This window comes from Phocoena phocoena, chromosome 16, assembly GCF_963924675.1.
Source record: "Phocoena phocoena chromosome 16, mPhoPho1.1, whole genome shotgun sequence".
Lineage (NCBI taxonomy): Eukaryota > Metazoa > Chordata > Mammalia > Artiodactyla > Phocoenidae > Phocoena > Phocoena phocoena.
Window position 1 is genome coordinate 31,645,933 of NC_089234.1, and position 116,943 is coordinate 31,762,875.

At 41.6% G+C, this 116,943-nt stretch overlaps 1 protein-coding gene and 2 pseudogenes across 4 annotated transcripts; all 3 read right to left on the minus strand.

Moving 5' to 3' along the window:
- Positions 1 to 12,099: 12,099 nt before the first annotated feature.
- LOC136136577 (52 kDa repressor of the inhibitor of the protein kinase-like) lies at positions 12,100 to 13,885 on the minus strand (annotated as a pseudogene).
- An 11,221-nt stretch (positions 13,886 to 25,106) lies between these two features.
- On the minus strand, positions 25,107 to 109,574 carry ENTPD1 (ectonucleoside triphosphate diphosphohydrolase 1). 4 transcript variants are annotated; one of them, XM_065893818.1, is made up of 11 exons: positions 63,105 to 63,297; positions 58,263 to 58,265; positions 55,481 to 55,606; positions 37,598 to 37,715; positions 34,811 to 34,961; positions 32,679 to 32,838; positions 31,760 to 31,999; positions 30,263 to 30,529; positions 29,725 to 29,841; positions 27,775 to 27,912; positions 25,107 to 25,619 (listed from the first exon to the last, which is right to left on the minus strand). In XM_065893818.1, the coding sequence occupies exons 1-11, from the start codon at positions 63,156 to 63,158 to the stop codon at positions 25,413 to 25,415; spliced, it is 1,581 nt and encodes a 526-aa protein (XP_065749890.1). In that variant the 5' UTR covers positions 63,159 to 63,297; the 3' UTR covers positions 25,107 to 25,412. The 4 variants fall into 4 exon arrangements, with proteins under 4 accessions (XP_065749890.1, XP_065749892.1, XP_065749891.1 ...); XM_065893820.1 differs by lacking the exons at positions 58,263 to 58,265; positions 63,105 to 63,297 and adding an exon at positions 109,432 to 109,574 and having other exon boundaries at positions 55,481 to 55,608; XM_065893819.1 differs by lacking the exons at positions 58,263 to 58,265; positions 63,105 to 63,297 and adding an exon at positions 107,794 to 107,878 and having other exon boundaries at positions 55,481 to 55,608.
- On the minus strand, positions 46,295 to 48,611 carry LOC136136437 (ral guanine nucleotide dissociation stimulator-like 2; annotated as a pseudogene).
- Positions 109,575 to 116,943: the final 7,369 nt, after the last annotated feature.

Sequence of the window (116,943 nt, forward strand, 5' to 3'; positions counted from 1 at the left end):
TATTGAACAATGTATTCACCGTTTTGTTCCACTACCTTCTGCCATTTTTCAGGCAACTTTATAATTCCGTCTTCCCAAAACTTTTTATCTTTGTGAGCGAAGCACTGTTCCAGGTGCCTTTTACAGTCTTCCAGGGATTTGAAATTTTTACCATTAAGAGAATTTTGTAAAGACCTAAATAAATGGAAATCCGAAGGTGCATACGGCGGATGAATCAGAACTTCCCAGCCAAGCTGTAACAGTTTTTGCCTGGTCATCAAAGACACATGCGGTCTTGCGTTATCCTAATGGAAGATTATGCGTTTTCTGTTGACTAATTCCAGACGCTTTTCGTCGAGTGCTGCTTTCAGTTGGCCTAATTGGGAGCAGTACTTGCTGGAATTAATCGTTTGTTTTTCCAGAAGGAGCTCATAATAGAGGACTCCCTTCCAGTCCCACCACATACGCAACATCACCTTCTTTGGATGAAGACAGGCCTTTGGTATGGTTGGTGGTGATTCATTTTGCTTGCCTACGATCTCTTCCATTCCGCATTATTATACACTATCCACTTTTCATTGCCCATCACAATTTGTTTTAAAAACGGAATGTTTTCGTTATGTTTAAGTAGAGAATCGCATGTGGAAATATGGTCAGGAAGGTTTTTTTGGCTTAACTCACGTGGAACCCAAACATCAAAGCAATTAACATAACCAAGCTGGTGCAAATGATTTTCAGTGCTTGATTTGGATATTTTGGGTATGTCGGCTATCTCCCACGTGGTATAATGTTGATTGTTCTCAATGTCTCGATTTGATCGCTACCATCTTCAACTAGTCTACCCAACCATGGAGCATCGTCCAGCGAGAAATCTCCCGCACGAAACTTCGCAAACCACTTTTGACATGTTTCATCAGTCACAGCACCTTCTCCATACACTGCACAAATCTTTTTTTGCATTTCAGTTGCGTTTTTACCTTTCTTGAAATAATAAAGCATAATATGCCAGAAATGTTGCTTTTCGGCAACATTTTGCATTTCGGCAAAATGGCTACACAAAAATTCACCAATTTTGATGAGTTTTTTTGTTTGTTTGTTTTGTTTTGTTTTGCGGTACGCAGGCCTCTCACTGTTGTGGCCTCTCCCGTTGCGGGGCACAGGCTGCGGACGCGCAGGCTCAGCAGCCATGGCTCACGGGCCCAGCCACTCCGCGGCATGTGGGATCTTCCCGGACCGGGGCACGAACCCGTGTCCCCTGCATCGGCTGGCGGACTCTCAACCACTGCGCCTCCAGGGAAGCCCGATGAGTTTTTTTTAAATGCACAGTGATATGACTGTTGTCACAATACAATCTAACAAAATGGTTTCAAATGAAGTTAAAAACAACTAAGTGCTACCAGAGCCATCTTATGGAAAAAACCAAATGAACCTTTCGGCCAACCCAATATATCTCTTAAATAGCAACATTATACAGTATGTGTGCATATGCAAGTGATATGTACTCTGTGGTGTTCCTTAAGTACACCTAACTCCTGGAATTATTATTATACAGTGGTACATGTTTTTAAAAATACATATAGCATGTATTCACTGAGATGTATTATTATTTTTTTCTTTCTGGATGAACTTTTTTTTTAACATCTCTATTGGAGTATAATTGCTTTACAATGGTATGTTAGTTTCTGCTTTATAACAAAGTGAATCAGTTATACATATAAATATGTTCCCATATCTCTTCCCTTTTGCGTCTCCCTCCCTCCCACCCTCCCTATCCCACCCCTCTAGGTGATCACAAAGCACCGAGCTGATCTCCCTGTGTTATGCGGCTGCTTCCCACTAGCTATCTATTTTACGTTTGGTAGTGTATATATGTCCATGCCACTCTCTCACTTTGTCACAGCTTACCCTTCCCCCTCCCCATATCCTCAAGTCCATTCTCTAGTAGGTCTGTGTCTTTATTCCCATCTTACCCCTAGGTTCTTCATGACATTTTTTTTTCTTAGATTCCATATATATGTGTTAGCATACGGTATTTGTCTTTCTCTTTCTGACTTACTTCACTCTGTATGACAGACTCTAGGTCCATCCACGTCACTACAAATAACTCAATTTCGTTTCTTTTTATGGCTGAGTAATATATTCCATTGTATATATGTGCCATATCTTCTTTATCCATTCATCCGATGATGGACACTTAGGTTGCTTCCATCTCCTGGCTATTGTAAATAGAGCTGCAATGAACATTTTGTTACATGACTTTTTTTGAATTATGGTTTTCTCAGGGTATATGCCCAGTAGTGGGATTGGTGGGTCGTATGGTAGTTCTATTTGTAGTTTTTTAAGGAACCTCCGTACTGTTCTCCATAGTGGCTGTACCAGTTCACATTCCCAGCAGCAGTGCAAGAGTGTTCCCTTTTCTCCACACCCTCTCCAGCATTTATTGTTTCTAGATTTTTTGATGAAAGCCATTCTGACCAGTGTGAGATGATATGATATCTCATTGTAGTTTTGATTTGCATTTCGCTAATGATTAGTGATGTTGAGCATTCTTTCATGTGTTTGTTGGCAATCTGTATATCTTCTTTGGAGAAATGTCTATTTAGGTCTTCTGCCCATTTTTGGATTGGGTTGTTTGTTCTTTTGATACTGAGCTGCATGAGCTGCTTGTAAGTTTTAAAGATTAATCCTTTGTCAGTTGCTTCATTTGCAAATATTTTCTCCCATTCTGAGTGTTGTCTTTTTGTCTTGTTTATGGTTTCTTTTGCTGTGCAAAAGCTTTGAAGTTTCATTAGGTCCCATTTGTTTATTTTTGTTTTTATTTCCATTTCTCTAGGAGGTCGGTCAAAAAGGACCTTGCTGTTATTTATGTCATAGACTCTTCTGCCTATGTTTTCTTCTAAGAGTTTTATAGTGTCTGGCCTTATATTTAGGTCTTTAATCCATTTTGAGCTTATTTTTGTATATGGTGTTAGGGAGTGTTCTAATCTCATACTTTTACATGTACCTGTCCAGTTTTCCCAGCACCACTTATTGAAGAGGCTGTCCTTTCTCCACTGTACATTCCTGCCTCCTTTATCAAAGATAAGGTGACCATACGTGTGTGGGTTTATCTCTGGGCTTTCTATCCTGTTCCATTGATCTATATTTCTGTTTTTGTGCCAGTACCATACTGTCTTGATTACTGTAGGTTTGTAGTATAGTATGAAGTCAGGAAGCCTGATTCCTCCAGCTCCATTTTTCTTTCTCAAAATTGCTTTGGCTATTTGGGGTCTTTTGTGTTTCCATACAAATTGTGAAATTTTTTGTTCTAGTTCTGTGAAAAATGGAATTGGTAGTTTGATAGGGATTGCACTGAATCTGTAGATTGCTTTGGGTAGTATAGTCATTTTCACAGTGTTGATTCTTCCAATCCAAGAACATGGTTTATCTCTCCATCTATTTGTCTCTTCTTTAATTTCTTTCATCAGTGTCTTATAATTTTCTGCATACAGGTCTTTTGTATCCTTAGGGAGGTTTATTCCTGGATATTTTATTCTTTTTGTTGCAATGGTAAATGGGAGTGTTTTCTTAATTTCACTTTCAGATTTTTCATCATCAGTGTATAACAATGCCAGAGATTTCTGTGCATCAATTGTGTATCCTGCTACTTTACCAAATTCATTGATTAGCTCTAGTAGTTTTCAGGTAGCATCTTTAGGATTCTCTATGTATAGTGTCATGTCATCTGCAAACAGTGACAGCTTTACTTCTTTTTTTCCGATTTGGATTTCTTTTATTTCCTTTTCTTCTCTGATTCCTGTGGCTAAAACTTCCAAAATTATGTTGAATAAGAGTGGTGAGAGTGGGCCACCTTGTCTTGTTCCTGATCTTAGTGGAAATGCTTTCAGTTTTTCACCATTGAGGACGATGTTGGCTGTGGGTGTGTCATATATGGCCTTTATTATGTTGAGGAAAGTTCCCTCTATGCCTACTTTCTGCAGGGTTTTTATCACAAATGGGTGTTGAATTTTGTCGAAAGCTTTCTCTGCATCTATTGAGATGATATGGTTTTTCTCCTTCAATTTGTTAATATGGTGTACCACATTGATTGATTTGCGTATATTGAAGAATCCTTGCATTCCTGGAATAAACCCCACTTGATCATGGTCTATGATCCTTTTAATGTGCTGTTGGATTCTGTCTGCTAGTATTTTGTTGAAGATTTTTGCATCTATGTTCATCAGTGATATTGGCCTGTAGTTTTCTTTCTTTGCGACATCTTTGTTTGGTTTTGGTATCAGGGTGATGGTGGCCTCGTATAATGAGTTTGGGAGTGTTCCTCCCTCTGCTATATTTTGGAAGAGTTTGAGAAGGATAGGTGTTAGCTCTTTTCTAAATGTTTGATAGAATTCGCCTGTGAATCCATCTGGTCCTGGGCTTTTGTTTGCTGGATATTTTTTTTTTTTTGGTGCTGTACGCGGGCCTCTCACTGCCATGGCCTTTTCCGCTGTGGAGCACAGGCTCTGGATGCACAGGCTCAGTGGCCATGGCTCACGGGCCCAGCCACTTCACGGCATGCAAGATTCTCTTGGACCGGGGCACAAACCCGCATTCCCTTCATCGGCAGGCAGACTACCAACCACTGCGCCACCAGGAAAGCTCTGTTGGAAGATTTTTAATCACAGTTTCAATTTCAGTGCTTGTGATTGATCTGTTCATATTTTCTGTTTCTTCCTTATTCAATCTTGGCAGGTTGTGCATTTCTAAGAATTTGTCCATTTCTTCCAGGTTGTCCATTTTATTGGCATAGAGTTGCTTGTAGTAAGCTCTCATGATCTTTTGTATTTCTGCAGTGTCAGTTGTTACTTCTCCTTTTTCATTTCTAATTCTATTGATTTGAGTCTTCTCCCTTTTTTTCTTGATGAGTCTGGCTAATGGTTCATCAATTTTGTTTATCTTCTCAAAGAACCAGCTTTTAGTTTTATTGATCTTTGCTATTGTTTCCTTCACTTCTTTTTTATTTATTTCTGTTCTGATCTTTATGATTTCTTTCTTTCTGCTAACTTTGGGGTTTTTTTGTTCTTCTTTCTCTAATTGCTTTAGGTTCAAGGTTAGGTTGTTTATTCTTGTTTCTTAAGGTAGGATTGTATTGCTATAAACTCCCCTCTTAGAATTGCGTTTGCTGCATCCCATAGGTTTTGGGTCATCGTGTTTTCATTGTCATTTGTTTCTAGGTATTTTTTGATTTCTTTTTTTTTTTTTTTTTTTGATTTTTTTTTGATTTCCTCTTTGACTTCTTCAGTGATCACTTCGTTATTAAGTAGTGTATTGTTTAGCCTCCATGTGTTTGTATTTTTTACAGATCTTTTCCTGTAATTGATATGTAGTCTCATAGCGTTGTGGTCAGAAAAGATACTTGATACAATTTCAATTTTCTTAAATTTACCAAGGCTTGATTTGTGACCCAAGATATGATCTATCCTGGAGAATGTTCCATGAGCACTTGAGAAAAATGTGTAGTCTGTTGTTTTTGGAGGGAATGTTCTATAAATATCAATTAAGTCCATCTTGTTTAATGTATCATTTAAAGCTTGTGTTTCCTTATTTATTTTCATTTTGGATGATCTGTCCATTGGTGAAAGTGGGGTGTTAAAGTCCCCTACTATGATTGTGTTACTGTCAATTTCCCCTTTTATGGCTGTTAGTATTTGCCTTATGTATTGAGGTGCTCCTATGTTGGGTGCATAAATATTTACAATTGTTATATCTTCTTCTTGGATCGATCCCTTGATCATTATGTAGTGTCCTTCTTTGTCTCTTGTAATAGTCTTTATTTTAAAGTCTATTTTGTCTGATATGAGAATTGCTACCCCAGCTTTCTTTTGACTTCCATTTGCATGGAATATCTTTTTCCATCCCCTCACTTTCAGTCTGTATGTGTCCCTAGGTCTGAAGTGGGTCTCTTGTAGACAGCATATATATGGGTCTTGTTTTTGTATCCATTCAGCCAGTCTGTATCTTTTTTTTTTTTGCAGTACGTGGGCCTACCACCAATGCGGCCTCTCCCGTTGCGGAGCACAGGCTCCGGACGCGCAGGCCCAGCGGCCATGGCTCATGGGCCTATCCGCTCCACGGCATGTGGGATCCTCCCGGACCAGGACACGAACCCACGTCCCCTGTACCAGCAGGCGGACCCCTAACCACTGCGCCACCAGGGAAGCCCCAGTCTGTGTCTTTTGGTGGGAGCATTTAATCCATTTACATTTAAGGTAATTACTGATATGTATGTTCCTATTCCCATTTTCTTAATTGTTTTGGGTTTGTTATTGTAGGTCTTTTCCTTCTCTTGTGTTTCTTGCCTAGAGAAGTTTCTTTAGCATTTGTTGTAAAGCTGGTTTGGTGGTGCTGAATTTTGTTACCTTTTCCTTGTCTGTAAAGGTTTTAATTTCTCCATCAAATCTGAATGAGATCCTTGCTGGGTAGTGTATTCTTGGTTGTAGGTTTTTCTCCTTCATCACTTTAAATATGTCCTGCCACTCCCTTCTGGCTTGCGGAGTTTCTGCTGAAAGATCAGCTGTTAACCTTATGGGGATTCCCTTGTCCGTTATTTGTTGTTTTTCCCTTGCTGCTTTTAATTCTTTTTCTTTGTATTTAATTTTTGATAGTTTGATTAATATGTGTCTTGGCATGTTTCTCCTTGGATTCATCCTGTATGGGACTCTCTGGGCTTCCTGGACTTGATTAACTATTTCTTTTCCCATATTAGGGAAGTTTTCAACTATAATCTCTTCAAATATTTTCTCAGTCCCTTTCTTTTTCTCTTCTTCTTCTGGGACCCCTATAATTCGAATGTTGGTGCGTTTAATGTTGCCCCAGAAGTGTCTGAGACTGTCCTCAGTTCTTTTCATTCTTTTTTCTTTATTCTGCTTTGTGGTAGTTATTTCCACTATTTTATCTTCCAGGTCACTTATCCGTTCTTCTGCCTCAGTTATTCTGCTATTGATCCCTTCTAGAGTATTTTTAATTTCATTTATTATGTTGTTCATCATTGCTTGTTTCCTCTTTAGTTCTTCTAGGTCCCTGTTAAATGTTTCTTGCATTTTCTCTATTCTATTTCCAAGATTTTGGATCATCTTTACTATCATTATTCTGAATTCTTTTTCAGGTAGACTGCCTATTTCCTCTTCATTTGTTAGGTCTGGTGGGTTTTTATCTTGCTCCTTCATCTGCTGTGTGTTTTTCTGTCTTTTCATTTTGCTTATCTTACTGTGTTTGGGGTCTCCTTTTTGCAGGCTGCAGGTTCATAGTTCCCGTTGTTTTTGGTGTCTGCCCCCAGTGGCTAAGGTTGGTTCAGTGGGTTGTGTAGGCTTCCTGGTGGAGGGGACTAGTGCCTGTGTTCTGGTGGATGAGGCTGGATCTTGTCTTTCTGGTGGGCAGGTCCTCGTCTGGTGGTGTGTTTTGGTGTGTCTATGAACTTAATATGATTTTAGGCAGCCTCTCTGCTAATGGGTGGGGTTGTGTTCCTGTCTTGCTAGGGGTTTAGCGTAGGGTGTCCAGCACTGTAGCTTGCTGGTCGTTGAGTGAAGCTGGGTCTTGGTATTGAGATGGAGATCTCTGGGAGATTTTTGCCATTTGATATTACGTGGAGCTGGAAGATCTCTTGTGGACCAGTGTCCTGAAGTTGGCTCTCCCACCTCAGAGGCACAGCACTCACTCCTGGCTGCAGCACCAAGAGCCTTTCATCCACACGGCTTAAAAATCACAACTTGCTGAAGAAGGCCATCAGAAAAGCAGGGTAGCGTTGTCAATAATCTTCATTGTCTTCACTCAATAAGTATTTTATGGATGCACCAAGGAAATGGAGTCATACTGCAATCCCTCAAAGACTGCTAGTGTTGGAGGGTCTCCTGCAGAGGCTGAGGGTGGCTGTGGCTCAACGTGAAGACAAGAACACTCTGAGATGTATCATTATAACTACACCTAATTGTTATGAACTATATAGGCCCAAATAATGAACAGGCTAAATAGAGGTAGGATTTGAGCTCTAATCGTAGACATAGTTCAGAGGGGGAAAAAAATCAACCCTAAATATATTCAAGTGTTCAAGCATTCATAATGCTTAAAGAGCATTATGTGTTTGGGGGGAAGAGGAGGGAAGCAGTATCAGTCCAGCGGATATCTCGAACTAGTGGGCCAAATCTCACTTGCCAAAGTGTTTTGATTTAGTTTTTGTTTTTTTTTTTTAAGTTTCTGTCATTTAAAGGTCAGGAGACTTAACATAAAAGTCTATATTTCTTGAAAAATCAGACTTAGAAAAACTAGATCTGTACATGGCAGTCATCCAAGGCAATAGTCAGTTGTAAGTGATTTGCAGCTCTCTTTGCTATGAACAGAAAGCCTCTCCAGTTGCCCAGTCCTCCAATTTACCATCACCCCCCTCTGGCCTCTTCAGCACTGAGGCTTAGTGTAAGTTACCTTTTCATTTTATCGTTTCTTTATTTGGGGCATGTTTTACTTAGGTGTGTCATCCTGCCTGGCGTCTGAATTTGCAACTCCAGCTATATAGGGTAAGAGGGAAGAAGGACCTTAATTTATATTACTGTTTCCAGACAGTGCTGTGAAGGACTGTTTTGTCAAGAGGTGCAGTTACCTTCCGTGATGTCAGCCTCAGAAGATGAATCTGCCTCAGATATCCCTAGAGTCCTTTCACTCAGTAAGCTGCAGTTTTGTCATCTGAACCACCTGGATGATCATAATATTCCCTCTCCTGCCTGCCACCTGGGATTACGGTGAAATGTGACCGTGAAATATGAAAGTGCTTTGTTAAATGTAAAACCATTAAACAAATTAGTTGCAATAACTCTAAAGCAGCAATTTTCTTATCTGGAGGTACAGATTTACTTTTACCTCCCAGTGACCTCTCTTCCCAAAGTGGGGGAGGGGGAGGGGAAATATATGGCCACAGACAAGAGATACTGTGATTGGGGTTGATTTAGAAAAGAACAAAAAAACGTACAATTGCCTTTTAAATTATAGAATATTTTGACACGAGGGGTTTTTTGGGGGGAGGGGGAGAGGGATAGGGATGCTGGTAGTAAAAGAGAGAAGATGGAGAGAGGTGAGAAATGACCTTTGCTAAACCCTGCTGCTTAACATACTTTGATCGCATCAGATGTGAAGTATTATAGTCATCTAAATTTGGAGACAGATGGTCTGCTTTTGTTTTTTGAAATAAAAATTCATTTTCCCATGGATTTCTAAAGTTTTTAGAAATGTATTTCAGAGATGTTCTCTGTTTATTTGATCCAAATGGAAAACTCTTTTATTAAGCTCTCTGCCTTATTTCTTTTTTTTTTTTTTTTTTTTTGCTGTACGCGGGCCTCTCACTGTTGTGGCCTCTCCCGTTGCGGAGCACAGCCTCCGGATGTGCAGGCTCAGCAGCCATGGCTCACCGGCCCAGCCACTCAGCAGCATGTGGGATCTTCCCGGACCGGGGCATGAACCCGTGTCCCCTGCATTGGCAGGCGGACTCTCAACCACTGCGCCAGCAGGGAAGCCCTGCCTTATTTCTTTACTTTGAGACACTTTCCTCATATAAGAGCAATTCCTGGTAGTTACACTTTGGACCCACTCTCTTTCCAAGTAAAGTTCTGTTCTTTGCTATATTTGTGTCCTAGTGAGATTATATATGTTGTGATAGAATAACCACACACTGAGTTCCATACTCATATCCAAAACAGCTGGGATCTTCAATTCCATACAGTTGTGTCTCCCTCTTACTCTACTTATTTGCCCATTTTTCAGAGCTTTTCTGTCACAAAACCAGAGGGTCTGCCATGAGAAGGGCAATTGTAGCCCTGTATGGGGATGAGGGGGATGAAGTCCCTGAATCCTGAAAATTGGGAACAGAGTGCTGTCATACATGATTCTTGCCAAACACTGGGTGAGTTTAAGCTGGGACCTCACTCTCTAATGTAAATATTCAAAATTGATTTATATTTTTAAGCAGTGTTCTATAAACGTACATTCTAGAGTTTAAAATACTGTTTTATGTTCCGAACTATACTCACGCTTCAAGGGGTAACCTTTAGTTCACCTTTGAAATTTACACTTATCTTGTGTGAGTCTCTGATGAGTTTTTAAGCTTTGATTTTATTTTCTAAATGTATATATTAATGACAGAAGAGTATAAACATTATTAATCTCTTTATTTTCAGATTCATTAATTACCTGAGTTTCTTAGAGTTTTTATCTTTAAATAGTATAGTCACCAAAACTAATACTGATGTTAACCTTAATAACCAAATAAAGTCCCAATGTCTTTGGCAGCTCGGCACCGAAACAGTATTATGAAAGTTTCATTTAAGATCCAGAGATCGGTAAATCGTACACTGCCTCTAGGTTCTGTCATACTTGGTAAACACCCAGAAAACTTCACGTGTATCACAGGTTCAGCACCCCAAATTCCCTTAACTGACTGTCTGCAGGACCATAACATCTAAGACTGTTCAATATTAAAAATCCTAAAGTCTAACCTTCTCCTCTCCTTCTTCTTCTCTTCTCCTTCTTCATCTCTCTCTCTCCCTTATTTTTCTATATTTAATCCCTCACCTCATGAAGACCCTGTCTCTTGACTACCATTTTATCATCGGTAGTCTCTGTCAATAGATTAACTTTCTTCCTTGTCTAGCTACATTACTTGGTTTATTATTTATTCACACCAGTATCTAAACTTTCCTTGCCTTTTGTCTTGCTTCCACTTTTTCCCAGCATACTCTCCACCCTAGTTCAGTTTAGCCATTTGCTTTTTCAACTGATATATATATAAATGTAACTAAATTCTAGTAGTGAAAATCACATAGCCAGATTACTGTGGTGATGATTTGTCATGGTCTATAATGTAGCTAGCCATTCTTTCCTTTTCCTACTCACAGCTACTGTTCTTTTATCGTTCCTTAAACTTTCTACCCCACAATTTTTTTTTTTTTACGCGGCCCTGTCACTGTTGTGGCCTCTCCCGTTGCGGAGCACAGGCTCCTGACGCACAGCTCAGTGGCCATGACACACGGGCCCAGCTGCTCCGCAGCATGTGGGATCTTCCCGGACCGGGGCACGAACCCGTGTCCCCTGCATCGGCAGGCGGACTCTCAACCACTGCGCCACCAGGGAAGCCCTACCCCACTTTTTTTTAAAAACAAAATTCACACTTTGTTTAGGTTGATAAAAGCTATACAAAATTGATTTTCTTCACCAAAAATTACAGCAATATTTTCTGTATTATTCCTAGATAAACCACAAAACACTTATTTTTGTAGGTTTTCTAGGTTTTGCTTATAAATCAAGATGAGGCAGTAGATCATGGAAAAAGACAGAAAAAAACAGACAAATCAGTTGTCAGTATCCATGGCCTCTGATCCTGCTTTGACCATGAAACAGAAGTGTTCAACATATACCTGCCAAAAAGCTTATGAAGATGTAGGCTCAATAAAGGAATATAAACAACCACCAGATGTGGAACGACAATGGCAGGCTCTTCCATTCAAACTTTAACTATAACTTGTTACTTTAACTTCATTTGATAAAGACAGAATCTACACTGAAATCCTTGTTTGGCAAGCTCACATGTTTCTCTTACAGTCTGATAATTTTCTTAAGAGTCCCTTACAGATTTTTAACAGCATACTTAAAACTCCTATTATTCAAAGGTCAGTCATGAGCTTCACTGTAATGTTTATAAAATGTATTCCTTCCACCCATACCGCCTCAAAAGTTATTTCTTCAAAGAACTGATAACTCAATACCTGACAATTGGATCCACAGTGATAAATGTTAATGTCTAAAATGACTTAACTAATACAATTCCAAAGTGCCATTAGCAGAGATCACACAGAGTGTAACATGGTACTTTCAATGCTATCTTCTGGAAGAACAGTTAGGTCTCCAAAGCATGGAACTTCAAACAGGCCATTTAAACAGGCAGATTATCAATGACTAATGTACTCAATGGGAGGCCTACAGGTCAAGATATTCAGTGATTAAGTGGCCTACATACACCTTACAACTTTGCTGTAAGGTATTTTTAGATTTCTTACAGATTTTTTCAAATATCAAATATAAGAGAGAGGCTATTTTAAAAGTCTCTTAGGTATTTTCAATGGTTTCTGAATTATGTATAGGAAGCTCTGACTTACTTGTATAGAGTTTGATATATGTATCCACCATTAAATCCAAATCGTGTTTTATATCCAAATTTATGTTTAGCAAAGCCAAGTTACTTTACCTTTGGTCTGTCAAAGTGTTCCTCAGGTATGCTTTGAGATGCTTTTGCCCATTTTCATAGCGTTCATTCTCAACCTTCATCACAGAAAGAATACGTAGGACCTTGAGCAATGCATAAACATTAGGAAAATCTTGATGTCTGCCAGATGAAGAGCTTCATAAACAGTGGATGGAAGTGCTCTATTTTTCCGTGTTTCCACCTGATTCTCCAACACTGCAGCTCAGCAGAGAGTGTGTCAGGATTAGGTAAATCACTTCCGTACATGTCAGCGTGATGCTCCTCTGATGTATTGAATCTGAGCTGTCCCATGACTGAGGGTACCAGAGGTAAGCATGTAAGAGCTTTGAGGTGCTGTTCTGAGAAGATATCTTTCAGTTCCTGAATAATGTGTTCCACTGTTGGAACACTTAAGAGTTTCTTTATAGTAAGTCTCAGAGGTTAGCTGAGATTCCAGGTTATTGTGCTGAGCTCTGTGAAATTTCCCTGGGAGTTTCATCTGAATATCAAGTTTGGTTGCCAAATTTGTGGCTTCCTCAAACCAAAATTCATGATAAACTTCGATATTTTCCATCACTTCATTTAGTGAATGCAGCACTGCAGTCAAACTACTGGCTGCAAAGAAGACATCAGAAGTTTACCCCTGAAGATTTTTCCCAAAGGCTGTTGTAAAAGATAGAACATTTTTAAGAACAACAATGGTAACGATGAAATCAAAATCTGTTACCGCACTACAGAGTACAAATGCTCGGCCAGCTATACAGTTATTCCATCTAACATTTGTGACACTATTTATACCATCTAAACATACAACAAGTGCTTGTAGGAGGTCCACTAAGATTTCAAAAGCATCATGCCTGCCTGTCCACTGGAGAATGGCAAATTTCCTTCAGTTCTTTGCCCCTTGCTTCATTGTTCTGAAAAAGGACAGAAATTACATTGTCAAGCTCTAAAAGCAGTTGTGGTGATGGATGGAAAAAAGAACAAACTTCCTCAATTGTTCCTAATGTGACAGATACTCCCATAACAGGCAGTGATTTTGCCAACCACATATTTAAGGCACAGGAAGAGCAGAGTGTGTAGATACCTTGGGGATATTTCTCTAAAAGTCTAGAAGCAACAACTTGCATTTTGGAAGAAAATCCACTGGACACAATGTAAGCCTGGCCACGACAGTATTCTATGTTGAATCCCCACTTCTCAGTTATCATAGTGTGAAATTTCACAGCCAAAATTTCTGCATCAGTTTCATAAGGCAGGAAGCCCACAGATTCCTCTCTCAGGTTGTGAGCTTCATCAACAAACCTCACCAACACAGGCAGGTACTCTTTCCCTGCTATGTCCACCACATCGTCAGTGATGATGGAAAAGAAGTGAGAGTCTCCCACTTCTCTGAGGGTTTCTTCCCAAATGCAGCTCTCACAGATCTCTAGCATCTGTTTCTGCTATGTTTTCGAACAATGTGTTAACTGCTGTTGTCTCAAAGCACTTTCTCAGAACCTCTTCGCCAGAATTGATCCGGTACTCAGGCAGTGTTTGAAAGTTATCAGGAGTAAAGAGACCTTCTGGGATTTCATCAGCTTCATGTCCATCCAGAGGTATATTCCGTTTTCCCATAAGAATCAAAATTTCAAATAAAGATTTTAAGTATTGTTTTCCTTCTCTTAAGGGTTAAAACTTGGCACTTAAACTCGGCACTTTCACTTCCGTGGCCGGGGTTCAATCTCTGGTTGGGGAATTAAGATCCCATGAGCCGCAGCCCAGCCAAAAATAAAAAATTTTTTAATTTTTAAATAAAAAATAGGGCTTCCCTGGTGGCGCAGTTGTTGAGAGTCCACCTGCCGATGCAAGGGACACGGGTTCGTGCCCTGGTCCAGGAAGATCCCACATGCCGCGGAGCGGCTGGGCCCGTGAGCCATGGCCGCTGAGCCTGCGCGTCCGGAGCCTGTGCTCCGCAATGGGAGAGGCCACAACAGTGAGAGGCCCGCCTACCGCAAAAAAAAAAAAAAAAATAATAATAATAATAAAAATAAATAAAAATGGGATCTCAAACAGTACATATTACCCTTCAATGAATACTGTTCCTTAATAGTATATTATAGACATTCCATCAGGTCAATAGATAAAAGACTGAACTCATTCCTGATAAAAGTTATATAATGGTCCAAAACTATACATAAGTTTATTCTACCATCCTTCTATTGATAATCAAATCTTCTCTAAAAACTTTTGTCACCACAAATATGGGGTGCATATATCTTTTGAAATTTAGTGTTTTTGTTTTCTTTGGATATATACTCTGGAATGGAATTGCTGGATCATATGGTAGTTCTATTTTTAGTTTTCTGAGGAACCTCTATACTGTTTTCCATAGTGGCTGTACCAATTTACATTCCAAGCAATGTACTAGGGTTCCCTTTTCTTCACATTCTCACCAACACTTGTTATCTGTGGTCTTTTTGATGATGACCATCTGACAGGTGTGAGGTGATATCTCATTGTGGTTTTGATTTGCATTTCTCTGTTGATTACCGATGTTGAGCATCTTTTCATGTGCCTGCTGGCCACCTGTATATCTATCTTCTTTGGAAAAATTCCTATTCAGGTGTTCTGCCCATTTTTAAAATCAGGTTGTTTGTTTTTTTGATACTGAGTTGTATGAGCTGTTTATATATTTTGGATATTAACCCTTTATCAGTCATATCATTTGCAAATATTTTCTCCCATTCATTTGGTTGTTTTTGTTTTTTTTTTTTAGACAATATTATGTTTTTTTGTTGTTTAGTTTGGGGGTTTTTTGTTGTTTTTTAATTAAACTTTCCTTTTTGTTCTTGTTGCTGGAAAGCAAAGCTCTGACTTTGTGGTCAATTATAATATCTCATCCTGTGTTTTTAATAGTTATCTTTTTGTCATCCCAAATGCTATCTATTCCTCTTTTAAACTCTGTATCAAGTTGGTGTATTTTTATGTTTATGTAGTTCCCTATATGTAGTTCTGTAGTTCCCTATGCAATTATGCAGTTCCCTATAAAACTAAAAATGGATTTAACATCTGACCCAGCAGTTGCAGTCTTGAGCATTTATCCTAGAAATATGAAAACTTGTGTTTACATAAAAAACTGATATGAATGCTCATAGTGACTTTATTTATAATAGTCAAAAATTGGAAACAGCCCAAGTGTATTGATATTAAATATTTTCTATTATAATCTATTAATAGATCTTAGGAATAATTATATAAAAATCAATATATGTTTTTATTATATTTTGTGACATGAAGTCAGTTCAGTAATCCAGCCATATTTTTAAGATTATTTCCTTAACCCATATCATATAAATTGTGGTAAAAGTGATCTGGTGATGAAATAGTCCTTTAAATGAAAAGATGTTGTGAAATGTGTTGTTCACCAACTTTCAGAAAAAAAACTATTCTGTTTAATACCAACACACTTTTGTTTGGAAATTTACAAGTTGATAGCTGCGAGAGAGAATTTTGTGCTCATTAGCAGATACAAAGAAGTAAAGTTAAAATGTGGCACATCCCTCCCAATTTAGGGGACATCACAACAAAATTGTGTTCTGCTGACTTGAATAATGGGAGACTTTGCTGGTAACTTAGCATTTATCCTTCACTTACTGTTAGAATACTAAGGACTTATAGCATATTTTCCCCCACAGACCTGGGAAAAAGTCAAGACTTCTTAATGATCAGCACCCTCAAGTGATGTATAATCGTTCTCAATGGTGAAAAACTGAAAACATTTCCACTAAGATCAGGAATAAGACAAGGTTGCCCACTCTCACCACTATTATTCAACATAGTTTTGGAAGTTTTAGCTGCAGCAATCAGAGAAGAAAAAGATATAAAGGGAATCCAAATTGGAAAAGAAGAAGTAAAACTGTCACTGTTTGCAGATGACATGATACTATACATAAAGAATCCTAAAGATTCTACCAGAAAAGTACTAGAGCTAATCAATGAATTTGGTAAAGTAGCAGGATACAAAATTAATGCACAGAAATCTCTTGCATTCCTATACACTAATGATGAAAAATCTGAAAGAGAAATAAAGGAAACACTCCCATTTACCACTGCAACAAAAAGAATAAAATACCTAGGAATAAACCTACCTAAGGAGACAAAAGACCTGTATGCAGAAAACCAGAATACACTGATGAAAGAAATTAAAGATGATACAAACAGATGGAGAGATATACCATGTTCTTGGATTGGAAGAATCAATATATTGAAAATGACTATACTACCCAAAGCAATCTACAGATTCAATGCAATCCCTATCAAACTACCAATTCCATTTTTCACAGAACTAGAACAAAAAATTTCACAATTTGTATGGAAACACAAAAGACCCCAAATAGCCAAAGCAATTTTGAGAAAGAAAAATGGAGCTGGAGGAATCAGGCTTCCTGACTTCATACTATACTACAAACCTACAGTAATCAAGACAGTATGGTACTGGCACAAAAACAGAAATATAGATCAATGGAACAGGATAGAAAGCCCAGAGATAAACCCACACACGTATGGTCACCTTATCTTTGATAAAGGAGGCAGGAATGTACAGTGGAGAAAGAACAGCCTCTTCAATAAGTGGTGCTGGGAAAACTGGACAGGTACATGTAAAAGTATGAGATTAGAACACTCCCTAACACCATATACAAAAATAAGCTCAAAATGGATTAAAGACCTAAATATAAGGCCAGACACTATAAAACTCTTAGAAGAAAACATAGGCAGAAGAGTCTATGACATAAATAACAGCAAGGTCCTTTTTGACCGACCTCCTAGAGAAATGGAAATAAAAACAAAAATAAACAAATGGGACCTAATGAAACTTCAAAGCTTTTGCACAGCAAAGGAAACCATAAACAAGACAAAAATACAACACTCAGAATGGGAGAAAATATTTGCAAATGAAGCAACTGACAAAGGATTAATCTTTAAAACTTACAAGCAGCTCATGCAGCTCAGTATCAAAAGAACAAACAACCCAATCCAAAAATGGGCAGAAGACCTAAATAGACATTTCTCCAAAGAAGATATACAGATTGCCAACAAACACATGAAAGAATGCTCAACATCACTAATCATTAGAGAAATGCAAATCAAAACTACAATGAGGTATCACCTCACACCAGTCAGAATGGCCATCATCAAAAAATCTACAAACAATAAATGCTGGAGAGGGTGTGGAGAAAAGGGAACGCTCTTGCACTGTTGGTGGGAATGTAAATTGCTACAGCCACTATGGAAAACAGTATGGAGGTTCCTTAAAAAACTAAAAATAGAACTACCATATGACCCAGCAATCCCACTATTGGGCATATACCCTGAGAAAACCATAATTCAAAAAGAGTCATGTACCATAATGTTCATTGCAGCACTGTTTACAGTAGCCAGGACATGGAAGCAACCTAATGTCCATTGATAGATGAATGGATAATGAAGATGTGGCACATATATTCAATGGAATATTAGCCATAAAAAGAAACAAAATTATTTGTAGTGAGGTGGATGGACCTATAGTCTGCCAAACAGAGTGAAGTAAGTCACAAAGAGAAAAACTAATACTGTATGCTAACACATATATATGGAATCTAAAAAAAAAAAAAAAAAAAAGGTTCTAATAAACCTAGGGGCAGGACAGGAATAAAGACACAGATGTAGAGAATGGACTTGAGGACACGTGGAGGGGAAAGGGTAAGCTGGGACGAAGTGAGAGAGTGGCATTGACATATATACACTACCAAATGTAAAAAGATAGCTAGTGGGAAGCAGCTGCATAGCACAGGGAGAACAGCTCGGTGCTTTGTGGCCAATTAGAGGGGTGGGATAGGGAGGGTGGGAGGGAGACACAAGAGCAAGGGGATATGGGGATATATGTATACATATAGCTGATTCACTTTGTTATACAGCAGAAACTAACACAGCATTGTAAAGCAATGATACTCCAATAAAGTTGTTTTAAAAAAAAATGGCTCAAAGATATTCTGCTTAGGTGGAAAAAACCTAAAGGAAAATTTTAGATAGATTAAAAGAGACCTTGTTTTGAAGGGGGAGAAAAGCCAGATGACAGCAAAGACAGAATTCTTCCTGCCCTCTTCCTTTTAGCTTACCCAGCACTGACAGGCCTAAGTAACACAGCATATTAGCAATTTGGATAAGAAGGGACTGTAGCAGGGAGAAAAACAGGGATCTTTTTAGAAACTATTGAATATTTACATTAAAAACGTGCTAGACTTATCCCACAAAGGTATATTTCAGTCGTACTAAAAGAGAGGTTTTAGGTTTAAACATACATGAAAAGCAAAAATTACAATTTAAAATAGGTGATTCATTAGCCTTCTTCAGCTTCTCAGTGTCAAAGGAATATTTTAGAAGAGACTGTCTATAAGTAACGTAATCCATTGATTTACTGCTATACCAGAATGATTCTGCTATTCTCTTTAACTTCATAATCTAAAAAATAAATAGGCAAGTGTAGCTGTGGTCCTGATTCTTCCTGCAGCCTGAAGAGGTGCCTAAAAATATGTCCCACCTCCTTTCATGCAAGATGCATCCTTCTATTAAGGACCTTAACCCTCTATGTACTTTAGCATGTTGCACCATGCAATGATTCTGCCCACCTTCACCATTTGACTGTTGGTAAAAAAGTATACTTTACTCTTTTCCACGAAGTTTGAATCCTGTTTTATCTCTGATTATAATTAACACTTGTTCCTGCAAGATTAGCAAAATGATGACGATGAATTCTGTAATGGGCACATGGATGTGTATTGCATTTTTCTACTTTGTGTTTGAAAATTCTCATAATAAAAAGTTAAAAATAACTTGTTTCTATTTAGACCTCTCTGTCCAGATGATAATCGAAGAATATATCCTTCAAATGGATTTAACTGCAGGAGACAGAGGAGATTCACACCATATTCTTCACAGGGACTTCCATCTTCATGCGTATTCCTAAAAGGTGGTTCGGTTGACTAATGTAGAGGTAAAAATCCAAGAGGTACGGAATAGCGCAAAAAGTCATATTTTTAAGCTACTGATTATAAATATGTATGCCTGTATATTGATGAGCTTTAGAGAGAGCATTATGATTTACCATCAGAAAAAAGTTCAATTGGTATTGAGTAGTTCACTTTACCAACAGCCCACCATTTACCTATCTTTGCCCCTTTTTCATTGTTACTTGTCCAAAAATCATTTCATAATAGAAAATTTAAGTTGTATGTCAAAAGGCAACTTGTGTTATTACAAAATGAGCCATCTACATTTTTTGAAATATTTAAGAGTATTTATAAATATAAGGAAACTAACAGTGTGGAACATATATAATTGTTGCTTTTTCAAACTCAGAAATCTAATTTATTGAGGTTGTACTTTTAGTTACATATGCTAATGAATTGCATTTCTGGTTGTAAACTTCGTAAAAATAATTTCCTTATGATTCATTTTTTTTCATTTTACAAATAATTCTTGTGTGCATATGGCAAGAGATTGTAGCTTCTACCCAGCTGGCTAGACTACAAAATCACAGTATTTAAAACCCATCAGAACTCTTTCATCCTTGGTAGAGTGACAGCAAAGGAAAAAGCTATCAGAAACAAAAATAATAAGAAACCAGCAGAAATTTTAAAGAATCTTCAAAGGTTGCATGTAGGCGTGCATTATGGATCACCTTCCAGCTCTTTCCCACAGGGTTCTACCAAGAGCACAGAGGCAGTAACTGAAGGCTAGGGGCAGGGTGAAGAGCTGGGAGAAATCCCTCTGAGGCACACCAGTTCTTCACTTGAGTGCCAGGCAGTGGCTCCCCAAAGGCAGAGGGCAGCACAAACAGAAAACTCCTGAGGCACAGAAAACTGACAAAGGAAGAAACACTTGGGGGTTGTTGTGTAGCAGAGGGAGTAAGCTTTGTAAGTGGCAGTCGAGCTGGCCCACTGTGGAACAGGCTGCCAAATGAAGTATGGCAGTCAGGCAGTAGATGGCCACTTATCTGAGAGCCATTAGAAGGAACCCCATGGAATGGGAAAGTAATCTAGATCTTTGATACCCAAAGTTTGGTCCCCATACAGTTGTAGTGGCATTACCTGGCAGCTTGTTAGAAATGTAGAACACCTCAGCCTCACCCCAGACCTACTGAATCATTTTTTATTAATTAAAATTAAGTAATTTTTACTTCAACAAGACTCTTGGGTAAGTCATATACACATTAAATTTTGATAAACATTACCTTTTAAGGTCCATTCTAATTCTTAAAATTCTACTTTAATAATATGTACAATCGATTCCCACGTAGTGAGCTCTATTGAAACTAAATGCATGGTCCAGAAGGGAAAGTTCAATGTGGGTAAAATCAAAGAGGGCTTCACTGGGGAGTCAGGAGTTGAGCTGGTCCTTACAAGCTGGAGGAAGAGGATGGTCATGTCAAGAGATAACATAAATAAGGATACTGATGCAGAAACAGTGGTATGGACCAGCCCATCTGGCAATGGACAGAGCGATTAACTAGGACTGTTACCTTAGTTCCTGCTAAAATACCCCTGAGCCCAACTTTTCAAAAAGGGATAGGTCACGTATCTTGTCCCCAAGAAGCTTAACCCAAATACTGAATAGAATGGTCTGAATGCTCTAATGGAGGCCCAGGTAAAGGGCTGTGATAGCACAGGGAAGAAGCAGTTTATTCTGACTTAGAGATTTGGAGAAGACTTCACTGAAGAAGGGTCATTTGAGCTGAGCCTTAAACGCAGAGTGGGGCAAAGGTGCTCCAAGTTGAGCAAATAACCTGAACAGCTCTGGGTAAAGAATCAGTCTACCTTGGCTAGAGTGTAAGGAACATCAGAGGGTAAAGTGGGATGTAAGCCTGGGAGAGCTTATAGGCATGGATCAAAGGGCCTGAATGTCTGTTGGAGAGTATGACCTTATTTCATAGGCAATAGAAAGTCACCAACAGTTTTAGTTGAGGAGCAATGTGATTAAGCCCACTTTTTATAAAGATTAATCTGGAAGTAATAGTTTGGAGACAAGATTACTGTTCCTGATATCAGGTCTCTACTGGGGTGATAACAACAAGATTGTAAAGGGGAATCAAAATGAAAAATGCTGCAAAGGCAGAATGGGCAGGTCTTGGCCAGGACAGGCCCCTGTCACTTCAACATTGATAAAGTTGATTCTGATCTTGGTTACTAGAGGCAGTGGTGGCATTAATCATGATAAAATGCAGGAGGAGGAGCAGGTTTAGGAGGAAGGGTAGAGTTCAGTTTAAGTCATCCTAAATACATACTGTTCCCTGTCTGGCTCACATGACTTTCCTCCCCTCTCTTCTTAGAACTTCATTATAAGAAATGATGTTGTTTCTTAGGTGACTGTATCTCACTTCTCATTGACTAATCCATGTTTCTGCTATTCATCATGCAAAAGGGATATAAAAATAAAAAGTCAACTCAGATGCTGATGACAGTGGTGCCATCATTATATCATCAATTTAAATTTAGAAATTAAATTACTTAAAATAGAGAAATGCAAAAAGTACAACAATGCTTTTACCACATGCACAGTCCTTAAATGCCACTTTTGAAAGAGAAGGCTTTTGGAGACATTCCTTTCCCTTTTATTAAAAAATCCATTATACCTGTGATAAAACCAATTATGTTCAGTTGTATTAGGTTCTTGTGCAAATAAAAACTTGGGTAGTTAACTATATACACTGTCCTAAACATATAAAGAAAATAAATAGATGGTCTCTTAGGAAATCTATCATTTTAGAATATGAGACTAATTTAGGAGCTGCCAGAGCACCTTGATTAAGGCCGTGAAAAAAAGTTGTAATTGATGATGTCACAGAAGAAATGACATTTTTTAAGAAGAATATTCTTTGGCAAGATAAGTAGATTTTAATTTGAAGAAAACGTACTTTATGTTTCAGTTAATGAGACTCTGTGGTAGATTGAATCGTTGTGCCCAATGTTTCACGAATTTTCTGTGTTAGAATTAGTTATTCATGTCCTTTGCCACTTGACTCTGCCATTCCTCCCAGTATTTCTCCAGCTCCCTAATGTTGGGCTTAGTCATGTGACTTATTTTGGTCAGTAGAATGTGGATGGAAGTGACAGGGTCCTGTCCTGGCCAAGGCCTGAAGAGGCATCCTGTATTTTCTCTCCCTTTCTTGTGCCCCTACCACTCATCATGGGAACATGGCTCAGGAAGCCACCAGACAAGGAGAGTGGGAGATATATGGAGCAGGCCTGAACCAGACCTACGACCGCAAGTAGATATACTAGCTGACTTGCAGACCCATGAACATGAAAAATCAATGTTTATTGTGGTAAGCCACTGAAATTTTGAGGTTGTTATAAGAAATTTAAAAAAATTATAAAACTAGCACAAACTGAAAGAAATACCTGGCTAGCATAGGCTAACTATGAGCAACTCATGTTCTAACCAGATAGCAACTATTAGACTCTGAATCAGAGAGGAATGAGACCAATTTCAGTGAAATTCAGCTCATCTTTCAAACTGACAATAAATGAGAATATATTTTAATAGTAACGTTACTATTATATGGTAAACTTTGCTCTGTGAGCTATTAAGAGACTAATCTTTATTTTAATATTCAAGTTTACATTTTGACCATAGAATATAAGCATCCAATTATCTTGTATTATCTTTGAATCCAGATTAAATTTCCCAAAGGTCTTTCATCAGGCATCTTGGCCTGAATAATAGGCATCTGTGTCTTCACAAAAAAGGCAACAAAACCTGAGGAGTAATGTGAAATTCTGAGCTGGGATGTTAAAAGCTTGTTAAGAATAATGTTAAACTTCATATATAATAAATAATAGCAAGAATGTTATAGCATCTATAGCTGTTTAAAGAAAATTCCCCCCCTCAAGAGAAAGACAAAGTGTTATTGCCTGTGTCTTTTTAGCTGTGAATGTACTTTTAGACGTGTGCTATTCAATATGGTAGCCACTAGCCACACGTGGCTATTGAGCACTTGAAATGGAGTCCTGGTTAGGATGTGCTGTAAGTGTAATATACACAACAGATTTCAAAAAATATTAAAATATATATATCATTAGTAACATATATTAATTACATCTTGAAATGGGTTCTAGGTACCTTCACCATAAGCATCTTTGCCATTGACATCTCTGCCACAAGCACTTCTGCAACAAACATTTTCGTCGAATAACTAATTGGCTGTAAGGCAAATTCCCTGTGAAAGATAAAATAACTGGTTGACAGTTTTTGGTTTGACAGTTTGGTTTCAACTGGTTGAAATATGTTAGCATTTCTTCCAGTTGGCGACATTATTGATGGCTTTATCGAGCTGGCATATGACAGTGATTTGCCCCAAAAGTTGGCTCCTTATTTTGAAACACACTACAGTGGAGGAGAAAGAGACCAAGGCCCTGGAAGGTGCAGAGGTGAACCCACATTTCCCACACAACTTTGGAACATCTATCAATGGACACGTGACAATATGCCAAGAACAAACGACAACCGTGTAGAAGCTTTCAAAACACAACACAAAGCTCAGTTACAAAGATGCCTCTAAGTATTTGGAAACTTACATCGCTCTTTACGAAGGAAAAAATTTTAGCAAAAAAGAAAAAGTACGATGCGGAACGAGGAGACAAATCAATGAGCAAAAAAAAAAAAGTATAAAATGCTATGAATGAAAGACTTGGAAGACAAGTGCTTAGATACAACCCACAAAATAAATCAGTTATGTGCACAGTATTGCCATGAATCAACACACACTTTAAATGTACTCAAATATTTTATATTTCACAATAAGTCTTGAATTTTGTTATTCGTTTCATTATGTCCTTTTAATTATCCCTCTTTGATTTTCCATTATTTTATCTTTTATGGCAAAATTGCTTTCGAGCCAATTATTTGCAGTGAAATGTTTGTGGCAAAAATGTCTATGGCAAAGATGCTTAAAGCAAAAGTACCTAGAACCGGCAGCAAAACTTGCAGATGTGGTTCCTTGCACATTTTGTTGTGTAAATACCATGACAACAAAAAAGGCATGCCACTCTTCACTGATGCAATTCTTGCACTAAATTAAACCCTGGGACAGTAAGATATGGCATGGCTTTAAAACTCAGTGAGCATCTTTGTGGTGCAACTGGTTAGCAATGCTTGGCTAAATGGAAAGGTTGATGATTCAAGCCTACCACAGGATGGTCTTATCCCCAGCCAATAATTTCTTAGTGATGAAAATATTCTGGAATTAGATATTGGTGACAGTGGCACAACATTGTGAATGTACTAAATGCCACTAAATTGTATATGTCATAATGGTGAATTTTAGGTTATATGCGTTTTACTGCAATAAAAACAAAACCCCAATAGATGTGTTGGAGGATGCACTTTCCTGACCTTGTGTTGTAACTGTATTTTTCTTCCTGACATGTGTACACCTACCAGATAATACGCCCTGATATTTGAATGCCTATGTATATGTACAGCAGCTTTTTAAATAATCTCTGGTCTGGGTGTCCCACTCTAGCATTTTGGCATCACCCAGGAATATGTGACTTACCCACATCCCTCTTTTGTCTTGGATTAACTATTGGATTAACTGCACATCCCATAAATTCCTTTGTAGGACTCTTTCGCCCTAGCACGTACTTGCCTAGACTAGAAAATTCTCCCATGCAAAGGGCAGGCTGGGCATGGGATATATGTCTGTCTTCTCCAAAGGCATTGGATGGCTTTCTTAATAAACGGGAAACAGGAGAGAGAAAGGGTCTGTAAGACCACAACTGAATCAGTTCCCAAGATTCTTCTTTTAGCCAGGGCAATTTCCCAGCACAGGACTCAGGACTCTCAGTTCTTCTGGATAAAGTCAATATTGTTCTTTTATAAAGCAACTATCATGAAAGGAGGCAGGTCTTCAAGAGCTACACAAGCAGAGTACAAAAGAGAAAGGGGGGGGGGGAGTTTGGAGAGGCTCACAAAAGAGACAATGTCTGCCAGGAAGTTCTTGAGGCAGTGGGTGGTAAATACCTCCCATGGAAAGGCTTCAGCAAAAGCCAAGGAAGCTTCATGCTGGTCAAGACTGGCCTTGAACACCACTGTGGAGGAAAGTGCTCCCTGGGCAAGTTTTCTTCTCACTCCAGCCAGCAGATTTCAGCTGTTCCTGCTATACCATGTCTTTCCAGAAATACGAAGGCTTGTGAAAGATAAATATGCCTATTACGACCACTATGACCAGGATCAGGGAGAAGAGGACCATGAGGAAGACATATGTGGAGTGGGAGAGAGGTGTGGACAATGGCTCTTCAGATGGGATCATGTTGGTCAGGTTCAGCATGTAGCCCAAAGTCCACCCGACGCTGGTGCTCCGGACCTGCGAACAGTGGGGAAAGTCTGTTGTTTCTGGTCCGAGGATTAAATGAGCTTTCATGCAACCCTATCCATAACACTGAGCACCCAGGAAGTGAGAGCACCATGTTCAGTTCTCTAAATGGATTACTTTTATATTCTGAATTGGGAAGATGGCTGTGGGGAAAATGGAGCAGGAGCAAGTGATTAAGAAGAGGAGTGTGGGGCCTCACTACTAAATTCCCCCAATTCAGAGAGGAATTTGGGGAATGACGGCTCAGTTCTCCTGCCTAGAAGAACTTAATTTAAATTAGGCCTTTGGAAATTTGCATTCTTCTTTTGCTGTTTGTGTGAATGTGGGTGGCTGGGGTAGGGAAGGGGGTGTGGATGACAGGAAGCGGGTAAAGGGTGAGAGAATAATGACCGTCCCTGGCCTTGTGTATCAATGTCAGGCCCAGGAATCTCATCCATATGAAACCAGGACTTCTTTTATGATTCAACTAGGGAAAAATTGGGGAATAATCCCAGCAAGTCAGTCTTACTTGACAAGATGAAAGACTGCATATGCATGAGAAAGGATTATTCTTAAATAAAAAAACATTCTCCAACCCTGCCATCTTCCTAGGAATATTTTCAAGTCACCTCAAAATGTATTGAAATACAGGTAGTCTATGAATAACAAAGAATTGTGGAAATGTTTCTATTACATGAGTTGTATGTGGTCATGGTAGGAAAATCATGAAGTACAGATAATACTAAAAAAGAAAATAAAAACCACCTCTACTTCATCATTCAGAAGTCGCTGCTATTATCATTTTGTGACATATCCTACCAGTCCTCTCTGTGCATGTTTTTCACATAAAAAATGGAATTAAATTGTATGTAGAATTATTCACTTAACAATTCCTTGTAAACATCATCCCATGTCTCTTAAGGGATTTCTGCAACATCATCACTGACATGAACTGCCTTGTATGTTCATTTTTACTCACTTTATTCAATTATTTATCAAGCCTAGAAATGGAGCAACTGGACAAAATGATGTACATGTTTTAAGGCTCCTAGCTCATGTTGCCAAAACAGTCTTCCCAAAGGTTATGCCAGTTTACATTCCAACCAATACCATGTGGAATGCTCCTCTCCCCTAAACCTTTACCAGTACTGGGAATTAATAATTTGTAAAAAGGCCCATGTCCCTTTATGGGGAATGGAACCATATCTGACTGCCTGTGTCAAGGAAGCCTCCAGAGTTAGAGGAGTTATCACTTAAGGTTTAGAAATAACGGATCATAGATTGGAGTTCAAAGAATATAAATCACTAGGTAAATTTGACATAGACATATCTCTCTAACAGACAAACTGTGATGGAACGGAAGGAAGACTGGGATGTTAAAACAAGGAAAAGATTTTAATTAGCAAAGTCAATATTGATAAGAGTGTGATGAAACTAGTATCTTTAAGGCTACTACAGCCCTCTGCTGCCTCAATGCTTTGTTTTGCTTGAAGTCACCATATTTAATAAAGGGATAAATTGTTATTGCCATTAGTGGATATGGGTTTAAAAGGTAGAGAAACACTGCTCTTGATATTTTTCATCAAGCGTGAGTGTGCCCATGAGTCTTGCTGCCGATGTAAATGTTGCTCTATGCCTGGAGGTAATGCTATTGTAATGCAAAGCTATGGGCTTGCTTCTTTAAGGCTCATGCTAAGCCTGGCTTCTAAGCAAAGGGCCCCATTCACAGCCACTCATCTCATTCTTCACAGCGAGCTTTCAGATTGGTGAGTCTTGAAGCTACAATCAACAAGGCCTTAACCCCTTGTGACAAACCATGATCATCCCTTCTGGATTCACGAAGGGGCCTCTGAGATGGATGTTGAAGTCAGCACACAGAATCACTGGCTGTTGAAATACTGTTACATTACTTTACTATCTCATTTTTTGTTTTATAAGGGGTTAGTCACTGTTCTATGAGCAGAAAGGCGAGGCTGAGAATGCAAGTAGCCCTCCTTAGGATATCCACAACTGGCTGGTCAACATTATCAGGAGATGCCATCTTGGGTTAGAGGTGAAGTGGTAGGACAGGACATCAGGCCAAAATTAAATCAGGTTGACTCCTACCTCTTTTAAGCCCAAAGCTGCTTCAGTCACTACCACCCAACCTCCCCACAGCCTAACAAACCTTGCCCATGAAGTGAATATCCTTCCAGGACTCAGCTGTAAAATGATAGCCATTCAGAAGAAGAGCGAGGATGTAGGTGCCAGAAAAGCAGTATTCACTCAGGTACTTCTCCTTCACTTCACCAAAATACATCTGCAGCTGGAAGTGAAGTGAAGAAAACATCACTGGACAACAACAGGCACTTCTCCATAGCCCTCATGCTCGCTATTAGAGCTGATCAAGAGAGGAAAAAGCCCCAGCTCACATGGGCCTGAGAGTTGGCCCCTGCAGAGAGCTTTGGGAGTGGTGCTGCACTCCTTCAGTGGGTGCAGGGGTTCACAGTTTAGGGTCTGTTAAGCAATCTGTTCCTCCACAGGGTTCTATGAGACATTGATAAGTGTTCTGGGAAAAAAGTAGTTTCTGTGGTCTGATAGGTTCAACAACACTGAATTTTACTATAGTTTGCCATCCCTTGTGAAACATGAGTTTCACAATCACATTAGCATATTAAAAACTGTGAAAAATCTTGCATGAAAGAAATCTATTAATCTTTGTTTAACCAGAGTTTTCTGTATGCTCTTGACCAAAGTCTTTGGTTTAGAGCCTCTATAAGCATCTTGAAGAAACAGTTTCATAAAAAGCCTTGCCACTCAGGTCTCTGGACCAGCAGCAGCGGCATCCCCTGAGAATTTGTTAATCCTCGCCCCTGATCTGCCAGTGCAGAATGTGCTTTTTAATATGATCCCCATATGATCACACACATAGTAACATTTGACAAACACTGCTCTGGAACCCAGTTTAGGAAGCATTTTCCTCAAGAACCCGAGATGCTCGTCTTTCTCCACAGATCACCACTAGCTGCAAAAAGCCTCCCCTGTTTTGTAAAGTGCTGAGGCATATTTGAGCTGCTCTTTCCAAAAGCCCTGAATACTCTTCCTTCATGTTCTAACTCAGACAAAATACTTAGAGAAAATTTCAGATGTCCAGGCTCTTGCACAACCTTCCTTCCTCTGTTGTCAGTGCCCACGAGAACAGCCTTCATTTTTAATTCATTGCATATCTTCAGAATGAAAGCACTGGTCACTTTTGCAATCACTTTTGCAATCTCTCTTAAAATCACTCATTTTAAGTCACTTTTGTCAACTTAAAACAGCTGCTGTTTTGAGCCACTCCTAGGTGATCTGTTTTTCTAAATCAGAGTAGACTCCATATCCTTCTCTCACGTCCCTGGAAACTTTCATCAGGTAGCACTGGATCTTGAATGACTCAGTGCCTCAGACAAGAAAAATTTGGAGCTTCAAATTTATGAATAAGTAGGAGATACCTTGGACCTGTCTGATGAAAAAAGGGTCTTACCACAATGGTGTCTGTGGCAGATTCTGTGAACTGCCTATCTTCCCTGGGAGTTGGGAGAAGGAGTGGGCGACAATGTGCTCAGCTCCAGGAAGTAGCTCATGATGGATCTAGGGCTCTAAGCCAGTCATAAAATCCTGCATCCTGCTTTCCCAGCCAGTCCTGGCCAATGAGATGTAAGAGAAAATACTACTAGGAGCTTCTGGGATAGCTTTTGCTTTCCTATAAAAAGGAACAGATTTATCTGGCGCTATCCTTCTTCTGACCTCGAACACGGCTGTGATCCCTGAAGCTACACCTTGCTTCCATGAGGAAACAGGTCTAACAACAACTGAAGAATGGCTGAGATAGTCAAGCTGCCCACTCCATGCCAGCAACTGACTACTTCCGGACTTCGAATTAGGTGAAAACAATAAGACCTTTTTTGTTTAAGCCATTGTATGCCAAGTTATCAAGGAATGCCAGTGAAGTTACTCTTAATTGAGTGTACCATCTAGGCTTCTCTAACATGAGTGCTGGATCTTGGTCACATTAGCATGACTTGAAGAGCAGACTCACATCCTCCATGCTGTCAAGGGCAGATAGCAATGGTAACAGATGCTGTTTCTAGTCACTTACCTCTTCCCAAGGCTGAGAGCAGAACTTCTCCAATGTGCTAATCATCTTTTTATGAGTTGACTGTTCCTCTGATGTAAGGTTTAAAAACTCCATCACATAGTAAAAAGCTGAAAATGCCTGCAAGAGAAAAATGCTGAGTTTGGTGCAGTATCCAACACAGAGGGACACTGATTCACTCTCCAGAAAGCCTAATGAAAGTGCCTGGAAATCTCTGATGAGTAAATTATGGATCAGGTGATATTCCATCCCCAACAGCTGCTTCCTTCCTGGAAGGGGGTCACTTTGCTGCTGACATGCATTTCTGAGCCATCTGGTAGCTAATTTTCTCGATAATTTTAACGGGAGAGTCAGGGAGAAAGAAAGATGGGGAAAAAAGAAGATAAGAGGAAAAGTTACAAAACTCCCATCTTTTTTTTTTTTTTTTTTTCCCACGGTACGTGGGCCTCTCACTGTTGTGGCCTCTCCTTTGTAGGCATATGTTCTGTAATTTGCAACCAAAAACCATTGTAACAAATACATCATCATGTCACAAACTTACCCCAAAATTCCCTTGGAGGGGTGGCAAGAAAATCCCATTGAAGGAACAGCTGGAGTAAGGGCAGTAACTGGTGTTAAAGAGTTGAAGGATGCTTCGCTGGCATTGTTGATAGTTTCCAATGCCGCGGATTTCAACTTCAGGGAATGGTAGAAATGGAATAGTTGCCTCAAATCTCCTGATGCAGAGAGACTCATAAAGGTCACTCATGTTCATTTTCCTCCGGTATCCAGAGTTAAAGCATGGGTCACGGATGGTTCCATTTGTACCCTGAATAGAAAAATCACTTGAAGGCATCATGTGCAAATGCTTTGAGTACAAAAGCACCAGTCTGACTTCAATAATGTGTAGCAACTGAGAAACAGCCAGGCACTCAGCACTGGCATCAGTATGCCCCTGCTCTGCATTTTTTACCCTTGGGTAACAGTCATATTTGTATAACAGGCACCAGAAGTGGTATCAGATGTAAATGAACTTTTGCTATTCACAGAAAGCTAATATCATTGAAGCTGGGCCCAGAAATTCCATTAGTTTGGAATGGCCCCTAGCGCTTAGTACTAATCGCATAGGTCAGAAGCAGATCCACAAGGAAAACTCTCAAGGTTCTCAAAATTCCGAGCCTAGGGTAGTTCTCTGGGGGTCTGCCTATATCCCTGGCCCTACCTCCAAGCCAAAAAGCAAAAGCTTCAAGAGCTGGAAGTGCCTCAGATCACTTAAGGCAGGAGTATCAAAATGATTTTCAACCCACAACCCAGTATGTTCACGAGAAGTAAAGGGGCTGCTGTGGATGAGAGGCTTAGTGGAAACTTAGGGCTCACTAGGCGTCTCTCAGCAGCCCCTCCTCCCATGGCAGTCATCTTATTGATAGTGTTTCTGAGAACCAGAGAGCGAGCTTTGGAGGAAAGCAGAGAACTGGTTGTCCTTTCAGTAGAGACAGGGAACACCTGGATTTGACATCCTTGCTCTGTGTTTGTCAGGATGTGCTGGTACTTGCATGATTTTGAGTATGTTTAACGTTTCTCGCCTTCAAAACGCAAAAAGTGTCTAGGGACAAGATTTGAAGTGTTGATCAATAAACGCTGCATTTTCTCTGAAGTTATTTTTCTCCTCTCCAGATTGTTTCTAATAGCCTTGTTTTCTGCAGTTCGTAGGAAATGGAGATTGAAAAGAGCTTAAAAACTGTGCATGGGCACACGCACACACACATACACTACTGTAGCATGTACTTTTCATTGTCAGCCCCACAGGGGTGAGAAATTATTTCCAAAGAAAGGATTTGAGTCATGTCCTTGGAGACAGTGCAGTAAACAAACATAGGAGGTGGTGTCTGGATGGGACAATTCACAGGGGTTGACCAGATGTAGTTAGATATCCTGCCTGAAAAGGTTTGGAAAGTACAGTAACCAACTTCAGGTCAGTTACTGAAATAGAAAGAGAAAAGGACGCGGGGGGCTGGTGGCCCAGTTGTGGGGAGGGTGGTCTGGATTCAGTTACACTTGCCTGAAGGTCCTTGGACAGTTTCTGCAAGAGGGCTTGATCTTTCCCATAGCACAAGAAGCTGTGTGTGTATACACCGTAGTTCTTGCCATAGAGGCGAAAGTGCAGAGTGTTGTTAGAAGACTCAGTCGTTTCGTTTCGAGGCACAAAAGTGATTTGTGTAGAGGCTCCCCCAAGGTCTAAAGCTCCATAGGTTTCCTGAGTATCGCCTTCACTTGGTTTCAGGTTAAACCAACTCAATTTCTGAAAGACAGTACCGACACCAGTGGTAGAAGGATCTGGACATCCCTCTTTTCATGCTATTTCTTGGACTCAGGGACTTCCTAAGGCAAAGGAGCAGGAGGATAAGGGTGAAACAAAGCTCACCAGAGGTTCCTGAGTCTGCATCAGATCAACAGCAAGAAAACAGGGGCTTCAAAGACATAGCTCAGACTGCGGCAACATAGGAACAGTTTACAAACACAAGATCTGGGGCCAGAAAGACCCAAGTTCAAATCCCTACTCATTGGCTTATTAGCCATGTGACCTTGGGCAGAATAATTGCCTCCTCTAGGCCTCGATTTGAGGCTCTAAAATGAGAGAACACCTCATATGGTTATTCTGAAGATTAAGTCAAACAGTACATGAAAAGTGCTTTGCATAGCACCAGACACATGGCACTACGCAAATGTTAGCTATTTTTATTTTTAATGATAGATTTAAACATTTTTTTTCCTGTATCTCTGTATATGGCTTCCTTATTTTCCAATAGTGAGAGTTCTTGTGAGAGAATTATACCTCTGGTGACCCCTGCAAATGTGAGGGTAAATTAATTTGTTCATTTATCCATCATTCATTCTGTCTAGCGATCCAAGTACTGCCTGAGATATCAATGGCATTGACCCACAGGGAGCCACCTCCACGGATGCTGTGAGACAATCACCTGAGTGAATCTGCCCAGCAGGTAGTTGATAGTAATCCAGCCATAGGCACCTTCCTCTTGGCCAGTGATGATTCTGGCACCCTGGAAGTCAAAGGGGTAGCTGCTGATGCTGTTTGCCACCGCAGCCAGGATCTTGTCTGCCAACCGTTCATTTTCCATCCTGCACAAAGAGCTGAGGTTACTGGTTTTGTTTGAATAACTATGACTACCCATTGCAGCCAGAGCTTCCAGCCAGTTCCCCTAGGAAGTGAAGCATAAGCTCACTGCAATAAACAGAAGGATGGAGATCCCCACACATGGCTGTCTGAGAAGCCCTCCTTTGGGGAGGAGCGTAACTACTCTTTTGGCCCCTCTTCTCCAAATCCAGATCCTTCCAACCCCTACGTAGGTTGGTCCTCTTAAAATACCATTTTCATTGTTGTTCCCTGGCTCCAAGAAATTATCAGAGTAATTTTAATTGCTGTGGTGGTGGTAGCTGGATATTGTTTGATCACCAAGCCTAGAGCTGATGTGTGCTACATTAGCCATTGCTGGTGGCTTCAAGCTGCTTACGTAGCCTCAAGGCTCTGCTTGAAGTTTTTAATTAGGGCTCTAGCAGACACCAAGTGGAAAACGTCCTGGGACAGATACCCAACCTCAGTTGGTGCCGGAGTGGGGTAAAAAATCTTTCTCATATTCTGCCTTGGTTTTTGGGTCTGAGACCTTGAGATCTAAAGAAGAAATCTTCCAGGGTTGTCACAATGAAGATGGAATACAATTGCTTCCAAGATCTAGGCAATATAATACTGAGAGTCTCTGGGTCAGAAAATGCTGCCTTCCAACTGGCATTAGACCCCAGTAATCTCTCATTTGAATGGCTTCCTTACCCTATCAACTGGCCTCCTTATCCCTAGTTTTCCTCTCCTCCAATCCACCTCTCTACCAGTGGCACCAGTTATGTAACATCCTTTAATGGCTTCCCATTGTTTCCCAGATAAACTTCAAACTCCCTAGCATGGCCCACAAGGCACTTTGTGATCCGAATCTTGCCTTCACAGAATCCTGGCTCTACCACTTGCCAGGTATGTGACCTTTGGTGAGTTACTTAACATCTGTACACCACAGCTTCCTTAATCTGATTAATAATAGTTAATAATACCTGTTACTTCATAGAGTTACAGTGATTTAAATTAAAGCACAGTGCTAAGAACATAGTAAGGGCCCAACAAATACAAGCTGCTACCATTACCATTGTCATTATTAGTATTAACTCTACGTACCCTATGTTCTATCTATGCAGAACTATCTATAGTCCTCTGAACATGCCCTGGTCTCTCACATATCACTCCTTTGCACATCTATTAGAACACAAGATCCAGGAAAGCAGGGACTTATGCCTGATACATAACAGGTGCCAAATAAACATAGGTTATGGAACGCATGATGTCTGCTCTGCCTGTAATGCCCTTCCCCCTCCCCCCACAAGTCCTTCATGATTTGGCTCATGTATCCCCTCCTCTGGTGAGTCTTCTTGACCTCCACCCATTCTTGGCAGGGACAAGTGTGCTCCCATAGCAGCTCTGAGCACTCTTCTATCAAAGAATTGGTCGCCCTGTATCAAAACCCTGATCTTGGAAGATGAGTCACCTACTTCCACGTCCTGGGACAGAGCAGGCAGTCAATACAAACAGAATGAATGAATGAACAAACAAATGAACAAATAATGCCCACAGATACTAAGTGGTGACCAGTAAAGATGTGCTAATTGTGATGATTTGTGTCTCGGGATGTCTGCGAGTCTCCTCTGGCCTTCCTCCTCCCAGATGTGGAATTGCTAAATCTGTAGCCCCAAATCCCAGAGTATAAAGGCTCAACCTTCCTCTTTTTGTGCCATCACTCCCTTGAATTCCCTGTGGGGAGATGAGCAAGAGGCCTTTTTTTTTTTTTTTTAACGTACTTAAACTCCCATCATTATGCAAGCTAAGAGTTTGGGAATTTTACCCATTTACTGAGATTTTCTTTCTTAGGTGTGGACATTTGGCATGTCTAGGATTGGGGTGTTAGAGAAGTGTGGCGTTCGCCCATAACTCAGAGGCTCTAGCAACTGCCCAACCTATCTCCCTGCAGCTCTCAGTCCCTACAGGCTGCTATACCTGAGCAACCGCATGCCTGCCGTGGCTCCCAGGTAAACAGGTGTCTCTGTGTGCTGGGATGCTGGAATCACTTTCCTGGCTCTTTCCATGCATGCAGACAGATAAATGTCTATTTCACTTAGTTTCTGAGCAAATTCTGAGATTCCAGGACCTAGAGAAAGCAAATGAAAAAAAGTAGAAAGTAGAAGCAGATGAAAATTGTTTTTAAAAGTAAAGGACATATCTTCACATTATTAGAGAAAATACTGATGTTTTCTGAGAAAATGCAAGGAGACAATTTCTTTTTGTGATATTTGTTAAGTTTTTGTACTTAGAGGGTAACTCACTGAATCTAGCCTCAGGAGGATTTATTTTCAGACCTCAAGCCGGGTCTGTCTGCTGTTCAGTAATCTTGCCACTGGATGGCGCAATTTTCACATTTAATTGCATGCACAGCCTTCCTAAAACCAGGCTCTCTCAGACTTAAATGGGGATCTTATAGATAGCTACTCTATATAGCTGTTTTATGATGCTTCTTCCACAAAGTTGTAATTAACAACACTAATTCCTAGAAGATGGGAAAGGCAAAAGATAACAGAACAAAAATTAAAATATGTACCAGGCACATGGGCTTTTACTGAAAAGACAGGAACAGCTACTAACTAACACTAAAATTTCTGCAGCAATGTTTCTTCCTTTGTTAGAAGAAACAGGCATAGAACCCATGTCTCCTCAGCAGCTTTTCTACTCTGATACCCTGTCTGCCTAGTAAAACTGTCCAGTTTTAGAGCTGTTTTAACTGCTGCTGTGGAGAGGATTAGAGAGCCAAGATGCTTTACGCTTTTTGAAGTTATTTAACAGTTAACAATTTTGGCTCACGTTAAGCTAAACATCTACATTTTCAGTGCTTTATAGTGAGGATTTGCTTTAACAATAAGTAACCAGATATCTGATCCATATCTCATTCACCAAATTTTAAATAGCCTGTTTACTGAACTGTAATGAGAAAATCAGCTCCAAGTTATCAGCTAAGTGTTTTGACTCAAAAAGGCTGGCCTTCAATAACCAGTAGCTTTCAACTCACCTTTCTATTTAAATATTTGATTAGAGAACTCTATTTTTTTTTTTTTTTTTTTTTTGCGGTACGCGGGCCTCTCACTGTTGTGGCCTCCCCTGTTGCGGAGCACAGGCTCCGGACGCGCAGGCTCAGCGGCCACGGCTCACAGGCCCAGCCACGGCTCACAGATCCCAACCACTGTGCCACCAGGGAAGCTATCTTTTGAGAAGGGAAAATTACTGCATTTATTAGGCCAAACACGCATGGGGATATGTGTCTCAGGAGACAGCTGCTAGGTTAACACCACAACAACATGTGGAAGAAGAAATGGAAGGCAGTGAATTATTAAATAGAAGTCAATAAAACGAGGGATTTGGGTTTTAAGAAATGTGTGAAGTACTACCTCAGAACTGATGGGGCCAGATTCTGAGGACATCAGGCTACTGGGTAGAACGACTTGCTCTCTTGGAAACGTATCCTATCTATAGCTTTCTTGATAAACTATGAAAATTAGTGGACACCACAGGCCACCAAGCTAAAAGTCAATTATATTCTGGGGCCTAGGTTACCTGTCTGACCAAAACTAAACAGTGAATCCCTGGCTAAAAAGGCCAAGAGAGATGAAGGTCAGAAAGGTGAGGGCGCGGGCGGGAGTGTTGGGCAGGAGGGAGCGGGAAGAGCTGCTGCCCACAACTCTAACTGGTCTTGTGACCTTAAAAGGAAAGTAACTAGGAAAAGACTCAATACGCAATGTGGTGACTCAGAGTAGCAGGAAGCCTGCAGTGCAACTTGGAGGCCCAGATTCTTGTCCTGGTTCTGTTCCTCCTTGCCAGTCACTAGTCTTTCAGGTTTTTGCTTCCTTTTCTATAAAACAAGACTTCAGTGATCCACAAGGTCCTTTTTGCAGCCCTAAGGGTCTATAATTTGCCTGCCTATACAGAAGCTAAAGGCTTTTGAAAATTCCTTCCAAGCCATAGATTAGAGGACAAAGATTAAGAGCAGCAAGGCTCTGGATCCACCAGCCTCAACATCAACATCACCTGGGCACTTGTAAGAAGCGCAAATTCTCAGTCCTCATCCCAGACCTACTGAACCAGATACTCGGGGGCGGGAGCGAGCACCTGTGCTTTAACACACCCTCCAGGTGGTTCTGATGCAGGTTCAAATTTGAGAACCACTGGCTAACACATGGGTTTAAAGTTGGGCAGATCTTTGCACAGCAAAGGAAACCACTGACAAAACGAAAAGACAACCTACTGAATAGGAGAAAATATTTGCTAATCATATGACTGATAAGGGTTTAGTTAAATTTGGGCAGATTTCAGTTCGAGCCCCAGTTCCATCACTTACTAGCTCAAGTAACCTTAAACAAGTGCCATAATTTCTTTCAACCTCAGTGCCCTCATTTTTGAAAAATGGGAATAATAATACATTCCTTAAAGGGAGACTGTGAGGACGAAATAACACATTTTCAGTACCAAGTCCATGGCACATAGAATTGTTCTGTTGATGGGAGTTACTATTACCCAATTATTTGAAAGTTTATCTTTCAAGGGCTTCATCATTAAGGACTGATTTCAGTACCGTTTTCATAATGATAATAAAATAGCAACTATTTATAAAATAGCAACAATAGCAGCTCCGCTGCGTTCTCACTTGACTTCCCTTTTTCTCGTGTGTTTGTTTCACTTCCCACATGCCTCTCATGCTCTCATGCCCACTGTCTCCCGGTCCCTTTTTCTTCATCTTACCTTTTACCTTGCACTCTTCTATCTGAGTCACCACCCCTGTGTCATTCTCCTTTTCTGCTGGCCACTTATAGATGTACAAATTCGTGTGAGAAGAGCCCGCATCCAGCACAATCCCAAACTGAGGGCAAAACAAACCAAGAACTTATCAGCATTACATCATTCTTCTCTGTATTCAGCTTGCAACAGAAAGGAGACAAAGACATGGGTTTTCAAAAACACAGAGGAGAAAGTATTTTAATTCATAGTGGGGGTAGGTTGGGGTGGAGTGAGTGCCTGGAGTTGTGCTGATCATAAGATCTACCAGGACACCAATCCCTCTAGAACTATGGCTGTCAGTGCTGGTTGCACATTAGAAATATCCAGGCCTTAGCCAAGGTAGGGCCCAAGCACCCGTATTATTAGAAGCTTCTCAGGTGATTCTAAATTGGAGGCAAGATTCAGAACCATATACTGAAGCAGCCGGGACAATATAGAGGGAGTAGAAAGCCATCAATCTAGCAGTTCCCAAACCTGTATGCACATTGGAATCATATTAGAATCATCTGAAGAGCTTCAAAGGCTACTGATGCCCATGTCTGACCCCCAGATTTGTGATTTAACTGGCCTGGTATGTGGCCTGTACTCTGGAAAAGAGACATGGAAAATACTAAGTGTGCTTGTTTTTAATTACAAATATAACTATAAGTTGTATTCAATAAATTTTAAAAGATTTGTACTTTAACTTCAGCTTTTGGCTCTTAAGCATAGAAGGCAATGAATGGAAGAATAAAGTAAGAAAGAAGGTGGAGGAGGAAAGGTAAAAAGACAATATGAGAAAGAACTAGGTGGTCAGAAGAGAAAGGAGAAGAACAAAGTCACCACATCACATTTCATGAGGGCATGACGTGCACCAGCCAAGTGTTGTGAGGAGTATTTTATAAGAATTATCGGACTTAACTGCTAGACCGGTACTAGAAGGTACATACTGTTTTCATCCCCGCTATACAGATGAGAAACTAAAGTCCAAAGAGGTTAAGTAATTTAGTCAAGATACAAAGTGATTAGGTGACGGAGCCTGGGTTTCGATCAGAGTCAGGCCTTTAAGTGGGGCGCCAATTTGAAAACTATAGTCTGGACCTTGCTCCTCTGTTCCTCTGTATAAGGAGCACAAGGTCTTGGGTCTGACTCTGATCCAAATCCAGGCTCCGTCACTTTGCCCGAAGCAAGCATGCGGGCCCTTTTCTTTACGGGGGCATAAAGCTGATTACCACAGGGAAGCCCCGCTGTGCAGAAGGAGGCAGAGAATACTGCAGATGTTATGCAAGCTCAAGGATGCTCACACAGCAGCACAGTGATACTCCCTGGGGTGAAATGGAAGAAAACTTGACAGCTCAACAAGCTCTACGTTTAGCTATCCGCAGTGGTCCAGGGAGTTGAATTCTAATTCTTGTCTTCTTTTCTCCCTGGAGTTTTTAGGTTCTTCCCAGGTGATAAGACAATATGAGGGGATAGATGTAAAACAACTGCTGACTTAAGCATTATCAAGTGGCAGATCGCACTGTGAGGGCCACAGCTCAGACGAGCAGCAAGGAACGAAGCTGCACAGACTCCTCAGCAACTAGGCTTGCAGTGAGATCAAACCAAGAACGGGCTTAGGCGGTGACCTTTGTGAGCAGACAGGGGTCTAACTGAGGTCTGGGGCCTTTGAACCTGTGGGAAACCTCTCAGGGTGGAGCAAGAGCCTCAGGTGTCACGCGGCAGAAAATCCTGCTGTTCCCTAGCAGGGTCCCTGAATTCTTCCTGTCAGAAGATGTTCTAACCACAGAAGTATATGATAAAGGAGAGCGAGGCAGCAGCAGCAAGAAGCCTTTATCTGGAATCAGGATGTTCTATTCTGTCTACTATGTTGACATGAAAGATACTCTTCCAGTAGAGCAAAGGAACCAGCCTTGCTCCTATCAGCCTGTTTCTCTAAGGCCTTACACAGTGAGGTGGTTGAGAAAGGAAAACTTTTACTACATTTCATTTGGCAAGTGCTTGAGAAGGGCGGGTAGAGCATTGACACAGGAATTGAGGGCATTTCCTGCTGTATACAGCAGCCTGGAATGCTAACCTGTTGAACTGGAACAAATGTTTTTTGTCTTCCAAATGAATTGCAAATAAAAATTTGGCATCGCTTGCTGCCTTTAGGGAAAGATAAAGCTTGATTGTCTGAAAATTCTGTTTGAACATTCGGGGAGTTTGCCTTTCATTGTCACAAACCTACAAGCATATTCACTTGTTTTTCATAGCTGGCCCATTTTAGAGCTAGAAGTTCATTTCATCCAATCCTCTTATTTTATAGTAGAAAACTGGGTCCAGAGCAGTTTGACTTGCTGAATGGGTAGTAAAGATAGTTATACCTCACCTGATCCATCTAGAGCCCCAGGAGCCACCAGCTTTTGCTCTCTTTCCCCACATAAGCATTTTCCAAAGCATGTTCCAGAGAGCACTAAGCCTGCAGGGACCTGAGTGAAGAAAGTTTCCCAGAAGTCTGGGGAATGCTGCATGCTCTCTCCCCATCCTGGGCTCACGAACCCACTAGGTAGTGACTGCTTCAGAGAATTCTGACAGTGGAGAAACCCGCCTAACCTAGTTTAAACCAGCATCCCCCAGACTCAGCAACAACAGAATTCTGTTTTAAATAAAAACTCCATCCTATAGAAATGTTTTGTGAAATGCTGTGCCTTGTCGTGCTATTACTCGTACCCAATGTTTCTCTGTAGCTCATATTTAAAACATTTCTAAAACCCCTATAAGTATGTCCTTCACATCAAAGAAAAATCAAAGATTTGAGTAGTGAGGAAGAGATCTGACATCTCCTTAATATTATTAATTCAATATGACTTTCTCTTTTAAGAGTACTATAAATTTATTAAGTAACATCTAGAAAATGAAAGGAAAAGGGGAAAAAAGACATTAAAGATTTCACCAACTAGCCCCAATATTCATTTACAGCATTATTTACAATAGCCGTGTCGTGGAAGCAACCTAAATGTCCATCGACAGACGAATGGATAAGGAAGATGTGGTACATATATACAATGGAATATTACTCAGCCATAAAAAGGAACAAAATTGGGTCATTTGTAGAGATGTGGGTGAACCTGTCATACAGAGTGAAGTAAGTCAGAAAGAGAAAAACCAATGTCATATATTAACACATATACGTGGAATCTAAAAAAGTGGTACAGATGAACCGATTTGCAAGGCAGAAATAGAGACACAGATGTAGAGAACAAACGTATGGACACCAAGCAGGAAAAGGAGTGGGGGGGCATGAATTGGGAGATTGGGATTGACATATATACACTAATATGTATAAAATAGATAACTAATGAGAACCTGCTGTATAGCACAAGGAACTCCACTGTACAGTAGAAACTAACACAACATTGTAAAACAACTATACCCCGATAAAAAAAATAAAATTAAGGAAAAAAAAGATTTCACCAACTAGACACCACTGTTCTTTTTATTTATTTCCTTCTGGTCTTTTTTAATGCATGGCAATTTTTATATAGTTGCAATCATACTGTGTATAAACTTCATCTTAAGCTAGTTTTTGATCATACACATGATTTTATCAACCGTAACTGATCTTCATGAGCTATGCTGAGTGAACAGAAGCAGTGGTCTAGAAAGAGGGTCAACAGAAATGACCTTGCTTGGGTCATGAGACACCAGTGTGCCTTGGTGAAGATCTGGAGATGTGGGTAGCAACAGAGCCCGAGCTCAGGGAGACTGGAGGCCATGTGGAAGTGGGGCAGATCCTGTCTTTGGATGGAAATAATTCTACCTGTGCAAATGTCACAGGTCCAGGCTTCTGAGTAAGTCTCCTTCAATGTGAAAAGAAAGAGAAAATTGGAACAGTAGATGATGTACTTCTACTCCTGACTCAGCAGAAGTGGGATGTTCAACCCTCTCCTCATTCAGAAAACACCCACCCTCACACTAGCGTACTCTCAGTTCCCCACTGGCCACGAGGTTTCTGTTCCAGAGACTTTGCCCAGAAAGCCCTTCACCTGAGATCCCAGCTTTCCCTGACCTTCTCAGATCTGAGTCTACCTTCCTAATCCATGTCTTAGACAACCTGTATTTTCCCTCTAAAGACAGCACTTGCCACAATGTGTAATTACATATTTACGTAGCTATTTGATTAATGTCTGTCTTCCCTATTAGATCCTAAGCTATATTAGGGCAGGTCTGTGTTGCATACTATGGTATATCCAGCATCCACAATGGTAGATCCTATTATATGTTAGGTACAAAGAAGGAATTCAACAGACAACTGTTGCTCAAAACACATGAATGAATAAGGCGAGTTAGAACTATATAGTCCCTAAACTCCTTCCAGTCCTAAAAGATGTTAATATACACAGTCTAATATAAAGTAGTGCCATGGGGCTGAGTTCCACCCCTTCCCTGCAACAAAAACACCAGAAGCCAGGTAACATGGGCAACGGTGTGAATTAACTTCTTTTGGTCTCTTCAGACATACCGGTCCTTTAGAATCTTTCTTAAAAGTCCCTGTAGCTTTTTTTTTTTTTTTTTTTTATCAAATTTATACACATCAGTGTATACACGTCAATCCCAATCGCCCAGTTCATCACACCACCATCCCCACCCCCTGCGGCGGCTTTCCCCGCTTGGTGTCCATGCGTTTGTTCTCTACATCTGTGTCTCAAATTCCGCCCTGCAAACCAGTTCATCTCTACCACTTTTCTAAGTTCCAAATACGTGCATTAATATACGATAATTGTTTTGCTCTTTCTGACTTACTTCACTCTCTATGACAGTCTCTAGATCCATCCACGTCTCAACAAATGACCCAATTTCATGCCTTTTTATGGCTGAGAAGTATTCCATTGTATATATGTACCACATCTTCTTTATCCATTCGTCTGTCGATGGGCATTTAGGTTGCTTCCATGACCTGGCTATTGTAAATAGTGCTGCAATGAACACTGGGGTGCGTGTGTCTTTTTGAATTATGGTTTTCTCTGGGTATATGCCCAGTAGTGGGATTGCTGGATCATATGGTAATTCTATTTTTAGTTTTTTAAGGAACTTCCATACTGTTCTCCATAGTGGCTGTATCAATTTACATTCCCACCAACAGTGCAAGAGGGTTCCCTTTTCTCCACACCCTCTCCAGCATTTGATGTTTATAGATTTTCTGATGATGCCCATTCTAACTGGTGTGAGGTGATAACTCATTGTGGTTTTGATTTGCATTTCTCCAGTAATTAGTGATGTTGAGTAGCTTTTCATGTGCTTCTTGGCCAGCAGTATGTCTTCTTTGGAGAAATGTCTATTCAGGTCTTCTGCCCATTTTTGGATTGGGTTGTTTGTTTCTTTAATATTGAGCTGCATGAGCTGTTTATATGTTTTGGAGGTTAATCCTTTGTCTGTTGATTCATTTGCAAATATTTTGTCCCATTCTGAGGGTTGTCTTACCATCTCTTTATGGTTTCCTTTGCTGTGCAAAAGCTTTGAAGTTTAATTAGGTCCTATTTGTTTATTTTTGGTTTTATTTCCATTACTCTAGGAGGTGGATCAAAAAGATCTTGCTGTGATTTATGTCAAAGAGTGTTCTTCCTATGTTTTCCTCTAAGAGTATTAGAGTGTTTGGCCTTACATTTAGGTCTCGAATCCATTTCGAGTTTATTTTTGTGTATGGTGTGAGGGAGTGTTCTAATTTCATTCGTTTACATGTAGCTGTCCAGTTTTCCCAGCACCACTTATTGAAGAGACTGTCTTTTCTCCATTGTACATTCTTGCCTCCTTTGTCATAGATTAGTTGACCATAGGTGCGTGGGTTTACCTCTGGGCTTTCTATCTTGTTCCATTGATCTATGTTTCTGTTTTTGTGCCAGTACCTTATTGTCTTGATTACTGTAGCTTTGTAGTATAGTCTGAAGTCAGGGCGTCTGATTCCTCCAGCTCCGTTTTTTTCCCTCAAGACTGCTTTGGCTATTCGGGGTCTGTATTGTCTCCATACAAATTTTAAGATTTTTCTGTTCTAGTTCCGGAAAAAATGCCATTGGCAATTTGATAGGGATTGCATTGAATCTGTAGATTGCTTTGGGTAGTATAGTCATTTTCACAATATTGATTCTTCCAATCCAAGAACATGGTCTATCTCTCCATCTGTTGGTATCATCTTTAATTTCTTTCATCAGTGTCTTATAGTTTTCTGCATACAGGTCTTTTGTCTCCTTAGGTAGGTTTATTACTAGGTATTTTATTCTTTTTGTTGCAGTGGTAAATGGGAGTGTTTCCTTAATTTCTCTTTCAGATTTTTCATCATTAGTGTACAGGAATGCAAGAGATTTCTGTGCATGAATTTTGTATCCTGCAACTTTACCAAATTCATGGATTAGCTCTAGTAGTTTTCTGCTGGCATTTTTAGGATTCTCTATGTATAGTATCATGTAATCTCCAAACAGTGACAGTTTTACTTCTTCTTTTCCAAATTGTATTCCTTTTATTTCTTTTTCTTCTCTGATTGCCATGACTAGGACTTCCAAAACTGTGTTGAATAATAGTGGTGAGAGTGGACATTCTTGTCTTGTTCCTGATCTTAGAGGAAAAACCATTGAGAATGATGTTTGTGGTGGGTTTGTCGTATATGGCCTTTATTATGTTGAAGTAGGTTCCCTCTATGCCCACTTTCTGGAGAGTTTTTAGCATAAATGGGTGTTGAATTTTGTCAAAAGCTTTTTCTGCATCTATTGAGATGATCATATGGTTTTTCTTCTTCAATTTGTTAATATGGTGTATCACATTGATTGATTTGCATATATTGAAGAATCCTTGCATCCCTGAGATAAAACCCACATGATCATGGTGTATGATCCTTTTAAGGTGCTGTTGGATTCTGTTTGCTAGTATTTTGTTGAGAATTTTTGCATCTATATTCATCAGTGATATTGGTTTGTAATTTTCTTTTTTTGTAGTATCTTTGCCTGGTTTTGGTATCAGGGTGATGGTGGCCTCATAGAATTAGTTTGGGAGTGTTCCTTCCTCTGCAATTTTTTTGGAAGAGTTTGAGAAGGATGGGTGTTAGCTATTCTCTAAATGTTTGATAGAATTCCCTGTGAAGCCATCTGGTCCTGGACTTTGTTTGTTGGAAGAATTTTTTAATCACAGTTTCAATTTCATTACTTGTGATTGGTCTGTTCATATTTTCTATTTCTTCCTGGTTCAGTCTTGGAAGGCTATACCTTTCTAAGAATTTGTCCATTTCTTCCAGGTTGTCCATTTTATTGGCATAGAGTTGCTTGTAGCAGTCTCTTAGGATGCTTTGTATTTCTGTGGTGTCTGTTGTAACTTCTCCTTTTTCATTTCTAATTTTATTGATTTGAGTCCTCTCCCTCTTTTTCTTGATGAATCTGGCTAATGGTTTACCAATTTTGTTTATCTTCTCAAAGATCCAGTTTTTAGTTTTATTGATCTTTGCTATTGTTTTCTTTGTTTCTATTTCATTTATTTCTGCTCTGATCTTTATGATTTCTTTCCTTCTGCTAACTTTCGGTTTTGTTTGTTCTTCTTTTTCTAGTTCCTTTAGGTGTAAGGTTAGATTGTTTATTTGAGACTTTTCTTGTTTCTTGAGGTAGGCTTGTATAGCTATAAACTTCCCTCTTAGAACTACTTTTTTTTTTTTTTTTTTGCTGCATCCCATAGGTTTTGGATCATTGTGTTTTCATTGTCATTTGTCTCTAGGTATTTTTTGATTTCCTCTTTGATTTCTTTGGTGATCTCTTGGTTATTTAGTAACGTATGGTTTAGCCTCCATGTGTTTGTGTTTTTTACATTTTTTTCCCTGTAATTCATTTCTAATCTCATAGCATTGTGGTCAGAAAAGGTGCTTGATATGATTTCAGTTTTCTTAAATTTTCTGAGGCTTGATTTGTTACCCACGATGTGATCTATCCTGGAGAACGTTCCGTGCACACCTGAGAAGAAAGTGTAATCTGCTGTTTTCAGATGGAATGTCCTATAAATATCATTTAAATCTATCTGGTCTATTGTGTCATTTAAATCTTCTGTTTCCTTATTTATTTTCATTTTGGATGATCTGTCCATTGGTGTAAGTGAGGTGTTAAAGTCCCCCACTATTATTGTGTTACTGTCAATTTCCCCTTTTATAGCTGTTAGCATTTGCCTTATTTATTGAGGTGCTCCTATGTTGGGTGCATATATATTTATAATTGTTATATCTTCCTCTTGGATTGATCCCTTGATCATTATGTAGTGTCCTTCCTTGTCTCTTGCAACATTTTCTTTTAGAGTTCAGGTAGTGTTTTGGTTTATTAGTGTTGTCACAGTGACAGGAACACCCAGAGTAGGAAGAGGAACCCCTACTAGAATCTTTTTCTTACCATTCCCTTCCCCTGGGGTGCAGAGCCTCTAGGCTTTTACTTTCCCCCTACTTCCAGGCCTTTTCTTTCCCCCTACTTCCAGGCCTTTCCTTGGCCCTTAGCATGCTAGGATGTGGCCAGGAATCAGAAATGGATCCTTTTTCCAGCACTAGCTGTGTGCTGCATTCATGGAAAGTGGGAAGCTATACACAGGTATCCGTCTTGGGTACCAAGATTACCAGTTCCCATTCAGGATGGCTCCCCACATCTGGCACGGCCACCATGAGTTCTAGGAGCCAACAGGGCTTCCTCCTCAGAACAGTGCTTGGGCAATCTTCCTCCCTGTGGCCTTGATCTTGGGAAAAGAACCCTCTCCTCCCTCACTTGGGGGAGTTCCCGAGGCAGAAGGGCCACTGGCATGGCCCATTATAGCAGTGGAGGGCCGTCACCGCTGCTGCAGGAGGAAATCGAGTGAAGCTCCATCCATAGCATAGAAGACGTTAGCCGAGGCGGGGATAGTCAGCTCTCGCTCCCCTGGGAGCAGCTGCACTAGCTCATACTCTGAAGCCACCGCAGAATCATGATTGTTTTTCTTAAGGACATGACTGATGACACTTGGAGCCTTGTCCTGGCTTGTCACCAAGATGGTCTTGTAGACACTGCCGTCTTCCCCCAGCTCCGTCTGGACTTGGATGATGCGGTAATCAGAAGCCCGTGGCCCAGGCCCTCCTCCCCCATATCCAGCCCCCCTGGAGGCCCCTTCTGCACCCCCACTGAGTGGGGAGCCACAGGAGGCTGCGCAGCAGTGACCTCGAGAAGGCTTCAGGAAGGAAGTTGGGGGAGAGAGGTGGCTGGGGTCAGCGGGACTCTGCAGGGCTGGAGTGCTTTCCAGGGCGGAGCAGAGATGAGACAGACGGCCACTTCATGTGCTGGGCCAGCCGGGTCAGCAGTGGAGTGGGGATTCCAGGCACCTCCTCTGCCACCACACTGGGACAGTCCCAGGAGACAAGGGGTGTGGGACCTCCAACAGAACCCAGCACCTCTGTCCACTGCGAGATGACCAGCGTAGGCCGAAGCACCCGCAGGGCAGGAGGGTCACTGGTACTGGATGGCTCCACCTCACAGGACACTTGATGGCTCTGGGCCTCTGTCAGTGGCCGGAGCCCCTGTAGCCACCGCTGGATATCGGGGTCAGGTCGGAGGTCATAGCCACGACATTTGTTCTAGAGCTGCCTCAGCTCAGAAAGGACAGCAAACTCCTTCCTCCACTTGTCAAAATTGATGTATCCATTCTCCAGCTCATCCTTGGAGGCTGCGTCCAGCATCACAAGGTCCTTCAAGAAGGTGCCAAGGTATGGGACCACACCCCCAGCCTGGGAGCGAGACCTTGGGGACTTCTTGGAATTTGGCTCCAGAGAAGGCTACAGCTTCACCTCCTGCAGGAGGAGCTCCCGGCTCTGGGAATAATTATCCTCCTCGGAGAAAATCTGGCAGAGGCTGGAAAAGACTCTGAGGCTGTCCCTGGCTGCTTCCTCCCAGGCTGCCCGAAGCCTGTGGATGGGGCTGGATTGCAGGGCCGACACCACAGCATACACTGAAGAGAAGTTTCAGAGCAGACGGCACTCCTCTGCCACACGGATCCACTTCTCCAGCATCCGGGCCCTCTGGGGTGGACGGAGTGGCTGTATGGTCACCTCCTCAGGCCCCTCTATGGTTGAGGTAGCCCCCAGGACAGAGCTGACCACTGCCCCTGCCACCTTGTTGAACTGTATGACAGGAGCCCGGACAGATGGGCAGAGGTGGGAATGTCCTGGCCGGTCTCTGTGACCCCACAGACCCCCCAGGCACTGAGAGGGGACCAGATAGAGAAATAGCTCCGCATCTAGCAGGGTCAGCTGTTTGGCCAAGTGGTCAGCGAGGAACACCAGGACATCCGTGGGGTCAGCAGGGGGATCGCCGGTGAGGGCCAGGGGCTTAGGAAGTTCGGGGGTCTGGGGGTCCACCCAGGACCGGAGGTTGCGGATGAGGTCAGCGCTGCCCCCCCAGCACCCTCCCCTGCTGCATACCCTGTCCGAAGCAAGAAGCTCTCAAGCCGGTCAATCTGACCCTTGACCTCAGAACCAAAATCTTCAGGGTGAGAGGCCAGCCAGGTTGACAGTACAGAGATGGCTACCCCTTTTGTCCTCTCTAACTAATCAGTAGGATGAGATTCAAGGGCTTCCAGCCTGTCAGCCATAAGCCCTAGCAGGGCAGGCGTGGAGGTGAAGGCCCGGTGAGTAGCCAGGAAGGCTGCTGTGAAGGTCACGTCAGTCCTTGATGTCCAGGCGTCCAGCAGGGGTTGGACCAGGGCCTCCAGAGTGCCAGCTCGGAGCCTCCGAGAGGAACGCGGGGGAGGCCTCAGGGCCAAGGGATCAACAGGCCGATACTGGCGACTTGTGACAGTAAAGGTGACACCATCCTCCTCCTCGTCCCAGACAGACACAGGGGCCTCGTCGTCTTCCTCCTCCTCCTCCTGCCCCCCGGCCACCTGTGCCCCCACCCTCTTCGGGGTCTCGACTCCGTAAGCTGCTCAGCACGACTCCCCCGGGGGGGCTCGTGTCCCAAAACAGCCGCAGGGGCCGCGGGAGCATGGCCGCGTGAAGGAATCAGTGGGGTCGGGCCATGGGGGCGCCTGCTCAGGATGGGTGGGGGCAGCACGGGTCCCGGGCCGTTGTTCCCGTAGGTCTCCGGCCCCTGATCCTCTTGTAACATTCTTTATTTTAAAGTCTATTTTGTCTGATATGAGTATTGCTACTCCAGCTTTCTTTTGATTACCATTTGCATGCAATATCTTTGTCCATCCCCTCTCTTTCAGTCTGTATATGTCCCTTGGTCTGAAGTGGGTCTCTTGTAGACAGCATATATATGGGTCTTGATTTTGTATCCATTCAGCAAGCCTGTATCTTTTGGTTGGAGCATTTAATCCATTCATGTTTAAGGTAATTATCGATATGTATGTTCCTATGACCATTTTCTTAATTGTTTTGGGTTTGTTTTTGTAGGTCCTTGTCTTCTCTTGTGTTTCCCACTTAGAGAAGGTCCTTTAGCATTTGTTGTAGAGCTGGTTTGGTGGTGCTGAATTCTCTTACCTTTTGCTTGTCTGTAAAGCTTTTGATTTCTGCATCGAATCTGAATGAGATCCTTGCCGGGTAGAGTAATCTTGGTTGCAGGTTCTTCCCTTTCATCACTTTAAGTATATCATGCCACTCCCTTCTGGCTTGTAGAGTTTCTGCTGAGAAATCAGCTGTTAACCTTATGGGAGTTTCCTTGTATGTTATTTGTCGTTTTTCCCTTGCTGCTTTCAATAATTTTTCTTTCTCTTTAATTTTTGCCAGTTTTGCCAGTTTGATTACCATGTGTCTCAGCATGTTTCTCCTTAGGTTTACCCTGTATGGGACTCGTTAGGGAAGTTTTCAACTATAATCTCTTCAAATATTTTCTCTGGCCCTTTCTCTTTTCTCCTTCTGGGACCCCTATAATGCAAATGTTGTTGCGTTTAATGTTGTCCCAGAGGTCTCTTAGGCTGTCTTCATTTCTTTTCATTCTTTTTTCTTTATTCTGTTCCACAGCAGTGAATTCCACCATTCTGTCTTCCAGGTCACTTATCCGTTCTTCTGCCTCAGTTATTCTGCTGTTGATTCCCTCTAGTGTATTTTTCATTTCAGTTATTGTATCGTTCATCTCTGTTTGTTTGTTCTTTAATTCTTCTAGGTCTTTGTTGAACATTTCTTGCATCTTCTTGGTCTTTGCCTCCATTCTTTTTCCAAGGTCCTGGATCATCTTCACTATCGTTATTCTGAATTCTTTTTCTGGAAGGTTGACAATCTCCACTTCATTTAGTTGTTTTTCTGGGGTTTTATCTTGTTCCTTCATCTGGCACATAGCCCTCTGCCTTTTCATCTTGTCTGTCTTTCTGTGAATGTGGTTTTTGCTCCACAGGCTGCAGGATTGTAGTTCTACTTGCTTCTGCTGCCTGCCCTCTGGTGTCCCTGTAGCTTTAACAGCAACTTCAGCAACCTCATCAGTCTGCCTCAGTTAGCCCTTTTGAATAAACAAAGCCTGTCCTTTTGAATGTGACTTTAGTACTCTATAAACAACTCAGGTCTCCATTAGCTACAGTGATGCTGGCAGGGCCTGGAAACAGAGACCATTTTCCTCCTTTCTTTTTTCTTCAGTTGGAGTTTCTAGACCTTTAATACAAACTTCAATTTTGTTGTTGTTTGTTGTTTTTATTTTTTTAATTGTGGTAAAATACACTGAATATAAAATTGACCATTTTTACTATTTTTAAGTGTACAGTGTAGCATTAAGTACTTTCAAATTGTTGTGTAACCATCACCACCACTCATCTCCAGTTGTTGTTTTTTTAAAGTCCACTGGAGTAAAAATAATATATTTTCCAAGAGTATTTGAGGTTGAAAATTGAGGTAAATTCTTCCAAATTCTCCATAAAAAGATAAAGTCACAAGCACTCATCTAAGAACAGTACTTCAGTTCCCGGTGACAAAAGCAGATGCCTGGGGACAGGCCACTTTCCCTTAGCAGCAGTTGGAAATCCTGGGAGCACCCAGCTCAGTGACCACAACACACCAACAGCTAAGGGCCTTTCCTAGAACTCATCTCCCCCAAAGAAGTGTTGACAGCTGGTCTCCACTGAGGGCTTCTGATGTGCTGGGCACTCTGGTAAGTGAGTCAGTGGTATGATATTATTCCATTTAATCCTCACAACCATCCTCCAAGTAGGTACCATCTCCATGTAACACATAAGGAAACAGGTGTAGAGAGAATACACTTGCCCAAAGTCTCAGAGCTGGCAAATGGCAGATCTGGGATTGAAATCAAAGCTGTCTGGTCCCTGGCCAGCATTCCACAGAAGTGGCAGCTTTTAATTAAGGCACGTGGTTTGGGACTGGATCAGTTTGGTGCCTTCGAGAGAAACCTGCGGGGTTCTGTGTGTGCCAGAATGTACAATGTTTGTGCTAAAGGAATATCTGACAACTCGCTAACTGCCAGTGACAAACCAGCAATTAAGGAAGTGGTAAACCAAGCAGACCTCAACTCTACCTCCCCGCCAAGTCCACCAGGACAAAGGCACTTTCCCAGGGGACACAGGTACAGCTCATTATTCTTCAGTTCATTAAGCCCTGTTTGTTTGTTTCTGCAACGTGGTCATTGCGTATCTACATGGCAGTAGTTCCCAGACTTCAATGTCATGAGAACAGCCCAGGACGCCTGTTACCTGTGTAGATCCCCAGGTTCTACAACCTGGAGGTTTGAACTGGGTATGCTCTGGGAGTGAGAACGGGGAGCCAGCATCCACAGGGGAGCCTGAGGCAGAGGCTGACAGATCCTGCTGTCGGGCTAGTCCTTCTTCACACGCTCTTCACAGCCAAGGAGGCAGCAGTTTAACCTGTTCAGGATGCTCACTCTACTCACTGAGTCAGCGAACTTCTATGAGGCAGCCACCCAAGTCAGAGGCTGTGCTGTCATAATTTAACATTTATTTTGTGACTATCTGGTTAATGATTATCTCCTCCACTAGACTATAACCTTCATGAGGGTCAGGACTTTGCCAGTCTTGCTCAGTGCTGTATCCCTAGGGCCTAAAGCAGAGTAGACGGTCAATGACTATTTATTAAATGAATAAATTGAGTGAAAGAGTATTAAAAAATAGGCAAAGACAAATGAAACCCAGTCCTTGTCCTCAATATGCTTACAAGCTGGGTAGCTGGGCAAGCAGACTCATCAGTACAATAAAGACTTCCTGTGTTTTGCCAGATGTGGCCCAGGCATGAGGCCACCACCTCCCCAGCAAGGCTGAACCCAGACTGGACCAGGCAGGAAGACGACAAGACTGGATCTTCAGGACTGGAGGGCTGACCAGAACTGGGCTAGAAGAGGGCAAGTCAGATGGGAAGAGGCAGGGAAAAAGATAAGTGGCGATTTGTCACCAGACAGATAGGCTACAAAGATGATAATGATAACACATGAGCTACCAACCACTGAGTACCTGCAATGGGCCAGCATCCTATTCCATACTTCACACTGCATTTACTTTATCCCACTTCATTCCTACAGTAATTTATGAGATATCAATTATCAGTTCTGTCTTACAAATGGAGAAACTGGGGCTCAGAGAAGTTATGTCCTGTGACTGTAAGAGCAGGGCTGAGGTTTAAACCCAGGCAGTATGAACCCATGGCCCATGTTGTGTCACACTCTGAGCAGACAATAATTATCCCTGCAATAAGACAGGGATGAAGAATCAGAGGCAGTGGGTAGAGAGACAGCTGAAAGTCTTTCCATAGAGGGGCTTATGGCCACCACCCTCTTTAAACAGAAGCATGCAGACATTGTTCTCAACATTACATCCCAACGTGTTCCATCTTTATCCTAAAAGGTCCTCTAAATCTAATCACTAAGATCTGGTCAACCTAAGTGTCTCTCACATTATCTCCTTAATGCCTTAATTCCACAGACAATGTCTTAGTTCCAGGCTCAACTGCCTTGTCTACACAATGTCAGGAACATCCTAACTGGTCTTTCCTCCTCTAATCTGCTCTCCAGCCAAGAGGAATCTTGGAAACACCATCTGGGCATAACCTTCCTGTTTGAAACCTTCGAAGCAGTGGTTGGCAAGCATGACTGCTCATTAGAATCACCTGGGAAGCTTTTAAATCGCAGTGCCTGGGCTTCACCCCAAAGATTCTGATTTAATTGACCCAGAGTAGGGCCCAGACATGAGTATTTTTAAAAAGCTTCCCAGGTGCTTTTAATATGGAGCCAATCTTGAGCACTACTAGAGTTGAATGGATGAGACGTCCACTCCTGAGCTAGGCAAACTAAGCTCAGACTCAAGTCTCCTCTCCCACCATTCCTTCCTGCCCCATATTTAATATTCCAGCCATACTGAACTGCTGGTGATTCCCCAAGATCACTTGCTAATTTAGGCTGCCGCTCTGTAACACATGGTATGGTCTTTGTAAAGAACACGTCCTACCTCACCTCCTGGGAAACTCCTTAGTGTTCCTTATTACTTGGCCCCAAGGCTGCCGCCTCCATGAAGTCTTCATGTGACCAGGCACAATTGGTGACTCCTTCCTCTGGGCTGCCATAGCACTGCACCTACCTCTGTATTAATATGTCTCTATTGTTCTGAAACTGTTTGTACAAACGACTCTCTCCCCCCACAAAAAGCAATAGGTATAGTGATGCTTCACATACCTCTTGTGGCCACTTCACATGTCCTTGACCAACCTCTTACTCCAGCTCCACCTGTACCTTCTCATCTCTCTATTTCTTCTCAGGATCTTCTCTCCTACCACCTAGTAGGTCACCTGTGGTACCCACATAGCCCTTCTGACACGTGCAAAACTGGAAGTGCCCAGGAGTTAACAACCTCTGGGACGACCCTTGACCAACAGGGGATGAGAACCAGGAGATAAATCCCTAGGGTAGATCATTCTGAAGTGCTTTCTCCACGGCTCTTCAGAGGGTCCTAGTGGGATCAAGCCAGTGACATTGCTATAAAGATACACTTCAGATGCCAAAGACCTTGCTCCGTTTTTCCAGGCAAACACAATAACACAGAATCACAGCAGTCTTCAAGACAAACATCATGAATGACGGAAGGTCATCCACGACCACGAGTATTCACCGAGAACACAGAGCCTAAGTCTGTCGTGGATTTTGCCTCCTAGGCAGTCTCCCTCTCCAGTGATGCAATAATGAACATATAAAAAGGTCAAATCAAGAAGGCAATCATGTACTTTTGGAGCTGGTAAACAAATAGCAAAACCAAGATGTCATGAGCCTTCAGTTGTGAGTGAAGTTTTGCCAGGAGAGCCAGTAGCACTCAATATTAAAAGGCAAGAGACCATTGACAATGAGACAGTATCAGCCTTCTGTGCCGACAAAGGGACTGCTGTGCACAGCCCCACTGGGTTGAATCTGTGTGGCAAACAGATGCCAATGTAATATCCAGGCCTCTGCTATATAGCAAATGGTTTGGGTGGTTGGCAATAGTTTCAGAGGCCTGGCATATGCATCCATTTTTCCAGGCTCACAGTTTGGTATCTTCAAATGCAAAAAAATATATACTTTTGTATATGTATTCCAGGGCCTCCGTAGTCAAGTTAACTTCTGGATATGTCACTGCCCACATGTACGTATGCCTTCATTAGCATATTGGTCTCTTGGCCCTTGGAGATTTATTTATTATAATTCAAATGAAGGTTTAACATTGGTGTATTTGCAATACAAATTTAAACTTACCATATGTTTCTAAATTAATGGATTAAATAAAATGATGACCATATTACAAGGTATTAGTGAGCTATCCATGTCTCTGAAATTCTACTTTGATGAATTTGAAAGGAAGCAGAAATAAATCACAGCAGAGTTAATGACCCTAATTATTTTTAATGATACTAACTAGCTCTTCAAATGTGGAAATTTCACAAGAAGTCTGTTCATCCATTAATTCATTTCAAATTACTATATTTGATACATGTATGCGTTCTCTGGGGTCTTTTTTAAGTTGATTTTAAAATTGATTTATTTAATATTTTGGAGATGAGGAACAAGTCTTCTCCACAATCTTTGTCTCCCAAAGTGCTTTATACAGAGCTGTCTAATAAATTGTATAACTTTGGTGATAGTGATAATAACAGAGTAAGGGGACTTCCCTTGTGGCGCAGTGGTTAAGAATCCGCCTGCCAACACAGGGGACATGGGTTTGAGCCCTGATCCCGGATGATCCCACATTCTGTGGAGCAACTAAGCCCGTGTGCCACAACTACTGAGCCTGTACTCTAGAACCCGCGCGCCCCAACTACTGAGCCTGACTGCCACAACTACTGAAGCCCACGTGCCTAGAGCCCATGCTCCACAACAAGAGAAGCCACCACTATGAGAAGCCCGCGCACCGCAACTAAGAGTAGCCCCCACTCACCACAACTAGAGAAAGCCTGCGTGCAGCAATGAAGACCCAACACAGCCAAAAAATAAATAAATAAAATAATAATGGAGTAAAAAGAACAAAGAATGCAGTGTTCAATAAACAAAGAGTTCACTGTTTCCACAATGAAACAGTGAGTAAGAAGCAGAGATAGCACTAGATCGTAGAATACCAGCACAGTATATCACAGATCTGGATGTGGTGAATAAAAGCATTTGTCTCTATTAGAATATTGATATAATCAATTTGCTGAACAATCAAAGACAATCATCTTCCCACCACTAATTGATTCAAGGCGTTCTTTCCTTCAGCATGAGCATCCGCTGCCATCTTACTTGCCTGGTCCCACGGAGACTGACTTGCTCCTGGGCTTCCAGAGCCGCAACTTCTACTGTATGCTCTGACTTACCATAACCTCATTTTCCCTCTGCCCCACCCAGGGCCCCTCAAACACATGTGCGTGCACACACACACACACACACACTCAGGGGTTTGAGTTACCTTAACATTTTCTGGCAGTGGTTTGTTCTGGGTCAGCCCCAGAGCGAGCAGTGCTACCACAGCGATGACACAGGAGAAGCCGAGGATGCCCAGTATGTTTTTAGAGCAAAATATTTTCACTTCAGACTCTAAAAACAAAAGAAGAATAGAAAATATCAACAAGAAATCAATAGACATTGATTTTCTTCCCCTTTCTATATGGCCTTGTGCTGGCTTTCTGGAGACAGCAAAGATAGATAAAAGCTGATCTTTATCCATGAGGCACTTGCAAAGTAACTGGGAAATAATACAAGAACAAAAGGATTTGTCTGTACTGTGACAAGGGCCAAAACTGAGTTAGTGGCTATGGTAAGGAGAATGGGCAGAATTAGATCGGTGATCAGATATGGGATGAGGAGAAGGAAAAATCCCAAACTCGCAGCTTGTTTAATAGGTCATGTAGGTCTATCAAGGTTCAAGTACCAAAGAAAGCAAGGATAGCCCTCCTCATTTCTAAAATCTACCGGAAAATGAGCATGATATTAAAAAGTATTCAGAGTGTATCGTCGAACATCGTAGTCCCTCTACTTCATGACATTTCCTGGCTTGACACATTCCTTCACTTCAACCACACTTATATGTTAAGTAATTGGTAACAGCGTAGGGGCTGTGGAGTTTTGAACATTTCATCATTCACATTATCTTGTCTATCCTGTTCATACTCTTACCATCATGGGACATAAAAAAGTTCCAGAAGGAGAATTCTATAAAAGGCAAATTTACTTTGATCAGGATAAATAGAGCCTACAGCAGAGGTGAATAGGAAATGGAATGGTTACACCATTCCCTCCATTCTCATGCTTCCTCTCTCAGCTTCCCAAGCTATCTCCAAGCCTTTTTCTTAGGCTTTGGGGAAGAAAGATAGGATCAAGTAATAAAAAAGGATGTGGAAATGAGATGGGCTCTCCAAAATAGTTTTCACTTCTCTAAGGACAGGGGAAGGGATTAAAGCAACTGAAAGAGGAACCTGCATCCCCTCCTCCTCTTTCCCTCTTTCTCAGCAGCTGTGGCTGCACCAACACAGGAGCTCCCCTTCGAGCTTGTGAGCACAGGTTGGACTTAATCCAAAGGACTGGAACTGCCTGGGTCTCCAGTCTGCATCCATCTCTAGAATCTTGGACCAGTTTGTACCCATCAGACCGAACAGTACAAAACTTAGGAGAAAAAGTTTTATCAACACCATTATCTATTGCTTCCAAACAAGGGAATCATAAATGAAATATACAGCACTTCCCCCCTTCTCGCTTCCCAAAAGAACCTCAGTTTTGTTCAGATGCCTGCCACTCCCCCAAGCAGCCCATACACTTCCTAGAAAGGGGCTGACTGTTCTGCATAATCTCATTCCCTCTCCAGTGATTGGTTCAACAGTGGGCATATACTCTCAAAATGGGCTGTGAGACCCTGGAGGAAGTCTGCTGGGGCAAGCCTAGGAAAAGAAAGGAAGCATTCTCTCTTCTTCCTCAGACACTGTCCAGCCAAGGATGGCTGAGCAGAGAGATGGAAAGAACTTGAGTTCTTAAAGCATTTTGAGCTGCTAAAACAGCTAACCCTGATCTGATCCTCCCATGAGACTTACGCTTTGATCCAATTAGAGTCATGATTTAAAGACCTTGAAGCCAAAACATCCTGGTGTGGCAGAAACGTCCTTTTTGCTGCCAGGGCTCTGGAATTTGGAAAAGAGCCCCCTAAGTACTGCCTACCTATCTGAGTACTACCTACCTCACTTCCCGAAGTTGTGATATTGACAAACACAGCTTACAACAAGCACGTTTTAGACGAAACATTACATATCTAATACCCGAGGGTTGCACACTGCAGCAATGTTTCTACTATAATAGAACTTTGAATGCTTTCCTCCTTCAAACTGTCCAAAAGGTCTACCTAGTCATTTCCGTAAATATAACAATTTTGATTATATCATTTTCCTTCCATTCATTCAGGCACTAATCTTAGTAGCCAATGAAAATGACCAACAAGGTCCCTTGTGAACTAGAGTTCACATCTAGTTGGGGAGATAGATGAACCAGAAAAGAAGTATGCAAATAAGTGACTTCAGGTCATGAAAAGTGTTGAGGAGAAATTAAAACCAAGGAATGTTACAGAGTGACTTGCAGCAGAGTTGGGGTGGGGAGATCAGACTGAGGGTCAGGAAAGGCTCTCTGAGAAGGTGATGTTTGAGCTTAGACCTGGATGATGAGAAAACAACAGCTATGAGAAGGAGAAAGAACATTCCAGGAAGAGGAAGTATCAACTGCAAAAGCCCTGAGGTGGGAAATAGATTGATGTGACTCTAGTTGTTTCTTCCTTTTCTTAATGAGAATATTTACTAACTCATGATTATCACTGAACAGTTGAAAGTGTACTTTTCCAGGAAACCCACCTATACTGTTGGTGGGAATGTAAGTTGGTGCAGCCACTATGGAAAACACTACGGAGGTTCCTCAGAAAACTAAAAATAGAGTTGCCATATGATCCAGCAATCCCACTGCTGGCATATAACCACACAAAACTAAAACTATAATTCAAAAAGATACATGCAATCAAGACAGTATGGTACTGGCACAAAAACAGAAATATAGATCAATGGAACAGGATAGAAAGCCCAGAAGTAAACCCACACACATATGGTCACCTCATCTTTGACAAAGGAGGCGAGAATATACAATGGAGAAAAGACAGCCTCTTCAATAAGTGGTGCTGGGAAAACTGGACAGCTACATGTAAAAGAATGAAATTAGAACACTTCCTAACATCATACACAAAAATAAACTCAAGATGGATTAAAGACCTAAATGTAAGGCCAGACACTATAAAACTCTTAGAGGAAAACATAGGCAGAAAACTCTATGACATAAATCACAGCAAGATCCTTTTTGACCCACCTCTTAGAGTAATGGAAATAAAAATAAAAACAAACAAATGGGACCTAATGAAACTTAAAAGCTTTTACACAGCAAAGGAAACCATAAACAAGATGAAAAGACAACCCTCAGAATGGGAGAAAATATTTGCAAAGGAAGCAATTGACAAAGGATTAATCTCCAAAATATACAAACAGCTCATGCAGCTCAATATCCAAAAAACAAACAACCCAATCCAAAAATGGGCAGAAGACCTAAATAAACATTTCTCCAAAGAAGACATACAGATGGCCAACAAACACATGAAAAGATGCTCAGCATCACTAATCATTAGAGAAATGCAGATCAAAACTACAATGAGAAAAAAAAAAAAAAAAAAAACTACAATGAGGTATCACCTCACACCGGCCAGAATAGGCATCATCAAAAAATCTAGAAACAATAAGTGCTGGAGAGGGTGTGGAGAAAAGGGAACCCTCCTGCACTGTTGGTTGGAATGTAAATTGATACAGCCACTATGGAGAACAGTATGGAGATTCCTTAAAAAACTAAAAATAGAACTACCATATGACCCAGCAATCCCACTACTGGGAATATACCCTGAGAAAACCATAATTCAAAAAGATACATGTACCACAATGTTCACTGCAGCACTATTTACAATAGCCAGGACATGGAAACAACCAAAATGTCCATCGACAGATGAATGGATAAAGAAGATGTGGCACATATATACAGTGGAATACTTCTCAGTCATAAAAAGGAAAGAAATTGAGTTACGTGTAGTGAGGTAGATGGAGTTAGAGTCTGTCACAGAGTGAAGTAAGTCAGAAAGAGAAAATAAATACTGTATGCTAACTCATATATATGGAATCTAGAAAAATGGTACTGATGAACCTGGGCAGGAATAAAGATGCAGATGTTGAGAACAGACTTGAGGACACAGCGGGGGAAGAGGAGGCTGGGATGTAGTGAGGGAGTAGCACTGACATATATACACTACCAAGTGTAAAACAGATAGCTAGTGGGAAGCTGGTGCATAGCACAGGGAGATCAGCTCGATGCTTTGCGAAGACCTAGAGGGGTGGGATAGGGAGGGTGAAAGGGAGGCTCAAGAGGGAGGGGATATGGGGATATATGTATGGATATAGCCGATTCACTTTGTTGTACAGCAGAAACTAACACAACACTGTAAAGCAATTATACTCCAATAAAGATTAAAAAAAAAAAAGACACATGCACCCCTATGTTCATAGCAGCACTACTCACAATAGTCAAAACATGGAAACAACCTAAATGTCCATCAACAGATGAATGGATAAAGAAGACGTGGTGTATATATACAATGGAATACTACCCAGCCATAAAAAAGAACAAAATAATGCCATTTGCAGCAACATGGATGCAACCAGAGATTATCATACTAAGTGAAGTAAGTCAGAAAGAGAAAGACAGATACCATATGATATCACTTATATGTGGAATCTAAAATACGGCACAAATGAACTTATCTACAAAACAGAAACAGACTCACAGACATAGAGAACAAACTTGTGGTTGCCAAGGGGGAGAGGGGGAGGTAGCGGGATGGACTGGGAGTTTGGGGTTAGTAGATGCAAACTATTACATTTTGAATGGATAAACAACAAGGTCCTACTGTATAGCACAGGGATCTATATCCAATCTCCTTAGATAAACCATATTGGGAAAGAATGTAAAAAAAAGAATGCGTATATGTGTGTATAACTGAGTCACTGTGCTGTACAGCAGAAATTAGCACAACACTGGAAATCAACTGTACTTCAGTAAAAAAATAGAGAATAAAAATAAGGAAGTATACTTTTCCACATTTGCCCAATTTTTGCAATGATATCCATATTATTAGAATATATTCAAGGCTTTCATCATATTTGTCTTATTAAAGATATGATAAGAAAAAGAACTTAGATCAGAGAGGAAGTTTAGGAATTTTTCATACACAATTTTCAAAAGCTGTATTATCAAAAAAATAATGGCTAAGTTTGTTTTTTTTGTTTTGTTTTGTTTTGTTTTAAGTTTGTTTTTCATGTGACCGACTAGATTACCCAGAGAGGAATAATTAAAATACTGTGTTTTCTATGAACCATGGCAGGTAATTTTCAAAAGTCCTTATCACATGGAGGAAGCCAGACTCTTCTTAGGAAGTGGTAGCAGACGCGGGGGTCTAGGTGGACATATCTAGGATGTATTCATAAAAGGGAACCACTTCAGTAACTGCCCTCTCTTCCCAGGCCCCAGAGCTCTTTCAGATGCCATGACTGCTACAGTCAAGTTCTGTTACAGAAAATTCACAATGACTGTATTTCCCCCTGAAAAGCTATTCATTTCCCTTGTGGATAACAGAAACGTGGCTTATATCATACAATGTGAAACAGTATTTCAAAAAACAATTTCAAGGAACATTTTTACCAAAAATATCTATCAACAGCAAAGTGTTGTATTTGTTTTCCTTTGAATTGTCTCACTATCCTGGAGAATTCAAGACTGCCACTTCCCTCCCATTCTCCTCCTTTCATATGACAAATGAGAAAGCTTTTCTGTTTGAGGTGAGAGCCAGGTAGAAATGTCAGCTCTTCACTTGACAGAGACAAAAGTGAAGGAAATTCAAGCTCTGAGAAAACACAGACTGATTTCAAGCCAATTAGCTATTTCAGAGGCCAAAAAAAAAAAAAAAAAGCTGATTCTTTTTCATTCTTACAGAAACAGCCATCATGACATCCACAGTTGGCATCCTATTAATGATTAAAATTATGTAATCTGTTCTTAGTCAAAATTCTGCTATACAGAGAAATCCCAGCACCTCTACTTCATGATACCAAACATTATCCTAAAAGTTTACTCCATTAATAAAAAGATTTGGGGTGTTGACAAATGTAGTGGGTTTTTGGCAAAAACAACAAAAGTTTTGCTCTGCGGATTCAGTGAGACTCACTAGATTCAAATCACTTCCAACTTCTGATGGGTCACATCCGGACCAAGCTTGGCTTGTCACATAGAGAACAAAGCAGCCAATACAGACAAGCACTGGAGAGTAAACATCAGTGCAGTGCTGTGGTCCTTCCTGTGTTTACACAGCCCAGTGATGGAAGAATCACTGAAGCTCAGGGGACTGGTCCTAATCTGGCTTTGCCATTTCCCCAACTCCTAGAGTCTCTGCCCGCTTTCTGCCATCTTCCTTCCTCTCCATCACGGAGGAGTTCTTGGTGACGCACATTTAGATTGTTCTCCCACTCAAGGGCTTTAAGATCCTTTTCCAGGTGCTTCATTCCAGGGCCCTTAGACCCAACCTCTTCTATGGTGATATCCACCCCCCTGTTCCAGTCACCCCCACCTCTTCTACAATAGCCCTTTCTGGTATCTCCCTAATTCCCTTTCCTATCAGAATCCATCCTTCATGCGGCTGCAGAATTCCTCCATAATTGACATTCCCAGGGTTCTCCCTAATTAAGAATTTAATGTAGCTTCCTTCTGCTTGCCAGATGAAAGCCTCACTGGTCTATTTGGACCCCTCAGCCCTTCAGAAATTTAAGCCCTTCCGATCTCACCATTCCAATAAGCAGATGTGTGTGCCCGAGATCATAATGCCTGACATTATGACCATTAGACTGTAAGTTCCTTAAGTGAAGGGACTTTTTTTTCTGGCTCATTCATTGCTATATCCCTAGTTGAATGAATAAATGAATTTTGGATTCTGACATTTGTCAACATTAGATTTCCTTCAGTTGGAATTCTATTCCCCTCTTTCTCCACCAAATCTTTTTCCTTGTCACCTTCAAAATCAAGCTCCCCTCCGTATGCTTCAAAGCTCAATTGTTCCAGTAGTCCTCTCTTCATGTGCTACCTCTAGATATTTAATGGATTGGCCTATTTCGGTTTGGGAGTTCTATAGTCGTTGTTTCATTCATTGTTCAATTAGTCAACAATTATTTATTGAATGCATTATACTATTCACTAGACCTGCCCTGGGCTCTGAGCTACAGCAGTTAACAAATCAAATAAACATCCCCATCCTCATGGTGCTTAGATGTTAGTCTGAAAGAAAAGATAATAAGCAAGATAAGTAAAATTTATAGTATGTTACATAATTATAAGTGCTAAGGAGAGAGAAAAAGCAGGTGAAGAGGCAGGATAGGGTAATTAGGAAAGACCTGAGATGGTGATATTAAAAGTGATAGGAATAAAGAGAAAGCAAGCATACCACTTGGGCAACAGAATTTAAGGTAACTGGAACTGCATGTGCAAAGGACCTGGGGTGGAACAGTGCCTGGCCATAAGGCCAGTGTGGCTGGATGAGTGATGAAGGGGATAATAGTAAGAGATGGTCAGGGGTGGGGTCACTGGGTGCCTTGCTTGTGGGGCCTTGCAGGTTCTGGTGAGGGCTTTGTCTTACTCTAAGTGATCCGACTTACTTCTAATCATTTGTATAATTTACACTCAGCACCATAGGGGTAAACAAGGAACCACCAGGAACCTTTGAAGTACCTGGACAGGAAGGGTGTGGTCTTTTAGGCGGCACACCCCTGTCTCTTGTGATGAGGGGCTGAGGCACCCCCATGAAGTCAGGTCATAGGACAACCACACAGTCAAGTGCGGACAGAGCGTAGCTCTGCTTGTGCCAAGACCAGAGCTGAGAAGACGCATCCAGGAGGAGCAAGCACCATATGATGATAGGTCTTCTCTATAACTTCTGGGCTTCTTGGTGACCCAGGACTGGTGAATCTTTGCTGAGAGAGCACCATTTTGAGGGGTCGCCAAGCCAACAGTCACCAGGATCCATCAGTAGAAAGCCAAACCCCACAGACTTCTGAAGGGTGGCTCAAGCTACAGCAGCGTCCAAACAACCTCGCCTTTGCTCAGTCTCTCTAAGCCTCCAATTCCTTGCATGCAAAATGGGAGTCACAATAGTACGGAATTCATAGGGTTGCTAGGTAAGAGTCAGTGAGCAAACAATTTACATAACAACCTACAAAAGAGCCCTCGATGCATTCCAGATTCTGCTCTCAGCACTTTAAACACAGCAACTAATTTAACCTTCACAACACTCCTTTGAGGTAGTACTATTATCATCATCTGTATCAGTCTCCTAGGGCTGCCACAACAAATTACCACAAACATGGTGACTTAAAACAATAGAATTTTACTCTCTCACAATTCCGGAGGCCAGAAGTCCAGAATCAAGGTGTTAACAGGGCCAAAGACTCTGGAGAGATTCCTTTCTTGCCTTGTCCAGCTTCTGGTAGCTTCCGGCATTCCTTGGTTTATGGCTGCATCACTCCAATATCTGCCTCTGTCTGCACATGGCCTTTTTCCCTGTCTCTGCGTATATCAAATTTCCCTCTCCTTTCTCTTAGGAGGACACCAGTCATTAGATTTAGGGTCCATCCTAAAGCCAGAATGATCTCAAGATCCTTAATTACATCTGCAAAGACTTTACTTCCAAATAAGGTCACAAATTACAGGTACTATTATTATCCTCATTATTGTCACTTTACAGGTGAGGAAACTGAGTCAGAGAGAGAGGTTAAGAAGATTGCCCAAACTTACACTGATGTAAATGTTGGGACCAGGCATTAAAGTCAGGCATTCTGGATCCAGAGGCCAGGCTGTTAGCCACCACCCTACCCTACACCACATGACTGAGGCTTAGTACTGTGCCTGCTGTGTGGTGCTAGCGCTGTACGTAGAAGCCAACCTCATTATCCAGGAGTGAAAAGTGACTGACTTTGAGGATTTGGCTGAAGGGGTTGTCTGGACTGTTGTCTCTGATGACACCAGACAATGTTATATTTTTAAAATATGAAGTCTTAGAGAACGGACTGGAGGGCACAGTGGGGGAAGGGGAAGCTGGGACGAAGTGAGAGAGTAGCACTGACATATACACACTACCAAATGTAAAATAGCTAGCTAGTAGGAACCTGCTGCATAGCACAGGGAGATCAGCTGGATGCTTTGTGACCACCAGGGTGGGATAGAGAGGATGGAAGGGAGGCTCAAGAGGGAGAGGATATGGGGACATATGTATACATATAACTGATTCACTTTGTTGTACGGCAGAAACTAACACAATATTGTAAAGCATTTATACTCTAATAAAGATGTGAAAAAATAAAATAAAATATGAAGTCTCTCAGTCCCTGATGGTCAGAAGCTAGCAGCTAAGAGGCAGAGGCTGGGATTACAGTTCCTAGGGAGGTTAAGGGACTTGCTCAAAGTCACACAGCTTGCAATTGGCAGAGCAGTGACTGGATCCAAGTCTCTCAACACCACTCCACTGCCTCAAGCACGGCCCTGCATTAGAGATGCATAGAAATTACTCAGCTTCATTCCTTCTCAGGTGACACAATGCAAAAGAACTCACCCAAAGTTCTGTTCAAATAGAAAGATCTTACATTTCACACAGCCCCCATATTCTCCCAATTAATAAATCCAGAGTCAAGTTTGAGGATAAAGCAGTTTAATTTGGTGGGGTTTTTTTCCCGCCTGCTTTTAAGTCGAGGAAGTCAGTACAATGTCAATAAATAGACAAATGCTAAAAATGTACTTCAAGGCCTCAATGATGACCAGTTAGTTAAAGGGTGAAAGGTAAAGGAGAGGGAGGGAAAACAAGATAGACACAGGCTTGGGAGAAGGAGCCAGAGAATAAGAGGGGAAGGGATAGGCAGGGGTGGGAATAGAAAGAGAGGTAGAGAGTCAGGTTATTGAGTAAATACCTGTTCCACTGATCTCCTGAACCCAAGACTTCAGAGAAAGTTACTTGCTTTTACTTAATGATCTTTTGTTTCTGCTCTTTGAGATGTTAATTAGCTGGTTAGTCTCTGTTCACAGCTCTTTAGTTAGAAGAGGAGTGCATTTATCCTAACAAAGTAGACTGGCTGATCCTGAGTGGGCGCCTCAGAGGTTCAGCTTTGGGTGGGAAGAGCCCATTTAGTGACCCGGGTCAGTGGAACCGGGGTGGGAGTGCACAAGCTCTTCCTGCAAATCAGACTCTGCCAACTCCACACTCTCCATCCCACCATTCCTTTTGCTGTGGGCAGTGCTCTTCTCAGATTAGCAGCAAGTAACTAACTGACTTGGCACTGATGTGCCTGATTCTAAAAACGTTAATGACTGCAAAAATCAAATGCCAACAGAGGATCTGGGTGTGGGAAATAAGGAAGCAAAGGAATCCCCTTCCCTCCCTCTCCTTCTCCTTACTTCCTCCCACCATTCCGTCTACCTCCTCATCCACAGCCCTTCTGGCCTTTCCTGAATTCTTTTACCCACAGACTGCGTGGAGCACAATAGGTCTTTGCGGACATCGTCGAATCCCATACTCAAGTATAGGGTTGGCAAGGAGGAGGGTTGTTTCCGGCAGAGCGATATCATTGAGACTGCAGACAGGAATTCCGTGTCTCAGCCAACAAGTGTTAACAATCTCGTGTATTGACGGTCTCTGCAATAAACACATTGCTTCCGCTAAACAAATCATCTTCCACATCTGAAATTGAAGAATTGTGCCCTGGGGATTCTACCTTTTCACAAAGCAGCTGCGTTTGTCAACAAGCCTTGGGTATGTGTTGCTGGTGAGAAAGACGGAGACAATCTGTGCTGGCCAAATATCACTAGTGTGGGGGTCAGAGTGGGGATGGGGTGAACTGATTCACCCACGTTTCCCAGCCTTACAGCCCCCCGTCTTCTACATCTCACATTTGTAAGTTACCTTATTTCTACCTCCTCATTTTTGTACCTATGAGGTACAAAAGTCAGAAGCAACATAAAAATATTTCTGCAGCACAATATGCCATAAGCAAAGTAAAAAATAACAAACCGAGGAAAATGTTTGCAACGACTATGAAATAGTTGGTTTCCTTAATATACAGTCATTAAAAATCATTAAGAAAATGATCAACCCGTCTAGTAGAAAAATGGGCAAAGAACATAAATAGGCAATTTAAAGAAAAAGAAATATTTTCAACATATTAGAAGTATTCTAATTACCCTAACTTAAAGAAATGTAGTCAATGAAAATTGAGATACCTTTTATTACTTAGAATAGCAAAGTTTTTTTAAAGTTTGATAATATATAATATTATTACATACTCATTAGAATGGCAAAAAAACCTGACAATACCAAATGTTGGCAAGGATGCAGAGCTACTGGAACTCTCATACACTGCTGCTGGGGATGCAAAATGGCTCAGCCACTTTGGAAAGAGTTTGGTAGTTTCTTATGAAGTTAAATATATACTTACCATATGACCAGGCAATCCTACTCTTAGGTATTTACCCAAAAAGAGTGAAGACATGTCTACACAAAAGCCTGTACCTAAATATTTCTAACAGCTTTATTCATCACCAAAAACTCAAAACAACCCAAGTGTGCGTCAACTAGTGAAATGTACTCAAATTGTGATACAATGGAATTCTATTCAGCAACAAAAAGGGCATAAACTACTCATCAATGCAACAACATGGATGAATCTCAAAAGCATTACGCTAAGCGAAAGAAGCCAGACTCAAAAGACTATGTGTGATTTCATTTATATGATATTCTGAAAAAGGCAAAACTAAGGACAGGAATCAGATCAATACGCAGTTTCAGGAACTGAGGATTGACTACAAAGGTCCACAAGGGAACTTTCTGAGATGATGGAAACATTCTATATCTTGATTGTGGTGGTAGTTACAAGACTACATACATCTGTTAAAATTCACAGACTGTACACCTAAAAAGGGTGAATTTTATTGAAAATTTGATAAAGAAATATATATCAACAAAAATATGGGGAAACAGGTACTTCTTGCATGTTGATGGGAGTAAAAATCCACACAGCCTCTTTGGTGGGGGGCAATTTTGCAATATCTATCAAAGAGCAAAGCATATATATCCTTTGACCCAAGAATTCTACTTCTAGGAATTTAACCTGCTGGTAATACTTATCAATGTATGAAAAGATGCATGTATAGGAATGTTCAATGCAGCATTATTTGTAATTGCAATAATAAAAGTTACTAAAGGTCCATTAATTGAGATCTGAATATATAAATTCTAGTACAGCTATGCATAATACTATTCAGGCATGGAAAAGATTGAGATCTATGAATGTCGATGCAAATAGTCTTCAAAACATTTTATATTGTGAAAAGCAAGATGTGGAACAATGTGAACAGTATGTTCCCACTGGGTAAAGGCATTGACATCTCTGAAAATTTATAGATTCACTAGGAGGACTCACAGGACTCAGCGATAGTCATAACTCATGACTAAGATTTATTACAGCCAAAGAATATGAAGAAAAATCAACAAAGAGAAAAGAAGTATCAGACAAAGTCTAGGGGAAACCAGGTGCAAGCTTCCAAGGGTCTTCTCCCAGTGGAGACCACAGGACACATTTAATTCCCCAGCAATGAGTTGTGATAACACATGTGAAATGTTGTCTATCAGAGAAGCTCACCAGAGCACAGGGCCTTCACTGGGGGCCAGTCACACAGGTACCTACCATTCAGCATACATCAAGATTCCAGACTCCAGATGGAAAGAAGATGCCCAACACAAACCTCACTACCTGCACAAACAGTCCAGGCACAGCAAGCCATTTCCTTAATTCTCAGAATGGTGAGAACCCTCCCCAAATCCAAGCTCCCAGACACCAGCCAAAGGCCAACCCTGTAGGCAGGTCCCCCCAAGGATAGAGTCCCAGGCCTACATAAAATATTTTACCATGTGACCTTCCTTACTCCTTCCCTTCTTCTTTCCCCTCCCTCCTCTCTCCTCCTTCTTCCCCCCCTTCCCTCTCTTCCTTCCTTCCTTAATTCTCTGAGCAATTAAAAATTCTTAATAAAAATTCCTGAAAACCCAAAGGCTCTGAGTTGAAGAGAAAGAATCTACAGAGCGTTTCCAGTTTGGATTAAAGTGACAAAGATGCTAGGAACCTGGAAGGTGGGCATAGGGTAAATGGGAAGTTGGTGGTTTGATGTCAACTTTGCTGATCCTCTGCCCACTCTACCACTGTGCCAGTCACTCACCAACTTAATTAGTCCAAGCATCCGTCTCTGGGTCCCCACTCACTCAGTCTTCCCAGATCAATGTCATCTCTTTTGTATTCTTTAGAGCAAAATCGTCAGGTCTCATTTGGCCAGGCTTTGGGTGGATTAAAAGCTTTATTCTAAGGGAAATTTGGCACCTCTGCTGTCATGTATCAATACAAGAGGGAACAGCTCTCTGAATAAGATATGATCAAGTTTCTAAATGTCCACGGTAACTGTCACAGATCACCTGGTATCTAAGCAGCTCTCTTCAACAATGAACACAGAGTATCTGCACTTTAGATGCTTATGTGAGAATGTAATCTTAAATTGATTAGTATCTAGTTCCTGTCAAGGATGTGACAGATACAACTGATATTTGGGAGGGGCAATCTGAGAGTACCCTAGATTTTTTAAAGCCTATTTTCTGTACTCATTTAGTGAGGTGGAAAGCAGGAGGGGTTAAAGAAAGGTTCCTGGACCTTGGAGAAAGTGTCTTCCTTAAAGAAAAACTAATAAGATCAACCCATAACAGATGGGGGCAGCTCCTACCAAAATCGCCCACACTTTAAAAAAAAAAGTATTTTCAATCTTGTCACTTGATTATTTCCTCGAATCCAGAACGCAACTAAGAAAGTGATGTCCTACTCAATTCTGTATACTGAATGAAGAAAGATGTGTGAATATGGAGAGGCAAGGTCATCTGCATGGAGTGAAAAGGCAACTAAAAGAACTGGTCAATGCAGTGCGCCTCTAGCACAGCCTTGGGGGAGAAGGTGCCTTGGCTCATGGTCACTTCCCAGAAAGTTCTTTCTCCATAGTGATGTAGGATGACTCCGCAAAGTTAATCAAACTAACCCCCTACTATGATTTCATGTTCAAGTTATCTTGCCATGATTTTTCTACAAGGTGAAAAGTGAGCTAATCATTGTTAAACAATAGGGGGTATTATGCCACATATAGATACCTCATATGCATGTTTGGTTTCATGGGATTCTCATTTTCTTTATTCCACAAAGTGAAATAGATTGTCTCTCCCTGTGAGACGCAGGCTGCCTGTAGAATACTGATGCGATGCGGAGACCACAGGAGCCACATGTACAGCACAGTTTATGCACTTCTTGCTAACACCCAGGCGGGCTGCTTTCTTATTTGCTCAGACTCACAGAGGTAGGAGGGGTTCAGCCAGACAAGGAAGCACACTTTAGGGGGTCAAAGCAGACAAGAGGGATCCCATATACTTTCCCTTCTTTGGAATTATAATAATGTTCTCAGTGGAGGGGAAAGTGTCTCCACCTCAGCAAAAGCTCAGGATGCCACACAAGGATACCACACAAGGAACCGTACCTTATGGTCCTTGGAAATGGTGGCTAAAATAGTTGAAATTCTTTATAAAAATTCGTACACATCCAACGACTCTGGGGAATGCAAGAGTTGAAGAGGAAAATTTTACTCCACCTTCCAGGAAAGTCTTTGTTGCCTAGAACTGACCTCTGAGAATACTGCATTGGTAGACCGTCTTCAGGGATGGGATAGCTAAATCAGATAACAAAGACGCTCCTGGGCCCACCACCACCAAGGCTCTTAGGACAGGGTGGAGAAAGGCCACTCCCCCTTTTCTCAGAGCTTTATACAGCGCAGGGACGTTCATTCCATTTCTCTTGCCTTCGGCTCTCTGCCTCCAGCCTCCCAGTGAGCTGATACAGGCCGCACCAGTTCTTAAGATTTGACTTCCTCTGACTTGTTCTGTTTTCCTCCTTGCACTCTGTGCATTCCTAAATTCCACCTTCCCACAACCCACTCACTCCTTGACCCACCACACCTGGCTTCTGTCCCACCATTCTACTAATACCACTCACACAAATATCCGATGGATGCTTTTCCATTTCCTATAGAATGTGACACTGTTTACTACATAAACTCTCTTTTCTTGGCTCCCATGACACCAGACTCTTCTAATAGTCCTCTTACTTCTCTGACCCTTACTTTGCTGGCATGTTTTTCTCACCATACCCTTTAAATAGGGATGTTCCACAGTGTTCCATCTTGGAAACTTGGCTCATGTCGCTTCATACACACACGACCAACTGAATGGTGATGGCTCCCTAAACTTTATTGGGATGACCCCCTGATCTGTATCTCCAGTACAGGACTTTATCTGGAGCTCCAAATCTATAATTCTAGTCACCTACTGAACATACCTGCTTTGATGTTCTACAGCCAAAATCACCATGTCTAAAACTAAACTTTCTTTCCCACTCCAATTGTTCTGTATAATCTGCTCAGTGAAGGTTAGCACCATGCCCCCAGTCTCCCCAGACTCTCCCTTCTCCCTCCAAGCAAACGCCCTCCGAGGTTTTACTCATTCTACCCACTAAATATCTCCCAAATCTTTTCATTTATCTATTTCTTGCCTGGACTTCAACAGTAGCTTCTGTAGAGGCCTCCCCACATCTAGGCTCTTCCCCTTCTAATCTGTCCTCTACTTTGAAGCTACCATGATCATCCTAAAAATGCAAACCTGATTACATGACCCCACCAGTGTGAACTTCTTCAATGATTCCCATGTGTCTCAAAATAAAAGTTAAACTCTTTAACCACAATTTTAAGGCCAAGTCCCCACACAATTCAGGTGTAGTTCAAGGTGTTAGTCTCTAAATTGGCCCTTCTTTTTCATATCTTCATGTCTTGTACAATGTTCCTGCTTTTTTCTTCTGCCTGAAGCTCTCTTCTTTATCTTTTTGTACCTTATGAAGAAATTGAAGCTGAGGATAATCAGTTTATGTGTCACCACTTCCAGAAAGTCTTCCTGAAAGCCTCTTGCCCCTCCTCTAATGATGGATTTAATACCCTCCTTTGCATCTGTCTCATAGCTTCCCTCCCACAATGCTATAATGGCCTTTAACCTGTGTCAGTCTCCTCTATGAGACTGAGCACCTTGAGAACACAGTATACCTTTTTAGATCTCCAGAAACCAGCAAAGGGTCTGGTCTGTGTCAGTATTCCATATGTCAGTTGAATAAATGAATGGATAAGATTGATTTGAATTTTTAGTACACAATGTTTTCCCTCAAGAAAAGGGGAGATTTATTTGATTATTCCAAACGTGTTTTAACTTCTCAACTCTATGGTTCTGACTATTTTTAGTGAGCTGCCAGGCAACTCGACTTCAGTTTGCACGTATCGTAGGAAGCAAGAGGACAGATGTTTAGGCAGTAAATCCCAAATCTGGATCCCAGAGCTTAGTCATAAACTCCATGGAATACTTTCTCGCTGAATTACCAAGAATAATAGACTCAGATGATAAGTGTATAATAGAAGGAACAACACATTTAGCTGGTCCTTTCTAAGCAAGCATGGTTAACTACATTGTCTCTGACAGTGAGTCATTCTAAGAGAAGCAGTATGATTAGGTAATAATGCATCTAGTTCCTTGTTTTTGAGTATTATAACTACCCCGTAGGATGGACACTCACCCCTGCCTCTTAACTAGCTGTGTGACCTGAGCAAGTTACTTAGCCTTTCTAAATTTCATTTTCTAGACTGAAATTTTAAAAACATCCATCACTTAATTTGGGAAGCTGATGTGAAGATGCAGTGAGCTCTGTACGAAAAGAATGATTAGAGTGATCCCAACCAGCCCCATGGCCTCCGTTAGTACTGTCCATATGTGGGAAATACACTAACTTATATTTAGCCCAGACATATGTAGTCCTGACCTTTCAGCTGCCTCCTTGACCTTTCACCTTGGATAACTCACAGGCACCTCAAACCTTTTCTGCCCAAACGGAATTCATGCTTTCCCAAACCTGTTCCTCCCCCAGCTCTCCATAGTTCAATGCCCATAGCTCAGTGAGCATCTCTACTACTCATCCAGTCGTGACCCAAGAACAATGGCATCGTCCTCCATTCCTTCCTCACCCTTGTCCTTCACATCCAAGGAGCCCGCTCATTCAGCAAATGTTACTGAGAGCTTGTGTCAAGTCCTGGGATTCTACCTCCCAAAGATTCTGATGCCCACGCCCCCCCCCCCATCACCCTGCCACCTTCTTAGTCCAGCCAATACCACCTCCCACAGCAGGCTCCTAACTGGTCTCCCTGCATCCACTCTTGCCTCTCGACAATTTGTTTGCCACACTGCAGCCACAGTGGCCTTTTCAAAGTCTCCATATGATCACATCACCCACTAGTTACTTAAAACCCTTCATAGCTTCCCATTACTTTAGAATAAAGACCACAATCCTTCATGTAACCCATAGGTCCTACTTGTCCTGCCCCTTCTTGGGTTTCCAGCCTCCCTTATCACCACCCTTCCCTCACTCTTTGCCTCCTTTCAGCCCTCACTTCACCTTTCTTCCCCTGCCACCGGGCCCCCGCACAATTTTTTAACTCTGCCTAGAACATTCTCCTCCCACTCTCTTTGCTTAGCTATATTCTGCTCGGCCTTCAGATTCCAGGTGCAAGTTCTTCCTCAGGGATGCCTCAGAGACCCCTTCCATGAGCCCCACACTAGCTGGCACTCCTCACAGCACTCTAAATTTTTCCTCATATCACTTAAGGCTACTGTAATTAATTAACTACATGCTTAAGTCTTTCACCTCATCAGTCATTCTCAATTCTAGCTGCACTTTAGAGTCACTGGAGAACTTTGTGAAAATACCAACCCGCGAGTCCCATCCCAGACTAATTAAATCAGAATCACTGAGGTGAAGCCTGGGCATTGTTATTTTTTAATGGCTTCCTGGTGCAACTAATATGTAGCCAAGGTTGAGAACCGCTGCTTTGGAGGGCAAGGACCAGGTCTGCTTATCCACAACTTTATCCCTAGTGCTAAGTACACAGCAGTGTCTGCACACAGTAGGCATTCAATAAATGGTAACTGTAGTTATGATGATTATTGCTGTTGTTGTTATGGTCAATATGGTTATGATTAAGATCATAACTTTTTCACACTTCTGGCATCTGTGATTCTTTACCACAAAACTCCAATTATGTAGCAGCCAAGTCATGTTTTTAAAATTCAGCAAGTTTCTATTTTCCTGTCAACATAGAGCTTCAGTTAAGGACTGACCAGACCTACTAGACAAAATATTTTCACAAGCTACGTCTCCAAGGTGAAACAAAATACAGCATATTAAAAGAAAACCTCAATTCATATCTTATTCCTTTCTATGTAGGTATGTATTAGTAACTATAGTCATTTGAATAGGAACTTTCTAGTTTTGTAATGATGAGTGTATTGGCCACTACCTTGTCATTCTGATTCCACTTGGTTTTGCTCTTCTCTATTAGTAGTTTTTCTCTCCTGCCACATGACCTATTTTACTAAGCAAATGTCAACTGCACTCCCCACCCTGGCTCAGTGGTTACAGGCGAAGTTTCTTCAGCTTGCAGTTTTCCTGTTCAGGCCTGTGTCAAAGGGCAGGCTCTGTACAACTTTTAGAGAACCTTCTAAAGACATAGTTTCTATAGTCCTATAGTCCAGTTTTCAACCATAAACCTGCTCAGAATCACCAGGAAAGTTTATTAAAACAAAAACTGCTGGACCCCATCCTCAGAGTTTCTGATTCAGTATGTCTGGGGTGAGGCCAGAGAATGTGCACTTCTAACAAGTTTCTAGGTAATGCTGCGGATGCTGGTACAGGGACCACACTTTGAAAATCACTGCTACCTCCCACTTAATGGCTGATATTTTAAAAAATAGAGAAGAGAAGTTGTGAGAGCTTTTAGGGGTACAGTGGGTGAAGACTGTATCTAATTTATTCTTTATATTTAAGGCACAACCATGGAACTTTTCCCCATGATTTCAGAGGGGTTTTCTCTGTGCTATTTTTGTAAACAACTCAACACATCCCACCCATACGTCTCTTTTTATAAGAGACTGTGAAGGTATGGGGGCAGCACACCTCCAGTCTGTTCCCAACAGGCAATTCCCTCAGCTACTTCCAGGCTCCTTTTTTTTTTTTTTTTTGCGGTACGCGGGCCTCTCACTATTGTGGCCTCTCCCTTTGCGGAGCACAGGCTCCGGACGCGCAGGCTCAGCGGCCATGGCTCACGGGCCCAGCCGCTCCGCGGTATGTGGGATCCTCCCGGACTGGGGCACGAACCCGTGTCCCCTGCATCGGCAGGCGGACTCTCAACCACTGCGCCACCAGGGAAGCCCCAGGCTCCTTTTTAAAGGCAGCTCTGGTTCACCATCCCTGAAGCCAGCCAGCTTTCTAAAGCTGACTTCCGGATTGTTTAATACAGTGGTGGAGAGGGGTTGAAATAGCAGCAAGGGAATTCCTAAGCAGCTCCTCAAAGAAGCAAGCTTCAAAATCACTCTAGGAGGTTTCATCAGAGGTTGGCGGGGAGAGGTGGAGTAAGGGATTCCAAGGTATACCAAAGAAAGCTACTGAGCCCGACGCCAGCACCCTGGCAAGATGGCAGGCAAGCAAGCAAGCAAGACACTGTCACTGGATAAAACAGCTAGAGTGCACGTGAATTTTAGCCTTAGCAACTGCTAAGCATATCATGAAAGACTTTGTTATACATCTTTCTCATATTGAAGTACTTACCAGTAAAATTACATAATATGTGGGATTTGCTGTAAAAAATTCCAATACCAACAACAAAAAGGTTTGGTGGAAGGGAGAGTAACAGAGGAAACAAAAATCTCAGAACACGTATTGATAAATGTTGAAGATGGGTAATGGGTATGTAGAGGTTTATTATACTATATACTACTCTATTTTTTTTTTCTGGGTACAGTGTACTTTATTGATGGTACATGCTCTCTTTGTTTTTGTCTGAAATTTTCTATAACCAAAAAATTTTGTAAACCTCTTGCTGAAATAAAGTACACTATTTCTATATATTTGAGAGACCACCAAAATTTATTAACTCTAACAACTTCCTGCGCATCTTCCCCATAATTACCCCATATCAAATTGGGGTAATTTGATATAACTTGACTTAGTAAAACTATGTCAGTTTCAAGTGATTGGGGACTTTTTTTGTCCTAGGTGTTAATAAATCTTTCATGTTTATTTTAAGGATTTGCCAAGAATCAACCTCATGTGGAGTTTCCAGAATCCATCCTCTCCCATATTTTATGATTTAGATTACTAATTCTGAGAATTTAAAGAACATCATCTCTGTAATGTTCTTTAAACTTATTTAGAGAAGTCAGGGGCTCTCTTAATAACTTCCCATCTGTTTCAATGACTTCTTAATGATACATGTTTTAGTTTGAATTGATTGAACTGAATTTTTCTAGATTGAAGCAAAATGGAAGTTCAGAGGTTCCAATTCCTTTGTAAAATCCATTATCATTGTGCATGTCCCTTCCTGTTCATGTTCTTGCACTGAACCATAACCAAAATAACATTTTTTTGTTATCTTTAGCATTTTTTCCCCGCATGCCTCATCTCCAAGTGATACTTAGCCCAAGTGACACTGCTTTTAAAAGAATTCTCCTAGCTTCTAAACATTTTCTCAATTACTTACCATTTTTTCTCTATTGTACAAATACCTGGGGAAATTTTTTTTATTTTATAAAAGTTATGGTCATCATAGAAATTTTTAGAAAATAGAGAAATATATAATATAAAAGAAAAAACTCCCCCATAATTTCTGAGCTCCTTATCAAACTCCCTCTGGTCAAATGAGTGTTTTAAATGCCTTTCACTTTTCTTATTCATTAAGATTACTTGTGATTACAGGAACATATTTCTCATTTAGTTGGTTATTTCATTTTTAGACTCTTAACCTTTTTGAGCCATAGTCTTTAGCAAATCTGGCCATGATATCTCACCTATCATCTTTCTGATTTTTTTTAAAAAATCTGCCTTCTTAAAAATTGAAGCCATGTGCCTGATTGCCTTCTGTTTCTCTTCTTCAGGATTATCAATGCCTAAATGAACTAGTCACTTCTCCTACATTCCTAACCATATCTTTCTTTTGTATCAGAATTAAATCAAGGAAGAAGGGCACTAATATCTTCCTCTAACTTGCAAGGAAAATCAAGAATTTTTCACTCTTTGTATTTTTTGGAAAATTATATTTCCAATAAATGTCTACATAAAGTTATAGTGCTTCAGAATTTCATACAGGGTTGTGGTGGGGGATAGTGGAGGACAGGGTTGCCAACATCTATTGTGACCTTCTTCAGGCCAGACACTATAGTAGGCAATAGTAGGCACTTCACAGAACTTTTTTTCACTTAATAATCTTAAAGGTCCTGAATGTTAAGTACTGTTTTAGCCCCTGTTTTACAGATAAGAAAAATGCAAATGAGATAGGTTAAGCAACTTCTCCAAGACAATGTGGTAGAATATCTTTGAAATACTGTACTAATAATTTGCATATCCAGTGTACCAAGTCCTCCCTTAGTTGAAATATTCCACTGATGGTCTATTTTGCTCCTGTCCTTGCTATGTAATTTGTAAGAAAAACACTTCATCCAAAGCCTCCACTTGACTGGGGTGGCTTATCTTATTCTCATACAACAATGTCCTTTTCACTCTCCTTTGTATTCTCACCCAAAGCCCTTCATGGAGCTACCAATCTCATGCTTCTTTGTATTTTGATATAGACAAACATTATCTTTAACATTCGCTCCCCATCCTAAAACATCTGTGTCTTTAAATAAGAAATAGACTTCGTGGCCCTTAATTAATTAGGAGGTCCATCCTTCTAAGCTCTTTGTAACATATAGAGCTTCATGTTTATGTAGAGTAGAAGCAGCATGTCTATTTCAATAGGTTACACTTTGATTCGAAAAAGAAAAAGAAGATGGTCAACATAAAACTTGGAATACTAGACTGATCAAATTTCCCTAAAAGTTGTATCATGAATCATAGATTTAGTCTCCTTTTTTCTCTCTCAGCTCTTTTCCTGGAAATTAATATAGCTTATTACGCTTGACACTGGAAGATGCAAAGTCCATAGCCCAGCACATTTCTACAGTTCATTCTAACGTTGGTCGCTCACCTAAATCAAGAAACAAAAGCAAAACAAAAGCTAGAGGTTACCGGATCTGGGATCTTGAGTAAACTCACATTCTCACCCTTTGTTTTCTCAGCTGTAAAATGAGGATTAATGGTAATACCTACTTGACAAGGTTGTTAAGATGATTAAATTTAATCGAATAATGTGTAAGAAACTGCCAAATGAACTGTAAATTAAACGATGGGGATGACATAACTGCATCTGTAATCTACATATAAAATCAAATATGCAACACCCGGGTAACCAGAGGCTTTTTACATCTGTAAATGGGGTTGAAAATTTTAATTTCCCAAAATTCCAAGGTTCCTCTTTTTCTTTTTTTTTTAAATGTATTTATTTATTTATTTTTGGCTGTGTTGGGTCTTCGTTGCTGCACGCGGGCTTTCTCTAGTTGTGGAGAGCGGGGGCTACTCTTCATTGCGGTGCACGGGCTTCTCATTGCGGTGGCCTCTCTTGTTGCAGCACAGGCTCTAGGCACACGGGCTTCAGTAGTTGTGGCATGCAGGCTCAGTAGTTGTGGCACACGGGCTTAATTGCTCCGCGGCATGTGGGATCTTCCCGGGCCAGGGCTCAAACCCGTGTCTCCTGCATTGGCAGGCAGATTCTTAACCACTGTGCCACCAGGGAAGCCCTCCTCTTTTTCTTATGATAGAAAAGCCTAGGGTGGATGAAAAGATTCCTGTCACTTTAGCATTTGCTGATACTTTTCCTCCCAGGATTTGGTGCTTTTAGGAGCCAGTTTTGCTGCTGACAATGGGTATGGGGAGCCAGAATCTAGGGCTGACCCTGGCTTGGTGGGTGTCAGTCCTGAGTTGCCCTCTCCCTTGGGTAGCAACATTAGCCTCATGTTCTAGAATCAGGATTCACTTTCTCAGGCAAAGAAGCGGGATGCAGTAGGGAGGTTAGGGAACCCACACATTCTTCCTCTCCTGCTGATCCTGCCCCTTTCCCCAGGTTTGGCTTTCAGGTTCTTTTCAGGGCAATATGGAGGGCCTTGTACCCTAAGTACCCTCTACCTCCCACTGCTTCTCACTCAACTAATTTCCAATTTGGAGGAGTTAAAGAAGAAATAGTCTGGTGACCTTAAAAGTAGAAGGGAGTTGTGTGGTCCTTCACACCTTAGAGTGAATTGTTGAGATGGACTGTGTTCCCCAAACCTGGCTGTGGCATAGCTGAACAGAAAGAATAGGAGTTTGGAAGTAGTATAGACAGGAGAGGGGCAAACCACCCCTTGGGATGGTTTAGGAGCAAAGGGTTTTAGGCAGCTCCCAGGCACTGGGCAGCAGGGTGGGAGGACATAAGGGAACAGGAGTAGAAGAGTGGCTCAGAAATAAAGCCCTCAGTTAACACATCTCTTACTTCACCAGCACCCAGTTTTGCCCAGTACCTACCTTGTCTCCTTCCCGCCTCCTCAGGTGGAAGGAGCAGGACTCTAGCCCAGGAAAGCTCCCGTCATCCTCACAATCATGCTCATCATCACTTGTTATGTGCTTGCTGGGTACCGGCCACGGTGCTAAGCACTTTACGTGCATGATTCACGAAATCCTCCAACACTGTAGATATCATTAGCCCACCTTGCGCTTGAGGAAACTGGGGGGCAGAGAGTCTAGTAGTGTGCTCACGGTCACACAGACACTGAGTGCAGAGCTGGAATTTGAACACAAGCCTGTCTGACTCTGGGAAGTCTATGCTCTTAATCGCCAGGAGGAACTGATAATCATTTAACTCTTTTCTCTTCTATCCCTGCCACTCCCACCTACCACCTACTCACTTCCTTCAGCCAAGTGGAGCCAGTTTACATAGCCATCCTCTGAGAGAAGTTGCAACAGATGGTTTCTGTCTCATAAGTTGCTAGGTTGGGTTTTGTGACTAACCTTCCAGTCCTGTGACCTTATGATCTTGGCCACAAAAGATTGTTCCAGCAACTGCTGCTTGAGCCAAAGTGTGGGCTGGGCTTGCATGATCTCATTTAATATTTATAACAAAGCTAGAAACTAAGTACTAATATTAATCCCATTGTACCGGTGGAAAAACTGATACTCAGAGAAGTTAATTTACCAACCTGAGGTCATATAGCTAGTAAGAGGCAGAACTAGGATTGGAAGTCAGTTCATCTGAATGTTTGAATACCCTACCCTACCTTCTTTTGGGGGAAAGATCAATAGAGTTGGCCTGGAACAAGAGACCCTCCTGAAATCAATTAGTGACAACAAAGGAGAGTTGTCCAGCTACTGCAGCAGATGCTGCAGAACAGAGAACAGAATCAGAGAAGAGTGGAGTTTTTGCCATGCAAGAATGATCAGAGGGGGAGACTTCCACAGTAGCTGTCCATTCACATGAGCTGGCACTACAACCGCAACAAAGGGGCCCCCATTCCAGCTGATATGCAGCAATAGAGCCTGTTACTTGTGTTTCCTGACTTCTCCGTATGGGCCTGTCAACTGCTATAACCTCAGGTAAAAGAACCCAGTTCGGGGCTTCTCTGGTGGCGCAGTGGTTAAGAATCTGCCTGCCAGTGCAGGAGACACGGGTTCAAGCCCTGGTCCGGGAAGATCCCACATGCCGCGGAGCAACTAAGCCCATGCGCCACAACTACTGAGCCTGTGCTCTAGAGCCCGTGAGCCACAACTACTGAAGCCCGCGCACCCTAGAGCCCATGCTCCACAACAAGAGAAGTCACCACAATGAGAAGCCTGCAAACCGCAACGAAGAGTAGCCCCCACTCACCGCAACTAGAGAAAGAGCCTGCACAGCAACGAAAACCCAACACAGCCATAAATAAATAAATCTATTAAAAAATGGTAAACTAATTAAAAAAAAAAAAGAACCCAGTCCGTGTCATCTGTGCCTGACACATACACACTCCCTTAGGCTTAAACCCCCTGCAACACACCCCATCCTAATCTGGCCTGATGGAATGGAGTGGGGAGAGCCTTGGAGCCTTGCAGATCCTGATGCTTGAATTCTAACCACACCCCAGCCTCCAGCTTTACTTCCTCTCCCAACAAGTAACACTCTCCCCTCTCTCCTCATTGTCTGCCAGCTCCAGGAGAAGAACATTGAGGCCTAGGGCTGCTTTCCAACAGGCCCTCAGTATTCTGGGTGTATATCAACTGTTTCCCGGGGGAACAGCAAGTCAGATGCAGTGTGCAACTCAGAAGGCCATACAAGTATTGGTCTCCAGAATTTCCACTTCCTGGGTCTACCAGGGTCTTGGGGTGGCTGGGGAGTAAAGCCAGAATCTTTTTCCAGGCCTTCACACCTGCAGTTAGCCCATGAGACTCTCTACATGAGACATCAGAGTGCACAGCAGTCCCCATGTCTCTGAGGTTGGCCAGAGTGAAGAGTTGCTGGTGAGAGTCAGTGCGGGAAATGCTGGCAACAAACCACGTAATATATTTTTAGTGCTCCCATGAAGTCTGGGTACTCTAAGGAACTTGTATTCATGAGCAGCTGGTGCTGTATCTTCAGATGTCACGCATGATGGGCTGTTCCAAGAAAGATCCAGGAATACAAAAAGCAGGATTTCTTGGCTTCAGTGTCTCTTTCCTTTGATACTCTGTCTTATGGACAATTTGGCAAATAGTCAAATTGCTATCCTGATCTTTCCTATAAAAAACAAAAAAACAAAACTGAAGAAGAAAATTACCTGGTTATTAAAGCATCCCCACCATATTCTGCCTTCAGGAAGGCAGTATACAGTAATCAGAAACAGACAAAAAGAAAAAAAATTTGACTAGGAACCTGTATTTTTTACATAGATCTTCTACTTCCTTCCACCCTCTTCCAGGTGTTCTATTTCTTGATCCCCAAATTGTCCCATCTCCAAATCTGTTCCTCCTTTCCATAATCAGTAATATCTAGAAACTGAGTTCCCAAGGCAACCACAAATATTTGCTATCCTTTCTGTTATGTGACTTGCCCTAAAAATAAACTCAGATATTTTTCCTACCATCAAAATGCTAGGAAGAATGTAAATGGATATTGGGTTTTTTATGCAGACCTATGAAATAGAGAAGGCACAGTGCTACTTAAGCAAAATTTCTAGGAATACTGTGAAAGTCCTAAAATAGAAGATATTTATAAAAATTGGGCATGTTAGAAGATTATACCATGTATAAAATGGAACAAGCAAAGGAAGGCTTGGGGAAAAAGGATCAGAATAAGCAGATACACATAAGTTACACACACCCAAGTAAGTAGAATTTGTTTTCCTTTTTAGAAAGGGAGTAGCAAAGAGAAGAGTGCACATGTGCTCTGAGGTCTAGTCAAGGTTTAGCCTCTTTTCTTTGAAATGCCCCCTTGATGTGCCAGCCAAGGACCCCCCAAGACCTCCATTTGAAACTGACAGTACTTGAAGCCAATTCACAAACAAGATTTGCTTTCTGTTCTCATGTGACTCCAGGGTGGCTGACCTTTCAGGAATCGTGGATAAAGTCTCCATTTAAGACTCCAACGTGGTAATGACCCCACTACACAAATCACTGTGAATTAGGGAGCTTCCAAATTAAACGAGGTTCAGCAAATGGCAGTGTCACAATAGCAATAGTGACAGTCATAAAACCTTACATTTTGATGGTCTCAACAACAGTTTGCAAACACATTTACGTCCACTCTCTTTTCTGATCCTCAGAAAAACTCTCTAGGACACAGAGGATACATATACACACATACATAAATCCCGTTTTCAGGTATGTAAAAGCTGAGGCTAAATAGCAAGGGAAATTGTCCAATCTGTATGTGGCTGGGAGTACAAGGCTTCCACATCCAGCCCCGTGTCCTTTTATCTTAGATGTTCTCTATGTCTCCACCTCGCCATTCCCACTATCATCCAAGAATCCTAAAACCAATAGGATTTGTGATACAGAGGACCAGAATTTTAAAAAGCATCCTTAGAGCTATTGTAAATAGAGCTGCAATGAAAAATGTCATGAAGAACCTAGGAGTAAGACAGGAATAAAGACACAGACCTACTAGAGAATGGACTTGAGGATATGGGGAGGGGGAAGGGTAAGCTGTGACAAAGTGAGAGAGAGGCATAGACATATATACACTACCAAACGTAAGGTAGATAGCTAGTGGGAAGCAGCCGCATAGCAAAGGGAGATCAGCTCGGTGCTTTGTGACCGCCTGGAGGGGTGGGATAGGGAGGGTGGGAGGGAGGGAGATGCAAGAGGGAAGAGATATGAGAACATATGTATAACTGATTCACTTTGTTATAGCGCAGAAACTAACATACCATTGTAAAGCAATTATACTCCAATAAAGATATAAAAAAAATAAAAAAATTTTAAAAAGCATCCTTAGAGCTTTCAGGGAATCAATTCAGAAATAGATAAAACAATAGAAAGACTGTGGAGAAACAAACAAACAGGAAGTGTTTAGATGAACTAATGCAGGATGAAGTCAGTAAGGCAACAGGGAAATTCTCTCTCTCTTCCTCCCTGCTCATGACTGTCTGTTCTAAGACCCAGGACTTCCCCAAATGGCCCTATAATTACCCTTTCCTCCAATATTGGATAGTCTCTTAAAGTCCTCTGGCTAAACTTCCTGATCGACCAGGAGCAAGTTTCCAATTTTTTCTTGGAACTACCATATTAGTACCAGTCACATTCATGTCCCTACCCGCTTCAGCACATGTTCTTTATATAACGTGGCCTCTGGATCCTTCCCCTTTCTGGACACATCCACCCACCCAGTTTATCAACATCTCACTTTCAATGTGATGCACAAAGGAAATGTACCACCCACAAAGTGATTTTCAGTTCTTCACTCAATAAATCAACCATAAAGTTGGGGACAAAAAGGGCTGTTGTAGGAGTAGATGAGGTAGTGAAAGTCAAGCACTTAATAGGGGCTGGCACAACCTAAGTCTATAGGTCGCTGCAGATCAGTGCCTTCATGGCACTATCTCTGCAGTATTAGCTACACACGTCAGAGCAGTGTGTTTTGAGAAAGACATTAAGAAGCCAGAGGGAAGAAGGTCCAAAGAAGAGAAAGAAGCTCCTACTCACTGAACTTCCAGCAGCAATTTGTCCCTCTCTGTTTGCCCCTGCCCAGCTTTGCCCTCCTCTGGTAAAGATATGATTGGTTTTCATCCTGAGGAGCAACCCCACCTAAGTCCTGGAACATATTAGGAACTTTTTCACCTTAGCGGGAGAGCGTCTGAAAAACCATGATTGCTCCCATGCCTGGGGTCAAGTGCCCTGGAAGGACTCTAACCTCCCCTTTGGGAGAATCTGGAAAAACTTCTTTAGCTAAATCCATCCCAAAGTGTATACCAGTCTGTCTGTCTACATTTCATTTCCACTCCAGGACTAGAGTCTGGCCATATATGTTAACCAAAATGGTAGGGGGCTGACTCCATCTACTGGTTTCAGTCCACTCCTTTCAAGTAGGATCTAAATTCAGTTTCTGATGTCCCCCTGTTGCTCACGCAGACAGATCTCCCTACCTGACGATTTGGCTACAGACCAAGAATGTACTCCCCTGATGCCGCTGGAGCTGGACCCCACACCTCAGATCAAAACCCTTAAATATGGCCATGGCCTGGATCAAACATGAGTTTATTCCTCTCCCTTGGACATGATGATCTGAACTAACCAGGGCAACTTCCTTTCACTCTCTCCCATCTGCAGAGCTGCAGGCATATCTCATGTCTACGGATATCCCATTTAGAACACTGACAGGAGGGAAAAAATGTACAAAGAGCAGACATATGAGCTCATAGAGCAAAGCAGTCTATTTAGGATTTAGTATAGGGGCAAATAAGTCTAAAAATAATAATAGACCTAAAAACTTTAATAGTCATTACTGTCTTATAATTTCATCCATTCATTCATCCATTAATTATGCGTGCATTCATATACTCATGCGCACACGGATATGAATCATATTTGATTGCCTGGAATGTGCTTGGTACTGGATATATAAATATGAATAAGACAATCACTGCTCGTAAGGAGCCATAAAAATTAATACTCAGAATGTCAATGTCATCACCTTGACCTATCAAATACATTTTTTTTTTAATGTTTGGTGTGCTCTCTTAAAGAAAAGGGAAAGATGCATTATACCTTAGTAAATTAGATAATTCCATTCAACAATATCAGCTATAATTAGCACGAAGTGTAATGGGTGAGCTTCATTTCTTTAGGTAACAACACTATCAGCCTTGAGTCTGGCATTTCTAGGTCTGCATCTCACCTTTGGCCCTCCTAGTTATATGAGGCATTGCCCTCACTTCCTCACTTCTAATATGGGAATAACGGTAGTTCTCATCTCTTAAGATTACTACAAAGGTCTGGTGAGGTAATGTGTACAAAACATTCAACATGGTGCCTGGAACAACCCTATTTATGTTGTGCTTTCCTTTTCAAATATGCATATTATAATTTTTATTTATGTACTTTACATTAACAAGATCTTTCCATTTTTCAATATCACCTTAGCACCTCCGTTTGGGGTTAATACTATCCAAGGTCAAGGGCAACTGGCCTGGAAAAGGAAATCCTAAGAAGTTAAAACAGTAACTAACATAGAGTCCCCCACCCCCAACCCTTCACTAGACACTTCCGTCCCCGACACCCTCCCTGTCCCTTACGCGAACCAAGCCTCTTCCCGATGCAGGGCCTTGGCATATGCTGTTTCCTTTTCCTGCTGTATGTTCCCCTTGCCACATCCTCCCCCAGTTTCTGCCTTCTCATTTCTTAGATCTTAACTTCACCTCACTTAATCGTACCTAACTTTTGTTGGGCGCCTGCTGTCCTCCTGACACTGTAATGAGTGCTTTCATGGGCTTTCTTATTCAGTCATGGCAACAAACCCTGAGCCTCTACCCTCACAGAGGCTTTCCAGCAATAATCAGGTGACCTGTGGAGACAGGACTTAGATGCAGACTCTGTGTCCCACCTCCCTGCCCCTACCCACCTGTACCCCCTCACCTCCCTGCACCCTCTACCTCTTCACCCCTCAGCTCCATGACCCCACCTCCCTACACCCCCAGCTGCCTGCATCTCTCACCTCCCTGAATCCCCACCTCCCCTAACCCCTCACCTCCCTGCATCCCCATCTCCCTGATCTCCCACCTCCCCACACCCAACAAAAAAAAACCCCATAACACTAATCAAAAGCAGCCCAGAAATTAAACTTTGTGAGAAACTTATCAAAACTATCACCTACTAGGAAAAGATGCACATGAAACTTCCCAGGCTAAAACTAAACCAATGGCAAGACACAAACAAACGTATGGACACCAAGCGGGGAAAGTGGCGGGGGAGGGTGTTGGTGGGATGAACTGGGAGATTGGGATTGACATATACATGCTAATATGTATAAAACAGATAACTAATAAGAACCTGCTGTATAAAAAAATTTTTTAAATTGCTATAAATAAACAAATATAAATAAAATGAGATTATCCCACTCAAGGCTCAGTGTTTCAAAGCACATCTGGAGTCTGCATTAAGTTACAGATACTACACTTAAAGTGAGACCTCGACAGCTAGGAGCTGATCCAAAACCTTACAAAATGTTAGCCAACTGGAGCTTGACAAAAGAGTGAAATACAGTAGGAGAGACTAGGCCTCTTCAGGCTGGGGAATGGCAGACAGAGGAGGCATGACAGTAACCTTTCAAATATCTAAGGGACTATCCTATGGAGGGGCATTTAGATTTGGTCCATATCTCTATGGCCCAGAGGACAGAACTAGTGCTAATGTCAGAGGAAAAATGCAGGGAAGAAGAAATGTTTCAATTAAACATTAGAACGATCAGATCTTTCTAACAGAGCTGTCTAATATAGTAAGACAACTGTCTCTGGGTATTGCGGGGAGGTAAAATACAGGAGGGTAAGAAGAAACTTTAAGGATTCAATAGAGAATCCAACTTGATTGAGAAGCTGGACTGTGGATGTGGCTGGTCCATGATGACTTTTTCAGACATCCATGGTAAGAAAAATAAAACAATAATATACTCTCTAAGACCCATTAACTATAAAATGAGGATAATAATAATATCAACCGGATAGAATTGTGTGAAGATAATAATAATATGTAAAAGAAAGTCTTCAACATGAAAGACAGAAATGAAAACAAACAACAAAAAGAGGAAACAGAAGAAAGCTTCAATTTCTAGCCTCAGAGAAATAAGAAAATATTACATCTATGAGACCAAAAGTGTGTACAGTTTTGTTTAAAGAGATCAGAAAATAAAAACAAGCTTTTAAAAATTTAAACTATAATAACTGAAATAGGAAATGTTAACAAATGGTTCAAAGATAAAGTTGAGGAAATATCCTAGAAGGTAGAGCCAACTGTCAAAGAGTAAAGAGAGAAAACAAATGAAATGAAAATTATTATTACCACAAGAGAGACATCTGACTAATAGGCCTTCTAGAAAGAGAGAACAGAGAAAATCGTGGGCAGGAAATTATCAAAGAAACCATATGAGAAAATTTCCCAGAACTGAAAGATCTGAGTTGCCAGATGGGAGGGGCTGAATGCCTAACACACACAATGGATGAAAAACACACACCAAAGTACATCAGCATAAATTTTAGTACATAAGGGATAAAAAAAAAATCCTAAATGCTTCCTGGAAACAGAGGGTGGGGTGGGAGGAACAAGTGATATAAAAATAATTGGGAATAAGAATAGCATTGAACTTCAAAATTCTGATACACAAAGGCCTCAACATTTTTCCTCCAACGCACCTTTTCTCAGGAAGTTACTGAAGGGTATGCTCCACCCAAATGAGGTAGTGAACATAGAAAGAGGAAGAGATATAATACAAACTGAGAATCAACACAGGAGAGAGGTCAAGGGAAGCCCAGCAAGACAACTCTGCAGCTGGCCAGGAGAGCAGCCAGCTTAGACTAGAATAGGACGACAGATTCAGAAAGGAGGTTTTAAAAAAGGACAGACAGGGGGACTTCCCTGGTGGTTCAGTGGTTAAGAATCTGCCTGCCAATGCAGGGGACACGGGCTCAAGCCCTGCTCCGGTAAGATACCACATGTCATGGAGCAACTAAGCCCGTGGGCCACAACTACTGAGCCTGCACTCTAGAGCCCACGTGCCGCAACTACTGAGCCCAGGCACCGCAACTACTGAGCCCGCATGCTGCAACTGCTGAAGCCCACTTGCCTAGAGCCCATGCTCCACAATGAGAGAAGCCACCGCAATGAGAAGTCTGTGCACCACAACGAAGAGTAGCCCCTGCTCGCCGCAACTAGAGAAAGCCCGCACACAGCAACGAAGACCCAACACAGCCAAAAATAATAAATGGATTTGCCTTAAAAAATAAATAAAATTTAAAAAAAGGACAGACAGGAAAAGAAGGGGGACAAAAAAGAAAAGATTACTATGTAGGAAATTATATCAAAGGGTTTGCAAAAAAATTACTATTAGAGACATAGATGAAGAAATGAGACCTTATTAACACCAGCAAAAATGAAAAGTTGTACAGGAAAGGAAATCTAAGGCACAAACAATACTTACCTAGACATGCTAAGGTAAATATTGGATACTGATTTAACCAAAAATTGTGATATCACTATATAGAGGTGGTATGGAGAGGACAACCCTGAGGGAATGTAAGAAAGCAAAGTACTCAGCAACCACAATAGAAAGCAACAGATAACATCTAAATTAGCAGAGGAAGCACAAATGGCAAAAGAAATCCTAAAAAGGTGTAAAGGGCTACTCTAGAGAATAGGGTTTAAGGGTGAGGGGAGGGTAGAAAGTGATGGGATGGGTGACTGCAGTTCTTTGCTATGATTATTAAACTTGACTTTTAATTATATGCATGTATTACTTTGGTAAAAATTGATATTGACTTTTTAAAAAGAAAAATCCTGCCAGTCCATCAAATTTTAAAATTCCTGGGCTTCCCTGATGGCGCAGTGGTTGAGAATCTGCCTGCCAATGCAGGGGACACGGGTTCCAGCCCTGGTCTGGGAAGATCCCACATGCCACGGAGCAACTGGGCCCGTGAGCCACAACTACTGAGCCTGCGTGTCTGGAGCCTGTGCTCCGCAACAAGAGAGGCCGCAATAGTGAGAGGCCCGCGCACCACGATGAAGAGTGGCCCCTGCTCACCGCAACTAGAGAAAGCCCTCGCACAGAAACGAAGACCCAACACAGCCAAAAATAAATAAATTTATTTTTAAAAAAAATCCCTGTAGCCACTGAACTAGGCGGTTATCAAGGCCTGTTCTGCTTTGAGACTTATTTGATTTCCTCATGTCCTCTAGTGGAGCTGTTGTTCTTTGCTGGGAAACTTCATTTACAAGGCAGGCAAAGGAGCATCGGTGCCAACCTTACTATACCCATATGTTAAGAGTTTAACAGTTTTCAGTTTTGTAAACACATGTTCTTTTTTAATCCAATATAATTTCCTCATTTCACTTTCATTGTTATTTCACCTGCTTCTGCTATTTGAAATTCATGTATATTTCTTACCTGCTTAATTTTTTACTAGTCAATTAGTTACTTTTCATTTAACGTTAAAAGTTTTCCATGACAGATTTTTTTATGATTGCAAAATATTATATGCTTACTGCTAAAAATTTGGAAAATACAGAAAAGTATAAAAGAGGAAAATAAAATTCACTCTTTTGATCACCCATAAATAGTCCTTTTAATATTTCACTATATATCTTGCCAGTCTTCCTCCTGTGTATATTTCATGTCTACATTTATTAAATATTTTAACAAAATGGGTCTTGATTGTTCAACTTTATAACTTGTTTTTCTCCCAACAGTGCTTTTTATCTCTTGTCCTTGGAAATTCTTTCACAACATCATTTAATTATTTGGTTGTTTCACCTAGACATATACATTACTTTAGGTTATTTATAGTTGTTCACCATTACAAACAACGCTCTAATAAATATCCTTGAAGACACATCTATGCACACATCCAGGCTGCTTTACTTAGGGTGAGTTTTCATAGTAGATGTTCTGGGTCAGAGTGTACACATTTTTAAGGCTTTGAATAATTAGAGCCACATTTCCCTCTAAAAAAGTTTACCCATTGCCAACAATCTCGCCAACAATTTGGGCCACCTCTTCAACAACAATGGACATTTTTTTAAAAAAAACAAAAAACTGCCTTTTGATATGTGAGAAACACAGCCCTGGTTGGGTGTTCAGGGGTCAGTGGCAGACCTTCTGGAATCTATCTTGGGGATATTCTGAGATGTGTAACTGGTATGCTTTCTATAGCATATTTTTGACATCTAGGATCATTTTATATATTAGGATGAATCACAAGAAATTGCCAATACTTGACAATTTTTGACTGTACAAAACTGTCAGTTTCAAAAGCTTCAACCTAATAAATATATTTGTAAATTGGGGAAGGTCTTATAGGCTAAGAATTGGCCAAATCGCCATTGCCTTTTAAAAGTTTCTCCGTTATGGGAGAGCCACCAGTACAACTTGCTCCAACGTGTAGGCCTTGCTGTGTTTCTGCCAACTGGTTGGATGGGTTGGGATGAGTCAAAGTGAACCACAACTCGGGTAGGAGGGGGACTCAATCACTGGAGTCCACTGAAAGGTGGCCTTCCTATCGAGAAGCACTACTGTGAAGCAGGATTTTGGAAAGAAAGTATATAAACAGTAAGGGCAAAAAGAAGTCAGAGAAACCTCAGGAACACTTCATGTGTATGAGGAAATGTCTAGTGGGTATGGCTCTTGACTAATAAAGAAATATTTATCACCCTAAAGGGGAAAGGTATCTGAGGAGCACCATCGTCTCTCATGAAAAAAGGTGTCTCTAACTGTTCAGAGTTCACGCCCACAGATGAATTAGAGGACTAGTTTGGCATGAGTGGGAGCCACATAGTTTGCAGGAAAAATTTATATGTCATCAAGGTCTAAGGGTTCCTGCAGGACATCACTAAAAAGAAGCTGGTGTCAAGGAAAGCATGGTGTCAAGGAAAAGGGTCTCTAAAAGACAGGGAGCTGGACTCCAAAACACACTCAGCCACTGACCAGCTGAGTAACTTGGGCATATTCCTTCCTAACTCAGGACGTCAGTGTTTCTGTCACTCAGATACTGCTGTAATTTGGAGAACAATTTGGAAATTCTACTTTTAGGAATTTATCCTAAAGACATCTTCAAAGACATGCACTGAGATTGATCCACAACAGTTTTTATAATAGTAAAATATTTGGAAATTTCCTAAATATTCCATAAAAGGTAATCGTTAAATAAGTATATGGTATATGTTCAAATGATGGAATACTATATGCAGTCATTAAAAATCATATGGTAAAAGCCATTTGATTGCCATGACAAATTATGAAGTAAAATAGAAGATTACAATCAGTATGAAAAACATGGCTCCAAATTTTTAAAAAATTAATAATAAACAATAAAAAGTAGGAGAAAGAAGAGAACAAGAGAAGGACATGACAAAGAGGTATGAACAGTGAGCTTACAGAGAATTTTTATTTTCTTACTTGTTCTTTATGTATCCCAAATTTCCTGTAATAAACTTGTATTATTTGTGTAATTTTAAAAGACAGCAATGTAATTAATTCTGTTTTAATGAAGAGATTTGAGAATACTCAAGTCCCTTCCAGCACTAACATTCACTGAGTCTTTTTATTTATTTTTATTTATTTTTATTTTTTTATTTTTTTTCACTGAGTCTTTTTAAAATGCCAAATGCAGAAATATCTAGACCATGTTTGAATTGTGATTTCCTACTCATACCCTGCCCTTATCCTCTCTTAAAGTGTAAAGTCCTCCAAATCACTGGATTTTGCAAACAGATATACCACATGAAACCATAAGGCAGTTCTGGAAAGTGTAACAGTGACTAGGAGCCTGGGGTTTGGGCTATCTTCACAGTCTGAATCCTGGAGTGAGCTCACTGAGAAAGACACATTTGTAAAAGAACACACTTCCTAGCCCTGTAGGGTCTCTGGCTTTTCTTTCAGAGAAAATGTCTGCAATCTGGATGGTCTATCAGCACCAGGGGTTTATATGCCTTCCTATAAAAGTTTCCATTCCTAAAAATCTTTACAGAGAACTGATGCTAGAGACTGTAAATAGGATACACAGGACAGAAACAGGCTATTTCTAGCTGAAGTGAACATTTGCTGTATTGTCTGCCAAGAATCCATTTCCCCTTCTTCTGGTACTAGGACTCTGAATTTCCTTTGAGGAACCATGCCTCCCTCACACTCAACCATGTTCTTCAGGTACCACTGATTTCTCCTTAGTTCAGGGAGGAAGGAGGGGGAGAGGAGAAGCAATAGGATGAACTCCAGTGAGAATTTTGCTCCCAGCACTCCAACAAACAGGCTCTTACCGATATCACCATGGACCTCCACTGTGCTAAATGCAATGGTCAATTCTCAGTTTCACCTTATTTGACCCAGGAGCAGCATTAGATCCAGCCAACCACTTCCTCCTCTTAACACTTTCTTTACTTGGATTTCAGGACAACATACTCTCCTAGTTTATCCCCTCCTCCCACCCCAACACACACACACACACACACACACACACACACACACACACACACACACACTCTTTCTCAGTCTTGTTGGACGATTTCTCCTCTTGTCCCCAACCATTAAATTTGTAGCATCCCAAGGCTCAGTCCTTGGAATTTCTTTTCTATCTACATTCACTCCTTTGGTGCTCTCATCCAGTCTCGTTGAATTTAAGTCCAGTCTCACTGAGTTTAAACACCACCTAATGACCCAAATTTGTATCTCCAGCACAGTCTTCTCCCCTGAACTCCAGACTTGTATATTGATCTGCTTAATTCAAAATCTCCACGTCAAATAGGCATTTCTTTTCTTTTTTCTTTTTTTCTTTTTTTTTGGCCACGCTGCGCAGCATGCAGGATCTTAGTTCCCTGACCAGGGATCGAACCTGCGCCCCCTGCAGTGGAAGTGGGGAGTCTTAACCACTGGACCACCAGGGAAATCCTCAAACAGGCATTTCTTATCAAAGGCATCTCAAACTTAAAACATCCAAAACTGGGATCCTGAGCTTCCCACTCAAACATGTTCCTCCTACAGTCTTCCCACTTCAGCTCAAGGCCACTCCATCCTTCTCGTTTTTGGAAGGCCCAAAACCTTGGAAACAAATTTCCTTCTCTCTTTGTTTCCCATCTGGATCCAGTCAGGAAATACTATTGGCTCTGCCTTCAAAGTCCAATCACTTCTTGGGAGAGCTCCCAAGAGGGTAGAGTAGGAAGCTTATATCTTCTCATAGGCACACCAAAATTACAACTATTTACAGAGCAACTATTGATGAGAAAGACCAGAACCTACCAGAAAAGATATAAAGAAGGAACTACAATGAGATGGGCAGGAGGGGCAGAGGCACGGCACAGTCAAGACCCATATCCCCAGGTGGGTGACCCCCCAAAGGAAAGAATAATTACAATTGCAGAGGTTCTCCCCAAAAAGCGAGGATCTGAGCCCCACATGGGGCACCTCAGCCCTAGGGTCCTGCACAAGGAAGTCAAGCCCCCAGAACGTTTGGCTTTGAAGGCCAATGGGACATACTTTTGGGAGACCCAGAGAGCTATGGGAAATGGAGACTCCATTCTTAAAGGGCTCACACAAAATCTCACATGCTCCAGGAACCAGGGCAGAAGCAGTCATCTGAAAGGAACCTGGCTCAGACCCACCTGATGATCTTGGAGAGTCTCCCAGAGAGGCAGGAGGCAACTGGAGCTCACCCTGGGGGCACAGGCACTGGCAGCAGGCATTTTTTGGAGCTCGTTCTACTGTGTGGACACAGGTGCTAGCAAGCTCCATTTTGGAATCCTCCCTCTACCTTATTAGTCTTGGGACCTAGCCCCAGCCCCGCTCACCAGCCAGTAAGCACCAGTACTGGGATGCCTGGGGCCAAGCAACTAGCCAGGCCAGGACACAGCTCCACCCACAGCAGGCAGGCTGCCTTAAGATTCCCTGAGCCCAGAGCCATCCCTGGACACAGCCCTGTCCACCAGAGGGCCCAGAACCTAGCCTCACACACCAGTGTGCAGGCACCAGCCCCAGGACACCCCGGGTCCTGGCCCCACCCACCAGCGGGCAGACACCAGCCCCAGGACAACCGCAGCCCTGCATCCTGCCATGGAAGGACCCAGCCCACCACCAGCAGGTAGGCACCAACCCCAGGACCTACTGGGCCCCAGCTCTGCCCACCAGCAGATCAACACCAGCTCTGAGGCAAGTTGAGCCGCTCAGCCAGCCACACTGAGATGGGGCCTCACTTACCAGCAGGCCAACACAAACTCCAGTACATCCCAGATCCTGCAGCCAGCTGTGCCAGGAACTGGCCCCACCCACCAGCAGTCCAACACCTGCTCTTGGACCCCTGGGCTCTGGAGCCAGAGACTCTAGGACCTGGCTCTGCCCACCAGTGGGCCAGCACCAGCTCTGGGACTCCCTGAGATCCAGCCCCACCCATGAGCAGGCTGACACCAGCTTCAGGACCCCCAGGGCCCTGTAGCCAGAGACCTTGAGACATGGGTCCACCCACCAGTGGGCCAACATTATCCCTGGGATCCCCTGGGCTCTAGCCCCACCCACCATCAGATCAACACCAGCTCTGAGATACCTTGGATTACTCAGCCAGCTGCCCCAGGTTCAGCTCCACTCACCAGCAGGCCAGCACCAGCTTTAGGACACCCCAGAACCCACAGCTAGCCATGTCAAGAACAAGCTCCACCCACCACCAGGCCAACACTAGATTAGGGAACCCTGACGCCACAACTACCACCCCAGAACCTGGCTCTGCCCACCAGTGAGCCAGCACTAGTCTTGAGACCCCTGGGGTTCTTCAGGCAGCTGCCTCGTGACCCAACCCCACCAACCAGCAGCTAGCAGCCCCCACACAAGGCAGGACCTGGCAACCAACCAGACTGGGGGCCAGCCACACCTACCAGACCATCCACAGCAGTCAGCCTGCCGCAACAGAAGGACTCAGCCCACGTCGGGGCACCCCTAGAGCATATAGCTTTGGTGACCAGAGGGGAGTGTGCTGCTGGGACTCATAGGACATCTGCTACAAAAGGTCACTTCTCTAAGGTTGGGAAATATAACCAACCTGCCAGAAACATAGAAATAAAAACAGCAACTTAGGCAAAATGAAGTGACAGAGGAACATGTTCCAAAGGAAGAAACAAGATAAAATCCCAGAAGAAAAACTAAGTGAAGTGGAGATAGGCAACCTATCCAATAAAGAATTCAAGGTAATGATTATAAAGATCAAAGAACTCAGGAGAAGAATGGATGAACAGAGTGAGAAGTTAGAAGTTTTTAACAGAGAGAAAATAAAAATAAGAACCAAACAGAGATGAAGAACACAATAACTGAAATGAAAAATACACTACAAGGAATCAACAACAGACTAAACGATATAGAGGAATGGATCAGCGAACCAGAAGACAGAGTAGAGGAAATCATTGATTGATGCTGAACAGAAAAAGGAATGAAAAGAAATGAGGAAAGTTTAAGAGACCTCTAAGGTTATATCAAGCATAATCAGCTGACTCTTCAGCAGAAACTCTGCAGGCCAGAAGACAGTGGCACAATATATTTAAAGTAATGAAAGGGAAAAACTTACAACCAAGAATACTCTACTCAGCAAGGCTTTTGCTCAGATTTAATGGAGAGATCAAAAGTTTCATAGACAAGCAAAAACTAAGAGTTCAGCGCCACCAAACCAGTTTTACAAGAAATGTTAAAGGGACTTCTCTAAGACAAAAGAAAAGGCCACAACTAAAGACATGAAAATTACAAAAGGAAAAAGCTCATCAGTAAAGGCAAATATACAGTAAAGGTAGTAAGTCAACCACATACAAAGCTAGTAGAAAAGTTAAAAGACAAAAGTGGTAAAATCATCTATATCTGCAATAAGCAGTTAAGGGATACACAAAAGAGAAATATGTAAAATATGTTGTCAAAAATAGTAATCATGCTCAACATTGTTAATCATCAGAGAAATGCAAATCAAAACCACAAGATACTACCTCACACCTGTTAGAATGGCTATCATCAAAAAGAACACAACTAACAAATGTTGGTGAGGATGTGGAGAAAAGGAACCCTTGTACAGTGTTGTTGGGAATATAAGTTGGTGCAGCCACTACAGAACAATATAAAGGTTCCTCAAAAAACTAAAAATAGAACTACCATATGATCCAGCAATTCCACTCCCATGTATATATCCAAAGAAAACAAAAACACAAATTCAAGAAAAAGATACATGCACCCCCATTAGTCACAGCAGCATTATTTACAACAGCCAAGATATGGAAGCAAACTAAATGTCCATCAACAGATGAATGGATAAAGAACATGTGGTATATATATATATACAATGGAATACTACTCAGCCATAAAAAAGAATGAAATTTTGCCATTTGTAACAACATAGATGGGTATTATGCTTAGTGAAATAAGTCAGACAGAGAAAGACAAATACCGTATGTTATCACTTATATGTGGAATCTAAAAAATAAAACAAATGAATGAATGTAACAAAACAGAAACAGACTCACAGACATAGAGAAAAAACTAGTGGTTACCAGTGGGGAGAGGGAAGGGGGAGGAGCAAGATAGGGGCAGGGCATTAAGAGATACAAACTACTACGTATAAAATAAATAAGCTACAAGGATATATTGTACAGCACAGGGAATATAGCCCATATTTTATAATAACTTTAAATAGAGTATAATCTATAAAAATTTTGAATCACTGTGCTATATACTCAAAAGTAATATAATATTGTAAATCAACTCTACCTCTATTTTTAAAAATCCAATCACTTCTCACAACTTCTACTGCTACCACCTAGGACTAGACACAATCATTTCTCACTGGTATTATTGAAGTAGTCTCCCAACTGATCTCTCTCTTCTACCCTTGCCCCCTTTCTGTCTATTCTCCACATAGTAGCCACGGGGAGCCTATCAAAATGTGAACTGGATCCAGTCACTACTCTGCTCAAAACCCACAGTGGTTTCCCATTTCACTATAAGGAAAGCCAAAGGTTAACAATGGCCTGCAAGACCCTAGACAGTCTGTTTAGTTCAAATCCACCTCTCAGCTCTCACCTCCTGCATTTTTTTCCCCTTTTTTTTTGGCCGCACAGTATGTGGGATCTTATTTCCTGACCAGGAATCGAACCCACACCCCCTGCATTTGAAGCATGGAGACTTAACCACTGGACCGCCAGGGAAGTCCCTCAGCTCTCACCTCCTTGTCACCTCTCTTCAACTCAGCCACACTGGCTTCTTTGCTCTTCCTTAAACACTTAATTTCTCTGCAGGACTTTGTATTTGCTGGCCTCGCCACCTGGAACATTCTTCCCAGAGAGAGCCACATGCTGGCCTTCTTTACCTCTTTAAGGTCTTTCTTCCCAATCACCTTCTATTTTACCACCCTATGTAAAATTGTAACCTCCCAATACTTCTCAACCCCCTTTCCTGCTTTGATTTTTTCTTAGTACTTATCACTAACATACCATACATCTTACTTTTTTTTTTTTTTGCAGTACGCGGGCCTCTCACTGTTGTGGCCTCTCCCGTTGCGGAGCACAGGCTCCAGATGCGCAGGCTCAGCAGCCATGGCTCACGGGCCTAGCTGCTTCGCGGCATGTGGGATCTTCCCGGACCGGGGCACGAACCCGTGTCCCCTGCATCGGCAGGCGGACTCTCAACCACTGTACCACCAGCGAAGCCCCTACTTTTTTTTTTTGATGATTATCTGTCTGCCCTCACCCCACCCCTCCACCCAGAACATAAACCCTGTGAAGCTAAGGATTTTGTTTTGCTTTCCACTGTATCCTCAGTACCTAGAACAGTGCTTGACATATACTCTTTGCTCAATAAATGTTTGTTAATGAATGAGTCCATCTCCCTTCCATTGGCTCTTTTGGGGTTTTTTTTGGCCGCACTGTGCAGCTTGCAGGATCTTAAGTTTCCTGACCAGGGATTGAACCTGGGTCTGGTGGTGAAAGCACAGAGTCCTAAACCACTGGACCGCCAGGGAATCCCCCCTGTTGGCTCTTATCCTTCAAACATCATCAAGTCCACTCTAGTCTGCAACATTCTTCCCTTGATCCAACTCATCCCTCACATCAGCTCTCTCTTTCCCTCTACTACCTCACTTCTTGAGTTATCTAATAAGCTCATTGTTCCTACTTTCGTAACTTCTGCTGTTTAACCTCTTAATATTCTAAGTCTGTTTTCACCAAGGATATTTATAAGCTCCAAATTCTCAAACCCAATCACCACATCTCTCCCACTATAAAATGTACCATTAGAGTTTTAAGGGTTTTTGCTGGAGGGATTAAGGGTCTGTGGGTAGGAAATATTATAAAGTGCATCCCAATTCCCAAAAACATTACACTGTTGGGCAGGGGTAGAGGGCAGGGGTGGGAGGTGCTAGAAGAATAGAAAATACGATACCTCTTCTCATTCTCCTTCTTGTCTAATCTGCAGCTTTGGCACTTCTTCTAGAAACTTTGGTCTCAAAACACACTCTCCCTTGGCTACTGGGTTCAGGCTCTCCTTGGCTTTCTCTTACCTTTTTAGGTTTTCTTTCTGAATCTCTCTTCTTAAGGCATTTCTTTTCCCATCCCTTTATTGTTGGTGTTTCCTTAGGTTCCATTCTTTATCTCTTCTGTTTTCATTCCCTATACTTTCTTTTCTTTTTTTGTTTTTAGTATAATTGTTGTTTTATTTTTTAACATCTTTATTGGAGTATAATTGCTTTACAATGTTGTGTTAGTTTCTGCTGTATAACAATCATCCCCTATACGTTCCAGGGTAACTCATACTTTAAATGCTCATATTTTCAACTATTGACTCCATGCTCCAACTCTAACTCCCATTATCTCTTGATTTTGGCCAGACCTCTCCAAGCTCTACATCCACATTTCCAGCAACCAACAGAATATCTCTGCCTTGATATCTTATAAGCATCTCTTATTTAGCATGTGCCAGGATAAACTTATTATCTCCCTCCTCCCCTGCCAAATCCATTGTCCCTCCCTCATTCCCAGTCTTATTCATAAATATTAATCCAATCATCTAAAGCTAAACTTGAGAATAAATCTTAACATCTCCTCCTCCTTCCTTCCCAACAAACCACCTAGCCCTCTACCTCAAACTCTACCTCATAAATATTGTTTAAATCCAGCTCCTCTCATCCATCCCTCTCCCTCACCCACCCACCATCAATGCCTTAGTGCAGGTCCCCATCATCTCTCACCTACTGGACTATTGCAAAAGCCCAATACTAGTTTCTTCCCATTGCTCACCAACTTCTTGGTTCATTCCTGCCCGAGTGATCTCACAGAGCCAAGTCTTAGGACCACTAAGTTTGATGACAGCATAAGTGAAAATACTTTGCCACACTGTCCCACATTCTTGTGAAAATCTATATCTGTATCCTAAAAGAAATGATATTTTTTCCTCAAATGAAACGTCAGTGCATTAGCATTAAGAAATGACCCTAACGGCCAGCATCACCTCTTCTGAGACAAGGCAGCATGAGGGAGGCAAGTAAGCAGAGGCCTCAGCTGGCCCACCTAACACTCATTAACTTGGGATCAACAAAAGCGCACTGTGGGAGAAGAGAAGCACGGTGTGACGGGAGGGGCACAGGGAACACTTTGGGAAGTCCCGGATTTGTTGTTTTGTCTTGCTTTGTTTTGCTTGTTTGTGTGTTTATTTTTGCCTCTGTGAACTGATAAGCTCACTCTACCATGAGTATAAAGAGACTTAGAGGGCTTCCCTGGTGGCGCAGTGGTTGAGAGTCCGTCTGCCGATGCAGGGGACGCGGGTTTGTGCCCCGGTCCGGGAGGATCCCACATGCCGCGGAGCGGCAGGCCCCGTGAGCCATGGCCGCTGGGCCTGCGCGTCCGGAGCCTGTGCTCCGCAGTGGGAGAGGCCACAGCAGTGACAGGCCCGCGTATCGCAAAAAAAAAGAAAAAAAAAAAAGAGACTTAGAACTGATCTCCAACCAAAGACATTACTTGGGCAAGGTGCTAAGCAGTGGCGTAGGAGCTCACTCTGCAGTTTAATGAAGGTTTGCTCTCAGTGGGAAAGGGGCAAAGGCAAGAAAATGGGCCCAGAGAAGGGTCCTTCCTGAATGCCTTTATGCCTCTCGACAAAAATACTGACAGAATCCTGAGAGCCCTAGCCTCTCTATCCTCTGAAACATGACTCTATGGCAACAGGACTGTTGCCTTCTTTCCTGGATCCGAGTGAGCTTTCTTGGGTAGAGGACTGAGATGTCTTCCCACACATAGAAGGGGATGTTGCATTTGGTGATTCCATTATTCTAGGATCCAAACGGAATCTAAGGGAGCAAAGGGTAAACCATGCATTCCCCATCTCTAACACTGAACTGGGATGAATCTCCCCTAGTGCTTCCTTAAATTCTTTTTAGAATAAGATGAAAAACACATAACATTCATTTGTGCACCCCTACAGAAGGTATCTCTTTTCTTTCAAGGATAAGGCCTTAGATTAAATAAATTTTGCAATAAGTAGAAAGAATGGTAGAGGAAAAGCTTGCTTCCAAAATAGATATGATGCAGGAAAGAGAGGGAAATCTTACTTTATTTATTTTTTGGTTAGATACAAGAGGATGTTGGTCTGAGAAGAGAACAGATTAGGATAAAAGATTTCATGGAAACTAAAAATACTGTAGCTGAATGAAAGTTTATACTAGAAAGAATTAAGGAAAACTGAATCAGTCATGTAGAGAATATTAGGAAAATATTGTCAGAATACAAAGGAAAATAAAGAAAGGAAAGAAGGAAGGAAGAAAGGAGAGAGAGGGAAAGAAAGAGTGAGAGAGAGAGAGAGAGAGAGAGAGAGGGAGGGAGGGAGGGAGGGAAGAAAGGGAGAGATAAACGGATGGAGTAAGTTCAGAGATAAGAGATCCTGAAGAAGAAAAGCAAGCGAACAGAGTAGGAGCACTGATTAAAGTTACGAAAAAAGAAATCCTTCTTGCCCCTAAAGAAGTCCTGAATTTGGAAATCAAAAGGGTTTACCACATTCTAAGCAAAATCAATGAAAGGAAGTCTATACTCAGTTGTCTCACTGTGAAAATGTCAGGAATAGAGAACAGAAAAATGTTCAGGCTGAAAAAGTGTCCTCAAAGTACTTCACAGCATCAAACTTCTCAAGACAATGGGGGCATATTTCCAATTACTTGAGGGGGATAAGCTATCTATATTTAGACAAGTTGTCACTCTCTTACCACACTGATGCCCTTTCTAAAAAATTACTTTCATATGCACCAGATCATTTTGACAGGAACAAAAATTAAGAACTCAAAAATGGGGCAAGTCATAGTGAGAAAAGAACTATATTAAAGTTAATTAAATTCATGCTAATGGGTACAGGTTTTCCTCTTGTGGTGATAAAATGTTCTAAAATTGATTGTAGTGATGGCCGCACGATTCTGTGACTATGTTTAAAAGCAATGAATTGTAAACTTTAAGCAGGTTAATTATATGGTATGTGAATTATATCTCAAAATAATAGTAAGATCAACAACTATGGGTTCAAATCTCAACCTCAGCACTTACCAATTGAGAGACTTTAGGTAGGTCACTTAACTACTCATTCCTTGGTTTCTCATTTGTAAGACAGGGACAGTATCAACTTCAAACAGTTGTTTGAGAACTGAGTTAACATCTGTAAGTTGACTGGAACAACATGTGGCTCAATACACACTACAAACCTGTAGATTAACTAACTAAACCATCATCACTTCCATGTATTGAACACTTACTCTGTTAGTTTCCTACAGATGCCATAACAAATTACCACAAACCCATTGGCTGAAAACAATACACGTTTACTCTTACAGTTCTGAAGTTCCAAGTTCAAAGTCTGAAATCAATTTCACTGGACTGAAATCAAGGTGTGGGCAGGGCTACTCTTCCTTTTCCATCTGCTTGATGGCATTCCATGCATTCCGTATTCCACATTCCTTGGCTTGTGGACCTCTCCTCCATATTCAAAGCCAGTAGCACAGCATCTTGCTACAATGGTTGCCTTGCCTTCTTCTGTGTCAGGTCTCCCTCCTCCTCCCTCTTATAAGACCATCTGTGATTATTCAGGATCTCCCCAGTTTAAATTCCTTAATTTAATCACATCTGCAAAGACTCTTTCCGTATAAGGTAACATTCATAAATTCTGGGGACTCAGAGCTGTAATCTTTGCAGGCTACCACTGTTACTATATCAACCAAAAACGAAGAAAAAGAAAATAAATCTACGAAAAAGCCCTAATGATTATTTGTAAGTACACCAAAATAAAGCAATAAAAAAGAAGACATTAAGCAAAAGATGGTATCAAGAACATTTCACACAGCTTAAATTAGAAAATATGAGTACTGCACTATTACTTTCTATTTACCAACCTTTGTTCACTGGAAACTTTTCGAGTCCTCCCTACCCTGCCTTTTCAGTTCAGTGCCTAAAAAGTTATTTTGCTGATGACACACTGCTTCAGATGTCTTTTGTGCATATGTCTGAGTCTTTATCCACTTGAGCAAAACTGTTTCAATTTTATAGTTCAGAGATTCTGACCCTCACCTCCTATATCCTGCCAACCAGACCCACCTCCTGGCTCTGGCCTCCTGGGGCCTGCCATGATTATTTGGGAGGGAAAGACTTGGTAATTTTCACTCACACCATACTACAATACTTCCTAAAGTTATGTAGCCATACAAGGTTCAGCTGTCTAAGATGCTGAGAACTTTATCTCATCTTCTTTCATCTTTCTCAAGACTTTATTGACTTACTCCTTCTCCGTATCTATTTTACTTCCTTTTATAGTCCCAACTCTCTATCACTGCCCCCCACCCTTTTCTAATAAGCCACAATAAAAAGTTATTCACAGCTCATTCTTTTTCCTGGAATTAAAATTCTCATAGGTCACAATAAATGTATACAAAAGTAAATGCAGATGTACTATAATTTCACATAGGAGAATATTATGGTTGAGGAGGGATTACCATATAATTGAAATGACTGGATAGATTTACAAATATCCAATTTTATATCTTAAAAACAGAATATATCTTATTCACAAGTGTTCACATTTATAAAAATTCACTACATGCTTAGGCACAAAGAAACCTCAGAAATACTAAAGCCATATTCTCTAATCATTGTGAAATAAAATGAAAAATTAATAAAAATTAATGGTTTAAACAAAAATGACAATTACCTGGAACTTTCAAAAAATTATCCTGGGTTAAAGAGACAATAAATGTAATATCAAACTTTTTTGAAAATATAACACCACAGATAAAAAGGTATTGGATCTATTCATAGCTGTAACTCTCTGTATAAAAACACTAAGGTTTTGGAAAAACTGTTGCAAATATAGTAGAAAAACCTGAATATCTTTATTTTATCAAGAGCTCACATAAATTAATTTAAAACATAAAATCCAATAAGTAATAAACAGGCAACGGATGTAAACAGTATACAAAAGAAGAAGCACATTATGTGAAAAATGTCAAATTCACCAGTAATTAAACAAACTAAAACAACATAAAAGTGGACACGATTATTTAAAGAAAAAAACAAAACAAAACACCTAAGTTGTCAGGGATGCAGCAAAACAGGAACTCCTCGTGGGAGCGCATGCATCCCTACATATGGAAAAACTTCACTCACAAAGATGTTTATTGGAAATGGGAACAACCTAAATGTTCAGTAACAGGGACACTTAAAAAAAACTATGTGACTATAAAAATTATGCTAACGAAGACTATGCTATAAGGTGGAAAATACTTGTGCTTCACTGCTACACTGAAAGTCAGGCTTTAAAACTGTATGTATAGCCTAACAATCACAAGGTCACCTCGTAATTTTTCAAGGTTGTAGTCAAATAAGTGCTAAAAAAGAGAAACAACCCAGGCATAGAAAAAGGAACTACAAGGAAATACACCAAAATAATGTCATGAGCAATTGTTTTTCTTTCTCCTCTAATCCATATTTCATGTCTTCTTTAATGAGTATATGCCATATTACTTACATCTTCACGGACAGAAAGAAATTGTCCACATCCTCCTTATGGATCAGAAGGAAACACCTTTTTACGTAGGGCATGTACTGCCATTGTTCCTGGGTCTCTAAATTCATTTTGATACTCTAGCACAAAAACTGTGGGATGGAAGTATGTCAGGCAAACTCCCTCTTGCCTTCTCTACTCCAACGACTTCTTTTTTCCTTATGATTCCCTCAATTTTCCAAACCTAAAGAAATCCTATCGGTCCTCTCTGCATTCACTATCCTCCTTTGTGTCTGGGATCATTCTCACCTCACTTCTGCAGTGCAGACAGTGCCCCCCTGGCATGCTGCTCCCAGTCTCAGAGTCCTGAACCCTTGCTAGCCCCAGCTCTCGGGCACTCCAAACACCCAGCAAAGGGTTCTGGGGCAACCAAATGTTCTGTGCCAGTACTTCTCAGGTTGGAGGAAGGGAATGAAAGCAGCATAAGGAAACTTGGAGCCGTAGAGAGAAGGTGGGAGATGTTTAGGAAATCCAACACAGGGCCTTTATGTGCAATTACAGATTGTATGTGATAAAGATTCACATTCACCAAGACAAAGGCAGTGCCTCTGCTCATCTGCACTTCCATCAAACCTCCAAGAGGTTTGATGATTCTTCACCACAAGGGCCGCCCTCAACTTTGGCCTCCCTCCAAACTTTTTCAGGGAATGGAGCTCACAAGGAACAGACCCGATGGGATGTGCCCCAGTCCTCACCTTCACTCTGCATAGGCAGGTGGAATTAAACATTAATGCCCTTCGGCACAACCACTGGTTATGGAGCGCAGAAGCAACCATAAAGACAACACAAGGGAGAAAATACTCTTAAAATACGGTTTGGCCAAGTAAAAGCAAGACCAATCACTGCCATTTGTAAAAAACTGTTTACCACATGTGCCCAATGACCATGCAAGACAATCATGATTAAAGAAATCATTTAATATGCACCTGTTGACTTTGTAAAGGTTTATTAGATTACAGGACTGGTAATCCCAAACTCATAATCAAGGCTAAACTTTGGACTTCTGCCTGCAAATCTCCAGGATGAACATGTAAATAGGTTCCCTACTTGGAACCTGGAAAAAAGTGAATAAAGCTTTTTATTCTTAAATCTAGGCTGCAGTTTTGGTAAAAGAGAGAGGTCTTTAAGCACTGCTGGGATGTGGAAGGGCTTATTGTGGGCACCAGACTCGACTCATCTTTCTAGGTCCAACTGAAGCGTTCCACATCTTTGAGAAGTTTTCCCCCAAATCATCAATCCCTGTTCTGTTTCTCATGGGATTTTCCTTAAACTTCTATTATGGCTCTTAGGGAGGTAGGAGAACTTATCTATTAGGAACCCATGCTTTGCAGCCTAACTATATTGGTCTAAATTCCCCCCTTTGCCTATTACTATCTGGATGACGTTGGCCAAGTAACTTCTCTCCACAGCTGTAAGATGCAGAAATCTCTATCATAGGTTTTTTTGGGAAGATGACATGAGACAATGCCAGATGTATGTATAAAAATTACAGTGCCTTGCACATAATAAAAAACCAATGTTAGCTATGATTATTAGCACTTCACAGAGTCTGGCTTCAATTAGAGTTGGTTGTATATATGTCTGCCTCCCTCACTAGACTGTGAGCAAACTGTTTATATCCCACACATCTGGCACAGGGACTTACAAATGGAAGACACAATAATATTTGTCAAACGGGTTTGAAGGTACGCCAAGAAAAGGAAAGGGAGGGTGCTGAAACAAATATAATGTACTTTATGATTTTATCCAGGGCCAACCTCTGTGGTGTTTGTTTTTCTTCTATTACCAGAGTATGTTGTCTCAGACTACGAGATTGGTTGCTATAAAATGGGTCTGGTGGGACACTATTTCTGGAACCAGATGTTCTGTTCAGAGATAGTGAAGTTGTGCTATGAGGTATCTGAAACCTCCAGTTTGGTTCTCAGCTGAAAGGGGACTGGGGGCTGAAGTTCAGCCAGAGCTGGACGGGCCAAATGGGGTGCCCTAGCATAGAGTCACATCAGCTCTGAAGGTCACCCACCTAGAAGAAATGCATTTCGTTTTTCAGTGTATTCACTTAGAGGGATGTCTTTACATATTGCACAAAAGAGCTGTTTGTACCAGCAGGACTCCACTGCAAACTCAAAGGTCCCCTTTTAAACCAGCCTACTGACACTTGGATGAACATCAACTAAGATAATATTACTTAGCTTACTAAATATTTATTGAGTGCCCATTATGTGTTAAAAACTGTGCTAGACACTGCAGATCCAAAGGTAAATAAAGAAATTATAGTCAGGGGAAGGTTGGGAAGCCATGCAGAAGGCAGGAGTGTGGACAAATATGACAAGTGCCACCTTAGGTGTAAGTGGTGAGGTATTGCAGAAACATCCAATATAAGGCTACTGTAAGGCTTAAAGGAGGGACTAACAATCAAGATGAGGCTTGAAGGAGTGATTGCCACAGCTAACATTTATTGAGCACATATTATATACATCAGGCCCTGTTCTGAGAACCCTGCATGAATCCCTCATTTAGTCCTTACAACAACCCTGTGAGGTAGATAACATTATTCTCTTCATTTTACAGATGAGGAGACTGAGGCTCACAGGAAAGGATGGAGCTGGGATTCAAACTCGAGCAGCTTGGTTCCAGACTAAAGGAGGAGGAGAGGACCAAATCAGCCTTCAAGGCAGAGGCAAGTGTCTTGAAACAATCTGGAAGGGAGGAAAGAAGTTCCCCAAGTCCCTTGAAGAACTGAAAGTGTCTGGGGGTGGGGACAGAAGTTCAGAGATGACTCAGCTCAATCTGCAGGTTAGAAGGGAAACCAGAGGCAGGGGATTTCTAGTCTGCTTTGGACTTTTGAAAACGAGCTGTGTGATTCCTGCCATCTAACCCCTCCTGGCTTCAGTCTCCCCGTTTTGTAAAAGTCAATAATAACAATACCTGGGCCCTACCACAGAGAATGGCCACGGGCACCAAATGGGAAAAATGCATGTAAACTTGATAGCAAAGAACAAATTCCTTACCAGACTTGAGATTTCACCAGTATCATTTCCCCTGTAGCTTCAAAGATTTGCAAACCCAAATCAGCAACGTCAAAGCAGTAACAAGAGACTCTGAAGTGGAGCAACAGGGTAGGGAAATAGACCCTCAGACCCTGCGTCTGTTGCCTGCATTCAAATTCACAACTTACTGTGTGATCCCAAGGTAAGCTACTCTCTCACTACCTCAACTCCATCATCTGGGAAATGGGGATGATAATGATAGCACTCACCTTATAAGTTGCTGTGAGGAATAAGTAACACGTGTAATACGCTTAGAACAGCTCCCAGCACAGAGTAAAGACGAAAACGTTAACAGCTATCATTACTGTCATTATTAAGAACTCTACTGACTACTCATCCCATTCCTCCACGTTGTATGTGATAAAAACATGTGGGGATATTAGAGACCAGAGCTGATGAAGGTTTGCAACCCTACACAACCACAATGCTGCAGACATTCTTCCTGGCTCCCACGGGCTGGCAAGCAGCTGGCTCTCTGTCCTGGCAGAAAATGCCCAAAAGAGGTAAAGGACAGAGACCGCACACCATCTGTACAAACCAGGCTGCTCTCGCAGTTTTTAGACAAAATCTAAATATAGTCCGTCCGATAAGCCTTGCTTTTTAAAGATAAAACTGTTCTTCGTACCTATACCCCTTCCCTCCCTCCCCACACCCATGCACACTCCCCCACACCTCCCAAGAAAAGTTTAGTCTTTTGCAAGACATACTCTCGGGTCCTGTTGTGACAGGCTCTTGCCACATTAACTTCTCTGTCTAATTCCAGGCAGAGAAGCCTTTGCTAATTTCACAACAGGAAAGCACACAGGAAATTCGAGAACAAGGCAAATCTACACACAGAGCCCAGCATCTTCAAGCAAACTCACTGAGGTACTGACCCGAAGCAAGACGACTCTGGACTGTAAATGAGGCAGCTGCCTCCTAAACTGCGAGGGGACGGAAGAAGTCTTTTGCCGCTAAAAAACCAGATCTGAATACCAATTGCTAATGAATATTCATGAGCTGCTCCAGCTTGCTCAGGAGCCACCCTTGACTCTAACCCCGGAGCTTGGCTTCCTAAAATGTTTCCCAAAGTTTTTTCTCTGCCTCCTCTCAGAAGGAGAGGGTGGGAAAGTGTATTTAGGGCTTTTTGCCTCTTGCTCTTTCAAGTACTTGCTTTTGGTCCGGGCTTTTGGTTTTCTTTTTTCCTTTTTTTTTTGTTTGTTCTTAAGGATTCAGATCAAATCAATTTTGCTCTTACCCCTTCTATCTTCCATAATTGGCAGCTTTTGTTTTCTTCCTCTTTGCTCTTTATTTTTCAGCCTCTGCTTGCTGTGGTCGGTCTCAGTGAGAGAGGTACTCAAGGAACAGAGATATAACAGACCCTCGGGCTCGTGGGAGGGGCTAAATTAGCCTGCCCCGTTTCGGAAGGAACCTCAAACCCTATGTCTTTTTCATTGAAAGGACAGAGTGGCCGAGAAGTCCAACAGCTCATTCCCCTAAAGCTTCCCCAGGTTGCAATTTTTTGTATCTTGAAACAATGTATGTTCAGATATCTCTCTTCAGCTCTTTCCCTCTCCCTTTGTTACAGAAATCCATTTTTCCCCTTGAAAAGTATATCTTGGCTGCAAGCAAAAAAAAAAAAAAAAAAGCTACTTACTTTTTGCAATTTTGAAGCAAGATAACAAGAAACTTGTTACCTTTATTCTGCTCTGCAGTAGTTATTTCCACTATTTTATCTTCCAGGTCACTTATCTGTTCTTCTGCCTCAGTTATTCTGCTATTGATCCCTTCTAGAGTATTTTTAATTTCATTTATTGTGTTGTTCATCATTGCTTGTTTCCTCTTTAGTTCTTCTAGGTCCTTGTTAAATGTTTCTTGCATTTTCTCTATTCTGTTTCCAAGATTTTAGATCATCCTTACTATCATTATTCTGAATTCTTTTTCAGGTAGACTGCCTATTTCCTCTTCATTTGTTAGGTCTGGTGGGTTTTTATCTTGCTCCTTCATCTGCTGTGTGTTTTTCTGTCTTCTCATTTTGCTTATCTTACTGTGTTTGAGGTCTCCTTTTTGCAGTCTGCAAAAGTCGTAGTTCCCGTTGTTTTTGGTGTCTCTCCCCAGTGGCTAAGGTTGGTTCAGTGGGTTGTGTAGGCTTCCTGGTGGAGGGTACTAGTGCCTGTGTTCTGGTGGATGAGGTTGGATCTTGTCTTTCTGGTGGGCAGGTCCACGTCTGGTGGTATGTTTTGGGGTGTCTGTGGCCTTATTATGATTTTAGGCAGCCTCTCTGCTAATGGGTGGGGTTGTGTTCCTGTCTTGCTAGGGGTTTAGCATAGGGTGTCCAGCACTGTAGCTTGCTGGCCGTTGAGTGAAGCTGGGTCTTGGTGTTGAGATGGAGATCTCTGGGAGATTTTCGCCGTTTGATATTACGTGGAGCTGGGAGGTCTCTTGTAGACCAGTATCCTGAAGTTGGCTCTCCCACCTCAGAGGCACAGCACTGACTCCTGGCGGTAGCACCAAGAGCCTTTCATCCACATGGTTGCAACCTTGCCCGCCGACCATGCTCACCCAGTGCGCCGCAGAGTCTGGCGCTGGGTAGGGGGCGGGCTTCAGGGACCCTTCCTCGCTTCTGGCCTCTCTCCCGCGGTGTCCTCTCCACTGCTGCTGCCACTCCTTCTTTCTCTGGGCTCCTGTTGCTCAGCGGGCGCCTGCCACTACCAGCCGCTGGCACCCAGCCCCAGCCGGCCAAGCCCATGAAATTGGAAACCAGCAACAACGTAGATCTTTTAGGATGTGTTTGATCTTAAAGGACTACCTGCTAGTGTTGGAGGGTCTCCTGCAGAGGCGGGGGGTGGCTGTGGCTCACCGTGGGGACAAGGACACTGTCCAAGAAACTTGTTACCTTGATACCCACCGGAAAAACTGTGGGACCCAAGAACAGTTCTTCCAGCCCCATAAATCTGATCACTTCTGGTCCCCTAATGAGCAATCCCTTTTAGAGGCTCATTACACCAGAAGAGCAACGGGTCACCCTAGCAAAAGATGCTGTGGCGAGAGAAAGCGTGGTATTGGTCACAAGGCAGGGTGGGACGGCAGGGGAGGCTGCTCGCTGGGAACAGCTCTCTAGCTGTACTGATGCAAGCTGTCTACCTTTTCCAAACCTAGACCTCCTATCTCTGAAGTCTTATGAGCAAGAATTGCTACACCCAGGCTTTGCCAACATGACCCAAATGCAGATGAGAAACTGACCAAAACATTTTAAAACTGTGTATATGAAGTTATTTTGAAATCAGGACAACAGCCAAGCCTCAGAGAGGAAGGTAAGTTCCCAAGTCCCAGGGCTGCCTGTCTGGGCAGCTTCCCCCTCCACAAGGCTGTCACAAACCTTAGCATTTTAGATTTGAAAGAGACCTCGGACATCTAGTCTAAGCAAGGATAGAGGCGTGGAGATGTTAAGCTACAAGTTCATGTTCACATTGAGAGCAGGGAGCTGGTTGCTACCATGCTCTAGAGCACTTAATATAGTTCCTCCCACGGTGTAGGCTCTCAGTAAATTTTTGATAAATGGTTGAGTTAATAAACAGCAGCAAAGCAGAACATAAATCTGATTTCACTGATTGCTAGTTCATGCTCTTTCTACACTGTTTCTTCAGCATGAGAGGTGGTATCTAAAGCCAATTGTACCATAAGACATTTTTCTTCCAAATATACCATAAGCCATTAAATTTGTGACCAATAAAGATTGTTTTTGACTCTCTATATAACATATATTCTCCATGATACTTTTAATCATACTTCAATAAAGGCAGGGGCTTTTTTTAGTTTAGGCATCTCTGCTATTTGCACAGTGCTCAGCAGCATAGTATGTGCTCAATAAATGTTTGGTGCTGGACTGCCCTGGCGGTCCAGTGGTTAAGACTCTGCGCTTCCACTGCAGGGGGCATGGGACTGCCCTGGCGGTCCAGTGGTTAAGACTCTGCGCTTCCACTGCAGGGGGCATGGGACTGCCCTGGCGGTCCAGTGGTTAAGACTCTGCGCTTCCACTGCAGGGGGCATGGGACTGCCCTGGCGGTCCAGTGGTTAAGACTCTGCGCTTCCACTGCAGGGGGCATGGATTCGATCCCTGGTCAGGGAACTATGATCCCACAAGCCGCATGGTGCGGCCCCCAAAAATAAATAAATAAAAATGTTGGTGCTTTGATAAATCTGGGTCTGTACAATACTCTTTCTTCACCTTACTAAGGTTTCAGATTTAGAGCATTTGCCATTTATAATAAAAACTAATTATACTAAATGAAAATCCAGTGGATGCCTTCTCCCGAGCCAGTTTAGACTCCATTTCTAATAATATTGGTTTGATATCTGTGCTATTGTGGTAAAAAAATTTTTTACTTTTTTATTTAATTAATTTTTATTGGAGTATAGTTGCTTTATCATATGTGTTTACAATATGTATCTTGTGTTAGTTTCTACTGTACAGCACAGTGAATCAGCTATACGTATACATATATCCCCTCTTTTTTGGATTTCCTTCCCATTTAGGTCACCACAGAGCAGTGAGTAGAGTTCCCTGAGCTATATAGTACATTCTCATTAGTTATCTATTTTATACATAGTATCAATAGTGTATATATGTCAGGACTTCCCAGGGGTAGAAGGTAATAATTTAGTGAAGACCTGGGGGAATGAGCTGTGTGGTTATTTATGTCCTTTTGATATTATTTAAATGGTTCTTACCCATGGTTGGTTTCAAGGCTAAAAGGAGACTGCAAAAGAATGGGGTTTTATCATTGATAGGGATGTCAGAGGCATGATAAATCATACTTCAAGAAACATGTTAAATGTTGTATGGCAATTAACAAATCTAATCTCAGGAATTCATAGATTTTTTTTTCCACCAGGAACACACCCAAACCCCATCTTCTTACATCTGCTATAAACTAAGATACTAAGTCAGTACTCTTTGGTATTTGGTGTATGAATATTCAACAAGCAAAATTTGCCAGCACCTTTTGAAAATCATATCAAATTTTCTTGACACTATTTGACATTGTACTTTGACAATCTATCAGCACCACATGCACGTCTTATCAAAAAAATTGTTTAGATTAACTCAATCATATTTGTAGTTCTCTACCATCAGTAATAACCTCTGCCCCCACTCCACCTGCCTGCTTACAGGTATTTAGGGATGATAAAAACCCCTGTGAGGGATAGGAAATAGGGCATGGGATGGATATAAAAGTACTCAGAGTATTTAGAATGCACACTGGTTCAGAAAATGCCCCTTCCCTTCTTTTAGGAGAGGAGTAGGAAAGGCACTGTCTCTCGGAGCAGAGCCATGGTTCTCAACCCTACCTGCACATTATACATTATATGTAATCACTGCGGGTGCTTTAAAAGTGCTAATGCTCATCCCTACCCTCAGAAATTGGAATTTGGTCTGGGATTCAGATAAGGATTGCTCGTAAAAGGGCTCAGGTGATTTTAATGTGCTGCCAGGGTTTTGGAGTTAAGGAGATCTAGGTTTGAATCTTCACTGTGTAAAATTAGACAAGTTAGTGAGCCTCTCTGAACCTCAGTTTACCTGAGAAATAAAGATTTAAAAAAAAATCTACTTCATAGAGTCATTGTAGGGAAATAAATGTGTAAGAAATCCCAACAGAGACCCTAGCACATAGTTGGCACTCAACAAGTTTGAGTTCCTTTCCTCTTCACTTATATGCTAGGTATATGGTTCAGATTAAATAAAACATTGTCTTCTCTTCTGTGTCCCTTACTTTCTCCCCCTCCAATATCTTCCATTTATTTTTCAGACCTTCTCCCCCTCCCATATCTTCCATTTATTTTTCAGAAGTAACCCCAGGGCAACTGAAGGGAATGAGAACAGAATTCCCTCCAACAGCACATAGTACCTCTCCACCTCCCTTCCCCAAATTAAATGTGATCCTACGTATTCAACAGCAACTGTGGGACTAGGGACATGCTGAGGGACGGGATTGGGGAGTGAAGTATGACCAAGGGTCACCCATGCCTCTGTTGTTCCAGGATAAGCAAGTGGCCTTGGTAGTCAGGAAGGAATGCCCTGAACTCTGAGTTAGGGGAAGCCCTTGAATGTTGCAGAATGGCCAGCTCTTCCAAAGTGGAAGTATGTGACCAAACAGTTGCACCATAAGAAGGCATGCTCAGAGCACATAGCACAGCAAAGTCAAGCACAGCAGACACTCAATAAGGAGTGTGCAGAATTGAAATAAAGGTCCTGAACTGCAGGTAAATGCCTAACCTGATCCCAGTACTTGATGAAGTCTGTGTTGTGTAAGCATTATCTTGGTTTGCGTCAAGTATCTCACAACTGATTCATAACCACTCTTATCTGAGCTACAACTACCCCTTACTTCCCCCGCATTTGCTGAAATCTCTTGCATTTTCTGTTGAAACATCCCCTTTACCTCCTTCATCCTTCTACCCCCACTTCAAGTGCCCTGATTCCTCTAAATGTCTCAGAGGTTTGCAGACATAATGAGTGAAGTGTCCCTTCATTAAAAAAATGATAAAATTGTATTGCTACTCAAGAGGCAGGCCCCAAATCCAAGAGTTTCAGGTATAATAACTGATAAGAGCTATAACATCTTTAAGGTCAAAGACATTCATTTCCAAAGAAACTACTCACAATCTACGAAAGTCCAATCGATTTATAAAAGCCCCAACTATTTAAAATTTTTTTTAATTTTAACATATTTTTTAAATGTTAAATTTAAATAGAGATGGTAAACAGATCAGTGGCTGCCTGAGATTCACTGGGGTGGAGGGAGGTCTGAATAGGTGAAGCTCAGGGGACTTTTTAGAGTGTGAAACTATTGAGTATGATACTGCAATGCCAATGTAAATGTGACGATATTCATAACCCATAGAAATTTAAAGGACAAAAATGAACCTTAATGTATACAGTTTTAAAAAAAATCATCCATGGGGTTAAGGGATCCCTGAATGGAATGTTGATTGTGACAAAAGAATCTAACTGTATTACGAATGTATGAAAGAGCCTCATTGAAGGGAGTAGGGGAAAGGGTACTGACCTGAGTCACTTTGGAAATAAGTAAAGTTTGTAAGACTAAAGGCAAAAGGAACTATACAAAAACATATTACTCTATTTGATGAAGCTGTTTCCCATGGGGATACAGGTTCATAATTCTGAGACCACTACATATGTATACTGGAATTGAACAATTACGTAAATAGATGACAGTAGGAGTCAGGTGTTGGAGCGGAAGGTTACAGACAGGCAAGGGTAAGTGGCTAATTATAACAATCTATCACACTAATTTAAGATGTTAACAGGGGAAACTGGGCATGGAGTATAGGAGAACTTTCTGTACTATCTTTACAACTTTTCTGTAAATCAAAAACTATTCTAAAATTAAAAGTATATTTTTAAAATTATGTTGTTAAGCATTGTATAGATGTTTAAAGGCATCTGTTGTACCGAAACCCCTTGCTGAAGGACATCTTTACTAAAGTAACTGCTAAAAGGACACGGTTTTGCAAAAGCATTTGTTACACGATTTCTTGTTCAAACAATTCATTGTCTCTACATCCAGCAAAGCAAAATTAACTCAGGCTGTGGGCCAAGACATGGAAACAGCCTTGTTATATAGACTCAGTGTGATACTGGTAGTACTCAAATCTTTTCATCCATGACACACAATATTCCCATTGGTCTAAAAGAAAAAAAGCCTCTAAGTTGATTCCCCACTGGCTCAAAAAGTTTCCAAATAAGTGTCTCTGGAGAGAAGTCAGAAACTCTGGGTCCAAGTGAGGGCAGGAAGGAGAACGGACTGCTGGTTCCAGAACTTGAAAAAAGTAATAATAAAGGAAGGGAAATGCCTACGCTTCTTCAGACGGCCACCGTCATAGGGGAACATTGCCAGAGAACTTAAAGTAGCTCCGAGAAGGCAAAAAGTTGGAGTTAAGAAAAATTCATCATATTTAACTGACCCTAAGTGCCTGACTGCATTTGCAAAGCAATCAAGATTACAAAGGGCATAAATCTCTGTCTTCTAATTTAGGACATTTCTGGTCCTAGGAGGCAGGGGACATTCTTAAAGAACACATGGCTTCTAGAATCTTATGCTCAAGACCTTAACAGGGTGGCTCAAACACCCAGTTTTTGAAGACAATAATAGCCCGTAATACCAGGCCAGTCTGTAGCAAGAAGCTCCCATGTTGCTGTTAATGCTCTGCCTCTGCAGAGATCTGCCGGGGGTGACAAACCCTGGAGACAAGGCCAAAGTCAGGCACCCTGCACTCCTTTACATTAGGCCCTTCATCCATTCAGGACCATCAAAGCCTGAAGAAATAATAGAGTGGGAAACGATAGTAGTGATTTTCTGGCTTTTGAGATTATTACTTAGCCTAGACAGTTATCCCAGCTCATCCTTCAAGGTCTAGTTCAAACCTTAAATCTTTATAGGCTTCCAGCTCCTCCAAATTCTGAGAGCATAATTCTTCTCTCTAAGTGACAAATAGCTTGGCACTTGCTTAATGCCTTGCATTGCTAGCTTCAAGTGTGATTTATCTCATATGCACAACATAGAGTCTGACTGCAAATTCTGTTTCTCTCCTCCCCATCCGCGTCTTCCATATTCCATAGCACCCAGTCCAGGGTTTTGCATATGTGCTTAAATTTTAGGGGGAAAAGTTAGCTAGAACCTTTTAATAGATGAGCCATTCTCGAGTAAAACTCCTTCTCAGCATACGAACTGGTCACTCAAATCTCTCCCAACTCCGAAATTTTCTGATCTAGTCCAAAGTATGTAACAATTCCTATTGTTTTTTAAAATTCATTACTCGGCATATGACAGGTAATCTTCCACTGCTGAATTGTAATCTTTAAAAGGTTTCAAAAGCCAACTGGGAGTCAAGAATTAAATTAAAATTCACCTGCATTAGGCATTGTTACAAACAGCTCATCTGAGTTGGCGATCAGATGAAAAGATACCTTCCACACAACACTAAGCATGCACGTGCACAAAGACAAACACAGCATAACTTACAGTTCTGCCTGGAAACAGACTGATTTCTTTTGACATTAATTGCAAGACACACACTTAATTTCAAAACATTAAAATCTGTTTTTATCACGTGTTTTAGAATTAAGGATATACAGACTACATATAGAAAATGTCTGTAAGCCTACCCACACGACCGTTCACCTTAATTTCCAGGAAAAATAGAAATTACATAGGGTTCCCTGCTCCAAAGCCTCTGCAATGGCAAAGAGAAAGCTGCCGGATGAGAAAGGTGTCTGTGGGAGGGACAGATGCGGGAACACAAGGATCTGCACTTTGTGTGTCAACAATGCCTTGCAGACGAGACAATGTTTTTTCTGCTGCCATAATCCAGAGGATGGACAACATGGATTTTACAGGACATACTCAAGCGTGACAGGCAACTAGAGGAAAGTAGAAGGAAGTACCAGGATATAATACTTCATTAAGGGCTTCCCTGGTGGCGCAGAGGTTGAGAGTTCCGCCTGCTGATGCAGGGGACGCGGGTTCGTGCCCCGGTCCAGGAATATCCCACATGCCGCGGAGTGGCTAGGCCCGTGAAGCATGGCCACTGAGCCTGCGCGTCTGGAGCCTGTGCTCCGCAATGGGAGAGGCCACAACAGTGAGAGGCCCGCGTACCGCAAAAAAAAAAAAAAAAAAAAAAACTTCATTAATATTTGACTAATATATAAATATTTACCACATGTACAATTATGTATCCTGAAGAGCAACCCATAGATAACCCTGATACCTATGTTACTTTGAAAAGGGAGTAAGTTAGAAGAGAATCAGTGAGGAAAAGAATACTTTCCCCTTCTCTGCTTAACTGCCCTCCAGTTCCTTCTTCTGCCTAGCCAGAAAAGCCCTGTGAAAAAGAGACTGCAGTGCTCCCAAACAGTATGCCATGATTTATTATAGCTGTGCTACATCCCTTAGCCTCCCATACAGCCAGCACTTGTCATATTCTGCTTTTGTTTGGGTTATTTATGCAAGGAGCAGATTCAATCTTAAACCACCACATTTAGGTATCCAAGAAATTTTGCTATGTTTATTTTCTTTATATCAACTTAAACCCATCTCAGTTCCCTCTGAGCTGCCAAGAAAATCAATCACAATCATTACTGGAGTCCCCTCACCTCCCTGGTTTACACCATAATCTGGGAGAAGTGCATGTATCAGAAAATAGGGGAAGGACTCCTAATCCCTCATTTACTTTGATCCCTTTTGATATTCTCACTGCCCAACCTTGAAATGTGACAGGCTTTCCGTTCCAGTGCTGAATGGGGATGGTGGAGGACTGAAGAGGGAGCTTTGCCTCTGATGGAAGCGCTGGCCATCCTACTGACCAGGACACAACCACAGAACAG

Bases quoted from the DNA above. Each gene is read 5' to 3' on its own strand.
- ENTPD1 (XM_065893818.1), bottom strand. From the start codon at position 63,158: ATGGTGCTCTCTCAGCAAAGATTCACCAGTCCTGGGTCACCAAGAAGC. The intron at 34,962-37,597 runs GTAAGATGAAGA...TGCTTTCTCTAG, and splicing joins AGAAGAGTGCAAGGTAAAAG to GTCCTGGAATCTCAGAATTT. The intron at 32,000-32,678 runs GTGATTGTCTCA...ACTGTCTTTCAG, and splicing joins TGCTGGGCAGATTCACTCAG to AAATTGAGTTGGTTTAACCT.